At 35.3% G+C, this 144,179-nt stretch overlaps 3 protein-coding genes across 9 annotated transcripts; 1 reads left to right on the forward strand and 2 right to left on the reverse strand.

Moving 5' to 3' along the window:
- Positions 1-9,209: 9,209 nt before the first annotated feature.
- On the forward strand, positions 9,210-35,995 carry SEF (HIT-type Zinc finger family protein). Of its 5 annotated transcripts, none has more exons than XM_086423717.1 (6): positions 9,210-9,599; positions 9,723-9,828; positions 19,254-19,338; positions 19,553-19,741; positions 33,836-33,945; positions 34,054-34,441. In XM_086423717.1, the coding sequence occupies exons 2-6, from the start codon at positions 9,790-9,792 to the stop codon at positions 34,255-34,257; spliced, it is 627 nt and encodes a 208-aa protein (XP_086279843.1). In that variant the 5' UTR covers positions 9,210-9,599; positions 9,723-9,789; the 3' UTR covers positions 34,258-34,441. The 5 variants fall into 5 exon arrangements, with proteins under 5 accessions (XP_086279843.1, XP_086279841.1, XP_086279842.1 ...); XM_086423715.1 differs by lacking the exon at positions 19,254-19,338 and adding an exon at positions 34,546-35,995 and having other exon boundaries at positions 9,212-9,599; positions 34,054-34,215; XM_086423716.1 differs by lacking the exon at positions 19,254-19,338 and adding an exon at positions 34,974-35,995 and having other exon boundaries at positions 9,212-9,599; positions 34,054-34,215.
- Positions 34,702-38,371, reverse strand: LOC147386423 (laccase-12-like). The gene is made up of 6 exons (XM_086423713.1): positions 38,162-38,371; positions 37,930-38,081; positions 36,296-36,540; positions 35,958-36,086; positions 34,929-35,882; positions 34,702-34,839 (listed from the first exon to the last, which is right to left on the reverse strand). Exons 1-6 carry the CDS (start codon positions 38,279-38,281, stop codon positions 34,709-34,711), a joined length of 1,731 nt encoding a protein of 576 aa, XP_086279839.1. The 5' UTR covers positions 38,282-38,371; the 3' UTR covers positions 34,702-34,708.
- A 2,328-nt stretch (positions 38,372-40,699) lies between these two features.
- LOC147386424 (Tetratricopeptide repeat (TPR)-like superfamily protein) lies at positions 40,700-84,368 on the reverse strand. 3 transcript variants are annotated; one of them, XM_086423710.1, is made up of 20 exons: positions 83,944-84,368; positions 83,416-83,572; positions 82,385-82,503; positions 82,182-82,256; positions 79,667-79,760; positions 79,433-79,551; positions 76,190-76,260; positions 61,651-61,792; positions 60,438-60,613; positions 60,120-60,322; positions 59,796-59,926; positions 48,711-48,787; positions 47,761-47,835; positions 47,425-47,617; positions 45,566-45,685; positions 45,288-45,426; positions 44,715-44,755; positions 43,878-44,147; positions 41,382-42,071; positions 40,700-40,968 (listed from the first exon to the last, which is right to left on the reverse strand). In XM_086423710.1, exons 1-20 carry the CDS (start codon positions 84,088-84,090, stop codon positions 40,912-40,914), a joined length of 3,096 nt encoding a protein of 1,031 aa, XP_086279836.1. In that variant the 5' UTR covers positions 84,091-84,368; the 3' UTR covers positions 40,700-40,911. The 3 variants fall into 3 exon arrangements, with proteins under 3 accessions (XP_086279836.1, XP_086279838.1, XP_086279837.1); XM_086423711.1 differs by lacking the exon at positions 40,700-40,968 and having other exon boundaries at positions 41,097-42,071; positions 83,944-84,364; XM_086423712.1 differs by lacking the exons at positions 83,416-83,572; positions 83,944-84,368 and having other exon boundaries at positions 82,182-82,252.
- Positions 84,369-144,179: the final 59,811 nt, after the last annotated feature.

Here is a 144,179-nt window from a genome sequence, read left to right on the forward strand (position 1 = left end):
GATCGTGTCAAGTAGATGGAAATGGGAGTGAGACCCTCAATGTTTTTCAGACCCCAACCCACCCGTCAAGAGTGTATCTCACAGGTCGTTGAGGCAAATCATCGTGTTGATAACGCATGCCGAGAAATCGTTGAAACATGTCAAGAAATGATTGAATTTCAAATAAGCATGTTGATGCAATTCCAAGTACTGATGTTATTTATGAGTCAACAACTTGGTTGTACCGTAAATATGACCAAAGTACTTCAGAGTACACAGATAATAACTTGTTATTCTACCTTCTTAAATAAAAAATCTTCAATTGTATTTTCTTGTACTAATAGTTAAAATAATATTGCTTGTAGGCTTCTAATGACAGTGATCCACAAACTTTTGTTAAGTAGTAATCGTTTGATCAACAAGTTTTTTTTACAGTTATCAGTAATCGATTTTTTGTTCTGTAAGTTCCATCACTAATAACAATTTTATCCACAACCTTTTGTTAAGTAGAGATCAATGATCAATATTTTGTTTTGCAAGTTCCATTAATAGTAATAGTTTGATCCACAAATTTTTGTTTAGCAGGTAGGAATGATCAACTTTTTGTATTGTAACTTTCATTAGCAATAGTTGAAGATGTTACAATTATTCAACTTCCTGTAAAGATGAAATCTAGACAAAAACTTAGTCTCAAATGTGTGTACTTTTTGTTATGTATATGGATTGATATATAATTAATTCTTTTATCTTTTGCCTCGTTTGTGTTGATTATGTCCTTTTGAGTCCAAATTTTTTTTCCTTCAATGAAAAAGTAATAGATCGAGTTCTAATTTCCAAGCTAGTTCCAAGTTTGTCATCATTCTTCAACACTTTGTAAATATATATATATATATAGGGTCAGGTTCAAAGGACAACCATTTCTACACACATATAGACAACGTGTTTTGTCTTATATGGGCAAAAATGTTTGGAATGGACTGATTTTTTGTGAGGATGATCTCCGTGATGAGGAGATCATCCTTGCCAAAAATCAGCTCATTATGAAATTTCTAGACAGTCCAATTTTTGTTGAAAAATTATAGACCGTCCAATTTTTGTAAATCAATTTTGATGGGGTTACAAGTTTTGGAATGGGATGATTTTTTGCCAGGATGATCCCCTCATCACAGAGATCATCCTCACAAAAAATCAGTCCATTCCAAACATTTTTGCCCATATAAGACAAAACACGTTGTCTATATGTGTGTAGAAATGGTTGTCCTTTGAACCTGACCCATATATATATATATATATATATATGGATCCCGTTCGGCACCCTACACTTTACCTTTCATGTTTTGTTCTACATGGGTTAGAAGTTTTGGAATAGGCTGATATTTGGTGAGGATGATCTCTATGGTGAGGAGATCATCCTCACCAAAAATCAGCCCATTCAAAACTTCTAACCCCATCAAAAATGGTATATAAAAAATGGACGGTCCATGATTTTTCAACTTGTAAACATAAGACTAGAAATTTCGAAATGGGTTGATTTTTTATGAGGATGATCTTCTAACCGTAGAAATCGTCATTACCAAAAATCAACATATTCCAAAACTTTGACCCATATAGGACTAACTCATTTGGTAAAGCGTAGGGTGCCGAACATTTCCCTATATATATATGGGTCTTGTTCACCACCCTACGCTTTACCAAACGTGTTTTGTCCTATATGAGTCAGAAGTTTTGGAATAGGTTGATTTTTTATGAGGATGATCTCTATGGTGAAGAGATCATCCTCACCAAAAATCAGCCCATTCCAAAACTTCTAACCCCATCAAAAATGGTTTACAAAAAATGGACGATTCACAATTTTTCAACTTGTAAACATGGGGCTAGAAATTTCGGAATGGGCTGATTTTTGGTGAAGAGGATCTTCTAATCGTAGAGATCATCCTCACCAAAAATCAGCCCATTCCAAAACTTCTAACCCATGTAGGACAAAACACGTTTGGTAAAGTGTAGGGTGTTGAACATTTCCCTATATATATATATATATATATATATATATATATATATCCATTATCTATTTATGTTATATGATTTGACACTGAACAACAAGAATATCAAATGCATGTGAAAATCAAAGCATCTAATGCAAAGATACTTATTGTGTGTGTAAATCATGATGGCGTCAAAGACATCGTTATTGAAAACCTTAGCTTCTCTATTGTTGGTCGTGAGCTCATTACAGATGGCTCAGTAATACTTTCTTTTAATCGGCATTACAGTGAGTGTTTAATTTTCCATTCTACTTTGCAAAGAAAATTCATCTTTCACATTACGATTTTTACTATATTCTTTAAAATATGGGTTTAACTTTTCAATTTTGTAATTCACACATACTTGAAAAAATAATAATTTCAAACCAATTATTTTTGTTTGTATACTCTAATTTTCATTGGTTTCCATTGTTTTCTTTTTCCTTCTTATTCCTAATTTTAAAGTTAAAATGATCAACTTTGTTCAGATACTAGTATTAAGTTGCTGATTTTTTGTATGTATGTGTGTGAACTGATTTTATAGAGATTGAAGATGATAAGAGTTGGATCAAGGTAAACTCAACTACTTATGATTCATTATCAATGTTTATAACTCAATGAGATTTGTTTTTAAAAATCGCATACATTATTTTCTAATGTAAGGTGAGTAGCGAATATATAAACAATGTTGATAAATTCCTCGACTTGCATTTGCCAATACATCAACCGGTCTTATCCCATATGCATGTAAGAAATGTGTCAACTTTAAACTCTTGAAACATAATGTTGTCTAGGAGTATCTCTTTGTTTATGAAATTATAGAGTATTACACACTACGAAAATATCACGGGAAAACTTCTTCCACATCCACACCCATTATTCCATGTGATGATGCTCTAGGTGATGTTGATATGAATGAAATGTTGCACGATAATTTTAATATGTCAGGTATGGACAATGATGTACCTGATGGAGTATGTGAACTTATAAAAGAATGCAATGTCGAAATAGAAAATTTCTGTAAGTTATTTTAAGATATAGATAGGAAATTGTATCCTAGATGTACCAAGTTCATAAAGTTCTTTTTCATTGTTCGACTATATCACATAAAATGTTTGTCTAGATGGAGCAATAAGTCTTTTGATATGTTGCTTACACTTTTGAAAGAGGCATTACATGAGGAAGAGTTGTTGTCAAAGTCTTTTTATGATGTGAGAAAATCATTAAGGACTTGGGATTTAATTATAATAAAATTGATGCATGTCCCCAATGAATGTATGTTATATTAGAAGAATATAGCCAATGACAAATTATGCAAGGTGTGTAATATTTCAAGATAGTAGCAAGTTCAACATAAACATGATTATGAGAACATTTCTCCAAGGATGAAAGAAAGAAAGATTTTTGCTTAAATATTACGTTATTTTTCATTGGTTTCAATGCTTCAAAAGTTATTCATGTCATCGAAGACCGCATCATTCATGCGATAGTATAACGAGAGTCAGACCAAAGATGGGTCCTTGAGGTATCCAGCTGACTTCTTTTCTTTGAAAGATTTTGACATTAAACATTGATCATTTTCTTAAAATGGTCGTAATGTTAGGTTTGAGTTAGTAACCGATGACTTTAATCCATTTAGAACAATGAGTATTTCTCATGATACATGGCCTGTCATTTTAACGATATAAAACTTACCACCATGGATGTGCATAAAGCAGTCTTATTTCATGTTATCATTATTGATTCCATGTCTTTATGGACCCGACAATGATAGCGACGTGTATTTACAACCATTAATAGATGATATGAGACAACTGTAGGAGTTTGGCGCAAACACATATGATATACAACAATCTAACCTTTCAAATGAAAGTTACACTATTATGGACGATTAATGACTTTCTAGGATATGCTATGTTGTTTGGATAGAGCACCAAATGGCGTCTTGTTTGTCCTTGTTGCAATAAGGATATTTGCTCTCGACGTTTGAAGCATGATATAAAATTTTGTTACCTACGTCATTATTGATTTCTTGAGCCTAACCATAAGTTTAGATTTGATAAAAGAATATTTCGACGGAAAACAAGAACATCGAATTATGCCAATCCCATCATGTAATTATAAGGTTTTGGAATAAGTAGAGGGCAAGAATATCACGTTCGGAAAGACTTATAAGGTTGTAAAAGGTCGCAAGAGAGGGTAAGAGGATAATGCAAGAGAATTTTACAATTGAAAGAAGAAAAATATTTTCCTTAACTTACCTTATTGGAAATACAACATGTTACGGTATAATTTAGATGTCATGCACATTGAAAAAAATGTATGTGATAATGTCATTGGGACTTTGTTGAACATCGAAAGAAAGACAAAGGATAATTTGAAGGCTCGTCTAGACTTGCAAGAAATGAAAATAAGAAATAAATTTCGTTCAATTAGTATATGAAATAAGACATATTATCGTCCCGCATGTTTTACAATAAGTAATATTGAAAAAGAGAAAATTTTTAATATATTGAAGAATGTTAAGGTTTCAAATAGTTATGTAGCGAATATTTCGCGATGTATATACCCCAAAAAATGTAAGATTTAAGAACTCAAGAGTCATGTATTAAAACAACAACTACTCCTAATAGCCTTGCGAAATACATTAATTAAATATGTAAACACAAACCTAATTGAGTTGTGCATATTCTTTAGGGAGTTCTGTTCTAAGGTTGCACGGGCAGATAATTTTAAAAGGTTGCAATTTCGAGTTGTGCTAACATTATGCCATTTAGAGAAGATTTTTCCCCCAACGTTATTTGATATTATAGTGCATTTACCCGTTCATTTAGCTGTCGAGGCACGAATCGTTGGACTAGTACATTATCGATAGAGGTGTCCTATTGAAAGGTGTGTATTAATCTTTGTATTTTTTTTTATTTCACATGCACTACACTATTCAATCATATAGTCAAATATCCCAATGCATGGTCATAAGTACATTTTTACACTTAAATCATATGTGTATAATCGAAATCGACCTAAAGGTTTCATCATAGAATGGTACCTCGCAAAAGAATGCTTAACATTTGAGGTATTTTGATAATGTGGAGACGAGGTTTAATCGGTCAATAAGAAATGATGACTTTGAAAATACTATTTCAAGTTAATCATGAGAGAAAAAATAAGTGTTTATTCTAGATGAAATATCATGGAGACAAATAAATCGATACATGCTCTTCAACTCTGAGGCATTTGTCCTATACTTCGAGTAAGAATGCGTATTTATTTTAAGTTTTACCTTGTATATTGAATGAAATATATCCATAATTAATCATATCTCTTGAATTCAAACATATGTAGAAAATACAAGAATGTACTTAAGCAATAGCATCGTCGGGTCAGTCATTTTGAAATTGATAAGTTTCAAGTTAAAGAATTTGATAATTGAATTTTCAACAAGTCCTCCCATTCAGAGAATTTTGCACTTTCAGATGAAATTAAAAAATTAGCAAAGGGTCCTGACCGTGTTACAAAAAGATTCAACACGGTACATCATTAATGGATTCAGATTTCAAATGAAAAATAATTAAAGTAAAAGAAAAATTCAAAACAACGAAATTATCATGGTTGTAAATACATCAAATTTTGCAAGTGTCAGTGATATAAATCCAATTTAAGGAGACATTACCTATTATGGTATATTAACTGATATCATAGAGCTCCATTATTATGGATATAAACGGATTGTATTGTTTAAGTATGAGTATGTTGATATTACAAAAAGAATAAAAAAAGATGACTTGGGTTTATGCTCATGAATTTCACATACTTATTCAATACTAGAGGAAATGTTTATGATGAACTATTTGTACTAACATCTCAAGTCATATAAGTATTTTACGTCAAGGAATTCATAGATTCAAATTAGTATGCTACTGTATAGTCAAATCAAGAAGCTTGTTTCAAATGAAAGGAAATGATACAGTAGAAGATATCGATAATTACTTGCAAAGCTTACTTTGCAATGGTCAAAGTATGGTGGATACTTTGATTGTCTTTGATGATAATGTAACATGAGATAGGTCAAATATGTCAAGAATAATTATCAATGCACATTTAATTATCACGACATATTTAATTGTCACAGATGAAATTAGGGAAGATGACATTATCATTCCAAAACTTCTAGACCGTCCAATTTTTATTGAAAAATTATAGACCGACCAATTTTTGTAAATCAATTTTGATGGGGTTACAAGTTTTGGAATGGGATGATGTTTTGCCAGGATGATCCCCTCATCACAGAGATCATCCTCACAAAAAATCAGCTCATTCCAAACATTTTTTCCCATATAAGACAAACACGTTGTCTATATGTGTGTCGCAATGTGTGTTGCAAGAACCCGACCCTATATATATATATATGGGTCACGTTCCTAAGACTCATATTGAGACTCACATTGCGACACACCGTTTTGTCTTATATGGGCAAAAATGTTTGGAATGAGCTGATTTTTTGTGAGGATGATCTCTGTGATGAGGGGATCATCCTGGCAAAAAATATCCCATTCCAAAACTTCTAACCCTATCAAAATTGATTTACAAAAATTGGACGGTCTATATTTTTTCAACAAAAATTGGACGGTCTAGAAGTTTCATAATGAGCTGATTTTTGGCAAGGATGATCTCCTCACCATAGAGATCATCCTCACAAAAAATCAGCCAATTCCAAATATTTTTGCCCATATAAGACAAAACGGTGTGTCGCAATGTGAGTCCCAATATGAGTCTTATGAACGATGTTCTATATATATATAGGGTCAGGTTCAAACGACAACCATTTCAACACACATATAGACAACGCGTTTTGTATTATATGGGCAAAAATGTTTGGAATGGGCTGATTTTTTGTGAGGATGATCTCTATGGTGAGGAGATCATCCTTGCCAAAAATCAGCTCATTATGAAACTTCTAGACCGTCCAATTTTTTTTGAAAAATTATAGACCGTCCAATTTTTGTAAATCAATTTTGATGGGGTTACAAGTTTTGGAATGGGATGATTTTTTGCCAGGATGATTCCCTCATCACAGAGATCATCCTCACAAAAAATCAGCCCATTCCAAACATTTTTGCCCATATAAGACAAACACGTTGTCTATATGTGTGTCGCAATGTGTGTTGCAGGAACCCGACCCATCTATATATATATATATATGGGTCACGTTCGGACGACAACCATTCCTACTCACATCGCGACAAATGATGAGAGGTTTTGACATGGGCTGATTTTTGGTGAGGATGATCTCTACGGTGAGGAGATCATCATCACCAAAAATCAGCCCATTACAAAATTTCTAACCCCATCAAAAATGGTTTACAAAAAATGGATGGTCCACGATTTTTCAACTTGTAAACTGGGGTTAGAAGTTTTGGAATGGGCTGATTTTTTGTGAGGATGATCTCCTCACCATAGAGATCATTCTCACCAAATATCAGCCCATTCCAAAACCTCTAACCCATGTTTTGAAAAATGTTTTGCCAAAATGTTTGTTGCTAAACGGGACCCCATATATAAATATATATATGGTCAGGTTCAAACGACAACCATTTCAACACACATATAGACAACGTGTTTTGTCTTATATGGGCAAAAATGTTTGGAATGGGCTGATTTTTTGTGAGGATGATCTCTGTGGTGAGGAGAACATCCTTGCCAAAAATCAGCTCATTATGAAACTTCTAGACCGTCCAATTTTTGTTGAAAAATTATAGACCGTCCAATTTTTGTAAATCAATTTTGATGGGGTTACAAGTTTTGGAATGGGATGATTTTTTGCCAGGATGATCCCCTCATCACAGAGATCATCCTCACAAAAAATCAGCCCATGCCAAACATTTTTGCCCATATAAGACAAACACGTTGTCTATATGTGTGTCGCAATGTGTGTTGCAGGAACCCGACCCATATATATATATATATATATATAGGGTCCCGTTCAGCAACAAACATTTTGACAAACATTTTGGCAAAACATTTTTCAAAACATGGGGTAGAGGTTTTGAAATGGGCTGATTTTTGGTGAGGATGATCTCTACGGTGAGGAGATCATCCTCACCAAAAATCAGCCCATTCCAAAACTTCTAGCCCCAGTTTACAAGTTGAAAAATCGTGAACCGTCCATTTTTTGTAAATCATTTTTGATGGGGTTAGAAGTTTTAGAATGGACTGATTTTTGGTGATGATGATCTCCTCACCGTAGAGATCATCCTCACCAAAAATCAGCCCATTTCAAAACCTCTACCCTATGTTTTGAAAAATGTTTGTCTGAACGGAACCCTATATATATATATATATATATATATATATATATATATATATATATATATATATATATATATATATGTATGTATGTATGTATGTATATAAGATTCCGTTTGGATAGAGAATAGTTAGGAAGAAAGTAATTTTGGGATAAAATAACTTTTTAAAAGTAGAAAGTAGTTTATTTTCTTTTTTAAAAAGTTATAATTTTTTTAACTTTTAAGAGTAATTTTTTAAAATTAATCCAAACTTATATTTTTATTTTTCAACTTTTAAAAGTTTTTTAAAAAAAAGTTAATTTTTTTATGTGTATCCAAACAAGCTCCTAAAAGGATTAAAATATACTAACAGTCTGGGTTGAACTGGATTGATCTGGGTAATGTTAGACCCTAGCCTAGCTCAAAATTATAGAATTGAAGTTTTTTTTAACGTAACCCTTACTTTTACGAGTAGTACAATTAATATTTTTAATATCTTTTGTCATAAAATTATATATTTATCCACGGGTGGCGTATAAAGACCCTAAAGAGAGACAAACATTTTTTACAATTTATGAGTTCTACTTTCAAAATGAGTTGATTTTTTGTGAGGGTGATATCTATTATGAGGAGATCATTCTCATAAAAAATTAACCCATTCCAAAACTTCTAATCTCATCAAAGGTGATTTATAAAAATTGAACAGTCCACGATTCTTTAACTTGTAAATTAGGACTAGAAATTTCGAAATGAGTTGATTTTTGATGAGAATTTCCTGAAAAAAAAAAAAAAAATGAAAATCAGTCAGAAGTCCAAAAATTTTAATTCCTATTTTGAAAAATGTTTGCCACAATATTTGTCTCTTTTTGGATCCTCCGATTACTGCCTCTTATTATACATTATATGTAAAATGACTAAAATATAGTAATAGCGGGCTGGGCCGAACTAGATTGGGCTAGGTAATGTTAGACCCTAGCTCTGAATTAAAGGGTGGAAATTTTTTTAGTACAGGAACCAATACTTCGTGTTAATCTGTGTATTGTAATTCGTAGCTCAAATTTCCAACTTTGCTATTCAGTCTCTTATTAGTTCTTCGTTCTTCTCCCTCTCTGACCACTGTAAATCCAAGCTCTTCAACCTCTCACAAACCCTAAATCCTAAACCCATTTAGTAGGTTTTTGCCTTTTAATTCAAGCTCTTCGTAGCCATGGATGACGAAAACTCTGGTCCATTTCGTCGCACATCAAGCCGAACGCGTAAGGTCGCTTCGAAAATGGTTGCCGCGCTTGCTAGCAGCGATAATCGAACGCAGGTTTGATCTTTAATCCACCCAATTTGCTTTAGTTTTTTTTATTTTTTATATCAATTAACAGCATTAGAATCGATTTCTATTTCTTTATTTTGGATTGATTTTGTAGCGAATCTGTTGTTTTAGGCAGCCCTAGCTCGTCTTGAAGCATTGGAAAATGACAATGCTGCAACAGAAGCGATAGAAATCAACGATGATGATGAAGCTTCTCTTGATGATGATGATGATCAAGGTCTTCTTCTTCTTCTTTAAGTTTGGATTTGAATCATAGTTAATTTCAAGGCTGTTTTACCAAAATGTTCACTTTAAATTACTGTTTCAGGAATTATATTTTTTTTACCAAACAGGAAAAGCAAAAAAGCTAAGTTAAATTACAAAAATACCCTTCTCAAAACGTGTAAACACTTAGGGGTATTTTAGTAATTTAATAAATATCTTTTCCTTTCCAACTTAGGTGATCATTCTAAATGTTGAAATGTGTTATATTGTTGCATCTACTTTGGATAGTGAGATTAGTTGAATAGTTGACTCTAAACAAGAATCAAGATGCCAAAGTACCTCCAAATGGATTGAATGATGAAAAAAAAAAGTTTGATCCAATGGGTGTAAATTTCCAATAGGGATGTTTTTTATTTCTAGTTTTCTGTTTCAAGCTTAGACTAAACATATATCATTCCAGGGGGAGAGGGGGTCAAAAAGAGAGTACCACATAGCACTTTGGGAAAGGGGAAGTCCCCAGGGTAGTGAAAATTATTTGGCTAGTTATTCAAATGTGGTCACGAAATTTTTGGACTTTAGGAGGGGGAGTAGATGAAATGAGTTGCGAGTTACTATGGACCCAGATTGTTCCTTAAAGTAAAAAATGTAGTATTTACATGGTAACTTTTGAGGCATTTTCACTTGTATTGTTATTCTTAACTGAATTTGAATTTTGAGATGAAGTTAGGGACTGGTTATCTGTTTTAGCATCTTTGGGAAAACCAAGTTCAATTTAAAGAATTGATTCTAGAGGATTGTTTTGTGTTTCATAGATTTTTCTAGGATGCTAGAGAATTCAAACTTGCTTTCACTCTTAAACAGTACTTTGGAATTCAACTTCCCATAAATCCCAGATGTAAACCATAGTTGGCCTTATATGACATGGACATAGTGTAGACTGAATACTTAAATTTAAAAAAGAAGTGTTAGTGCAATAAACTTTAGCTTTGTTAACCTTCTCAACAAACTTTTATATTGAATTGAGTCTAGGTAAGTTATCATGCATTCCTTGAATGCCTAAATGGTTCAGTTCATGTTGGTACTTATCTCTTCGTTTATCAATGATTTATACCTTTGATTGGTGGAAACTAGCTTTACGGGGGTAGTCACTTTATGTTCTCCTTCTAGTACGCTTATAATAGGCCCCTGTTTTGTATTATAAATGTGACGAAATTGTAGAAATTATTGCAAATCTTAAATTGAATCCCACTTGATCATCTAAAAGTGACACCATAGAAATCCTTGCCATTGATCGAAATATATCACAGACAAACAATGGTACCAAATTAAGAGGATAAATTATAATATCAGCTGTTCATCAATCAAAGCTTTTCAGGATCTTAATCATGTTTAAGTTTGTATATGCGTGCCCTGTGGGATTAGTCGGTTGCTCTAATAGGCTCAGATACGCAAGTTATTCAAAAAAAATTGAGGTATATTAAATATAAAGGTTTGAGCAAAAAAGAAAAAAATTGATTATCTCCCATGTTTATATTCCCAATGATCTTCCTAGAAAATGAACTTGACATCAACTCATAGCTTTTCGTGATTAAAGCTCAACTTCCTTCTTGATGATATTGAAGTTCGTCGTAAATATGTAACTCATAAAAAGTATTTGAGCATTCTTTATTAACAAATATATACAATATGTTAAAATTACAATAAATTCCATTAATATTTACCTAACTAAAGGAAAAAAATAGTGTTTGCTGGAGGTAGTTGTATGTTCATACTTATTGGAAAACTCCATCTCAACATGAATGGATGGCTATACAATTTTTTTTTCTTTAAATAGATATAAGTTGAATGGAAATTTACACATTACACAAATGAATTTTTGCTTTTAAGCAATTACTTGGATAGACTCGAAATCGATTTTTTGCCAAAAAAAAATAAAAAAACCATTGTGTATGAATTCTCTAAAACAACTGTGGCTCACCCGAAATAGAAGACAATTGCATAATATTATTATGGAATTTGAAATATGATTCATAAACCATAACAAGAACAATGATTATAGTTTGTTAGATAATTGCTTGATTAAAAAACTGATCAAAACTCAAGTTAGACGTGTTCCGATTTGTACTTGAACTACCTATATAACTAAAAAAGACTAGATTATAACATTACATAACTAAGTCTAAATTAGCAAAACTCTCATTAGATACTTATTAAAATGCATTGTGTATTAAGATGCCAAAAAATCATGTATAATTTTTGAAACGGTCAGTCATACCTGAGCATATTAACTCAAAATATAAGATGCATTAAGATGAACAATTTGATTAGCGGGGGGCATGTTGTTCGATAATGTCAATTCCCTAATTCAAAGTGGAAATTTTTTTATGATAACTTCGATGAACAATTTATTCAATATTCTCACCCTCAATAAATGCAAGTGCCAGCTAGCTTAGTTGGTAAAGTCTTTGGGTGATAATACCATAGACCTGGGTTCAAATCTCGTTAACACCGAGTTACTGAACTCATTAAAAACGGGCTTACTGATCAAAAAAATAAAAAATAAATAAGTTTGTTATTGTTTTTTTTCCTACCGTTAAGAATACACAGAAATGAGTCTTGAGTTAATCATAACATTGAAAATAAAGTAGCTAATGAGTGTTGGGCATAGTGGATAAGGCCTCCCTCCAAAAAGGGTGAAGTATTGAAGCCCCTCGTTGGCCACCCACAAGGATCTATCCCAGCTTACCTAGTATGTGTGGCTTGCGGGGTATTGCATGTACTCAGGGGATTGGGGCTAGATATGGTGCTCTAAGAGGCCAATTGCTCCACCACTACTAGTCGGGCCTATGAGTTCAAACTTCAAACACTACTGTCATTAAAATCATTGTAACTAAAGTTGAATGATGGTTTTCTTCTTTTACACGTTGAGCCACTATGAGTCTTTTCCAACGTCAACTCGAGTATGTTAGAAGTGAGATACTGGAATTATTTTCAACCCACTTTCATGAGCTTTTGTGTTTCTTTTACGATAGCTTGTACTTATTATAAGAGATTTTCCAACTCATGTGTGACTATCAAATGAACATCTTCTATAATTACACAATAATCACAATACCAACTTTATGACTAAGTTGGTTATAGCAATGACAGATTTGCCTTACATACAATTTGAATTTGATTCTTGTCTTCATCTTTACAAGTTTAGTATTAGCATCCTTTGTTCACCTCTTTAGAATGTATTGCATTGAAAGCTCATGAATAATTCCATGATAAAATATTACTATGATTTGGCGACATAGAATTCTAACGAATTCAAACTTTTTGTAGTTACACACAATTTGATAAATAAAGAAATTGATTATAATTAGGCTTTTTTTGCATGTTTTCCTTGGGTAACTTCATATTTATAGATTGTCCCATCTGTATCGTTTTTTCGATTTTACACAAAAGGTGTTTTTTGCACTCAACTAAAAATATTTCAAATACAACTAATGTGTATTTTTCTTTGTTCACTTCAACATCATTGTGGGCATGTACAAATTTGAAGATGTTTGAGTTGATTCAAAACAAAAGTCTTTCTCTGCTTCATTTTGATATCGAGATGCAAGTGATTTTTCATAACGTTGAGAAACTTTCGATGAATGAATATTTTATTTTAATAATATTTAGAAATTTATTTGTACTTTCACTACACTAAATTGTAGTCATTTCCACACAAAAGGTGTCATGCCCATACACCAACACCTATTTCTCACATACCTTAAAATAGACTAGCCGACCGCTTATTTTCAATCATGTCATAATTATGTAAAATATTGTCCCATGCTGATCAGAATTCATCTTCAATCAGACAACCATATATACACAATTGTTGAAAGCATTTTGAGAACATGAAATTTTATATAAATGTGAGATGTTTTGCAAGATTTTGAAATATATGCCATAAGCAATTCGATAGATGCATTTTTGTCACCATAATTGAGATAGCCTTGACCATTATCGCACGTTGATCTGTAATAATTGTCTACTCTAGACATTGCTTTCAGTCATTTCTCAAACAATTTGATGGTTTCATCCCACAAACAACGCACCACCAGAAAAGATATTTGTTTATGATGATTAATACTAACAAATGATAGACCAACCTATTTGTTCAATATGCACATCCCAAATTTTCAACCAATTTTCATCATTAGCCATTATTGATTAGAACAAAGTAGGATTCTATTATTGCTTCATTGTTAAATATTGTAATATTGATCATGCATCTCCTTTTCCAAGTTCCTTTTTATGCTTGTTACAAAGAAAAATTTATAATCTACTTTTGTAATGCCAATAGTTCCATTCCTTCCAATTGTTGTCTCTTGAATTGAAGTCATCAATAGGTGGAATCCCTAATTGATAAAAACACACAGATGATGGGATTACGTTCAAAGTTATTTTTAGCAACAAACCATTCATTTTCCTTATTATGTTTAATATATATAGTGTTTTACAAACAGTTCTTAATTGACGATGTTCATTTGTCATATTTTGATAATAATTATCCTTTCTTTAAAAAAACAAACAAAAATTTGTTTGCACAACGTACCATTTACTCTTGTGTGGCAAGGTATCTTTTTTGGCAGTACATTATTGTTAGATGAAACACGAAATCATTTCTATAGTTGTTTGAGACACGATTGGGTGTAATGTGATGGGGACGTCAAATCTTAAAGAGTAGACTTTAGTTTTTATTTAGATTTTTGTTTTAGGGCTTTATTTTCATATTTTTTGAGCTTATTTTGATGTTTTATTGGCTCATGGTCTTAGTATAATATTTATGGGCAATTTATTAACTTTAGTTTATCTTTTTATTTAATTTTATTAGGATTTGAAAATTAGGAGAGAGAAAATTACGAAAATTAGTTTATTTATTTGGAATTTTAATTTGACTAGGACTCTTAAATTTATTTTCTTTATATAAATTGTATTAGGGTTTCTTTAAAGAATGAACAATGATGAATAAAATTGAGATTGAAGCATTGATATTCTCATTGATGGTGCGGTGTGAGGCCATTTTGGAGTGAGTCCAAGGTAATGCTTGTTTTCTTTATCGATTTCTCAATCGAGGAGAATATATATATTCTCAACATCTTTCTCACGTTCTCTATTAAATTTTTGTTTTGAACCTCTAAAACATCCATAAACCCTAACCTAATCTCAAATCCTTAATCATTATTGTTATTGGTATGTATAGGATGTGTGAGGGTAAACTGATCTTTTGCAATTCCACATGTCCCACTTAGTGCCCTAATTCTCTTATATAAATATAAGAGAAGGGACTCATAGAATAAGTTTTTCTATTGAGTCTCTCTCAATGCTCCTCTTCTAAATCTCTATTTCTCTTCTTACCAATAACATGGTATCAGAGTAAGGTTTTGATCTTGAAGTTTGAGAATCTACTCTTCTCTTCCTATTTCTCTTTCTTCTTCTTTGATTTATTTGATATTAAAATCCTAGGCTTCTGATTACAACTTACGGCTTTAATCTTCTAGTTGGTAAATACTCGCAGTATGTGAGTATGTTTGAAGTTGGTGTTTTGTAGTTTGGTGGTACTAGTGGTTTGGTGGTGTGTATAGCAGCCCTTTACTACTGATTTGTCATATTTTGATAATAATTATCCTTTCTTTAAAAAAACAAACAAAAATTTGTTTGCACAACGTACCATTTACTCTTGTGTGGCAAGGTATCTTTTTTGGCAGTACATTATTGTTAGATGAAACACGAAATCATTTCTATAGTTGTTTGAGACACGATTGGGTGTAATGTGATGGGGACATCAAATCTTAAAGAGTAGACTTTAGTTTTTATTTAGATTTTTGTTTTAGGGCTTTATTTTCATATTTTTTGAGCTTATTTTGATGTTTTATTGGCTCATGGTCTTAGTATAATATTTATGGGCAATTTATTAACTTTAGTTTATCTTTTTATTTAATTTTATTAGGATTTGAAAATTAGGAGAGAGAAAATTACGAAAATTAGTTTATTTATTTGGAATTTTAATTTGACTAGGACTCTTAAATTTATTTTCTTTATATAAATTGTATTAGGGTTTCTTTAAAGAATGAACAATGATGAATAAAATTGAGATTGAAGCATTGATATTCTCATTGATGGTGCGGTGTGAGGCCATTTTGGAGTGAGTCCAAGGTAATGCTTGTTTTCTTTATCGATTTCTCAATCGAGGAGAATATATATATTCTCAACATCTTTCTCACGTTCTCTATTAAATTTTTGTTTTGAACCTCTAAAACATCCATAAACCCTAACCTAATCTCAAATCCTTAATCATTATTGTTATTGGTATGTATAGGATGTGTGAGGGTAAACTGATCTTTTGCAATTCCACACGTCCCACTTAGTGCCCTAATTCTCTTATATAAATATAAGAGAAGGGACTCATAGAATAAGTTTTTCTATTGAGTCTCTCTCAATGCTCCTCTTCTAAATCTCTATTTCTCTTCTTACCAATAACATGGTATCAGAGTAAGGTTTTGATCTTGAAGTTTGAGAATCTACTCTTCTCTTCCTATTTCTCTTTCTTCTTCTTTGATTTATTTGATATTAAAATCCTAGGCTTCTGATTACAACTTACGGCTTTAATCTTCTAGTTGGTAAATACTCGCAGTATGTGAGTATGTTTGAAGTTGGTGTTTTGTAGTTTGGTGGTACTAGTGGTTTGGTGGTGTGTATAGCAGCCCTTTACTACTGATTTGTCATATTTTGATAATAATTATCCTTTCTTTAAAAAAACAAACAAAAATTTGTTTGCACAACGTACCATTTACTCTTGTGTGGCAAGGTATCTTTTTTGGCAGTACATTATTGTTAGATGAAACACGAAATCATTTCTATAGTTGTTTGAGACACGATTGGGTGTAATGTGATGGGGACATCAAATCTTAAAGAGTAGACTTTAGTTTTTATTTAGATTTTTGTTTTAGGGCTTTATTTTCATATTTTTTGAGCTTATTTTGATGTTTTATTGGCTCATGGTCTTAGTATAATATTTATGGGCAATTTATTAACTTTAGTTTATCTTTTTATTTAGGTTTATTAGGGTTTGAAAATTAGGAGAGAGAAAATTACGAAAATTAGTTTATTTATTTGGAATTTTAATTTGATTAGGACTTTTAAATTTATTTTCTTTATATAAATTGTATTAGGGTTTCTTTAAAGAATGAACAATGATGAATAAAATTGAGATTGAAGCATTGATATTCTCATTGATGGTGTGGTGTGAGGCCATTTTGGAGTGAGTCCAAGGTAATGCTTGTTTTCTTTATCGATTTCTCAATCGAGGAGAATATATATATTCTCAACATCTTTCTCACGTTCTCTATTAAATTTTTGTTTTGAACCTCTAAAACATCCATAAACCCTAACCTAATCTCAAATCCTTAATCATTACTGTTATTGGTATGTATAGGATGTGTGAGGGTAAACTGATCTTTTGCAATTCCACACGTCCCACTTAGTGCCCTAATTCTCTTATATAAATATAAGAGAAGGGACTCATAGAATAAGTTTTTCTATTGAGTCTCTCTCAATGCTCCTCTTCTAAATCTCTCTTTCTCTTCTAACCAATAACATGGTATCAGAGTAAGGTTTTGATCTTGAAGTTTGAGAATCTACTCTTCTCTTCCTATTTCTCTTTCTTTTTCTTTGATTTATTTGATATTAAAATCCTAGGCTTCTGATTACAACTTACGGCTTTAATCTTCTAGTTGGTAAATACTCGCAGTATGTGAGTATGTTTGAAGTTGGTGTTTTGTAGTTTGGTGGTACTAGTGGCTTGGTGGTGTGTATATCAACCCTTTACTACTGATTTGGCTGTACTACGTCTATAGTGGGAAGAGATGGATGTTGTTCGTTTTCTTTCTGGTTTGAAATCTGAGTATAATTATGTTAAATCTTAGATTTTGACCAGTAAAGAGTTTGCCTTCACTTACTAAAGTTTTTTCTCGTCTTTGGAGCTTCTATTGGTGGTTCTGGTGCTACATCATTGGTGTCTGAATCTGATCAATCAACATTGACTATTTTTGGAAGTATAGATCGTGGTCGTGGTCGTAGTATTAGCCATGGTGGTGATCGTAGGTATCGTGGTAACCATGATGGAGGCCGTGGAAGGAATCGTGATTCTAGTGGGGGTCGTGGTGCACGTCGGAAGTGTACCCATTGTGGACTTGATGGTCACTCTGGATTTCTGTTGAGATTTACATGATCAACCCATAAATTGGGCTAATCAGGCTATTTCTAGTGACATTAATGGTGGTGGTTCTGTTGATCTTCCTCATCAGGTGGCTTCCCATTTAGATATGGTTACTATCTCTTGTGATTAGTATTCCAAGTTACTTTATCCTCCTCAGCTTGGTGTCTTGTCCTCCAACACTACGACTCTAGCTCACTCAGGTATATCCTGTCTTACTTCATCTTCATCCTCTTGGGTTATTGATTCAGGGTTGTCAAATTACATGACTGAGTCATCAGTTGTGCTTTCATCCATTCAACATTTGACTGAGTCATCAGTTGTGCTTTCATCCATTCAACATTCTTCCTCTTCATCTCAGTTTATCACTTTTGTTGATGGTACTATTTCTAGGTTTTTTGGTATTGGAACTGTCGTTACCTATTCTATTCTTTCCTTATCTTCTATACTATGTGTCCCTAAATTTCCTTTCAGTTTAATGTCCATCAATAAGTTTAACTTAATCTCTTCATTGTTCTGTGACGTTTTACCGCTCATATTGTGTTTTTCAATATCTAAAGACGAAGAGGACGATTGGTGGGGGATATGAATCTGGAGGTCTCTACTATTTGGATGGTGGTGGAGGTTCGCCTGCTTTTTATGCCACAATCACCAATAATGGCATTTTCGACTTGGTAATGGTCATCCTTCACTCCGCTATTTAAAAAAGATGATTCCCACTTTGAGTCATATTTCTGTTTTAGATTGTGAGTCATGTTAGTTAGCTAAACATCATCGTGTTTTTTATCCATATAGGTTTGTTATTTAGAGTATCGAGTCAGTTTAATATAGTTCATTATGATATTTGGGGTTCTTATAAGATTGTTTTCTGTTGTAGGTTTTGCTATTTTGTTACTTTTGTAGATAATTTTTCAAGAATGACATGGCTTTATTTAATGAAAGATCATTCTAAGTTATTTTTTATTGTTAAATTGTTTCATCCTGAAATTCAAACTCAGTTTGGTATGCAAATCAAGTTGTTTCGTAGTGATAATGCTAAAGAATATGATTATGGACCTTTGAATGACTATCTTTCATCATTTGGTATTATTCATCAAACTTCTTGTACACGCACCCTCTAATAAAATGGTATTGTTAAACGTAAAAATCAGCACCTTTTTGAAGTTGCACATTCTCTGATGTTTCAGGTGCAAGTTCTCAAACCTTATTGGGGGGGTGTGATTCTTGCAACATGTTATTTGATTAATCATATGCTTATGTCTCTTTTTGATGGTCAGTCTTCCCATTCTGTTTTGTTTCCTTCAAATCCTTTATTTTCCTTACATCCACGAACATTTAGTTGTGTCTCGTTTGTTAATCAATCGTCTCCTGACTTTGATAAGTTTGATCCATATTCGGTGAAGTGTGTATTTCTGGGTTACTCTTGTACCTAGAAAGGTTATCGTTACTATTTCTAATCGTGTATAGGATGCTTTGTCTCATTCAGGTTGGAGACAGGCTATGGAGGTTGAGATGGATGCTCTTCATCACAATAGTATTTGGGAGTTAGTGTCCTTACCTACTGGTATGCGCACTATTGATTGTCGTTGGGTGTATGTGGTGAAGTATTTCCTTGATGAGTTTGTTGAGCGGTTGAAAGCCCGCCTTGTGGCCAAAGGCTATACTCAGACTTATGGTATGGACTACTCAAAAACTTTTTCTTTTGTGGCAAAAATGATTTCTGTTCGTATTGTCATCTCCCTTATTGCCCACTTTCAGTGGCCCTTATGTCAGTTGGATGATAAGAATGCATTTTTGAATGGTGATTTGAAGGAGGACATATACAAGGAGCAACCTCCTGGTTTTGTTGCTCAGGGGGAGTCTGACATGGTGTGTAAGTTGAAAAAGGTCATTTATGGCCTAAAACAGTCTCCATGAACTTGGTTTGGGAGATTCGGTGAGGTAGTAGTTCAATTTGGGTTGAAACAGTGTCAGACAAATCATTCTGTGTTTGTTCGCTTCAGTTCTTCAGGGACTATCATTCTAGTAGTTTACATTGATGATATAGTCATCACGGTGATGACACTAATGAAATAGAGGAGCTAAAAATCTTCCTTGAGACACAGTTTCAGACAAAATATCTTGGCAAGTTGTGTTATTTCTTAAGGATAGAAGTTGCGAGATCTAAGAAAGGTATTAACCTAGCTTAAATAAAATATGTTCTTGATTTGTTTGATGAGACAGGTATGTTGGGAAGTAAACCTTTGGACACCCCAGTGGACTCTAATTCAAAGTTGATAGTTGTTAAATAAGTAATTAGGGTTATTTTAGTCTTTTCCCTTTTCTGTTTATCTTATGTAATTCTTATAGCCTAATTAGGGCTAATTAATCAACAACTTAATATTCTCTCTGTTTTTGAACTTGGTATCAGAGCCTGCGACTGAATCGAACTCGAACTCTACTGAATCGAACTCGAACTCCTTCTTCTTCCTCTACAAACACAATCGACTCATTCTTCCTTGAAAACAAAATCCTATATTGCCCCTACGGGGGTTATTTGTTGCTGAAAACCCCATGCGATAGGGATTCAACTAGATTCAAAGCCTGCGATCAGGCTATACTCACAACAACGATGCTGTTTGAGTCGTTTGACACCTCTGATGGCTGTAGTGAAGTCGTGCGACGCCTCTAGTGGCTGTAGTGCAGTCGTGCGAAGCCGTTGGTGTCTGTAGTGAGTCGTGCGACGCTGTTGGCAGCTGTATTGAGGTCGTGCGACGCCTCTGGTGACGGTATTGAAGTCGTGTGATGCCTTTGGTGGCTGTGTTGAGGTCGTGCGACGCCTCTGGTGACGGTATTGAAGTCGTGTGATGCCTTTGGTGGCTGTGTTGAGGTCGTGCGACACCTATCGTAGCAGCCTGGACTTTTGAAACACAGCAAGTTACTGTTCTGACCTGTACGACTCATCAGTTGGCTGTGTTTGTAATTGTTTGACTCACGTAGTGGTTATAAGAAGGTGCCGGCAGTGTTTCGAACACCTACGAAGTTTTTTCGATCACATTAGAGTGCTGTTTGAGGCTTCTCTCCCACTTATCTTGGTCATTGATTACCTATACTTACGAGTGCTGCGATCACCTATCCTAGGGAGTTGTGCTTTCATCTTCTTGAACTCTCTTCAAACCAAAGTATTTGGATTATTTGATGGCCTCTGAGTCATCCTCTTCCTCGATTATTGGTACTAGTAATGGGTCGAGTGGTTTTCCATCTCATTCAACCGACTTTCCTGGGATTCAAATCACTACCGTGAAATTAGATGGTCCGAACTATCTTCTGTGGGCACGATCGGTTGAAATGTTCATTGGTGGAAAAGGGAAGATCGGTTATCTCACAGGGGCGGACAAACAACCTACACAGACCGACAGTTCTTACTCCCAGTGGTTTGCTAATGATTCTATGGTCCGTTCTTGGCTGGTTTCATCGATGCAACCACACAGTGCAGCCGGTTTTATGTTCACCTCGACAGCAAAGCAGATATGGGATTCCGCAAAAAGTATTTACTCGCAACGTCAAAATAATGTTCGAATTTTTAACCTAGAGCGTGAGATTTCTCGACTCTCACAGGGTGACTCTTCTGTTACTACTTATATATCACAACTACGTGCTCGGTGGGAAGAGTTGACATTCTATTCTTCGTATTACTCCTGGAAGGACCCGCTTGATGAGACATTATATGCGTCAATTCTGGACAAGAATCGGGTTTTTCAATTTCTGGCTGGTCTCCGGGAGGAGTTTGAGTATGCGAGAGTACATTTATTGGGAATGGATCCTTTTCCTTCCCTACAGACTGCGTATTCCTATGTCTTGGCTGATGAGAGTCGTCGTGCAGCTGTCATACCCCTTTCTTCGGGAGATCACTCCGCTATGCTTGCTCGTCTACCTTCTTCACAGTCCCCCAGTGGGTCTCTGCCTACTCGTCAGCGACATAAGTGTGATCATTGTGGAAAGTTGGGTCATGTGAAGGCTCGCTGTTATGCACTTCATGGTCGTCCTAATCAGCATCGTCAACAGTCTCAACGGTTTTCAGCTCATGTAGTTTCTCAGCAAACGAATGATTTAGCACCTCCTTCCGCTACTACCTCTTCGTCGGATTCGGTATCTCTGTCCCAAGCCGAGCTTGACAAGTTCAGAAAATTCTTCAATCAGATAGAAACCTTGTCTCAGCCAGTTTCTACCTTCGCTCACTCAGGTACCTTTGCATCTGCACATAGTGTTTCTACCACTTCCTCACCATGGATCATTGATTCTGGTGCCTCAGATAACATGACCGGTACGTCCTCCCTATTTAAAACCTATAGTGTTTGTTCTGGTCATCACAAGGTCCGACTAGCTGATGGCTCTTTGTCTTCCATAGCTGGTCAAGGTCATTTACCCGTTACATCTTCTTTATCCTTAACTAACACACTTCATGTTCCTCAACTTACTACTAACCTTGTATCTGTTAGTAGTCTTACAAAAAATTTGAACTGCAGTGTAACATTTTATCCCTCTTATTGTGTCTTTCAGGATCTGGAGTCGAAGAGGACGATTGGCACTGGACATGAAGTAAATGGATTGTATCTCTTGGACGTTCCCGGTTCCCCTAGCACTCATTCTGTTTTTCAGCTTAGTAGTAGTAGTAGTCAGTCTAATAAGGCTCTTGTAATGCGTTGGCATTTACGTTTAGGCCATATTTCTTTTGGTTATTTGAAACACATGTTCCCTACTTTATTTCATAATAACAATTTATTTGATTTGTCTTGTGAAACTTGTCAATTAGCTAAACATGTGCGTTCTTCTTATCCTATTAGTATGAATACTACTACACCTGCTATGTTTGACTTAATTCATTCTGATGTGTGGGGTCCTTCCCCTGTCACATCCACTCTTGGTTTTCGTTACTTTGTTTTGTTCATCGATGACCACAGTCGTACTACTTGGGTTTATCTTATGAAACACAAGAGTGAGGTTTATGGGATCTCCAAGCAATTTCTTGCTATGGTTCATACCCAATTTGGTTGTACCATTAAGACCTTCCGATCTGATCATGGTACTGAATACACCTATAGTGAGGTCTTGAAACTTTGTTTAGAGTCTAGCATTGAGCATCAAATGTCCAATGTTAAGACCCCTCAGCAGAATGGTCGTTCAGAACGCAAAAATCGCCATATTCTAGAGTTAGCTCGTGCTATTTCCATTGGCATGAATGTGCCTCAATCCTATTGGGCAGATGCAGTTCTTACTGCTGTTACCTTATTAATCGGACCCCCTCTAGTGTTCTTCAGTTTGCCACACCCCTCTCTAAGCTGTCTCCAGATCGTCCTGTGTTTCCACTTCCTCCGCGCGTGTTTGGGTGTGTCTGTTTTGTTCAAATTCTTGCCCAAACTCGTACTAAACTTGACCCTAAGGCCGTAAAATGTATCTTTCTGGGTTATTCCTCTACCCAGAAAGGATACCGTTGTTACCATCCTCCTTCTCGACGGCGTTTCATTTCTCGAGATGTTTCTTTTTTTGAGCATACTCCTTACTATAGTGGGTCCGTTGGTATTCAATCTGAGTGGTTTCCTCTAGATTTACCTGATGATTCTTTTCCTTCTTTATTTCCCCTTCCCATGCCTGTTCCTCCCTCTCCACCCCCCGTCCGTTCGTCTTCTCCTCCATTGCAGGTTTACTCTCGACGTCCCCGTGATACTACCATCACTTCTATGTCCGACCAGCTCGCCTCCTCGCCTCCAGCTCCGCCTCCGTCTGTTCCCTGTGATGATCGTCCTATTGCCACTCGTAAGGGTAAGCGCACTTGTACTTATCCTATTTCAAATTATATATCTGATTCTGCACTATCACCCTCCTATCGGAGTTTTCTTGCTTCTGTTTCCACTGTTTCTCTTCCTACTACTGTTGCAGATGCTATTGCTCATCCTGAGTGGCGTGCAGCTATGATTGATGAGTTGACTGCTCTTGACAAGACTCACACTTGGGACATTGTTCCTCTTCCGCCTGGACGGAAAGCTGTGGGTTGCCGTTGGGTCTTCACGCTTAAGCATAATCCAGACGGTTCCATTGCTCGTTGTAAGGCCCGTCTAGTGGCCAAAGGTTATGCTCAGACTTATGGGATTGATTATCAAGAAACTTTTGCTCCGGTTGCCAAGATGACCACCATTCGTGTTCTCCTTTCTGTTGCTGCTATCCGCGGATGGCCTCTCTTTCAGTTAGATGTCAAGAATGCTTTTCTTAATGGTGATCTTCAAGAAGAAGTCTATATGGTCCAACCTCCTGGGTTTCTTCCTTCTGCTTCTCCTGCTCATGTTTGTCGTCTTCGCCGGTCTCTTTATGGTCTGAAACAGTCTCCTCGTGCTTGGTCTGAGCGCTTCACTAAGGCCATGCATCAGTTTGGTTTCCATCAGAGTTCTGCTGATCACACCTTGTTCTTGCGTCACTCCCAAGGCAAAATTGTTGCTCTGATTGTGTATGTGGATGATATTGTTCTTACTGGAGATGATGCTGATGGTCTTACTGAGGTCAAAACTTACTTAGGACGTCAATTTGAGATTAAGGACCTTGGCCATCTTCGCTATTTTCTGGGTATTGAGGTTGCCCGGTCCAAGTCTGGTATATTTATTTCTCAGCGTAAGTATGTTCTTGATTTACTCAGTGCCTTTGGTCAGCTTGGATCTCGTCCAGCTGATACTCCTATTGAGCAGAATCACAGGTTGGCTGATTCTGAGGGGGAGTGTGTGTCAGATATTGGTCAATATCAGCGTCTTGTGGGAAAGTTGATCTACTTGTCTATGACTCGCCCTGACATTGCCTATGCTGTTAGTGTTGTAAGTCAGTTTATGCACTCGCCTCGAACATCTCATCTTGCTGCTGTTTATCGTATTCTTCGATACCTTAAGGGATGTCCTGGTCGAGGTATTTTATTCAACAATCATGGTCATCTTCGCATTGAGGCATGGACAGATGCAGATTATGCTGGTTCAGTGACTGATAGAAGGTCTACTTCTGGGTATTGTACTAAAGTTGGTGGTAACTTGGTAACTTGGCGTAGTAAGAAGCAGGATGTAGTTTCTCGGTCGAGTGCTGAGTCAGAATACAGAGCTATGGCACTTGGAGTATGCGAGTTGTTGTGGCTCAAAATCTTACTAGCTGATTTATGTCTTCCTGTGCCGGTCCCCTTCTTACTATATTGCGATAATAAATCGGCTATTAACATAGCTGCAAATCCGGTTCAGCATGACAGAACGAAGCACATAGAAGTTGATCGTCATTTCATTAGAGAAAAGATAGTTTCTGGACAGATTTGTACTCCCTTTGTTCCTACCTCTCAACAACTTGCTGATATTCTTACTAAAGGTGTTAGTAAAACTTCCTTTGAAGATGTCTTATCCAAGTTGGGCATTGTTGATATCCACGCACCAACTTGAGGGGGATTGTTAAATAAGTAATTAGGGTTATTTTAGTCTTTTCCCTTTTCTGTTTATCTTATGTAATTCTTATAGCCTAATTAGGGCTAATTAATCAACAACTTAATATTCTCTCTGTTTTTGAACTATAGTAGACAGTGGAGAGTTTTTTGATGATCTAGGAAAATACAGAAGACTAGTTGGTAAATTCAATTATTTGACTATCACTCGTCCAGATATTTCTTTTGCAGTAAGTGTAGTGAGTCAGTTTATGGAAATGTCAAGGGTTCCACATTGGATAGTTGTTATTCGGATCCTTCGATTTCTTAAACGATCTGTAGGATGTGGTTTGTGGTATAAGTCCAAAGATCATTTGCACTTAGAGGGGTATTGTGATGTTGATTGGGCAGGTTCTTCATCCGATAGGAGGTCTATATTTGGGTATTGCATTTTCTTGGAAGGAAATTTGGGCTCTATTTGGATATTAGAAGCAGTCCAAAGAGCAGGAGCCAGAAAAGTACTTATGTGCTTAAAGGGCATTTGGCAATCAACTGGCAGAAGTACTTTTGTGTTAGAAGTCTATGTGGGAACCATACTGACTTCTCATGATTTTTGGAAAAAAGACCAGAGTACCCTTATATTCTACCTATTACTGTTCTTTGTCTTTTAATGTCATAATATGTCTTCAAACCATACCGTTTTTGACATTTTAACTATAAATATATATATTTTTTAATCGATAAAGATAATTTTATTGATAAGAGAAAGCGAAAGGGGTCGAGAGAACCCACCAAAAACAAAGAGAAGTTACAAGACAAAGAGAGCACGACATGACAAGGAAATGAAAATAACAACGAAGAGTGACCAACAAGTTGCTCTTGCGACAAAGAACACACCCTATCCCAACACACAACAAAATCTTCAAAGAAAACCTCGTTGAATTCCTTATAAAATTTGCTCTAAGAGAACATGAACTCCAAAATAGAAAGAACTAGTCCTTCCAACGTAGAAACTTTCCCTTAAAAAATGCACCGGTTGAGCTCTTTTCAAATGCCCCAACAGATTGCAAATAGAGCAAAGAACCAAAAAATCCGTTAGATGACGAAAAGGAACCTCCCCACGACAACCAAACTTTCAAAGCGGACTTGACGGAGCGAGGAAGACAACCACTAAACCGAATAAAGACAAGAAATGCGACCAAATGTAATGAGCCACCCGACAATGAATGAATAGATGATCCACAGTTTCTGCCTGAGATCCATACATACAACACTGATTTGGAGAAATAAAACCTCTTTTGATTAAGTGTTCCAACGTTGCGAGTCTCCCTAACCCCACCAACCAGAGGAAATTGATATCTTAGGAGGTATCTGACCACTCTAGACAAATGAGTGAGGGAAAGACGTTGCACTACTTGGGGCAATACCATCGTATAAAGATTTAACTGTGAACTTCCCATCCCAAATACCTTCCCACAATCTCTTATTTTCCGAAGAGTTTTGCATATAGCTATTCTCCACCACAACAATTAATCTCCCTAGCGTATCCACCTCCCAATTGTTGAAAGTTCTTCTAAACCCAAAGTCTCAATTTATCGCGCCATTTTCAAAATTCTTGAAAACAGAGATAACTTGATTCTTTTTCAAAGACAAATAAAAAAGATCCAGGAATAAATCCCTAAGGGGACCATTACCACACCACCAATCCTCCTAGAATGTCACCTTAATCCCACTCCCAACCTTACATTTCACTATTTTCTTAAAAAACGGAAGTCTTTTAATAATTCCCTTTAACACACCACCACTTTCCCACCCATTCCCATTCACCCCGTATTTGTTGATAATAACTTTCCTCCAAAGACTTTCCCCCTCCTCCCCAAACCTCCAAAACCATTTCTCCAACATAACTGAATTTATAGATCCAAAATTACGAATACCGAATCCCCCATTCTTCTTAGGCAAATATAACTTACTCCAATTCACCCAATGATGTTTTCTCAAGCCATCTTTGCCGTGCCACAAGAACTCTCAATAGATTCTTTCTAATTGCACTTCCACTCTCCTTGGCAAGGAGAATAGCGAAAAGGTGTAGATCGGGATACTAGCTAAAGCACTTTTAATGAGAGTAATCTTCCCTCATTTAGATAAAAGCTTAGCTTTCCAAATACTTAATCTCTTTTTCATCCTTTCAATCATCGGCTCCCAGATGTCTTTACTTGTATATCCCAGTCCCAAAGGTAGCCCCAAATATGTTGATGGAAAAGCCCTTATCTGGAACCCAATCGATGTCGCCACTACCTCTACCCCTTCCACCTCACCTACTGCAAACGGCTTGCTCTTGCGAAGATTTATCGGAATACCAGAGATTGCCTCAAAATACCCAAGAATGCTGCTTAAGAAGCTCAATTGTCTTGGCGAATACTCCAAAAAGATTAAATATCATCTACAAACTGAAGATGTGAGATCAAATAGTCACCCACACCAATAGTAAAACCGGTAAGCTCCCCCCTCAACCACTGCCTTAGACAACATCCTTTCCAAGGTCTCCATGACTATCACAAACAAAAAAAGGCGACAACGGATCTCCTTGGCGAAGGTCCCTTGAGCTTCTAAAATACCTAGTTGGAGATCCGTTAACCAAGATCGAAAACGTAGAAGTAGAAATGCACTTCATAGCTTATCGAACGCACCTTTAACTATAAATATTAATATAATGTGTATTTAAAATCAAGTATACTCAAAATTTCTAAAATAAAATTGACAACACCTCATCTATCACCTGTTGACTTACCATATATGTAATAAAAGATATGTCTCAAACATACCAAGGCCTAATATATATCTATACTTAAACAAATCTCATACACGCAATTTACATATATCTATCTAAGAAATAACATCATAACTAATACAACTATTAAAATTAAAATTGTTATGAATTGCAATATATTGCATCCTATTGATGCATAAAAAAACAAATCCTTGATGGTCTTTTGTTGTCCATTTTTCTTCACATGCTTATCAGTTACATCTATTTTGTCTATAAATTCAACTTCATCAGCCCATAAAAATCCTCCAATATGATTTTAGAATTAAAGAAGAAATAAATTCTATCAGACTATAATAAAAATAAATATATTGTAAGGGAAATATGACAAGTTCATGTTTGTCTTATTGACAATTACCTTCCAAGATAGACACCTATAAAATTTTCTACCTTTGTTTTCTTTGATTCTAGTAGTAATAATAACCAACTCCCGACCACATGACAACAAAGTGCCATCAAAATTACAATCAAAGATTTCAAATGTATGAAAAATCAAAATAAATAAATTTAAAACATATTAGATGAATAACAAGTCAAATGTTTAAAAACATTTAAATTAAAGTACTAAATTTAAGACAAGTCATCTTTATACATTAATATCATGTCGATCATAGACTTTTTTTTAAAGCTTTTGCTATGACTTCTCTCTTTTGTCCCATAGTCCTATTTGCTTGGTAATGTGAATGCACAATTGGATTTCTATGATCTAAAGATGTGGATCCATCTTCTATAAAATCATCTTGATCATATTGGGCAAATTCTACATCTACTAAGCCTTCTCTTCGAATAAAATTGTGTAATCTCATGCTGGCAATCACAATATCCCGTTGTGTATCAAAGGTATCAAAGAGCATTTCAAATGTTTCAGTCACAAACAAGGGTTCTGAGATGAGAGAGATATAATCTACCTTGTTTGTCGACCTCTATTGAGTTCGGAGGAGACGAGTTCGTGGAGGAAATGGAGTTATGGAGTTCTCTGTGTACGTCCTCTGCTAAGGCTAAGACTTGGAAGAGATGAAGAAAGAGTAATACAGAAAAGTTCAAGTACCACCAGTTGACCTAACGAATGAAAAAGACTATGGTGTTCTGGTTTGGCCAAACGAGCAAAGAAGACGACGATGAAGAAGAAAGGTAAGGGGGATTTGTTTATGTTAGGGCACATGAGAATATGAGGGATATTCTCATAGAATATCAAATAATGTTCAAGGATGCATATTTTAACGTCAGATTTTGACTCCCCGCAAGATCGGTTTTGAGAAATAGGTTTATGCAACTTCTTTACAAAGAGCAACTACTTACTTTTGTGCGGAGTAACTCAACAAAGGAGTTGTTGATCCACACGTATTCAAGCAACTTCTAATTCCCTACAAGAGCCAAAAGTAGCCAAAAAGTCCTATCCAAACACCAACTTGGTTTTTTGGAGAAGTAAGAAGCAAAATATGGTTGCAAGGTCTAATGTAGAGGTAGAATATAGAGCAATGACTCTTATGACATGTGAACTGACATGAGTTAAGAATTTTCTCGGAGAATTGGGTGCTTAGATAGCTACTCCTATGCCATTATATTGTGATAATCAAGTTACAATTCATATTGCTTCTAATCCAGTGTTTCATGAGTGAACAAAGCACATTGAGACAGATTGTCACTTTCTCAGATATAAGGTTTTATGTGGGAAAATTAATACACCGTTCGTGAAGTCTAAAGATCAGTTGGCAGATATGTTCACTAAGGCATTTAATTGTAGTCACCTCAATCTTATTTGCTCCAAGATGAATTTACTTAATATTTATGCTCTAACTTGAGTGGGAGTGTTTTTTTTTTTCCTTTAGTTTCTTTTATTTTTTTTTTCTTTACTAGTTTATTTTCTGTAGTTTCTTTAGTTTATTTCCTTTAGTTTTTTGTTCTAAGTTGGACTTTCCAATTGAGGGAGAGTGTTATTGGTATGTATAGGACGTGTGGGGGCAAACTGGTCTTTTCCAATTCCACACGTTCTACTTAGTGTAACCCTAATTCTCTTATATAAATATAAGAGAAGAGGCTCATAGAATAAGTTTTTCTATTGAGTCTCTCTTAATGTTTCTCCTCTAAATCTCTCTCTCTTATAAACAATAACAATTGCCCAATAAACCTTAATTTTTAATCCCTTCCTTACTCTATAAATCTTAACCATTTTCATTGAAATTGTGGTCATACTTGCCCAAAATCCAAAATTAAATTATCCTATCCTTACCCAATCCCCAATTAGAGTTTCCTAAATCCCCTATTTTTCCTAGATCAAATTTAATTTTCTTATCTCCCCTCATCGCCCTGCATCATAATGTCTAAATAACCACTGAAGACAATTATTCAAGGTTAATGTGTGGCAATAGCCAAGCTATCTCAATTATGATGTCGAAAACATGTCATTTACTTTGCTTAGGCATATGTTTCAGAAGGTTGCAAAACACTTTTCTCATTTATATAAAAATTTTGGTTTTTAAAATGCTTTCAACAACTGTGTAAATGGGTTGTCTGATTAAAAGGAAATTTTTACCAACATGGGCAAATATATTTCATAATTATGACTTGATAGGAAAGAAATTGTTGGATGATCTATTTAAGGTACATGAGAAATGGGCATGACACCTTTTGTGCTGATAACTTCTATTCTGCGTTGTAAAATGATAAATAAATTCCTAAAATATTTTGTAGACAATAAATATTCCTTTTCATCAAATTTCTTAATTGTTATGAAAGAGCACTTTCATCTCAATGTCAAAATGAATCAGAAAAAGACTTTGACTCAACCAAACATCTTCAAATTTGTGCATTCTTGCAATTACGTTTCGTAAGTAGCGGAAAAATATAAATTGACTATATTTAAAATATTTTCAAATAAGCTCAAAGAACATCATTTGTGTAAAATTGAAGAAAGTGATATGGCTTGACAACTTACCAAGTAATAAGTTACCCAAGGAATAAATAATATGAAAAAAAAAAGGCATGTTACAAATGGTTCATCTAATTATCTAGTTGTGTTTTATTGCAAGAAGTTTGAATTCATTAGAATCCTATGTCATCACATCATAAAAGTATTTTCTTATAGAAACATTCGTGAACTTCCAATGCATTACATTTTATAAAGGTAGACAAAAGTTGTTAAAACTGGACTTATAAAGAATGAAGATGAAAATCAAATTCAAGCTGATTGTAAGGCAAATATGTCATTGTGTTGTATCCAATTTTTTTATAAACCTATTTATATTATGATTAAGGGTGCAATTACAAAAGAGGATTATTTTGTAGTTAAACATAGATTGGACAATCTCTTGGAAAGAGTACAAGGTATTGCAAAAGAAACACAAAATTTGTGAAAATAGTTCTAAAATCTCACTTCCAATATACTCGAGTTAATATTGCAAAAGGACTGGCATGGCTCAGGTTAGAAAGATTGAGCACCTGGTTTAAGGCTATTGAGTGGTTTGGAAATTGAGGGTAGAGGATTATCTAGCAACTAAACATGGATTGGACAATCTCTTGGAAAAAATACAAGGTATTGCAAAAGAAACACAAAGTTTGTGAAAGTAGATTGAAAGCAGTTCCAATATCTCACTTCCAATATACTCGAGTTAATATTGCAAAAGGACTCACGTGACTTACGTTAGAAAGATTGAGCACCTGGTTCAAGGCCACCTAGTGGTTTGGAAATTGATACAAAGAAAAAGAAGAGGTCTAGAAGTAAGTGTATTGATTTAGATAAATGTGTCGATATAAGTAATACATTAAAGGAAAAAAAGGCGAGTAAAATTATTTTTTGCATTCAACTTAATTTACACTGCTAGGATTAGTTCAAGCTTCATTCATTTGTATTCTTAATTGTAGTAAAACAAAGATAGTGTACTTATTGAGGATGTGAGTAACAAATCGTTCATCCAAGTCATCTTAAAAGCTTTGTCACTTTGAATTAGGGGATTCATTTTACAGAACATGCCTCCTAAGTCAAATTCTTCATCCTAATGCATTTTATATTGGAGTCAACAACCTTAAGTATGACTTGTCATTTCAAAATTTAGATATGATTTTTTGGACTATCAATACCTAATGCAGTTTTTATTAGTGTGTAGTAAGAGTTCTGCTAAGTTAGACTTGTTTACAAAACATAGGAATCTAGTCTCTTTAGTTTAGAGGTAGTTCAAGTTAGACTTGGAACACATCTAACACGAGTTTTAATCAATTATTTAACTATGTAATTGTTTACTAAGAGGTAATCGTTGTTTTTGTTGAGTTTTATGAATCATGTCAAATTCCATTATAATATTTTGCAAGCGGTTTCTATTTCGAGCGAGCCATAGTTATTTGCAAGTGCATTCTCACAATCATCTTCTACAAAAGTTCATTTTCAGTCTAGCCAAGTAATTGTTAATGATCTTTAGTATTTTAGTGCATGTTAAACTGTAAATTTTCATTCAACTTAGGAGTTTCGAAGTCAAAAAAATTATGTAGGTATCCCTCTTTCATGGTGAGACACAATTTCCAACAATTATGAACTTACAACTGCCTCCACCAAACACTAAGTTCCACTTTAGTCAGGTAAAGGTTAATGGAATTTATTATTGTAACTTCAACAGATTTAATATGTTCATTAATGAAGAATGTTTTAATACTTTTTCGGAGTCACTATTTCCAACAAGCTTCAATTATCACCCACGAAGGAAGTTGAGCTTTAACCACATGAACGATATGAGTTGATGGCAAGGTCATTTTCCAGGAAGATCATTGGGAACATAAGCATGTGAGATAATCAGAAAAAAAAAATTCTCAAACCTTATATTGGCAATTCAAGTCTTTACCATGTTAGAAAGAGAAATTTGTGTAATGCAGACAGTGGGAAGTATTCTGCTTAGATTGCCAAGGAGATTGTTTTTATTATTATTTTAAAAAAGTGGTTTTGACTTTCCCTTTGTTTTTCATATTCCACCGACTCTCGAGTGTTTTATTTTGGTCAACTTTGACAAATCTGTGAACATGAGTTAATTTAAGTTTCCCCGTGTCCTATTTTAATTTTAAATATCAAGGGTATTGAATTATTTACATGATCTGGTAACATGAGCTATTTGTCCTGGAAATGCACATTCAGCACATACAGTCATACAGGGATATCAAGAAATGCACAACAAAGAAGGTGCCACCTCTGTGAGGTGATGATAAAGTCTCTATGTTAAGAGTACCTCAGACCTGGGATCAAAACGGTTCACACTTCAACATATCAAAAAATTTAAGGAAACACACATGTACACACAATAATGTTTCTTTTTTCTCATGTATTGCCGCTTTAGGTATCGTTTTCTCTATGTGATTTTTATTTCAATATTTTGAAAAGTATTACTTTCATCTAGATTGGAGGGCAACTTCTTTGACCCTCATACATGCACGGTGTTTGTACCCAAATTTGCTGGGTCCAAGCTAAGTGATCTTCTTGGTGAACAGTCCACCTAAAATGTCTCATGTTTTAATCTAACCTTAGATAACTGTTTGGATGTTCTTTGTAGTATACATACAAAAGAGGCAGTCCAAGAACACAAAACGCAAGACTCGGCAGGCTAAAGCACTTGAGAATGCAAAGAAAGCCCCAAGAACATTCATGGAACTCTTACAAGAGGTAACTTAGGGTCATGGATATATCCTCTGCATTTAAATTCCACTTAATCTATCAAGATTAAATCTTTTATAGTTTGTCTTACTAATATATCTCATGATTCCAAAACAGGCTAACTTGGAAGCCTTGCCTCCACATGTCCCCTCATATTTGAGGGCTGCAGTGGGACCTCCAAGTTCTACCTCTCGTCGCCATTTCTGCACTGTTTGTGGATTTGCTGCCAACTATACATGTGTGAGGTGTGGCGTGCGTTTCTGTTCATGTCGTTGCCAGGTTATACACAATGACACTCGTTGTTTGAAGTTTGTTGCCTGATTGTATGATCATTTGGGGCAAAAGCCCACAATGCTTTAATCGACTCATGCTTGATTCATACAAACAGTGTTGTATGCAAATACTGAACTATGGTAATTTGTAAAGGAACCTGTGACTTTCACTGGGAAATGGAAGTCATGGTGTGCATATTATCAAAATCAACCAAATTGGATTACTGCTATCATCGATCTATATTATCGTTCAAAGTAAATTAGAATAATCGTATCTTGATTCTTGAAATGAATCTGAAAAAACTAATGAGACATGCTGGGTCCTCATCTTAATCAGATGTTTCTCGGTCCCTCACTGAAGTACTGAAATGTAAGAAAAAACAGAACCAGAACAAGGCCCCCAAATCTGGGTTACCGAAATAAAGTTCATTGTGACGCTAATTTATTGCACGGAAAAGAGCCTACCCTCCTCTTGGAGGTTTAAACTTAATCGATGATGCTTAACACTGAGGCAGATCAGCTGGAGGAGGCTCTAAAGACTGCAATTCTCCAATTCCATTCTCAACCAGGAAAGCCATAGCTAAACCCCAAGTGATATGAGCATCTATGTGACAATGCATCAGCCAAACCCCTGATTTTGACAAAGAATGAAATATACTGATTAGTTTGTCAAACATGAAAGAACCCCAAAACATTTGTATTTTAGTTTCTGTATTTTACCTGGGTTATCAGCAACGAATCGAATAACCGCCCATCCTCCAACAGGTACTCCAACTGTATTCCGCATAGGTGGGTCAATGAGGTTGAACTTGGATGTATCAGCTTTTGCATTGAAGTTCCCAAACCCCTCGGCAATGATGTAGAAATCGTGACCGTGGAGATGAATCGGGTGGTTCTCAGTAGTGACGATACTGGTGTCCTGTAACACAATCTGCACCCTTGAACCATATTTTAACTTGTACAATCTAGTCCCTGAAGCTGGTGTCCATAGTGCCTGGCTTACGTTACCCGTGTAGTCAAATTGCAATGGGGGAAATGCAGGGAAGTCAGTGGTGAAAACTCCAGGAATGCCTTGTTTGTGAGCTTGTAGTATCGAAAAGTTGGATGGAAGGACAAACGAGACGTTATTCATGCTCGCAGTGAAACGAGTTCCATTCGGGCCTTGGCACCTAAGTCCAAATGGGCATGGGTTGAGACCAAGGCCAACTGTGAAGAAGAGGTTTTCATCAATGTCCGTCGGGATAGAGACCTTGGAGGGGCTTTTGAGGCTAGTAGTGAAGGCGGTGACGGTGGCAGTATCATTGAAGGCCGGGAGCCGTGGGAAGATGGGTGATGTGGAAGACTTCCCATGTTTTTTCGAGCAGGATACAGACTTGTACTCGAGAATTGCGGTGGTGGTGGTGTTGTCAAAGGATACACCCTGGCCACTAGCATATGCCCGTGCTGCAATGTAGTAGCGTGCCGGGGCTTGATTAGCTGTTATGAGAACATCGGTGGTCTGGCCCGGGCCTAGCATGATGACAGATGTGGTGAATGGCTTCATGTAGGAGGCATCGGCCGCGACAACAGTCAACATGTGGTTGGAAACAGTGAAGAAGAGTGGTTGGTTCATGGCCGAGTTAACAACTCGGAGTAGGTTAGTCTCGCCAAAACCAACCGGAACTATCAGCGTGTCTGCAGGACATGATTTTGTTATCTTTTTGTAATTTTTTTCCCCCTTTTTGTTGACAGTTGAAGTTAGTTACTAACCTTCACTAGAGCAGTTATAGAGATCTCCAGGTTGACCATTCATGGTGTAGGCAATTGAAACGGCTGGAGCCGCTCCCGTTCTTGTTGCTTGGTTCACAACATCAATGGGATTCGTGTCCCACCATTCTCCTGCTCATCAGCATCAGAAGATATGAATAAAATAACTCACCACCGAGTCGACTCAACCCATTAGTTATTTGATTTTGATGGATATATATATAGATATTAATATTCCTCCAAATCTTAAAAAACTACCAATAGTATGTATTGAAGAAGTTACACAACAAAGTTCTGAGTTAACTCAAACTAGACTCGCTACACGGATAGGAGCTTGTTACCTAGAAGAAGGGTTGTTTCTCGCTTGGGTTTGGTGAAGGGGTAAGAAGAACCTTTTTTGGGGTAGATAATTAGAGCACCATAAACGCTGGCTCTAAGCCAAGAGCTATGACCATGCCACCACAATGTTCCTTCTTGTCCTTCGATTGTGAATCGGTATATGTAACTCCCTCCTGGTCGGATCGGGCATTGGGTTACAAACTCTGGCCCATCAGCCCATGCTGTCCGCATTTGCCGAATTCCATGCCTGAAGAAGAAGAAGAACAATGACTGAACAAGAAAGAAAGAAACCACTCTTATCTAGCATTTATAATCTGCTTAATTTCTCATTTTCTTTCAATAAAAACTTACCTTCATTTCTATCTCTAAGTACTTTCCTAATTAATCCTCACATCGCATTACCATCTTCTCTTTTGTTTTATCTAGGATCACTCAAATGAGATTTTTTTTTTTGTTATAAGTGATAGTGCAGGACATGATACCCATTTCCAGATTAAAAAAATGAGAGGGATGCGACAATGGTAGACTTTAGATCAGATGCGTTTATCACCAACAAGCAACAACTCACTTCATGAGATCAAGGGTTGATATTCTATGTAATTAATTGCATGCTTCTTCGAAACACCATGCAATTGAAAGAAGATAACAAATTAAGTTAGGGGTGATAGAGATAAATTTGGTTCATTGAAATAGTATGCATGCATGAGATACTATTTTTTTAATGATTATAACCGGGTATTCCTGTAGAGAGCGAACCGGGCCATATCTGGGCTTTGCCCAGTCCATAGACCATGGTCTTGTCCAAAGACTAGTCCCGGGAAATGCCCGCACATCACACGCACCAAGTGAGGGTGCACCCGAGATACTATTATTGTTATGTGCATTTCATCATATAAGGGGTCCATCATTCTCTCTTTGAGAGATTATTTTCAAGTGCTAATTAACTTCATTGGTAATGTCTATGGGAGGTTATACCATAGACCTTGGTTCAATTCCCACTATCATTGAATTATTGATCTCATTAAAACAGGCTTGCAAGTTAAAAAAAAAATCAAATAAAGTCATAAGGTATACCATAGCTACGATGGAGTGCACCTTATACACATTATTACAATGAGTCATGTTAGAGTGACCTTAAGAATGTACCTCATATGGCACATCCTAACATGAAAGTGTGTAGGAACCATAGATGCTTTTGTGACCTGTATCTCAATGAAAAAGTATTTATGGTTCCTACACACTTTCACTTCAGGATTTGTGATACGAGGCACAATCTTGAGGTCACCTCAACATTAGTCTATTACAATGCACCTAATCTATTAGAATAATGTTAAGATTGACAACAATTCACATTTTGCTGACGTGGAGGTGTGTATAGAACTATAGATGCTTTTCATCCAGATACGAGTGAAAAGCAACTATATATGGTTCTGCGTGCACCTCTATCTCAGCAAAGTGTGAATTGAGGTTAGTCTTGAGGTCACTCCAGCACGACTCAATCTATTATTAGCTTAGTGAATTGCATGTCCATGAGTGAGAGTGTAACTCTATAAGCTCATGGATTATCCATATATTCATACATATATGCATGCATGCTTCTACGTATGTAATTATGTGTTTTTATTTATGCAATTACCAGTGGAGGGTGACATTGTATTGGGCTTTGTTTACGACGTTGATGACTAAAGTATCACCATTTCTTGCTTCCAAGGTCGGCCCTGGAAATTGTCCGTTCACCGTAATTATGTCGTGCATCTTGCACAGCCTCTCCACTGGTGTTGCTTGAACCTGTTTCAATCCAATTGGTATTCGTCAGCCACCAAAACCATTATCTATAGTTCTATACCAAGAAAAAGAAGAAGAAGTACAATGAAGTCATGATGATGAGTTTCTGCATCAACGAAAGATGCCGAAGAAGCAAATAGAAGCAGAAGGCCTAGATGAAGGTAAGAGAACCATGACTTGACAATGTTACTGTAAACCTCCATCTCTACTACTGAGCCTTTTGTTGAAGGAAGCTTAAGGTGGTAATGCAAGAAGGCTCTTGATCTTATGTGTGTTTGTGTTTTTTTGTGTTTGATTGATAATATGTAAGCACAATGGGTGAGAGTTTTTTTTGGAGGTAGGCAAGTAGGTTTTGAATTAAAGGATGGTCAAAGGCAACTTGGCTCAGCCTTAGAAGTTAGTTGGTTCACCCACTAGCCTATTACGTCCAAGAATCTAATGAAGGCTTGCTTCACAATCTTGCAAAAAGGATTTAACTTGTGCAAAATATCATTCTTAATTTAAGAGATGAGACTAAATTTTATATAAAAGTGTATGAAATGATTACTTTCTATTTTCTAATCTTATGCCGAGCTATTTACAATAGCTAAGGTCATTCCCTTTCATCCAAGGGTGTTGATTGTAGAAAGAAAATATTATTTTAAGAAAATCAAATTTCTTAAAAAAATAAATTTCCTTAGAGAATATTTGTGGATGTTGTTTGATTGCAGATAGGAAAATGTGAAAAAAATAATAAAAAACACAGATTTGGTTTTAGTTTAGGGTAAATTACCATTTCATGAGTGAATATGAAGAAATTGCAATTCTGACTCACTGTTCATTTTAATTCCTAAAACATTAAAACCTAGATCCCAGGCTTTTCAAAGTAATGATCTCATTGGTTTAACGTAGCGAGATTGTTGTAAACCTGTGAGATTGTCATTTTTATTACCACAATGACATTGTCACTTTAAACTAACAAGATCATCACTTTGGAAAACCTGCGATCTCGGTCTTCATGTTTTGAGAATTAAAATGAACTATTGGCATGAATGGAAATTTTGTCAAAAGTTGACCACGTTTTGGGAAATTTCTCTTAAGCTTAAGTGAAGGATTTTCGTGCACTAATGAGAAAACAATTTTGTTAGGAATTTTAAGTTGAGAATATTTTTTTGAACCAAGATAAGTAAATTATTTTCTTTGAAGAAATGATTTTCCAACAAAAATGCTCAATTATACCCATACATCTGCAAATGTAAGAAAATCACTAGCTTGTCATCAAATGAATGGTTAAGATGAAAATATACTCATCACTAGAAAAAGCTATATTGCACCGTAAGAAATTAGTACAAATCTCTAGGGACTCTTATCTTTTTATCAAATCTAAGCTGAATGTCAATTACATCTAAATCTTTGAAATAATTCTTTATTCATCGGAATGAGTTCTTCACATGGTATCATGAGTTGCTAGTGGGTTTTCTCTGCAATGTTCTTTGGCAATGGGCTTGAATCTTCAGGTTAAGACTCCCTATCTATTGATGTGCTACAACTAGGGCTATCAATCGGATGGATCTATATCAAAGATTTGCGGATTGAAAGCTCTATATCGAAAGATTTGGGTTCTGATGAGGATCTGATTTGTTAATATATCAGATGAGTTCTAAATAAATCATATCCCAATATGTAAAACGTGAGAAATTATGTAAATTAGTTTTTAAAAATTTGGTTTAAATATATGAAATTTATTTATATTTTGTGTATCAAATCAAATTTGATCCAATCTCGTCCCAAGCCGATATGTAAACATCAAGTCTGAAGATCTAATCTAATACTTACCAAATTGATTTTATATCGACACTGACTAAATCCAGCCCAATCCATTAACTGACCGAAGCTAATGGGCTGAAGACTTTTTTCATAGATGGCTTGATCATACTTTTATCATTGGCTTGAAACCAAGTGCTTTGCCCCATGGACAGGGCCCGTTAAGAACCACTCAAATATATTTTGATTAGGACTAGCCTTACTAAATTTGTCACAAATCTCGATGTTTGTTTTGACTGTGGATGAGACTTATTGTAAGGCTTTAGCAAGATTTTCTTTTGGACTTGATCCAAGATTTTGAAAATCAACAGTTACGGAAACTTCCACTTAACTCCCAAATTTAAAATTCAAATTAAGTGGTGAAAAATAACTTTTGAGGATTTTTTTTTTTTTTTTTTTTTCAAAGTCAGGAAAGTATTTTATTTTTATGTGCAGTTCCGACCAAACATCTCGTCACCTAGCATTTCTATGTTAGGGCCAGGGAATTTTAATGATCAAATGGCGGTCATTTTTTTTATTCCATACATGTTAGTTAGCTTAGCACGTGTAAATTTGAAAATAACTGGAGTACGGAATCGAGATGTTTTCCTTAGAACACAAGGGACCATAAGGGCAAATTTGAAAGCTTTTATTATAAAAATGTTGGACAGGGATTATATGGATGGACTAAGGATTAAGAAACCCAAATTAGGTTAGGTTAGATTATTACTAAAAAAAGGTATAAATCAAAAGTAGATGCAGATGAGCTAATTTCAATAGCTTGGTTAAGGAAGTTGATATCTTTTCTGGGTTCTCTTCACACCAAGTTTATATCCCAATTCATGAAGATTTCTCACATTCATGAAAAGTGGCTGTTAACAAACACTCATCATAATACAAGACACGCCAGCAAGTCTCTGGGTTGGTCACCAACAAATTTCTACTTCCCTAGAAGCTGTGTTTAGCATAATAATTAGTCTTGATTTTTACCTCTTTTCCACCAAGTCATCATAATGGATGTTTGGTTACCAAGGCTTAAATTTGCACTGGCCTAAACTATATTGAATGCTTGCACTTCAACAATTTTCCTTCCGTGTGTAGACCTCACCTGATATTACAGATGAGAAGAAGACAGACAGACAAGAAAAATGAGACTTCTTTTTTTCTAATCAGAATTGCATCTACTGATGATCCAAGAAAATTGATACAGTAAAATACTAACAAATCAGCAATAAATGATCAAAACTTAAAACATAACAATTCCCTTTTGTGCTTCCCAGATTTGGATTCTTGTTTTCGATGTTATTTAGTGTACACTTTCTTTGCAATTAAAATAAAATTCCAAACCCCCCAGAGAACCAGAGAACCAAAAATAAAAAATAAAAAGCAGTCAAACCTGCCAGCAAGACTACAATGCCGTTCCTGCCACTCAACAGGTAGGAAAATTGTGCTACCAGACCACAATTTAAAATGAAACACGAACTAGGCGATTCAAATACATGAGATTCACACCAGCTATACCTGTTGTTTCAATGTCTGCAACGAATTCAGCTTTGACTCGCATATAAGGAGAAATTCAGAGATTGTCTTTCTCTGCCCAATTACTATCTTCCTTAAGACGTTGTCCGAACTACATGAATGTAATGCTTGGGAAATATGATCTCCAAGTTCGAGCTCTTTTGGAGAGGAGGCCAAGGTCTCTAGAATCTGAATAACCTGCCCAGGAACTTCATTGGATCCTTTACTCTTGAAATGGATGAGAAAAGCATCCAAACTTTCATCCTCTGAATTGTTGATTTGTTCCCTTAACCATTTTGTGATATCTTCCATCACACCACATAAGGATTGGATCGAAACCTGAATGACCCGAGAGAGTGGAAAGGTGAAGTGATCTGCGGGCCCACTTTTTTTCTTCTTTTTCCCAGATGGATGTGAGGATCGAATGCAAGACTGGATTATGAGACTGTGCCATGCCAAGGGTTCAGTGACCATCTGTACCAAAACTGGTAGATCAGCTCCAAAAGAAGTTATTAGAGGTTTCATGGATCTGAGCTTCTCTAGGATATATTTCTCAATCAAGTTGTCCACCATGCACCATGAACTCGTCATGGGCCCATCTCCATCTGGTGAACCAAGTTCATGCGAACCTAACTTCCATGCATTAAAAAACACAGCAAAGTTCATCCAGTCGATAATGTCCATACTAGAAACCTGTTTGGATTGCAAAATTACATAAGTGGATGCAGTTTTAGACGAAAGATTTCCATAAAATGGTCCTTAAGATTATTAGTTTGAAACCAAGCCTTCCTTAAGGGGGGGAAGAGGAGAAACTGAGGACAGAAAAGAAAGAAAGAAGGGATGATTATTACAGAGGCAACCCCTATCCTATAAATAGAAGAGAGGAGGTAATGTTTCTACAGAGTTCCTCTTAAAAGTAGGTCACATCAGCTAGGACTTCAAAACTCGATAGCTAGGGCTTTGAAACATGAATGGAGAGAAATAGATTAAAAATGAAGATTTATACTTCCATGTTATAAGAGGTTTACTTGTCTATAGAAAATATACCATATAAATGCATGCAACGCATAGGCCAATGGACCTAGGCAAAACAGTCTGGTGAATGACCCCCCCCCCCCCTCCAAAATAATAATAATAATAATAATAATAACAATAAATAAATAATTTAATCAAAGTACTGCACTATAGATAATTTAGTCTAATATTGCATATCTTATTTATACCAGATAAATAATTATGGCATCAACCTTGAATGAAATTGAGGTGTATGTAACAGCAGATATTATAATTGATTAGTAAAGAAGATACAGATCCAATGCCCTGGAACAGTTGTCAATTGTTCACTAAATCACCTTTAGCTTTCGCTTTACTATTCTTTCACACTATTGTATTCATCATCAATATCTGTTCTCATTATCTTATTCATTACTTGTCAGAAATAATGTATGATCATAATGTTTAAGTATAGAGGTCTTGTGACATAACAGATATATCAACAAGTAATATTATCATTATTGCTAATGTTGTAAAAATATATTATTATCTCTACTCTATATAACGAAAACATACCATTTGAGACGTTTATCAGGTGGCTATTTTTTCCCAAAATTGTCCAATGTAAAATTTACACATGATAATACCATTATTTAGGGTGGTTTAGTAATGTATGGAGGCACTTTTCTAACAATCACTAGAATTGCCTAAATCTATAGTACTATTCAAACTACTTTATAGTGACCAGCCAATATCTACTCAGGCCTCTCCCCACTAATCCCTATTCTTTTAGGGTAAGCCCGAATAGAAATATGCCAAAGACACTGTGGAGTCTCAATGAAAAACACCTTATCGAGCTTTCCTCTTTCTCTTAAAAGTGGTTTTGTTGTGTTATTTTTAAATATGTCAGAACTTCCGACTAGCAAGTTGGTTTGAGCTGGGGGATTTGGTTGGAGAGAGTAGGAGGATGTTCCAAGGAGTGGAGTCCTCTTCTCGGGAGGTCTTATTTAATATCTTAGGGCTGTTATTTTTTTGGGCAAAAATTTGCATAGAGTTCAAAGGTGTTCTCTTTGAGGAGTTTGTTTTTAGGTGGGAGTCCTTGTGCTCTTTGTTAGCCTTTTGGTTTTCTTTTCAAGTCAGTCACCTCGACTGCCTGTGGTATATTCTCTTCTTCTATCACTAAATTATACTTACCAAATATATATATATATATATATATATATGGTTGATGCTACACTGCTACAGACACATTTACCTTCTTAATAAACTCTGACTTTTATCTGGAAAACAGTGCATTCCCCCTAGTAAATATAAACTTAAGGATGATATACTACTTAAGATGGATGGCCAAGAAATATCCCAAATCGACCATTTTTTCACACTAGGTGGTATAATCCATAAAAGGACGGGAAGATGGATATTTAAGAGGATGTTGCCAACAGAACTACAGATGGGTGCGTAAATTGATTATGAACTTCCAATGTGTAAATGTCTGCAAAAACATACCTTGCAATTTTTTTCGCCATTGGAGATTCCAACAATCTCTTCTACTGCATCATTGAATGAAAGACCCAGGCTTCTTGAATATCGCTCAAGCAGAGACTTCAGCTCCAAGGAGTTCTTTCCATCAGATATAGCGCCATTGGCTTCTACATTTTCCTTTAGTGTTGACGAAGCACTCTGGATAGACAGATAGATAAGCCGGGGAAGAAGGGACCTTCTCTCAATGAATCTCTGAACATTTTCTTCCCTTTCCTTGACTAGTCGTTGCTGCCACTAAATAAAGGAGATGGAAACATTATATTAACTTCGCACAGAGGAAACAAATATACAAGTCAACCCAATACAACACCACTGAACATAAGCAATAGTCTCTTTTTTTTTTTTTTTCAATTTTGTTTGGTTAAAAAACATGCTCACAAATGAAAAACATGCATGGCATACAATTTATCTACGAATGAAAAATGTGGCAAGTATTGTGTAATAGTCAGAGCAATTTTGAGATCATACAACTGACTAAGAGTAAAAACATCTTAATGGAACGCGCGCGCACTTGCACACCCACACTCCCGCACACCCGCACGCACACAAATCGACACATAATACAACAAAACAACAGGTACAATAGATGATACACGAGTTTATCGTTTTGAGGCATATGGGCATGGTGATGTGGAAACCAATGTGTCTAACATCCTTAATGGCTACTTGCGTAAACAACCAACAAGACTACATTTCCTTATACGAAAAAAATTAATATTTTTGAAACCTATAGGATGGAACAAAGCATGTATACAACATACTAATAACATGAAATTAAGATGATGCTTAATAATGCCATACCATATTGTCTCTTTGGAAAAATGCACCTTCCTCAAATGGTCCTGATCACATAAAATAAGCAGTCAATATAGACCAAACAACTCGTACAGAGATGAAATAGGGTGTACCTCTCAAATAAGAAAAAGCAGCGCTACAAACTCCTGATTAGTGGTAATGCCGTCATAAATATCTCCAACATTTTCATAACCATAAAAAAGGTGATATTTTTTAAGATTTTCTAATAAAAGAGCCAAAAATAAATAAATAACCAAATTTTTTATAATTATTAAGACAGCCTGAAAAAAATGTCATCTTTCTAACTTTGTTGCTTTGCAAAGCACCACAAGATTTTGCTACTACAGTTATGAATTATATATTTCAATTTTTATGTTTTAATATAATTTCCTAGCATTCTTTTATTTTTCCAAGGATTTCCTATGAGGAAGATTTGACTGAAAAGTTGATTCTGTCATTAAATAACTCAATAGGAACAAGACTCGTGACGGTAACTAAAAACAGATGATGAAACAGCATAACATTATGGAAGGTCAAACAGATAAGTTAATGGATGCAAAACAGGGTGAATATACCAACCTAAAAGATAATTTTTATCAGGAGTTGGTGTCCACCAAGGTCGTGACAACACATCTTCATTGAAGGTCAAGAGTTTGCATCTTTCCTCACTTGAAAACTCAAGCACTTGAATACCAAAGTTTAAGCTTTCAAGAATGCACTGCAAAAATAGGGACAAACCTTTTTAACATGCGTCCAGTATCAAATATGTAAATGTAGTACCATTAAAAAAATTATATGTTAACATGGTAATATAACAAAATAAGAAGTTGAGTTGAGAGTTGCGAAAAGTATGTGACCTCTTCTTCTTCAATGCTTTCTGCCTTTTGCTTTAATTGTAAAATGGAAGCTTCAAGCCTGGCCATCAAATACTGATGAGAGTGTTGTAATCTTTCTTTGAACTGAACGAACTCAATTACCTGAAGAAAACAAATTACGAAGAATAATTATGGCTCCTTAACATGGCACACAAATCAAGGTAGCTACAAGAGAGAACCAGGAGCCTTCTATCAGGGCATTAATCAAAGAATGGCACAAGTGTACAAGATCAATAAAAATAAATAAAAAATAATAAAGAAGAAAATAAAAAAAGATCAAGCAATTCTCTATATTTGACTCACTTTACAGAAATCAAGCGTAAATGAATTTTCTTTTCTTAACCATTTATCCTTTAATTCCTTCTAGAATTTACTAATAATATTAGTATTTTCACAGTGATATGATGTTAATTGAGAGCATCCCACAACTACTTATCTATATGCAATGTTCAGTATAAATACCATGTACTATATATCAACCAGTGGGCTAATTACATCATTGCTAGTGCCAAACCATAAATCTTCCTGAATCCACAAAATTGAGGACATTATAAATCACGAATATAAACAATTTTCATATTACATTATTTCCATTACGTGAAGGAATCAACTCAAATAGAATGAGAATCAGTGCATTGTGAGTGCTGCCCGTCAGCTTTGAAGGATAGAAATTCAAAAATCCAAGGAACTTGACACGCATATCGAGGAAATAAATGGGAAGCATAAAGCTATTTGGCCCTTAATTCTAACCTTGTCCTGACTTTGATGGGGGGCAAAAAACCCCACAAACCATATTACCTCCAATGTTTCCAAGGGCCTACTCCAATTGATGGTTCTGTGAATGAAACAAATACAGCTCTTTCCAATGGATTCTGTAAACAGAATACTCAACATCCATAATTTACATCTGAAAATTATCTTGTCCATTATTTTATTTTTTGATAAGTATCTTGTCCATTATTTCTCTAGGCTATAACTGCAGCAACCTCGTGAAGCAAAAAAATCAACCAATTGGAGAAAAGAAAAATTTTCAATTCATACACAAAGACATGGGAAGATTCCTCAATCTATCATTTGGAAGATATATGCATTGGTATTATTTTTCAGAAGAGAAACACTACTTGGATCTACCAGAGAGTAAATGTTTACTTCTCTTATGTGCACAATGAAAAGAATGAAAACATTAACTAGACAAGTAATACTTGTCAGGAGATCATTATATAAACAGAGTGCCATGCCAGCAGCTTAATTGTCCATTTTTTTTTTTTTTTGAAAGGTCAACAGGCTTAAGGCAGACCCAAACCAGCTACAACCTCAGGAAAGGACAGTCCCTTTTATCCTGGGAAAGAAGAGAAACGAGGGAAGGCGAAGATCCACAAACAATCTCCGAACAACCCAAAGAAAAAAGAAAAGAAGCAAGGTAATCAGCCACCTTGTTGGCTTCTCTAAAAACATGCAAGAAACTAACATCATTGAAACCGGCTCATAAGCTCTTGATTGACACAACCAAGTGCTGAACATACCAAGGGGAGTTCCATCTGCCATTTAGAATCTTAATTGTCCATTCAATACAATACAGACAACAAATTGAATACAGAAGAGCATATTCAAGACAATTTTAGGATGTAGACAAAGATGGAGAATAGATAGACAAAAAAACTAGAGAAAGTTGACCGAATATGGAGAAAACTGACATGGCCCTTGCAAAAGGATGACAAACACAAATAACAAAATAGAACTTTAATGCATCCGTGAACCATGTAAAATGGCAGTCCATTAAAAGGATACTTTATATATAAAAGAAGAAAACACGAAGGTATCCTGAAGAATAGGTTGCTTACCTTTGAATAGTTACGATGGCGGCATGCAAGAAAGGTAAGATCTGCAGATTCTTTAAAGTGGTCATCCATAAACTTCAGATAATCCTTTAGAAGATCATTTAAATCAACCCAAAGGGGTGATACCAACATCTGGGGTAAAATGTTGTGTGAGACTGTTTCCAAGAGTATATTCTTTATCTCCAGTGTTTTATACCTATAGTAGAAGAGGTCTTTTGTCAAGAAGGTTAAAAGCCAAAAACTGTTATAAGAACCTACAATCTGCTCCTAGTGAAGGTATGTTAAAATGACTCTTTGAATCAGCTAGCAATAATAATTTGACAGCAGTTGATACGTTACCATTCATATGCCAATGGGAGGGCATTTATAAGAGAATATAAATGCAGCAATGAAACCTTGTACTGCCAGACGTATCTGATAAACATGAAATGCACATGGGTTATCTTCAACAGCAAATAACCTCCTAAAAAATTAAGACGCCAGATGTCATAGTTTAAAATACATCCATTCCCAAATGAACAACACATAGGTTCAGAGATTGTCAAAATATAACCAAATGGGTCAAAATATTTATAAAAGAACAACTCATTGTAAACCACCAAAAATTGCATTTACAAGGAACTGTGAAAATAACTAGAAAGATCAGGATTGGTTCACAACGAATCCAAAGAAGTGAGCCAGCAAAAAGATGCAATACAACTATTCAAGACTCATACTTCAGGGGAAAATGAAAGGGAAACTCCTTGTATAATATGCTTCTATAACATCTTCCAAAAAACTAATACCACAGTGAACACATGTGAACCATTTTTGAAACTAAAATAAATGTCCCCAGGGAGCAACACGAGTGACTATAGATGATAACTTATGTCACCTGCACACTTCAAAATGGATGCCATACCTGTGTAGGATGCTCCAATTTTCAAGATAACAATATCCTTATATCAATACATGGATGAAGCTTTACCCCAGGTCAAATGTTATTATTTTATAAAGAAAAAACCAAAGGGAAAACAAATATACCAATGGTTTGGGCTTTAGACCCATAGCTCAGTTGGTTTGACACATTGCAAGGCAACTTTGAGGTCGTGGGATCAAGTCCAGCTCACCCATCAAAAAAATATATATACCAATGATTTTGCAATTAAAGAATTTGATCCATAACCAAGAAGACTTGGCCTTATAGATGCCTACACATAGTCCCAAGATTACATACATAAGAGATTGGGGGCTCAATAAACAAAAACACAGACGAAGTTAAGATGAAAACCAGGCATATGAAATCTGACCTTTGGATAGTCAAACCAAATTCCAGAACCATAATTGCTTCCAGCAAATAACCAAGATGCCCAGTACGCCAGAATATCTATAGCCAACCAGCAACACAAAATCAGATTCAAAAGTTACTTGAAAATGCTAATTAAAGATAGATATAGGATAAATAGAGTAAACAATTTTATTAAGAAAATTATCATTTCCCGAGGACATTATTTATTAATTATGTAAGGTTTATTATCCACAGAAACAAGAGATCAATTTGGATGTGAACCAAAGAACAAGTTGTGGGTGGATAAAGCAAATGAACTCTTGATTGATTTGAATTGTTCAAACTGAAGGAAAATTTTACAAGACAAGAATAAGAAATGCCATGCATTGTGATATTGAATGTTAATCAATCAAGAAACATGTCCATAGAGCGAGCATAACAAAGATAAGGATGTTGAGCTGGATGGATGGTGACAGGTGAGGCAAAATCAGAAATGAGTACTTTCTAGGATTACAGAAATAGGAATTTTGAATGGATGAATAGTAACACTAGGAAACCCAAAATCAGAAATGAGTCCATTCGACAGAATTCAGGAATAGTCTAAAAAAATATGAAGGAAAGTCGATTGAAGCAGGTTGTGCATGTACAACAAAGACCAATAATGACACTGCTGAGGAGTGCTCTGGTGCAAGTCAGGCTCCAAAATGATGAGAAGAAGATTGAAAGTAACATGGATGGTGACATTAACAAAGATATGCAGAGACATGATTCAACTAAATATATTGGCTGAATATATAACGGAATAATAAAATAGAGTTCATGCCACCAACCCCAATTGTAATCAGGGACTCGGGATATATTTGTGATAAGCATATATGATGAATGTGATGGTCATTCATGGATGTTTGGAAAGAACCTTTTTTTTTATAAGTGATGTTTTGGAAGAACTAACGCATCGGTAACGACCCAAATTTTAGATAATTCTTATAACCATTGGCAAAAGATGGGAGGGAGGACAAAATCAATGTTGTATGTACTTGTCATTTAATAAGATCTTAGTTAGGTTTTTCTAGGGAGACATCCTACATCAAGGACTTGTGTAGAGGAATAAAAAAAATCAACCACAAATATGCAATATCACCTTACAGAAGGTGTTTATGCAACTCTACTATGAGCAATCACAACCAGAATATCACCAGCGAAAACCAAAAAAGAGGAGGAAAACAAAACAGAATACAGCACACAGCATAATTACACACAGAGATACCACTCTGTTTAGATAGGTAAGCGCAGGTTGAATCACGATAATCAGGTAATATATCAGCCATTCAACCTACAAATCTGAGCCCTTCATAGGCTTACCACACTGTTCTGCTTAATTATGAGTCAAAGATCCTTAAATTGGCCTCATAATGAGAACATGAAAATTTGCAACATAAAAATAATATTAAATTGTGCAATCGAGAAAACTATGTTCAGTGCTGCACATCTAATAATACAAGTATATCAAATGCTAAAAATAAAAGGAGAAAACCAACAGTGAAAGATAGGCTTCAAAATGATAATAGGTATACACACAGAGTTAAGGAAATATCAATGAGGCATAGAAGGGAGGGTATCGGGATGACAGAATGCCAGATAAGCAGTCTACAGTACAAGCGAAAGATTGGCTAATTTAGACTGAATTGGAAACAGATGAATGGATGGTGAGTGAAGCGATGGGAGTAGTGAAATCTTTCAGGATGGTTCCAGAAACAGAGGAGGAGGCATCCCTCATTCTTGGGGTAGCCATAGGTGATTGTAGGGAAAGAATATCTTTGGAAGAATAGTTAAACCATTACAGTAGAGAGATTGGGGTGATTGATAATGTTGCAAATCAAATTGATCCAAATTGCCAAGAAACTTGTTGTTACAGGGATAATCAGGCTAATGAGATCATTGTGATTGCTCCAATGGAACAGCTAGGAGGATTTCAGGGCCAAGAGTGGCCAAGTAGGTTGTCGGTTAGTTTGTAGGGTTCGCATTTAATTTCTAATGACATTTAGAATTCTATCTTGATACGTGCGAGGGTTGGGGGATAAGAAGAAGAGGGCGGCGGTCAAAGCCATATTAAGAGCTAATAATCCAATGCTAGTTACCATTAAGGAATCGAAGTTAGAGGACTGCAAGGAGGAAACTATACAGGAACTTTAACTTTTTTTTTTTTTTTTTTGGGGGGGGGGGGGGGGGGGGGGGGTGTTTAGAGTGGAGATTTCTCCCCTCGTTAGGGTCAGCAGGTGGTATCATTTTGATGTGGAGGAAGGATCTGCTTCACGAGTGGGATAGTATCATTGGGGCTTTTACCGTTTCAATATTGAGCAATTGTGTTAATGACGATTTTCAATGGGTGTTTACAGGCATTTATGGCCCAACAAGATGTTGTGAAAGGTATCAATTTTGTGAGGAGTTAGACGACACTACTTATTACTAGGACAGGCCATGGGCGATAGGGGGTGATTTCAACATTATCAAATTTAGTTATGAGAAAAATGGGGGGAGAAGAAATCTAAAACAAATGAGGGACTTCAATGGTTGTGTGAATAGATATTCTCTTATGGATTTCCCCCTAGTGGGTAGGTGGTTTACGTGATCTAATAACCAAGAGTCACCTACGATGTCTAAAATTGACAGATTTTTAGTGGGAGGTGATTGGGAAGAGAAGTTTGAAAATGTGATTCAGTCAACAACTTCAAATCCTATATCAGATCATTTACCTATCCTCTTGGAGGCGGGCAAACCCAGTGACGTAGAGAAACGTGAAGTAAATCACGATTATGAACAAGGAAGAAAATCACCGTCTTCAACCGGTAGGATTACTAGAATCCAAAGGAGAAAAGGTCTGAAACCTTTTTAAAATCTTATCAATTTTCGGGTTTGGAGCTCCTTATATAGATAACTCCATCATAACAACTTAGAATCCTATTAAAATATTAAAAATTAACATTCCAAACCTATCTATAACATAATAACAACTTTCTACTCCTATTGCAACTCAATTTGGATACTTCTAACCACTTCTAATTAGAGTCTAAATAATAAAAACGAATTTTAAAACAAATTAAAAACTAATAAAGAATTGTAATACTAACATAACTATGAAATTGAAATCCTACTAGAACTAGAAATTGAAATCCCACTAAAACTCTGACTAGAATTGTAGATGTCTTACATCAGTCCCCTCCACTTGAAAAGAACTCGTCCTCAAGTTAACTAACTTTAACCAATGAGAATTTGGTGCGTAATACTCAAAAAAATCTTGCACGTTGAAAGTCCTCAAGATAGCCATGTCATTAACAAAATCAATGACATAAGCATTGTCGTTAATTTTTCGCAGGATCTTGAATGATCTAATTTTCTTTTACTTTAATTTGTTGTACGTGCCTACAAGAAATCTCTCCTTGCAAAGATGAACCATAATCATATCACCCTCTTTGAAAACCTTTAGCCAACGGTGTTTGTTAGCGGTAGCTTTATACTTGCTAGCTGATTCCTCTAATTGCTTCTTGACATTAGCATGAATTGAAGTCATCTTTTCAACCATGTGATCTGCAATAATGCTCATACCAGATAATTTTGGTAGTGGAGCTCAATCCAATGTGTATGTAGGAAGTCGATTGTACACAATTTCAAATGGTGGTGTCCCCGTAGAATGATTAACCACATTATTGTACGCAAATTGGCTTGGGCAAGAGCAAGGTCCCACTGTTTAGGCTTCTTACTAGACAAACTCCGCAAAATATTGCCCAGAGTTCGGTTTACCACCTCTTTCTGATAATCTGTCTATGGATGACATGTAGTACTGAACTACAATGATACATCCAATCATTTCCACAAAATACGCCAAAAGTGACTTAAGAATTTACTATCACTAGAAGTGATAGTCTTGGGTATACCATGCAAACGCACAACGTCTTAAAGAACAAGTGGCAATGTTGGTAGCATCCGATGTCTTCTTGCATAGAATTAGGTTTGAGTACCTAATTCATCACCCTCATAAACGTACTTGGTGCATTGGACAACCTGAATGGCATCACCAATCATTCATACAAACCCTTTTTGGTTTTGAAAGTGGTTTTCCATTCATCACCTGGTCTGATGTGAATTTCGTGGTACCCACTCTTTAAATCTATTTTAGAAAACACCTTAGACCCCTCTAACATATCAAGCATGCCATCTAGTGGTGATATAGGGAACTTGTACTTCACGGTTATTTTGTTGATGGCTCTGATATTTATGCACATCCTCCAACTCCCTTCTTTCTTTGGAGTCAACAAAATTGGAACAACACATGGGCTCATACTTTCCCTGATCAATCCCTTACGAACCAATTCTTCTATTTGATTCTTTAGGATTTCAAACTCTTTTAGGCTCATCTTATAATGAGGCAGATTGGGCAAGCTAGCACCAGGAACCAAATCAATATGATGTTGAATATCCCTTATAGGTGGAAGCTCATCTGGACAATCTTCAGGTACAATCCTCTCAAATTCAACTAGCAAAGATCTCACCCTTTTAAGGACTTCTAGAACCTCATCTTCCTCACTTTTCACTACTAAGGCATACATTTCTCCCATTTCCTTGGACTATTGTAAGATGCCACTAACAATTAGAAAGGATTGCCCCTCCACTTTAGTAGTTTTAGAATGATTTTCTCCTTTCATAGGGGCAAGGACAATTTTAATCCCATCCTTATAGAACATGAAAGTGTTGCTCTGGCCTCTATGGGTAGAATCTACATCATACTGCCAAGGTCTACTAAGTAGCATATGGCAGGCATCCATATCAACTTTGTCACAAGTAACTGTATCCATATCAACTATGGAATTTGAAATCTTTCAGCTATCTTTGTTTCACATACCTTCTTGATCCAACCAATTGTGTACGGGGCGGGATGCTTCTCGATCCTCAATTGTAGCTTGTCAACCATGGTCTTAGACACAATGTTTTCATTGCTGCCACCATCTAATATCAAATCACAAACCCTTTGGTTGACTATACACCTAGTCCTGAAGATATTGTCTTTGTTGATCGATTTCTTGCCTTGGTGTATGCATCAGTCTATAAACGAGAGAAACTCCTTCGTCTTCGTGAGTCCAAATCTTTTATTCTACTTCTTCCACTTTTTCTTCATGATCTGATTCATCATCTACTACTTCACATGAGTTGTTAGATTGGATGTTGGGCGTTGTGGGCACTCATTAGAACGATGTCCTGGTTGGTTGCAACGATAACACTTATTCAATTGTGGGTGGGTATAAGGATTTGAAGATGAACCCTGATTAGTGTTGGCTTTTGCACTTAACTTAGCTTGATTACTCCCCGAATCTCTATTTGTAACATGTGTTTAGGTATTTCCTCAAAACAATATTTTTTTTCTCGATTCAGTTCCACTTCCAATATTGTCGTAGTGGTCACAATATTCCCAAAGGCCTGACTATACCAACTTGGACGATCCAATTGGGTTTCAACTCTTGTTGCTAACTAAACTACGTCATTCAGAGTGTAAACAAGCTATAACGAAATCCTTTCTTGGATGATCACACGCAATCCACCCAAAAACCTAGCTACTTGTTGTGATTCTGTTTCAGCAAGATCATTACGGGCTGAAAGTCGAAAGAATTCAGCAGCATAGTCCTGGATTGAGTGATTTCCTCGGCGACAATTTGGGTACTGTTGGAATAGTACCAGATCATAGTCCATAGGGAGGAAGCATGCCCTCAATAGTTGTTTCATTCTCTACCAAGTTCAGATTGGGGCTTGGGCTTGTCGAGTTCGTGACAACTGCAACTGCTTACACTAAGCCGAAGCTCCTCCTTTAAGCATGTAAGCTACAAGCTTAACTTTATTTTCTTTCACAATATCTATATAATCAAAAAAACGTTCCACCTCCAAAAGCTAATCAAGAAAATCCTCTATATGAAGTTAACTCTTGAAGGAAGAAAAATCAATCTTAATACAGAAGTCTCAATCTTGCATTGCACCCCCCATTCACTATGTTGAAGTATAATATCATTAATTTTTTCATCACTAGACTCGCTTTCATGAGCTCGCCTACGATGTTCATAACCCTCGGTCCTTGAACATGTCGATCTCTATCATTAGGTATGATTCGTTCATTACCTTAGATTTGATTCTTATGCAAAGCTTGAGTCAACTGCTCAATTGCGGTATGCATAGTTTGCAATGACAGTTAGAGTCTCCCGTTGGAAAGATTCAAAGGTTGTTATATTACGACTCGACGATTGGAGCATCATCCATGAGATCTGTCGAACTTGATCTGTCTTTAGTTGCCATAGGAACGAGGAACGAGGAACTCTCGCTCTGATACTAATTGACGTAACGGTGCGTGAGGTGAATCACAATTATGAACAAGGAAGACGATCACTGTCTTCAACTAGTAGGATTACTAGAATCCACAAGAGAAAAGGTCTGAAACCTTTTTTTTTTAAATCAAAATTTATTTATTTATTATTATCAATTTTCAGATTTGGAGCTCCTTATATAGATAACTCCATCATAACAACTTAGAATCATACTAAAATACAAAAAATTAACATCCCTAACCTATCTATAACATCATAGCAACTTTCTAATCTTATTGCTAAACACTTCTAAATAGAGTTTAAATTATAAAAACAAATTAGAAACTAACAAGGAATTGTACTCCTAACATAATTATGAAATTGAAATCCTAGTAAAAGTAGAAATAAAAATCCTACTAAAACTCTAGCTAGAATTGTAGATGTCCTACATCACCCAGAAAGTATCTATTGCCTTTTAGATTTAAGAATGTGGTTTAAGCATCCAAACTTTTTGGAAATGGTAAAAGATTGGTGGATTGATTCCCGCAATAGGGAATCTCGGAAGCGTGTTCAAGAAGAAACTAAAGTTTCTGAAGAACCTAAAAGTTTGGAATAAAGATGTTTTGGGCAAGATTGAGGTTAAGAAGATGGGAATCTCAACAACATTGAGTTAATGGATGCGAAGGAGGAGGCGGGTGATGAGTTTGGAGGATAGGGTGAAAAGAACGCAGTTAAAATTAAAATTCCAAAAGGTAGCTTTGATGGAGGAGATTAGTTGAAGACGTAAAATAAGGTGGTTGAAAGAGGGGGACAATAATACAAAGTTTTTCACAAGATGACTAACTTCCATAACAGAAACAATCAAATAACTAGATTGTCTTTCAATGGCCAAATGGTAGAAGAGGAGGAGGAGTTTAGGGAAGGTGTAGTAAGTTACTACAACGATTTATACAAGGAGAAAGAAGCCATTAGACCCCATCCCGACAACTTGGAATTTAATGCTTTGGTCCAAAGGGAAAAAGCTTGATTGGAAAGATCAATAGAGGTAGAGGAGGTGAGAATTAATGTTCTCCATGAGTGGGGACAAAGCTCCCAGTCCGGAGGAGTTTACCATGGACTTTTTCAAACATTGTTGGGAGATTGTTTCGAAGGACCTAATGGAGTTGGTTAAGGAGCTTCAAGAAGATAATTGTTTGGACTATAGCTGGAATAGTACTTTTGTAGTTCTGGTTCAAAAAATAGTGGGAACAGATAACCTTGGGGAATTTAAACCCATTAGTTTGATGAGCACTATAGCTGGAATAGTACTTTTGTAGTTCTGGTTCAAAAAAGAGTGGGAACAGATAACCTTGGGGAATTTAAACCCGTTAGTTTGGTGAGCTCAGTTTACAAAATCATATCTAAGGTGTTGGCCTCTAAATTGAAGGAGGTATTGAAAAATATCGTTGATTTGGAACAAGAAGCTTTGTAAAAGGGAGACAAATTCTTAATGGGGTTTTAATCACGAACGAATATCTAGACTCAAGGATTACGATTAAGAAACCGGGGTTGATGGGAAAGATTGAATTACAAAAAGCCTATGACTATGTGAGTTGGGACTTCTTAGAATACATGACGAGTAGGATGAGATTTGGCAAAAGATGGATATGATGGATCATGAAATGTATTACCACGTTATCCTTTTCCATCTTAGTCAATGGTAATCCGGTCGGTTTCTTTAGAGATTCGAGGGGATTGAGACAGGGAGATCTTCTTTCCCCGTTCTTGTTTCTTATAGTGGCTGAAGCTCTATGTAAGCTCTTCAAAAGAGTTGTAGACATTGGAAAACTATCGGGTTTCAGTATGAATAATGAGGGTCCATTGATTTCCCATCTTCAATTTATTGATGATACTTTAGTATTCTTGGACCATTCCAGAGAAGAGATGAGATCAGTACGTGTGTTATTACGTTGTTTTGAGGCAATCTCTGGCCTACACATCAACTTGCATAAGAGTAAAAAAAATTTATGTAGGTATTGTCCATAATCTCCTAAGGTTAGCAACTATTTTGGGGTGCTCTATTGATAGTCTTCCCTCCCCCTACCTAGGTTTCCCTTTAGGAGCTTCATACAATAGTAAGAGCATATGGGATGGAGTGATTGAGAGAATGGAGAAGAAGTTGAGTTTGTGGAAAGCAAGATATTTGTCTAAAGAGGGGTAAGGTGACTTTGATTAAAAGTACGCTTTTTACCTTACCTATCTACTTTTATCCTTTTTTTTTATGCACGAATTGGTGGAGATTCACATGGAAAGACTTATGAAGAATTTTTTGTAGAACAACAAAAATGGGGGAAGAAAATATCATTAGGTTAAGTGAAAGTTGATTTGTTCCCCAAAGTGCAATAGGGGGTTGGAGATCAAAGGCCTAAGGTTAACAAATGGAGTTTTATTGGGTAAGTGCTTATGGAGGTTTGGAGAAGAGAAGGAAAAATCATGAAGGTGTAGCGCATGCGAAATATGGCGAAAAATTGTTTGGTTGGTATAGTGGGAAAATAAAAGAGGCATATGGTTGTAGTGTATGGAGGGAGATTTTGAAGGGGGAAAGAGACTTTGTGAAGGAGACTACTTTTAGGGTAGGGCGAGGAAATAGGATCCGTTTTTGGGAAGAATGGTGGTGCGGGACTTCGGCTCTGTCATCTCAATACCCATCTTTGTATGCTTGCTCCTTAAAGAGGAATTGCTTGATCGATCAATGTCTGGGATGTATTGAGAACACTTATTCTTGAGACTTGGGTCTTAAAAGGAACTTCAACGACTGGGAATTAACCAAGGTGACATCTCTTCTCAACCTTCTTAATGAAGTCCAACTTAGGGACAATGATCAGGACAAGAAAGAATGGATTGAGGCTAAAGATAAGAGATTCACTATTAAATCTTTCTACAAAGCCCTTCTCCCAAAGTTGGTCAATTTTTTCTCATCCTTTGCCATTTGGTCGAATCTTGTCCCGACAAAACTATCCATCTTCACTTGGCTTACTTCCTTACGGAGGATTCTCACTTTAGACAATTTAATCTCTAGAGGATGGATTACTCCCAATTGTTGCCCCCTTTGTATGAAAGATGGAGAATCAGTGGCTCATATTCTTATTCATTGTTCTTTAATAAGTATTTGGTCTTTTTTTCTTTTCTTGTTTCATATTGGGTTCTTCCCAATAACTTCCGTTCTTTGTTAGAAGTTGGGACTTTAATATCTTCTCTCTCAAGAAAAAACATTTGTGGACTATTCTTCCTTCGGCCATGGAATGGAATCTTTGGAAGGAGAGAAACAACTGAGTTTTCAAAGGCAAGGAGAATAATGCACAAATAGTGTTTATGGAGTTCCTAGGGTTGTTCTTTTGGGTTAAGCTAAGCAGGAAGTTTTCCAGGGTTTTCTTTAAAGATTTTGTGTTTAGTTGGGAAAGTTTGTTAATGTGAAATGCAACAGATGAGAACTATTACAATTTTATTTCGCCAGTAGCAAAATCTTCCTAATCAAGGAGAATTGATGGGGACATCTAATCTTAAAGAGTAGATTTTAGATTTATGTTTTAGGACTTTAATTTTATGTTTTTTAGACTTATTTTCATGTTCTATTGGCCCATGGTCTTAGTATAACATTTAAGGATAGTTTAGTAACTTTAGTCTATCTTTTATTTAAGTTTATTAGGGTTGAAAAATTAGAAGAGAGAAAGTCACAAAAATAAGATTTATTTATTTGGTATTTTAGTTTAAGTAAGATTCTTGACTTATTTTCTTTATATAGATTGTATTAGGAATTTTTTTAATAATGAACAATGAAGATTTTGATGAATAAAGAAAGTGTTTCTTTCATGGACTAAAGTGAGTTCTCCACCATTCTTGGTGTAATTCCAAGGTTCTATCTTTTTATCTCTTTCTCTTTTTTTCTTCTAATCTTTATTTTTCTTTTCAATTCTTTTGTTTTTCTTAATTTTCTTTTAATTCATTGTTCTTGATTCTTGATCCTTGATTCTTGATTTTTGATTCGTGATTCTTGAAACCTACAAACCTCAATCTATAGTCCTTTATCATTTCTCTTAACCTTTAACCATTCTTTAACTTTTTTCATCTATCCTACTGAAATTGTCAAAATTGAGGAAAAAAAAATATTTTACTTTTGGATTGACCCTATTGGCTAATATCCTTAACCCAATCCCCAACCAGAATTCTCGAAATTCCCCATTTTCTCATCTCCCCTCACCGTCCTGCATCACTTGCGTAACTCTTAGTATTGGTTTTCTTTGCTTGAGCTTGCTTTCTATCTTCATTTTGCTGGCTTTTGTTTTGTTATTGTTTCTATATTTTGGTTTTCTGCTTAGGGACCATCTCGGCCTCCTTTGTTCTCTTCTTTTCTTATTTATAAAACTTTATACTTATCAAAAACATAATATCAAGCATTCATATTTCCTCAGGTTCCTAGTGTGTGCTCTCAGGAACTCAGGGGCCACCAGGCCACCCCACCTCTGAATCCATCACAAAGAATCATGTTATAGATCTGAGGTTTCATAAAGTTTTTGAGCTTAACAACTCATCTTATTCTATTATGTCATAGATCAAAAAGTGTAGTAGTTTAAAAAAGTTCATATGAAGGAAAAAGTGCATATATCAGCATACAAAGATGTCATTCAGAGAACACATATCCTAATAGACAATTTCCCAGCCTTAGTAAAAGAAAAATAGAATTTGAAAAACTTAGGCAATGTGGATTTATTGAATAACATATTAAATACCTGAACCAGAATATTGCTTGCCATGAATAAAAGATCTTCACCGTGCATATTTTCCTGTGGATCCAAATCCTTTGAAAGTGGAAGGTTCCTACAATACATCTCTGCCATGTGTATGGCAGTCTGTTCAAGTTCTGATGATGGACAGAAGAGGTTAATACTCAATGAATCATAGAAAAAGAAACACAAATATACAAACATTAGGTTCAAGTTTCAAAATAAATTAGAATATATGATTTAAGAGTATCGGTATAACTTAACAGAAACCTACAGAAACAAAGTAAGAAAATATGTAGAAATTCATAATATGAGAAAGCAAGAGCCTACCACCCACGGGGAGGTTGAACATTGATCCAAATAGTTCTTGGACTTTAAAAATGGTGATTGATTTCCCAAGCACTTTTATTGGTGTTGTTGCTGGAGATACACAACTTTTCTTCAACTTCTCCACCAATTCCATCTTTTCATCATGAGATAAAACATTAAGGAACATCTCAACATCGTTTGTGAAGCAAGCCAAGTGACCAAATCTACAATAGGAAAATGTGAGCTTCAAATGATAGAATCAAGTTGCATCATCATGTGTTGGGAGAGTAATATCTAATCAAAGCTGTGTGAAATGGACAGACATTTGTCAAAACAAACCTGCAAAAGTACTTTAACAAAGCCTCCATCAACTTCACATCCTCACCCTTCCCAAACAACCGCTTTCTTCTTTCAATTTCAAGGTTTGCCAAGTAAGGGCATCTCATAAATTCACTGCTAGCTCCTGTTTGTAACTTTTGTATGAAAGATGATGCATCTGAAATGCGTGAATCAAACTGCAAATTCATTTTCCATCAATCAGTTTTCAAAATATATATATATATATATATATATATAGTTGTAGTTATAATCCAGTTTTCAAAGATGTTGATGTACATCGTGAGGCCCGTTTCAGTGTGAGGCTCTCAAAGAAGGCATTTAAGGATTTGAAGAAAACCACCCTCAAAGGCTTACACCTTATTATTAAAAGAAATGTTGCAAAAATCTACACTTTTTAAGCATCTTTTAATTAATGACCACAGTATGTTGTATATTTTTCCCCTCTGTTTCTGTAGTATCATGGTGGAATAGTCATTGTAATTAAGAAGCTGTTTCTGTTATAACAAATGATTTACATGAAGTTGCTCAATTATATTAAATCTGTACTTTTATCCAAACTCTAAAAGCACTAGTCAATTTGCAACTCCAATAGTATCTAGTTCCTCTCCTTATCTTCCACTGTGTCTGTGTTCCCCCTTTCTCTCTCTCTCTATGTCAAACCTACTCCTATTCTTACAGTCTTAAAGAGTGATGTTATGTTGTTTGGGTAGAGTAGTTGTTACACTCTTGGTACACCTTTTTGTTAGATGGATTAAAAAAAGGTGTAGGAAGTATGAAACTATGGACGTGGTACAATTTTAATTAGATTTGGATGAGTTTGGAATTTTCATTTGTATATGAAACTGCGAAATGTGAAATTGTGAATTACCATAACTTTTCTTTTCTTTTAGAGATTTTTCCTTGATTTTCTCTTGTTGAAACCTTCTTTTATTAAGTTATCATCATCAACAAAGCCTTATGCAAAGGAGTTGGGTATGGCTAACTGGCTAAGCTAAACGAATCTTGTTCCTCCTTTCCACTCTATCCAAAGCCACATATTTTGTTATTGAAAATGTGTTCATATCTGTGTCATTTCTTTATATGCATATTTAATTTAATTCTCTATCTATTTAAAAAATCCATGCCAGGCTTATGCCTCAAGACTTCGGCCAGTGAAAAAGCTCGTCCCAAGCTTTGGGCATTTAAAAACATTACAGAAGAAAAAAGGATGCACCACTTCGTCTGTTAAATGAGACAGCTTGCAATCAACAAATTTCGGTGGATGAATCTGATCATTGACAGTCCCACCGCACCACATGCTGTCATCCTCCAGCAAACAGCCTAAATAATGTAGGAAAGACTCCCAATCGTCAGGGCTGCCAAATGAAAGAACAAACATCACAAGTGGAAGAAAGTAGCCACAATGTGGAAGAAGGAAATGCTGATAAAAGATGAAATCCAAACAGAATATAATGTAATTAGCATCCTAACAACATGCTTAGCAAAGGAGGCGAAGTCTGAGGTTTTTATTTCTATCTTTGATAGATAAAATTGTATTAAAAATAAAAAACGGAGGTCAAGAAGTCCTACCTAATACAAACAAAGAAAAAAAAATCAAGGAGAAGCAAAAAAAAAAAAAATTACACCAAAAAAAAAAACCTATACGCTCTCTTGCAGGCACAATTCCACTAGAAAAGGAAATCCTTCAAGGTGCGGTTCACTAGATTCAAGCATACATTAAAGAATATAATCATTTTAGCAGCACTGAAGCCATGAGAAATAAATCTTAAAATAAAATAAAAATAAACGAGCATCGGGACATGGTTAAGAAAAGTATAACCTACCACATCATATCAGCAGCTGAATACCGGGTAACAAAATTTCAAATTTCCCAAGGTGAACTTTATCAATGCAAGGGAATTACTAAGAAGTACGCATGATAATGGGAACAAGCAAGAAGTGAGAGCTGCACCTAAGTTCGAAGATCCCTGCAACCATGGTTCAAAGTTTCATTCCGTTTCGGAACATTCCAGTTTCAGTCCAGTTGGAACAAATACTGACCCCAACCATTGAATGTTCCGATATTGTCTCATAATATTTCATTCAAGACCATTTAGGTATTTCTCTTGACGAAACATTTTTTTTTATAAGTAAAAGAAGTTGAATTAAAACAGCTGGTTGAGATAACTAGCAAAGATGAAATACACAAAGATGACCAAGAGAACTGATGCAGGATGATGAGGGGAGATAAGAAAATATGGGAATTTAGGAAATTTGATTTAGGATTTTGGGTAAGAATTCACGATTTGAGATTGGCTTTACAATTTGGGTTAGGATAAGGATTTGAGATTGGCTTTACAATTTGAGTTAGGATTGGGTAAACCCAAAAGGTAAAATGAAAATTTTATTTCAATTATTATAGAACAGAGAAAAGGGTTAGGGTTTGTAAGATAAGGAAATGATTAAGGGTTAAATGATTTGGAAAAGAGATTAATGAAATAAGGGTTAAAGGAATTGGGTTAAAGGAAATGGGGAAATGATTAAGGGAAGAGGTTTGTTGGTTTCAAGAATCAAGAATAAAGAAAATCAAGAACAAGAAACTAAAAGAAAAAAAAAAAATAGAAAAGAAAATTAAAGATTAGAAGAAAAGAATATTATATTGGACTCACTCTAAAATGGCCTCACACCACATCCATTATTGGAAAGATCAAACTCAAGCTTTCTTTTTATTCATTATTCAAGAAAATTACAACAAGAAACAAGTATTTATAATGTTCTTTAAACTCTAAATCTAATCTCAATCATTTAACTAAAATAATGAGATCCTATGATTGTAAATAAAACTTAAAACAACTTAAATAAAACAAAACTATAAATTCCATCGATGTCCCAATCCCATAACTTTATTTTCCCATGGATTTTCATCCTATAAAAACTCATCATAAAGTTACAAAATTACCCCTTAACACCTATACTAACACCATAGGCCAATAAGCAATCAAAATAAGCCTAAAAAACATATAATTAAGGCTGTAAAATAAAGAACTAAATAAAAATTAAAATCTACTCTTCAATATTTGATGTCTCCATCAAGAACAAAAAGCCAAAACCATACAAGAAGCAATCACCCCCAAAAATAGTACAGACTGAAACAAAAATTCTTTGAAGACTTTGTTGAACTTAACTAGAAGCTTACACCAATTATAAAGAAAACCCAAAACCAACAAGATAGTTTAACTGGCATCTTGCTCATTTCCTTCAAAGATTTTACTATTATGCTCTTTTGAAATTCCCTAATAAATAGCAAACAAAGTTAAGGACCATAGCAACCCCTTGAGTCGGCGAAACAAAGACCCCTACTGACCCCTAGACTCAAAAATTGCTCTAATTGAAAGAGGGGCAAACAACCCTTCACATCAGAAGAATTGTAGAAAGGAATTGTCAAGTCTCTAATGAAGAGCTTGGCAAATATTTATAATAATAAAAAGGTGAATGGACATAGATGCCCTTACACAAAAATAATAAAATTAGACTACTATTATCTACTATTTTCCAATACTCCCCCTCAAGTTGGAGCAAATATATTAACTAAATCCAACTTGATAAAATGAGAGTTAGAGATAGAAGGACCAACAAACTTTGTAAACATGTAAGCAAGCTGATCTGAAGAAGATACAAATACTGTCTGAAGGTCTCTACATCGAACTTTCTCCCTGAGGAAATGAACATCAACCTCTATATGCTTAGTTCATTCATGAAGAATTGAATTAGAAGCAAACATGATAGCAGACTTGTTGTCGCAAAACAACGAGGAAGAACCAGAAGGAGGAAATCCCATCTCTGTCAATAAAGATCGAAGTCAAAGAAGCTCACATGTGCCAAAAGCCATAGCACAATACTCAGCTTCAATGAAAGAGTGAGAAACCATACTCTTTTTCCTACTTTTCCATGAGATTAAGTTATCTCCATGGAATGTACAGAAACCAGATGTAGATCTCCTATCAGTAAGAGAGCCCACATAGTCAGCATCAGTGAAACACGACAAATGGTTGAGCAGTAGATGAGTAGAAAGGAACAAGGCCAGGACACGACTTCAAGTAGCGAAGAATACGGTGAACGGCATCAAGATGAGATGTATGCGGAGCATGCATAAACTGACTGACTACACTAACCGCAAAAGTCAAATCTGGTCTAGTGTTGGTCAAATAAATTAGATGACCTACAAGCCTCTGATTAAAAGGATCAAACAATACATAACCAGAATCGATATGAAGTCGATGATTCTGATCCATAGGAGAAGAGGCAGGACGCCAACCAAGCATGCCAGTGTCTTAAAGAAGGTTTAATGTGTATTTGCACTGAGATAGTGAAATACCACGTCGAGAGCGAGCTACTTCTATCCATAAAAAGTACTTGAGAGGACCCAAGTCCTTAACCTTAAAGGCATGACCCAATATCATCTTCACCCTGTCAATCCACTGTGCATCATCTCCTGTCAAGATAATATCATCTACATACACTACAACAATGGCACAACAACCATCCAATCATCGATGAACAAAGCAAACATGATCTGAGTGGCATCTAGTAAACTCCATAGATAAAATAACTTCTAAAAAATGCTAAAACCAAGTTCGCGGGAACTGTTTCAGGCCATATAGAGATTTAACAAGTCGGCATATCTTCCCACAATACTTCCCTTAAGACGAAACCCAGGAAGGGGGTCCATATATATAACTTCAGTCAAATCACCGTTCAGAAAAGCGCTCTTCACATCGAGTTTATGAAGAGACCATGAGTGACAAGCAGCGAAAGAGATAAGAAGATGAACAGTAAAAAGTTTGGCAACAGGAGCAAAGATGGCACCAAAATCTTTCCCTGCAGTATGCATAAATCCCTTAGCAACTAGTCGTGTCTTATACTAATCAACAATGCCATCCGCGAGGTATTTCACAGTAAAGACCCATTTACAATTAACAGTCATCTCCCCAGATGGAAAGGTAACAAGTTCCCAGGTATTATTTTTCTGCAAAGCATCCATCTCGACAATCATAGCTCTAGTCCATTAAAGATCTTGCAAAGCCTCTGATTCAAACCAAGGAACTCGAATAGAATCAATGAGAGCAAGGTAGGCCTGATAAGAGGGATAAATACCCAGATAGGAAATAAACTGGGCAATGGGATGATCAGTAACACACCCTCATTTACCTTTGCAAAGAGCAATAGGCAAGTGAGAGTCAGAAACAGAAGGAATAAGAGCAGGTATAGGTGTAAGAGTAGGAGATGATATACCTGAGTCCAAGGAGGAGGTTGGCAAGGGTAGAGAGGGACAAGAGCGACGAGTGTAGACTTGAAACTCCGACGGAAGTGAAGGAAAGATTGGAGAAGGTAGCACTATAGGTGATGGGTCCTGTGAAGAAAAAAATTCCTACAAAGTCGTAGTACGAAAGTATAGAATATTTTCAAAGAATGTAACATCAAGAGAATGTATGACACGGTGAGAAACCGGTTCATAACACCAATACCCCTTTGATATAAAAGAATAACCCAAAAAACGTACCGAATGGCTTTATCATCTAATTTAGTGCAAGTGGGAGTCCTATCCTGAACAAAGCACGTGCACCCAAAAACTCTAGGAGTAATAGGGAAGAAAGTGTGGTCGGGTTAAAGAACATGAAAAGGTACTTGTTTCCCTAAGGTACGACTCGGAACGTGGTTGAAAAAAAAAGTTATAGTGAGGACTGTCATATTCCAATATGCTTTAGGAACATGCATGCCTCGAAAAAAACACCAGACTGTATTCATGACATGGCGATTCATATGTTCCGCCACCCCATTCTGCTCAGGAGTGTACGGACATGTCAACTGATAGAGCATACCATTCTCATGAAGATGAGAACGAATCCCATCAAAAATATATTCCCCCCCCCCATTATCTGACTTGAGAAATTTAACAATGATGTTGTACTAAGTTTGAATCATCTTAAGAAAATTAATAAAAATAGGTAGCACCTCAGAACGAGAACGCATCAAATAAATCCAAATGCAACGAGAATAATCATCTATAAATGTAATATAGTATCTATGACCATTAAACGCAGTAACAGGGGAAGGCCCCCACACATCAGAATGAACTAAATCAAATATTGCATTAGACCAATGCATACGAGGAATATAAGATGTGCGAGTGTTTAGAGAATTCACACAGAGCACTGAAATATGTGCCCACTATAAGAAGTTTTTAAAGAAAGAAATAAATAACGTAAGTACTGAAAATTGGCATGTCCTAAGCGAGAATGACATAAATCTAAAGATTGAAATGAAAAAGTATTACTCCTAGAAGATGGAAGCACAGAAGCTGGAACTGCAGTTGAGATCCAGACACGTACAATCCATCCTTCTCATACCCCTTGCCAAAAATCCTCCTCGATGTCAGTCCTGAAAGATATAGTAAGTAGGAAAAAAAGTTACGGAACAATTTAAAGATTTGGTAATGCTACTCGCAGATAAAAGGTTAAGAGAGAGGTAAAGAACACGAAACACAGAGTCAAGCAAAAAATCAAGAGATAATGAAATGGTACCCTTACTATGGATAATGTAAGGGATCCATCAATAAGACGAACCTCCCTATGAACAGTAGTGAAAATAAAGGATGTAAAATGGCTAGACTCACCAGTCATGTGATCAAAGGTGCTAGAATCAATTACACATGTCAAAGGAGTAGAGCCAGATTGAGTAGCATGAAGTGTAGAGGATGTACCTGGAGGTGTAATAACTGACGCAACAGTCGAAGATGAGGTAGTGTGAGCCTGGATCTGATCCAGTATAATGGCGGCAATCTGAGTCTAGAGGTGTTGCAAATATATAGTGCCAAGGGAAGCTTGAGAAACTGATGCAAACTCCACAGTTGCAGTACGAGGAGAAGGTTGTCCCACAGAAGATCTCAAAAAGTAAGGATAGAACTGAAAACAACGGGTCATTTCATGTCCAACCTTCCCACAATGGCTACAAGTAAGGCCACTCCTTTTACCCCATCCACAGTCTCCACGAGCTCGACTTTCATGTCCCTAAGTACGAAAGCTAGAGAAACCAGAATTGGTTGCAACAGCCATCTAATCTGTAGCTGAGACAGAGATAACCCCAGGGACTTGAGTCTGAGAAGAAACTACACGACGACTGCGTTCATCACTATCAATGGTTGCAAATGTCTCAAATAAAAATGGTAAAGTAGTAGTGTTGAGGATCTGTGTCCGAAGTACTTCAAACTCAGGATGTAGACCCATGAGGAACTAGTATATCTTATGTCAACCAATCCGCTTAACCACATACCCAGCTGTCTCTGCAAACAACTCAGCCATAGACTCATAGTGCGAGAGCTCCTCCCAACGGGACTGAAGAAATCCAAAGTAATCTACTACACTCTGAATGTCTTGGGTAGCTTGGGCACTATCCCGATAAAGTTCATAAATCCTCGAGTCAGTCATAACATGCGCATAGACAGTCTCATGGTACATAAACATGGTATAAATGCGCTGCTCCATAGAGTTGAATAACCATCCAAGAATAGTATAATTATCGATTTCCCATTGTTCAAATTTGGGATCAGTGAGGGGTGGCCTAGGGGTGGTGTCCAATAACCAACCGGATTTACCTCTACTACCCAAATAAAGTCGCACAGACCGAAACTAGGACTGAAAATTAAGACCATCTAATAGAGCAGTGGTAATCCGTTGTGCAGAAGAATTTGCCCCAAGAGCAGTGTGGGAGCCCTTTATCTCTTGAGTAGATACCATGGCTTACTCTAAACAAGAAGTAAAGGTACTTGTCGATTGAAGGAAGATCTCGAATAGTCGAAATTAAGAATGGTCGCCTAAGTAATAGACTTCGCTACCGTAAATCACAACCACCACACAAGAATGATGTTGTCAAAATGTTGTTGCTGTTGTCGTAGATCACAGACAGCACTACAGTTGTTGTCACAAGTTCTGTAGGCCTCAGAAAGGACCTCTCTTGCTGTCACAGGTTGTTAAACAGCACCCCAGTGACAATTGTTGATGTCGCAATCTTCCAAGCAAGACTCTCTTGCTGTCGCAAATCACAAATAGCCACCAGTTGCTGTTGCAAGTCTCCACAGACCCCAACAACGCTATTTTCCATTGTCGAAAGACTCCACAGAGTCTCCAGTTGCTGTCGCAGAGTATCCAAGCAAGACTTTCTTATTGTCGCAGATCTCAAACAGCCCCCAGTTGCTGTCGTAGGTCCCCAACAACCCCCACAGCACTGATGTTGCTGTCGTAAGTCTCCACACAGCCCACAGTTGTTGTCGCAAGCCTTCGCACAACCCAACAGCACTCCAAGCAAGACTTTCTTGTTGTCGCAAATGTCAAACATCCCCCAGTTGTTGTCTTAAAGTCTCCACACAACCCAATAACACAGTTGAAAGCCTCCACAGAGCCCACAGTTGCTCTTGCAGGCCTTCACACAACCCAACAGCACAATCGCTACACCCAGTCCACTATCATAAGGCAGCAACAAAGGTAAAGACACCTATCGCAAGTACCCAACAACCTTCCAAAGGCTAATCGAAGAGAGAAACCCTAACGTACAGCATAAATCAAACCCAAAAAAAAAAACAACTATACGAGGCAAAAACCCTATTGTAAGGCCAAAAGCACAGCACAAAAAACTATCATAGCATGTGAAGAATTAATAAAATTCCTATCGCAACATGCGATAAAGGAAATTAGAAAAAAAAAAAGAAAAAAACCCCGAAAGGGAGACCTTACAACGAAGTTGCTGCTAAGGTCTAGATGTGGTGATGAAGGGAAAAAAAAAAAAAGAGAGAAGGGAGGTCGATGGATCTCTTTGGCTTTGAAACCAAGAAGAAATGTAGAAAGGAATTGTCAAGTCTCTAATGAAGAGCTTGGCAGATATTTATAATAATAAAAAGGTGAATGGACATAAATACCCATACACAAAAATAATAGAATTAGACTACTACTATCTACCATTTTCCAATAACATCAACCAAACAAAAGAATTGTGACCAAATCTCCCTAGCCACTCCACAATGAATAATAAGATGATCAACCGATTATTCATCTGGATTGTGCATGCAACAGAAATTAGATCCATATAATCCTCTTCTTCTCAAATTATCTAAAGTAAGGATAGAAGAACTGTCGAAAAGTAATTGTCAAGTCTCAATCTGAGAGCTTGGTAGGAATTTATAATATTGAAATAGTAAAAAGACAAAATTGCCCTTACATATAAGAAATAAGTAAAAAGCTATTACTAGAAAACAACTAAAACTAATAACAACTAGATTATTTCCAATACTCCCCTCAAACTGAGGCAAATATATCAACTTCACCCAACTTGGCAATGTGAGAATTAGTCATAGAATGACCAATAGACTTCGTAAGCATGTTGGCAAACTGATCTGAAGAAGGTACAAAGACTGTCTGAAGATCACCAAATCAAATTTTCTCCCTGAGAAAGTGAATATCAACCTCAATATGTTTACTTTTTTCATGAAGAACTAAGTCAGAGACAAACATGATAACAGACTTGTTGTCACAAAACAAAGTAGAAGAACCAAAAACAGGAAATCCCAACTTTGTCAGGAAAGATCGAAGACAAATTAGCTCACATGTGCCAAGGGCGATAGCATGAATAAAAGAATGAGAAACCACAGTTTGTTTCTTACTTTTCCACGAGATAAGGTTATCACCATAAAAAGTACAGAAACCAGAAGGGTAGATCTCCCTATCTGTGAGAGAACCAGCATAATCAGCATCTGTAAAACAAGACAAATGAGACTAAGTAGTGGAAGAGTAGAAAAACTCAAGACCAGGACGCGACTTCAAATAGTGAAGAATATGATAAACAGCATCAAGATGAGAAGTACGGAGAGTATGCATGAACCAACTGACCACACTGACTACAAAGGACAAGTTCGGTCTAGTGTTAGATAAATCAGACGACCTACAAGTCTCTGATAAGAAGGATCCGATAAAAGATCACCAGAGTCAACATTAAGACGGTGATTCTGATCCATATGGGAAGAAGCAGGACAACAACCAAACATCCCAATGTCCTGAAGAAAATCCAATGCATATTTGTGCTGAGATAATGAAATACCATAGCGAGAGCGGGCCACTTCTATACCTAAGAAGTACTTGAGGGGACCCAAGTCCTTAACCTCAAAAGCACAACTCAATAACATTTTTACCCTATCAATCCATTGTGCATCATCTCCAATTAAGATAATATCATCCACATAAATCAAAACAATGGTGCAACGACCATCCAATCCTCAACGAACAAAGCAAGTATGATCTGAGTAGTATTTGGAGAACTCCATAGATAAAATAACCTCAAAAAAATGTTGAAACCACGTTCACGGAGACTGCTTCAGACCATATAGAGATTTGAAAATGCGACATACTTTCCCAAAATACTTCCCCTGAAGACGAAGCCCAAGAAGGGGGTCCATATAGATAACCTCAGTCACATCACCATTCAGAAAGGCATTCTTCACATCGAGTTGATAAAGAGGCCATGAATGACATGCAACTAAAGAGATAAGAAGGCGAACAATAGAAAGTTTAGCTACATGAGCAAATGGAGCACCAAAATCCTTTCTTGGGGTCTGCGTAAATCCCTTTGCAATTAGACAAGTCTTGTATCGATTAAAAGTGACATCCGTCAGATACTTGACATTGAACCCCATTTACAACCAACAGTCCACTCCCTAGAGAGAAACAGAACAAGCTTCTAGGCATGATTCTTCTGCAGAGCATCCATCTAAGTAATCATGGTTGCAGTCCACTGAGGATCTCGTAAAGCCTCTCAAACATATCGAGGAACTCTAATAGAAGCAATAGTGACAAGGTAAGCTTGATAAAAAGAAGAGAGTCCCTAATAGGAAACAAATTGGGCAATAAGATGATCAGTAACACACCGTCGCTTACCTTTGCGAAGTGCAATAGGTAAGTGAGTCAAAAACAGATGGGATAAGAGCAAGAGTGGAAGATAATATACCTGAGACCAAGGAGGAGGTTGGCAAGGTTGGAGAGGGGCGAGAACGATGAGAGTAAACCTTAAGTGTTGGCGAAGTTGGATCGAAGACCGGAGAAGACAGTACTATAGGAAAATGAGCATAAGAAAAGTCCTACAAAGAAGATATTGCACGAAAGTAGGGAATATTTTCAAAAAAAGTAACATCCATAGAATGTATGACACAATGAGAAATAGGATTATAACAACAATACCCCTTTGACATGGATAAGTAACCCAAGAAAACACACCGAATGACTTTGTCATTTAAATCCGTGCAATGAGAGGTGCAGTCCTGAACAAAATAAGTGCACCCATAAACTCTAGGTATAATCGGAAAGAATGTGCTATCAAGACGAAAAACATAAAGAGGCATTTGTCCCCCTAAGGTACGACTCGGAACACGGTTAAGAAGAAAAACCGCCATGAGGACTGCCTTGTTCCAATATAACTTCGAAACATGCATACCTCGAAGAAGACAGTAAACAATGTTCATAAGGTGGTGGTTATTACGTTCCGCTACCCCGTTTTGCTCAAAGTGCAGGGACAGGTTAACCGGTGAAGCATACCATGCTCATAAAAGTGAACAAATCCCATCATAAATATATCCACCTCCATTATCAGACCGAAGAGCTTTAACAATGATGTTGTACTGGGTCTGAATCATTTTAAGAAAGTTAACAAAAATAGGAAGCACTTCAGACCGAGATCGCATCAAGTAGACCCAAGTACAACTAGAATAGTCATCGATAAATGTAACATAATACCGATAACCAGTAAAAGCAATAACAAGAGAAGACTCCCATACTTCAGAATGAACTAAATCAAATATAGTGTTAAACTGATGCATGCGAGGGATATATGAAGTACAAGTATGTTTGGAGAGCTCACACACAGAACATTGAAACTTATACCCACTTTAAGAATTTTTAAAACAGGAAATAAAGAACGTAAGTGTTGAAAATTAGCATGCCACAAATCTAAGGATTGAGAAGAAAAAGTATGACTCCTAGAAAAGAATAACACAGAGGTTGAAGCAGCAGTATGCGAAGATCCAAATAGGTATAGCTAATCCCTCTCATACCCCTTGCCAAAAATCTTCCTCGAAGTCAGGTCTTGAAAAGTACAGTAAGTAGAAAAATAGCTCACTGAGCAATTTAGAGGTTTGGTAAGACTACTCATAAACAAAAAATTAAGAGATTGGTGAGGAACATGGAACACAAAGTCAAGAGAAATACCAGATGATAAGGGGATGGTACCCTTACTATGAATAAGTATAAGGGAACCATCAGCAAAGCGAACCTCCCTATGAGTATCAGGAAAAATATATGAAGTAAAATGGCTAGACTCATCGGTCATGTGATCAGAGGCACCGGAATCAATAATCCATGTCAAAGGAGCTGGACTAGACTGGGTAACATGACATGCAGAAGATATACCTGAGGCCACAGTCAGAGATAAACGAGTACAAATTTGATCAGGAACAGAAGTGGCAATATGGGTCTAAAGCTACTATAAATCAATAATGCCAGGAGAGACAGTAGTGGAAATAAGTGAGGAATCCACAATGGCAGCACGAGGAACAAAATGCCTCAACGAAGGAGTAACAGTACAACTCAACAAATGAGAATAGAACGGAAAGCATCGGATCTTCTCATGGATTGTCCTCCCACAAAGACTGCAATAAAATTACTCCCTCAACCACGACTACGACCACAACGAGTAGTAACAATACCCAAAAACCATCCAAATTTGCTTTTACTTCCCAAATAGTCTTATGAACCAAGATCAAGACTGACACGATGTCATAACTCTCAACGAAAAGGAAAATTAATAACCCATATAGCACTATTGTTTTTGCAAACCTATACACAACATAGCTCCCAATCCACAAACAACCACCAAGAAGTCCCCCAAACTGGAGTCGCAGACCTCCAAATAAGGTTGTGGTGCTGTGCAAACCACCAAACAGCCCCCAAACTAGAGTCGCAGATCACACAGCAGCAGGTTAGTGCTGTCACAATCCCCCAAACTCAAGTCACAGACCACCAAACACAGCTATAGTGTTGTACAAACCACCAAACAACCACCAGCCCAGTCGCAGGCAGCCAAAAAAAATCTTGCTGCTATCGTAGGTCACCAAGGATGTTTTCCTTGCTGTCGCAGGTCACCCAGCAACAGTTTATTGCTGTCGCAAATCGCCAAGTAACATCCAAGTTACTGTCACATGGCCAAAATACTCCCTAGTTGTTGTCGCAAGCCCCCAATACCTCTCTAGTTGTTGTTGCAAGCCACACAGACCACCCAGGTGTTGTCGCAAGGTAGAGAAGTCTCTAGTTGTTGTTGCAAGCCACACAGACCACCCAAGTGCTGTCCCAAGTCAAAAAGAACTCTCTAGTTGCTATCACAGGTCACAGAACTCAACCAAACTGCTGCCGCAAGCCAAAAGAACACCCTAGGTGTTGTCGGCTTCACACAACCAAACAGACACTCTAGTTGTTGCAGGGCTTTACAACGGTAAGGGGAGAAACCCTATCGCAGGCTGAAATCCTATCGTAGGGCAGAGATCGAACCGAACAACCTATGAAAGGCAGAAAAACTCTATCGTAGGGCAAAAAACATAGCGCAAAAAGCTATTGCAGCATAGGAAAAACAAATAAAATCCCTATTGCAACATGCAATTAAGGGAATAAGATTCGAGAAAAAAAAAATATACCCCAAGGGAAGACCTTCTAACGAAAATGCTGCTAGGTTATTAGGTCTCAAGATCTAGAGGTATTGAAGAAGGGAGAAAGAGAAGAGACGAGAAGAGAAAAAACGTCAAGATCCCAAGAACCCAAGATGGGGTCGATGGGTCCTCTAAGGCTCTGATATCAAGAAGAATTGTAGAAAAATAATTGTCAAGTCTCAATCTGAGAGCTTGACAGGAATTTATAATAATAAAAGAATCAAAAGACAAAACTATCCTTACATATAAGAAATAAGTAAAAAGCTTACTAGAAAACAACTAGGACTAAAATAACAACTAGATTATTTCCAATAAGGATCTTCCCCACATCGCCACCCCCACAAAGACTAAGATTTTTGAAGGCAGCCTAGGGTCCACAAGGCCACGAAAAAAAAAGAAGTTGTTGCCTGCACCAACTCATTATAAAAAGCCCTCATTGGGAACATGGCATTCCTGCTAGGCCCCCAATACCTCACATCCTCTTTGTCCCCCCCGCCCCCCTAAGGGACATCCTCTGATGTAGCAGAAGCGTGTGAATCAATATATTGGGTTGATAAACAAGCAATAACTTGTGAAGAGGATGAAGCAAAGAGTTGAAAATTAATTAAGAGAATATACATATATAATTTGTAAAAGTGAATTGAATTGATTTGATATGTTTTAAAATTCGTTTTTGAAACTCCTTATATAGATAACTTCATTATAACAACTTAGAATCCTAAAACACTAAAAAATAACTTTCATAATCTATCACATAATAGCAACTTTCTAAACCTATTATAACTCAATTTGGACACTTCTAAGCACTTCTAATTATGGCCTAAACTATAAAAATGAATTTAGACAAAAAAAAATAGAAACTTAAAAATAAATTAGAAACTTCCTTAAGATTGAAATGAAAACTAACTTCTAAATTACTTAAAATTGAAATAAACTAAACAATACGATTGAAATCAAAATTGGGTTGAGTATGTCCCAACCTGGTGAACTTGAACCACGGAGTTGACTCAGTCAAGCTGAGTCAACTCAACCAAATATGGGTGGGTTGAATCAGCCATGAAAATTCTATTCTCAAGAACAATTTGTTCTACATCAGGTAGATGTCCTACAATCATCATCAGGTAGATGTCCTACATCATCCTCTAAACAAGCCAACAAATTACACTTTAGGAATTTCCCAATCATTTAGAGCACACCTAAATCCGAGATCCCAACTAATTTCTCCATTGTTTTGAAACAAGAAGCTCGAGACGGAACAATTTTCCTTCCTAGAGATTGAGAAAAGAATGGGTAATTGATCCTTCAAGGAGACCTCCCCACACCACACCACATATTCCCAAAACCTAACTCTTATCACCCCTCCCCTCTAAACTTTACTTTTTTCCTGAAATGAGGAAGCACATGAAGAACACCCTTCCAACAACTCTCATAGTACCTTCTCTAGAGACAATTGAAGAAAATAACCCACCTTTAATGATTGAGACCTCCTTAAGGTCCCTAAAATGCCAATTATCAACTCTATACTAGTGGTCATTCCAACCGAATGGAAAAAAAATTGCCTATAAATTATCCACGTCCAATAAAGGAGATAGGAGGACAGAACAAAGAAAAACCTAATACGAAAAATTATACAATCATCATTTGAGATATTGAAAGTTATGGAACTACAATAGACTTATAATGGAAGCACAAATAAATAATAAAAAAAGATTAGGGGTTGGTTAAATGAATCATGTTCCTCCATTCCACTATGTCTAAAGCCAAGTCTTCTGTTTACCGTTACTTTTTTAAAGAGACACCCACTATTATTTGATAAACAAAGCTTATGTCTTTGTCAAAACCAATCATTTTCAATATATATATATAACGATAATAATACAGAAAGAAAGAAAGAATCTTCTAACAAGTGCAGAAAAATAATACAGAAGGAACTCGGAAAAATTTCTACCAATTAAAAAAAGTAAAAAAATTTCCATGAACATACCATGATTCTAATACTTTCTTGTAGACCTCAGCGGCAGCAGCATAGTCACATGCACGGGCAAGAAGCCTCCCCTGTCAACTTAAAGTCAAACATACAAAGAGAAGCGAACAACTTAGAAATTGGAGGAACATTCTATCCCGAAAATAGTACTACTAAATAAGGAAAGCAAGCATGTACAAGATACAGTTTCCAATTAAATCATTGGATGTCCATTGAGGAATTTAATATTTGAAGGAAAAGGTCGAAAGGTTAAGAAAGGCTTTTGAAGGGAGAAAGCTCATTCCTAGGAATAGCCAACCCAGACAAAAGGGCCCACAAACCCTGTTTAGTTGATGTCGTATATTGGATTGCACGGTGTCTATATGAATCATCATCATCTTTTGGGGTTGGCAACATTAATCCTATAAGGCATTCAGCTCTATCTAGAGTTATGTTTAAGTCAAGACATGCTTTTCAACAATGTTCTATGTAATGTATTTTTTTGTTCTTTCTAATAAGCACTATAGGGAGTCATGTTGGTGCAAAAATGGCAATCCATCTCAGTAATTGGTCATATTGTGAGTCAAAAAAAGGAGCATGGGGTTGGGAATTTCAACATGAAACTCTTAGGAAATGGTTGTAGAGGATCAAAGTACTGGTTATGCACACCTTGGTTCAACATACGACAAATATGTATATCGAGGCAGTTTATGTATCATCTGGAAAGCAAGGAATTGCCATGTTTTTTAAGGGAATGAGCACTCTATTCAAGAGGTCATCGTTAGCATCTATAGCATTTTTTTTTTTAAAGATATTTTGTTTAGATGGAAGATCTTTGTAGGATGTATGTTGTTTTGTGGAGGCCACCTTGGCACCCATTTACTACCCTTCTTTATATAATAAAATTATTTTTACCCAACAGAAAAGAAAAGGAAAAAAAATGGTTCAGTGGGCATGATAATGACAGCTCCCTGATCTAGTTACGATTGAGATTCCAACTTATCAAAATGCAACATCCTTAGAAGTTCTCATCAATTACAAGATTCAGTTACACAAGTTTTTGGAGATTTAAATGACCATGTCAAGGGCACATCTCTTATACAGAAAATCCTACGAGAAGATCTTCTAACAGCTCTAACAAAATCTACTAGAGGGTCTTATGATTGATCTTCTAGTAACATTTGTAAATTTTATTCAAAAGCTCCAATAAAATAACATAAGGATGCCTTTAAATACTAAAACAAAATCCTAATGAAATAAAATGCATAAACTACCCTTAACTTGAAACATTGGAAAAAACTCATACTTGTCACCATGGAACTTTTCACAGTATCTACAAATGAGATTAACACTAGAATCTACAGGAACTAATCTCTAGTAGAGTTCACAATATATGCCTTCCTTTTCTCGATGCAACATACCTCGTTAAATACAAACCCAGAGCTTGCATTTTTAACTATGTTGTATTGAGGAAAGAAGCACATATTTTGTAGAGTCCTCTAGAACATCAGTTACTACAGATTTTAGTGTTAGTCTCATTTACAGATAATATGAAAAGCTACCTAGAGACAAGTATGGATTTTTTTCTAACGTTAACCTTTTAATGTAAAGTTAGTTTTGTCTTTTCATATATAATTTTTTGTTATTGAACATTTTTGTCTAGTACTTTAAAGACCTAATTAATCAACATTTCACTAGGTATTTAACTACAAAACTAGATTTTAAGTGTCCATCATCTAAAAGGTCTTATTAATGTATATTGACCATCTCCTAATGCAACATTTAAAAAAAAAAAATACTAGGCCATGTTACCAGAAGTAAAGCAACTTTAATGTTTGAAGGCCTATAAGAAACTGCATGAATTGAAGGCTTTTGATAATCATAATCATGTTCTTCCTTTAGTCAAAGTCTTTAGAAAATGATGTCATTGAAAAAACTAAAGATTCTAATTCTGAGGTAGGTATGGGCCTTTGTTGTGTTTTTAGTAGAAAATAATGTTTTTGACAAATTAATTTATATTATTGGTGTATTGTAGAGTCTTAACCGAATAAGGTCTGGTGATATGTTTTGTTTATCTATGCTTTTGAAAAATACAAGTAGATTGCTATAAAATCATCATTGTATATTCGCCACATGTAAAACTATTTTATAGTTATAATTTTAATATGTAAAAGAATTCTTTAATTAATTTTGTATCACATTTCGTTCTAAAACTCGTTATATATATATATATATATGTATGTGTCTCAAAATCAAGATAGTTCGTCACAAAATGATGGCGGCGAAGGATCATCTAGCTCGACACCAAAGAGAATGCGAAGGAAAACAAAACAATTTTACCGACACAATGTACTCCTATAAAGAAAAATCTTTCTCACTTCCAATCTTTAGCCAATTTCGAAATTTTTTGTCAACATTCTTATAATACTAAGGTTTCTTTGTGATGAATATTTTCAAGAGCTTCTATGAGTAACTGGATGGGAACAAGGGCGCCCCGGTTACCTACCTTAGGATTAAAGACGTTTTTAAGGAACAAATGGTTGGTAGGCTCATGGTTTAAAATATCATTTCATTTCGGTTTGTATTGGTGAAAACCGAAAATGTTATTTAATCTCGAAGACAAAACACCACTGTAATGTACGGATTGATTCAAACGGAATACTAGCAAACGGTTGCTAATTTTCTCAACTTAGGTCCAAAATCATAACCTTGAGAAGCAGGAGCATAAGGACCAGCACTAGCTCCACCACCCACGTATGGACTTGAGTAAGTAGGGGCATCCCGGCAGTAGTCACAGTCACCAAACCTTTTGACATAGTGGAAGCGTGTGAATCAATAGATTCGATAGATTGTGTTCAATGGAACACTCAAAATCAATTTGAATCAAAAGATTCAATTGATAAACAAGTAATAGTTTGAAAGAAAATAATACATAAAGCTAGAAATGGCACACCCAAGAGGTATTCAATTAATTTGAACATTTTGAGAAGAAATCAATGGACTGCATCTAAGGCTTAGGAAGAAATACATGAGTTTTGAGTTCTTTGGGAACCTTAAATGCTTACTATTCCACTTGATGTTTTAAGTGATGGTAATTCCACCTAATTTTGTAGGTGTGTACAAAGTTATATCATTAGTGACATGTAGAGATGTTTGACTTATCCATTGATGCATGTGCGCACATAGTGGAGAAAGACCAAACTTAATGTGATGAACATTAGTCATTCTCTACAACAACAACAACAAAAAGGCTTCAGAAAGTACCTGTAGACGTAGCCTATCAACTTCAATGATTAGAAGTGATCCCAACTTCCCAGAGAGAATTTCAAGAGCATCCCCATATTTAGATTGCTGCTCCAATACAGAAATATACACAAGGAGGGCTGCAACAAAATGTGATTATTTAGAAAAAAGATCAAACAGGACACAGAGAATATTACAGATCCTTACCTAGTTCCTGTGGTAGACAGGAGAGAAAGAAGAAATTAAAATGCACACCTTCTGGCTCATGCAAGCTATGAGAGGCAGTGTGCTTCTTAAGCAGCCCTTCAGCTAAAAGCAACAACTTTGCTCCCCCATTACCACAGAGTACCTGACAGAATGCCAAAGGTTACAAAATAAGTAGATGAGAATGGGTAAAAAAGGAATGAATTATTCCTCACAGATATAACGAGAAAGATTTGAAAAGCTTAGTAATTCAATAATTATTAATAAACCGTACTTGCAAACTTAAATATAGGTTTAGGAACTCGTTAGAATTACTTTTTTCATGATATAAGAAAACCACTATGACAGCCTTATGGTCATAGTCAACAAATTCTCTGACTTACTGAAAAAGTCACGATTAAATCATGAATTTGACCTCCATCGATTTAAACACGAATTTTTCAATAAGATATGATTTTTTTGAAAATTTCACAATTAAATCACAAACTTCACGATTAAATCACGATCTTTGTGATTAATTTGGGGAAAAAGAAAGATGAATTTGATGCACTAGTGAGAGGATATGACCTTAATGAAGATGATGGTAATCATCTTAATGATAAAGAATAAGATAATGATGATGCAAATGAGGATAACATTGATTGTGACCGGTACAACATAAACCTTAAATATGTTGTAGACCTATGGTTATTTGTTGTGGATGCATGGATGATATCAATATATTGACAGGTAATTTATTATTGTAATTTAATATGAAATTAACTTTATCTATCAAAAAAAATATGAGATTTGATGATATAATACGATAACACCACCTATTAGGAATAATTACACAAAGATAAACCTACCTCAATTTTCCCACTTTATTTAGATTTTTTCCCCAATTTTATCGGATGTTTCAATATTTTTTGTTGCCGACTTATGCCAAATCCCGACTTGGTGATTATGCTTATGATGGTAACACCCTCTTATTTTTATGATGTAAAATAACCTGGGTGGCAAAGACATGAACACGAATGCTGTTGTTTGACACGAGTACAAGGAGTCAGACATGCTAACCCTCACAAACCCGATGCACAGACACGAATGTAGAATTTTTCATATGTTGAGACACATTTTGTATACTTCAGTTTGTGTAAGTATTCAATATAGGAAGGTAAACTAGTACAAATTAAAAATCAATATAACCTATTTACAAATAATATAAGAGAACAAAATATTGGAAGACAAATTTTTCTTCAGTATGGTATGCTGACATGTGTTTAACACATGGGTACCACACAGAGTCCAAAACGGTAAATTCTTTTAAAATGAATAGTTGTTGTTACATAGCAAGTGGCACTTAGCCGTATAACCACCACTATTTCAAAATAAAAATCATAGCAACAATTGGTCAAAGCATTCACATGACACTTCCCAAAACAGCATGTGTTATATTGTTATGCCACATGAATTTTTTTAATAAATCCCACCATTTAAGGGGGAAAAATCACTTCTTCAAAACCATGTGTAACTACATCATCGTCATCAAAGCCTTATCCTAACCATCTTGGGAAACCATATACATTATAAAAAATTCATTAGCCAACCTCATATTTCTGGGAGAAGTCTTTGATGATGATGCACATTATAAAAGTTCATTAATTTTTAAAATAGAAAAATGTATAGGCAAAGTAGCAGATAGTGAACTCTATAACATCACTATAATGACAACTATTTTGGGAAAGACATTAAAAGGAATGGATGAAAATCAAATATCAGTCATCATGGTTTAAAATCTCATTTCGATTCAATTTTTAGGTTTTTGAAAAAACTGAAATAATACCGAAACATTTGAAACATTCAAAACATTAAATTACCCTTTTAAATAAACTCTTTCATGGAAGACTGTGGTCAAGGGGCATATCATCAGTTACAAACACGGGGTTTTTCAAATATTTACAAAAATGTGGGGATTTTTTATTTAAATAATCTTAATCTTCCAAAACAGACTAAAGTCAAGGGCATGTTTGCGTTAAAACAAGCTTCCTGCACCATCGTCTTTCTTTTAACAAAAGAGGGAAAAAAACTTAAGAAAAAGAAGAGGGAGAGGAGGAACCGAGGAGGATAAGATGATTCAAATCCGGCGCTCCAGCAACCTCAGCCAGGTCTCTTCTTATTCTCCCCCCTTTTCCTCTTTCTTATCTGATTTCCCAGAATAAAGATTGAAATTTTGGATATTTTCGGTGGAAGCATGTTTCATCTCGGGTTTTCAAAAAATTGAAATGTTTCATACGAAACATTACAAGACAAACCGATATTTTAAACCATGCCAGTCATAACTTAATGATGTCACAATGCATGGTCTTTAGACTCTTTACTGTTGCTTTCACTGTTTTAGCATAACGAGCATTATACCAGTCCTTATGACTATATAAAGGCAGTGCCCACTCACCATTAAGGCATAACAACATTCCCTTAACAACTTCTATACTTTTAGAGGCAATTTAAATAGAAATCATAAAGTGACTTCGTTAGCTGGCACAATCATACCACAATAGCACATAATCCCATTTGAGAAAATAACCTGTAATTGAATGCTGCAAACAGCCCAAAGTAAAAATCTTTCTTCACCAACAATCTTGTACATTTTGATGGCTGTCTGCCAAAAAAATAAGAAGTAAATATAAATTGAACATAAAATTAGCTTTATCTTTCACTATAGAAATAAAGAAACGAAAAATTATTACGAAAATAAGCAGAAATAAAAAGAATATTTCACCATCACACCTGTTGTTGCTTCACAAATGAGTATTCACGAACATAACAGTTGAAGAGACCCATCATCAGTTCCAAATTGTTTGGAAACTTCCCACAGGCATATTCATAACAATTAGTGGCCAGATTCACTAGCACATACAACAGAAAAAACATTCAAAATATCAATATCAAAAAAGAGAGGGGGGGGGGGGGGGGGGGGGGGGGGACACTTCAGACATCATTTTTTTATGGGTAAGCTGGACTTGAACCCACGACCTCAAAGTTGCTTTGCAATATCTCAAACTCAAACCAACTGAGATATGGGTCTAAGCCCACACATCAGACTTCATTCCCCTGCAAAGAGTGTTTTTGTGAATTGCAGGTGAGGTGGCAGGACCAAAGGGAGCAGCTGTTGTACTACCCGCACCCCTCTCCATGTGTCAAGTTTCAGACAAAGCACACCTCCACATGGTAAAAAGAGAACAGTTCCTTAACTTCATTCTCTTTGAATTGAATAATTCAAGTGTTGTCATTCATAACAACAACGTAATATAAATGATGAGTCAGACTAGGCTCACTTAGTAAGATTTGAAATCTTATCACTTTGATCGTTGGGCCCGCATGGATTACCACATTGGCTATCCAACACCACAGCATTATAGATTTCATGGAAAAAGTCATATTTTAAATATTATTTAAAAAAAAATTTAAAAAGTATTTTTTAAGCCTGATCCAAGATGTTGAAAATGGACGGCAACTGAACTCCCAAATTTAACATTAAAACTCAACAGTGAAAAATAAATATCCAAACTTCCTAGAATTTCTTCCTCTAACAACCGTGAGATCGGATCATGTTTTTGGATACCCCACGAGGTGATGCGTTCATGAAACTTTCCTCACTAACATAGACTATCAGATGGATTGTCCAGATTCATCAGATAAGATTCCCTCGAGGAGAAAAAACCCCATTGCTGATACAAAATGAAATCCGCAATGACTCTTAACAACTAGTTTACAAACAAAACAACTTTGAATGTTGAAGCAATAGAACTTGTACTGACATCGATCAAGACGTTGGAAAACCATCTGTAAGGTGCTGAGGGTGAGATCGTCGATATGGACTGCATCATCAGAATATAATCGTTCTTTAGCATTTAAGCAGACCGAAAGTGCCTCCTCAGGCTTTCCCATTCTTTCCAGAATAAGAGCCTTAAGTGCCTAAAAATAATTACCAAAAAAGGAAAGAAAAAAAATAATCAACAACGCTTCAAACCAGAAGAAAAAAAAACATATTCCGATTCATGAAAGACAACAAAAAGTACAAAAGATTCAATCTTTCCTCATATTAAATAAGAAAACTACAAAATCAATAAAAATATGGTAATTCGGGGCTTCCAAATTCCAAAATTATGTTTCTTTAATATTAAAAGAAAAAAAAAACTAATTTTTAAAGCTAAATGAACAAAAACCCTACCGCTAAAAAATATGATGACAAACCCAACCAAATTCGGTTTGCAAGCAGAGAAAAACACAATTGAAGATGCAAGTTCATAAAATAATTGAGAGAGAGATTGAGCGAATGATCTTACAATGGCGTAAGGGGAATTGGGGTACTTAGCAAGCAGAGCTATGGAGAGCTTAAGAGCAGGTTTGAACTGGCGAGAGTCGAGTGCGTCCCAAATCGGTCGAACACGACGCTCTGGAATCCCACCCGCCATGCCAAACTTCGAAGCCATTAGGGTTAGGGTTTGTGTTGAGAAACACTAAGGCTTTTATAGCTCTCTTACTATGGTGTCTGGTTTCTAAGAGAAATGAAGGAGATTGAGAATTGGTGCAAGGGTTTTAGGCGTCGGCTTCATTTAAATGATCAAATGGATTGAAGAAGAGCGCAGATTAAGAAGAAACGACCCCTCCGTGCACAATAGAAATAGGCACTGGAATCCTTATGCCGTCCTTACTAGACATTAAAAAATTTCCTTATGTACTGTTTGTAGTATATGACAGGGTGTTATAGACCATAAGCACGATGACGGTGGCTTTGGTCGAAGCATCAAGTTTTGGTGTCAAATCCTCGAGGGTTGGTGAGAGGGTCAAAACCACACTCCAATAGGCTTAGGTCTTCGGTTCGGATCCCCCCTTGGAAGTTAGAACAATACCATCGCACGACCTATCCCATTATCCAACCCTTCTCAAATGTTATTTTGGGTCATGAAATCCAAAATACGAGTCTCTAATGTGTGACCCATCCCACTACCCATTTTGGATCATGCGATTTTCATGACTCAAAATAGGTAACTCTACACAGCTTCTCCATATTTTTGGAGGGAAAAATTCTCAAACAGTTGACTAAAAAATATTATAATTTTAGATGGTTCGAAGTTTGGATTGAATTAAAAAAAAAAGAGTAATTACAAGCGGTTCAAAGTTTGCCTCGGGATACATAATTGTACATATTTATAGGAATGCACATATGTGTATCCCGATGCAATAGATCCATGGTTCTAGCATGAGAGTATTTTGAGTATGCCAAGTGGGGGAATCAAATTATCACGACTCTTAAAAAAAAACAAAAATGCATAATTGACTTTGTTCGACAACATTTAACATTGTGCTAACGTGACAGTGTGTAGTTAACCATTGATTTCTTTCTTTGTATGCTCTACCACGTTAGTGCAATGTCGAACGAAGCCAATATCGCATAACTCTTTAAAAAATATTAAAATAATTATGGATTGTGATTTTTGGGTGGCACTATTGGAGTGCATACCTGAATATCCAAAGTGGTTATCCATAAGCTCATGGTCACTCATTAATAGAGATGGAGATGGTTATCCCTGTTGGAATTGCTCTTAGGAGTCACCTTTGAGGATTTATCCACGAAATTACATGGTGGTGTGAGGAGGAAGAGAATTGCACATGCTCGAGGATTAATTGGGGGCTCTAACCTTGGTTCTCAAAAAATAAAAGGTTGAGACTAGAGGTTTGAACTTTGGATCCATCAATATTGTGATTTAGAGTTCTGCTAAGTTATAAACAAATTCGTTTGAATTTGGATAACGCGATTGCCCAATCAATAATCTTCCTTTTCTTTTTCAATTTAGGTAGTTTTAGCATGAAATATTATTGTTAAATAATCATGCCAGAAGTCGTACTAAGACTTTTGGTTGCGTCATGTGAAGGGAAAACTTGCTATAATTGGTTTCCTAGACTTGAGTGATTGATTATGTTAATTAGACTAGTATTATTCTTTTGCAATTATCCTTTCAGGATTTTTAAGAACATTAGAGTTCTCCCATATGGGCTATCAATGAGTTTGGTGAGTGAGCTTGGGTGAAGGCCAATTTTGTGGTCTTAAACCTATTTCGAACTCCTCCCATTTAATGATGGGTCAAGAATTAGCATAAAAAATATCAATATCCGAGTTCACTATAATTGCATTCCAGCCATTTTTTAGTAAGTTTTGTTTAATGCAAAATGCATGATATGTGTGATGATTGAAAGGATTGGACGTAAGAAAATTGAAAATCAGAAATCTATAATTCTCATTTTCTTATTTTTATTCAATGATTAATGAGAATTAGTTAAAAAAATATAAATGTGAAATAAACATGTGTTTTTTATGTATACTAAAAAAGAAAATAATAATGTAGGAATAAACATGTGTGTTTTGATCTGTTATATATTTCTTTACCAAAATATAAAGATTTGAAAATTTCAACTTTAATTATTCTTTTAATAACATATTTATAGCGTTATGTATAAATAACTTCATTAATAGGAATTATATGAAAGAATGATAGCGTTATCTTTCCTTCTGAGCAAACAAATATATTAACATTAAAATATAGTTATTTTATCACTCATCTAACATTTAGTTATTTTTTATTAGGTTTATTTAAAACCTTATTATTTGAGAAATGTTTAGTTAATAAAAAAAACATATGAAACAATGCTAGTACTATATTTAACATATGCATGATCTATGCATTTTTCCTTCGTAAAAAAAATATTTGTATTTTAGTAGTAAACCATAGTGTTATCATGCAAGATTTCATTAGAATGACAAACTCAACTTGCTATCACTTTACTGAATGAAAAATAATATGTACAATAATATAGAAAATACACATACTTAATCATTAACATACACATATTCATAATATATTTGTCGGCAATGTATAGGGATTTACATCATCGACATGTGTTATTAACATGAGTTTTGTGTTGTTTTTCTTGATTGACAATTAATAACTGTGAATCCACTCATTCACAATAAGAAATTTTATGTTAATATATTTTGAGTGATCGAGATTTTATCATTCTTAGAGACGTGTATTACAACATTATTACCACAATGTATTCTTAAAAATCTCGAATATAATATATAATACAAAATCCTGAGATAAAATTATACAACCATTTTGATTAATTTAATGAATTTAGTATGAGATAAATTTCATTTCCACGAAAATTAAACTATGGTTGTTTATTAGACATTTTTCCATGATATAAATCCTCCAACCATCATAGTAACATAATCTAAAATGGATCTTCTATTGTTGAATCAACCAACATAGTTTGAATCTTAATATCAAACCAATTACAAATTATTGGATTTCTTGGGGAATATATAATCATTTGTTATTGACAAATACCGTATTATCTTCTTAACTGGTTTCCAATGATTAATATCTAGATTACTTAAAAAATTATCAAGCATGCCGACAACATATGCTATGTCTAGATAGGTAAAAACTTGAACATACATAAGGTTTTCGTTACTAACATATAACGGATATTAATATCTTTTTTTCGTATAATGTTTTATGGTCATTGGAGTATGTTTAATTTACTATACTTGAAAATAAGTGTTTTTTCAAGTACACAATGTTGTATATCTTATCTATTTAGCACATTATTAACACAAGTATCAGTTGAGTCAGAAATAGAAACAAGTTCCTCAGAGGAAGATGAAAAACAAAAATATACAACAAAAGATCTAGATCAAATCTCATATCAATTCCAAGATGAAGTCAATATGGCCTCTACCATCCATAGAGCAAGAATCAGACCTAATTTGCCAAATTATTATAGTAGACCTACACCACTAGACATAGGCTACGAAGAAAGAAACATGGTGACCCAATCAATATATGATGGAAAATCCTTATATGAATGGAACATAGATGGCTTAACAGAATACAATATTATAAGTTTACTACAAGAAATGACTGTGGTTGGCACAGCTGCACAACCATATGCATCAGATCACCAGATAGCTCAAAGATTAGTGTCAGGAGTTACGGGCCAATTAAAAGGATGGTGGGATCATTATGTCACCGAAGAACAAAGAAACTTCATTCTTACCAAAAATAAAACAATTGAAATAGGAATCCTAATAAAAAATGAACAAGGACAAGACATAGGAGATGCTGTCAATACCCTCATACTAGCCATAACCAGATATTTTATAGGAGACCCAGATCCATATAGAGATAGAACCTCAGAGCTGTTAACAAATCTCAGATGTCCAAAACTCCATGATTTCCGATGGTACAAAGATGTCTTTCTTACCAAAGTAATGCAAAGAACAGATTGTGCACAAGGTTTTTGGAAAGAAAAATTCATTTCAGGTTTGCCTACACTTTTTGCAGAAAAAGTTCGTACAAGAATTAAATCCCAAAATAATGGCACAATTCCATATGATAACCTCACCTATGGACACCTCATAGCTTATATACACTCAGAAGGACTCAAACTCTGTAATGATCTTAGGCTCCAAAATAAATTAAAACAAGATAGATACTCCTCCAGAAAAGAACTAGGCCAATTCTGTGAACAGTGTGGCCTCCCGCCACCTTTCCAATCTTCTCCTTCCAAACTCTCCAAACGTTCAAAATCTTTTCGCCCCCGATATAGTAATAGATATGAAAACAGAAACAAACTAAAACAATCTTATTATAAGAAAACTCCTAAGTAACAGAAGAAGAAACCTTTTGAACGTTTCAAACAAGCAAAACAAAAGAAAAAGATACCTACGTGTTTCAAATGTGGAAAAGTAGGACATTACAAGAATCAATGTAAAGTAAAGCAAAAAATAAATGAGCTAGAAATAGATAAAGATTTAAAGGAACAATTAGAAAACTTGATGATAAATTCTGATTACAATAACACTGGCAGTAGCCAAGAAGAGACAGTTGAGGAAACAACACCAAGTTCTAGTGAACAAGATGAAACAAAACATTCACTACAATTTTGTAATACAACTTGTAAGTGTAAGTCAATAAATACCTTAACCAGAGAACAAAGAGTATTATTTGACTATATAGACAAGATACAAGACCCAGAATTACAAAAAGGATATCTACTACAATTAAGAGAAACAATAAATAAATAAGATACAAAACCCCCTGACTTTCAAGGATATAACCTTCAGGAAATATTCAAGAGGATTAAAACACCAGAAAAGGAAGTAACAATTCAAGACTTGCAAAGAGAAGTAAACCAGATCAAGGAAGAGATAACAAGATTACACATCATAAATAAAGGACAACAAGAACAGATAGATCTCTTGAATTTTAACAAGTTAAAACAAAAAGAAGTAATACAAGAAGAAGAACAAACAGAAGAACAACATTTTATTCAGATAATCAACAAAATCCAATATCAAAAATGGTTTGTTAACATTGAGTTGGTAATAAATAGAGAGTTTACCATAACAATTGTTGCCTTAATAGATTCAGGAGCAGATTTAAACTGTATACAAGAAGGAATAATACCAACAAGGTACTTTGAGAAAACTACAGAAGGAGTGTCAACAGCAGATGGTTCAAGTTTAAAAATAAAATATAAACTAACAAATGTCCATGTCTGTAACCAAGGAATCTATATAAATACCCATTTTATTCTAGTAAAAAATCTAACAAAATTTGTAATATTAGGAACACCTTTTTTAGCTTTAATTCAACCCTTTACAGTAGATTCAAAAGGAATAAAATCCAGACTGTTAGATCAAGAAGTACATTTTGAATTTATAGAAGAACCCCAAGAAAAAGAACTACATATGATAAAAAATAAGGTTATTACAAAAACTATTAACTTAATAGATAGAAAGAGGAAACAAGTAAAGTTTTTGAAACAAGAAATAAATTCGTTAAAAATCAAAAAACAATTAGAAGACCCAGGATTAAAATTACGGATACAAAAATACAAAGAAAACCTTGAAAAAGAAATATGTTCAAAATTGCCAAATGCATTTCGGCATAGAAAACAACATGAAGTTACCCTTCCATATGAACCAGATTTTATTGAAAGAGAAATCAAAACCAAAGCCAGGCCCATTCAAATGAAAAAAGAAGATCTAGAACATTGCAAGATAGAAATACAAGATCTATTAAAAAAGAACCTAATAAGACCAAGTAATTCTCCTTGGAGTTGCCCTGCATTCTATGTTAGAAAACATTCAGAAATAGAAAGAGGAGCCCCTAGACTAGTAATCAATTACAAACTATTAAACAATGCCCTTAGATGGATAAGATATCCAATACCTAATAAAAAAGACTTACTAAACAGGTTATATGAAGCCATCATTTTCTCAAAATTTGATATGAAATCAGGATTCTGGCAAATCAAGATAGCAGAACAAGATAGGTACAAAACAGCATTCACAGTACCATTTGGACATTATGAATAGAATGTAATGCCATTTGGATTAAAAAATGCCCCCAGTGAATTCCAGAAGATTATGAATGACATATTCAACCCATTTTCAAAATTCATTATAGTTTATATAGATGATGTCCTTATATATTCAAAATCAATAGAACAACATTGGAAACATTTAAAAGCCTTTGTCAACACTATCAAGATTAATGGATTAGTCATATCAGCCTCAAAAATAGTTTTATTTCAAACTCAAATTAAATTCTTAGGACATAATATTAAAGATGGGACAATAATACCAATAGAAAGGTCACTACAATTTGCAAACAAATTTCCTGATGAGATAAAAGATAAAAAGCAGTTGCAAAGATTCCTAGGAAGCTTAAATTATATAAGAGACTTTTACCGCAATCTTCATACCATAGCAAAACCCTTGTTTCAAAGATTAAGAAAGAAGGCACCAGAATGGACTAAAGAACACACAGAAACAGTTAAACAATTAAAAATAAGATTACAAGAATTACCTTGCTTAAATATTCTGGATCCACAACTGTTAAAAATAGTAGAAACTGACGCAAGTGATATAGGTTATGGAGGAATATTAAAACAAGAGACAGACAAAAAACAAGAACAATTATTAAGGTATACATCGGGGATATGGAATCCTACACAACAAAAGTATTCTACAATCAAAAAGGAAATTTTGTCCATTGTTTTATGCATCTCCAAATTTCAAGATGATTTACTCAATCAAGAATTTGTTTTAAAAATAGATTGCAAATCAGCAAAATTTATTTTAGAAAAAGATGTTAAAAATATTACTTCAAAACATATTTTTGCAAGATGGCAAGCTATATTATCTATATTTGATTTCAAAATAGAATATATAAAAGGAGAAACTAATTCTATACCAGATTTTCTTACCAGAGAATTTTTGCAAGGAAAACAAGATGAGTGAAAACCCTATAAAACCCAAAACCAAGAGTTCATATGCCATGGCAACTGCCACACCAGCCACCACACCAGCCAAGATAACTCCAGTTAATCCTCTCCAATTTGACCCTCTAAGTAACTTGTCCAACAGATTCCAAGTCCTAGGTACCACAAGTCCAATAAAATCCTATTCAGGATCCATAGCTACATCCTCAAGTCAAGAACCAGAACCAACATCTCCTTTTTCTTTAAGACCTCAATACATATACAAACCCAATCTGAGTCCAATAATGACAATAGAACCAGAACTAGAAAAGTCCTGTCCAAAGACAATTGCCCAGTCAATCTTTGTTAAACCAAACCATTTTATCTCTTCTGTTTATACCAAGACCCAAAAATTTTATGAATTCATCCTGGTAGACTCAGACTCTGCTCTTATAACCCATACTCCGGACAAGAATGATCCTAATAGAGTTTCTCATTCAAAATGTCAAATTCTAAAGATTCTTACCCTCACAACTTGGGGACAAAATCCTAATACCATGAAAAAATTGTCCCAACCATTCAATCCTCAGTATTACAATTACTGGGACTACCAAAAGGCCTGGTTCAATACCTTCACCTTCCAAAATGATTAATACAACCATTCGTGATTTTTCCTGTTCAATAACCAAATCAAGATCCAATTTCCAAATTGGTTTGCTGACTGGTGGAATCAATACGGACCAATCCCAGCCATTCTCCCTGCACCAGTACAAGAAAGATTCCAGTATTTCATCCAAAATTTCATGGCACCAGAACATTTAAGCCAAACTCCCAATCTTTTAACCTTTTTTCCTCAATTTTCCCTAGCATGGATTTGCTGCTGGGAAATTTTTTTGTGATAAATTAAGAAAATCATATTTCATGTCATATTTATTAAGCATCTTATCAATATAAGAACCTTAATAACATAAATCTTTTATGATAAACTAAAAAAGTCACGTAATATATTACGATAGATCTAAATACCAATCACAAAAATGCGTGTTACCAAAGTCTTTCATTTCAAAATCAATTGATTTAACTTTTTTAATTTTATACAATAAATGTGTTATTATTTGATAGAAATATGTTATCTATATATAACATAAAGAATGTGAACTTATTCCTATTGATTTTATAATAGATGCATTGATATATTCTCTCTTTGAAATTTTCTTGATAGTACTTTGATATGAGGATAGTCAAGTGTCCATGTTATTATGTTTATATGAGGTAACTTCAAAATCTCTTAGTATTTTATAATTATAATTGATCATATTATTTTAAACAACTAATTTAGGAATAACATATTATTCTTTTAAAAAAGTAAAATTGACAAATGATATATAACCGTTGTTTTCAACATCGTTAAAATTTTTTTATTATCTATCTGAATTATTTTGTTGTTAAAAAGACTTAATTAAAAAAAAATTGATCATTGTTGATATTTTATCAAATGACAATTTAGAGTTATGGAATTTAATTAATTTTCATGTGATTTGTAAATAATAATCCATGTTGAATAATCTCAAATATAAAAATATCTAATTATAAGTTTTATCCCAATGCAAAATTAAAAAAATAAAAATTTAAGATAATCTTATTGAGTACTCTTTTAAAAATATAAATTGTGATTTTTAAAGTTTCACTCATAAAGACTTTGTCAAAGTTAAATAATTGATCATACTTTTTATTATGTCTTTTAGGGTATGGTTTCATTTCTCAATTACATTATAATGACATGGTACTCAATAATATTACTAAGAAACAATTACATTCTTATAAGTATTCCGTAAATGGTCTTAGACACTAATCAAATTTATTACATATACTATAGATTTCACCACCACGAACATATTTGATAGTTTTGATTTTCATATCAAACTAATTTTTAATTTTACTTTTATAAATCTTATTTACATAATAAAACACAATTGAGTTGGTACAGTTGTGAGACTGAAACTTTTGTGTGAGAGCACTCTAATCAGTTTAACAAGGGAGTTGGTACAGTTGTGAAACGCAAATCTAAGTAATGGTTGATATTCACATAGTGATTAGTTTAGAAAAATACATCTATATAAACCTAGTGATTGATATATGAAAAGACATCTATGCATGTTTTACTTAAGGGTGCAAACTGGGTTAGACTAAGTTTTATAAATCTACTATCCAACAAATATTTTATGAAGTATTTACTCATGTAGCAAATCTTATTTTATGAAGTACATACATCCAATGCAAAATTGGACATGCCAAATTTCATTGGATGTACATAGTATTGGATTAGAACTTATGAACTTTGTTACCTGTCAAACCAAAAATATAATAATGTAACAAATCATGAATTTTCTCTAAAATTTAAGTTATAGTAGTGTTGGATTGTCAAAAACTATTTATCAAGAACTATTTAAAAAAAATAGTTTTAGAATTTTTTCATTGAATTTGAGTTTTCCCAAAAATCTAGGTGACAATGGTGTTGAATTTTCAATTTGATAATCTATGTGAGCCCCAATGAACCTTAGTAAGATTCAAAATCCTATTAAGTTAGTCTTATTAGCCTAATTCATAATTGGCTCAGACCAAGTTTTATGAAGTTTTCTATCCAATAAATCTTTTATGAAGTATGTTATTCAGGTAGCAAATCTTATGTACATCCAATGTAAATTGAGTTGTACCAAGTTTCCTTAAATGTACATAGTATTGAGTTAGACTTTATGAAATTTGTTATCTACCAAACCAAATACATGATCTAATGCAATAAATGATAAAATTCTAAGAATTATTGAAAAAAATAATTTTGAAAAATTTTCATTGAATTTGAGTTTTTCCCAAAAAGTTAGGTAATACTGATATTGGATTGCCAATTTGATAATTTATATAGGCCCCAATGAACCTTGGTAAGATCTAAATTCTTATTCAATTGGTCATATTAACCTTATTCATAAAGTAAGATTTGTTCTCCAAAAAGACTCCCTATTTCATTCCTATTTGTCATCTTCTCCACCCTCTGTCATTGTCTCTCCTCTCTACTCGTTCTCTTTCCTCTATGGATTTTTTCTCTACTCTTTTGACATTGTATTTTTCTCTCTACTTTCTCTCTCTCTCTTTCTCTCTATCTCTGTTGTAAGCTCTCCCTTCACAAAGTAATCTCTTTCTCTCTGTGTGTGCATTGGTGATATGTGAGACTATTATAAGCTTCTCACTACAAAAAATATGGGATTTAAAGGTATAAAAATTAAGGCATTTTTATAATCGCATTTAAACAGAACCATTTGTAGGTGTTTTATGAAAAAATGCCCTTAAAATCACGATTTTCAATTATTTTTTTCACAAAATTACACACTAATTTATTACAGTAATGGGAACAACTATTACGATAGATTTATCCGTTGTTATAGGTAATACATTTTTTTCATTAAAACATTTTAACAAACCGAAGGTTATATTTTTTAGGCATTTTTCACGTTCTTCAATTTGACGATATTTTTTTGATTCCTCTTTTCCTCAATCTTAATCCCACTATATATCTTCATTCCATTCTCTAATCATCCCACTCTATCTCGATTTCTCAAGATTGAACTAGAAAAAAAGATAATTTTTTAGCAAACGTCAAATCTGTAAAGAGTTGAAACAACTCAATGAAATTTTAAGAAGGTAATTTATTTTATTTTTTTTTCTTTTATCTGTATCAATTGGGTTTGAATGATCTATTTATTTATTTTTAATCTTTAGGATACAATGCTGATTCGAATACTAATTTTTATCTAGAAAATTTGACTTACAACATTTGGTTAATTCTAGAGAATCAAATCCCCTAAACTTTCGTTCTATTGCTCTTTATCTTGATTTTTCAAAGTTGAAGAAGAAGAAGAAGAAGAAGAAATGATGATTTTTTTTTATCAAACGCCAAATCTGTCAAGAGTTGGAACAACTCAATGAAATTTTAAAAAGGTAATTTATTTAAATTTTTTTTTTTCTGTATTAATTGGTTTTGAATGATCTAATTTTTTATTTATCTTTAGGGTACAATGCTAATTCAAATGTTTTAAATGTACCAAATAAAATGTTAAAAGTATTTGTTGAATTAAAAACATGATCCGATGCCATAAGGTTGTATAATACGAAATTCTAAGAATTTTGATAAATAAAAAAAAGTTACATTTCATCGATAAATTTTAATTTCAAGTCTTGGGAACTCGGTAGCCATCCATTTCAAAACCTTGGATCTAGTTGAAAAGAAATTATTTTTTGATTTTTTATTTATCTAGGTCCTGCTTGTTTGCACCGTAGACAAACGCAAACAGAAACGTTTACGCTTGTTTGCAGGATGTGGGTGCTTGGATGCTAAAATTTTAGTGGGCCCCACCGTAAAGTAACACAAAACTTAATTAAAATTACAACGAAATCTCCGTAAAGTGTTGCGGAAAAAATACCTCTACAAAAATTTACGTTATGTTAAGTTTCATCTCTCTCTTTCTCTCTCTCTCTCTCTTCTTAAACATTACCCAACGTTAATATAATTATTATTTAAACAAAAAATCGTGAGATAGAATCTTACTTGGAACTAGTTTATATTAATATTTTAAAATTACAAAAAAAAAGATTTTTAAAATATTGACGTTTTTTAAATATTAAAAAAATAAGGGATAGAATCCTTGCCTCGTTAATTTATATTTATTTTTAATAATTAAAAAAAAATATTTTTCATTAGATGTAGGATATTAAAATGAGTTTGGGGCGAGTTACATTAGGCACTATCAGTGTTAATATTGACATGTTTGGGACAATGGGGTTTCTTTCCAAAATGAAAAATTAGCAAGTGGAAGTTGGTATAATGTAGTAGATGTTTAAGGTAAATTGTAGATGATTAAGATTTCTATTATAATCCTGGTTTAAAGAGAATAGCATTATATGACTTATATGAAATGCTGTTTATAATTTTTTGATTTATTTTAAAATAATATGTAATTATTTATCCTTTTTTATTTAAATTTAAAAAAGATTTTAAAAAGAAAAATAATAATTTTTTCAATTATTTTTTTACGTTTACGTGATAATCAAGCATACGTAAAATTTTCCATTAGACACAACCAAGCACTCTAATCACAAAACTATGTAAATTTCAGTAAATACAAAATTCTACAAATATAAAATTTTGTATTTGTCGCAGTTTACGTTGCAAATAAGCAGTGCCCTAGATTTGAGTTTTTTGATGAAATTTAGAGAGTTGTGGTGTAGGATTTTTGATGTGGTAATCCATTTAAGCAAAACGACCCTTAGTAAGGCTCAAAATCTTACCATGTTAGTAAGGAAAGGGTTTGACTTTCTTTTATTATTGATCAATTTTGGGTCAGATTGGTTTGACCTACTAGTTGGATTGATTTGTATCAAACAGGTCAATGTTGATGGTTCGATCCACTTGTTCTTACCTCGATCCTAGTTCTTCCAGTTTGGGGATTAAAGACTTGCCCAAGTTTCTTAGTCTTACCATAGTTGACATGATTTCGATGTTGATTTACTTGATAAACCATGGTCATGGTCATGATAACTTTGTTATCACCACAAGATGGTTTCGATGTTGAAGGGAGTTATAACTATTTAAAATTTAAATATCTCAAATAAAAGTTAATTTGTAATTTTTTTTTCCTTTCAATAGATAAGTGGTGAGTTAATAGTGGGTGAAGGTGGATTTTGAACCCATGTCATTGTATCAACATTCAAGACCTTACTAACTTAGCAAGATGATACCTTCAACTTAATTGTATAAGATGATGAAATGTAAAAGTCAATGGCTAAAGTGACACTAAGTAGAGATATTTGGATGCCGACTTATTGAAGTTAAATTCTTATTAAAAAAATAGGTTAAATTCTGGTGTCTGCTCTATTGGGGAACCTTGCCACACATTGATCTAGGGGAATTTTTAGAGAGGGTGGCAGCTAGTGCCATAACACAAGGATTGAAATTATTCAATTAATAGAGGCTAACATTATTAGCATGACATGTGATACGAGTGCCCTGGGTCAAAGTACCATGTTTCTAACACGTAAGCCTCTAAATATTGGACCCAAAGACACTTTCATATATGTAACCAATTTAGTTCCATCAATTGGGATAAAGTGTTAATAGTGATGATGTAGTTCTAGTATTTCTCATATATGTCTATTGACTTATCCAATTATTAATTTGTAATATTTTCGTATTGTAATATCTGGAATTCAAATTAGTATCTCAAGAAAATAAAATAGTAAAGTTTAGAGAAATTTCGGTTAGAAGGACTTAAGGCAAAATATTTGTATTTGTCTTGATCATTTTTAATGAAATTTAATTTCGTCATTGGATTCAAAATAATCAAAAAAACATATTTTAGCCTGTAAGCACATTCAAATTTGAGTTAGAACGAAAAAGTTATAAAATTATCGTATTTCGTGTCGAATGGGATCTCAAAATAGTGAATTTTTGTTAGAGTGAGAATTTGTAATATCTGAATACACCATTGGGTTCGCAATGAAAAATTATAGAGAATGAAATATTCATTCATCGATTTTCAAGTTCAAGAAGTTAAGATATCGTCGAGAATAAAAATAATGTGAAATTACCCATTGTGCCATCAAGTCACAATATAAGACATTATAAAAGAAACATAATGTTTATTTTATTTCATTTTTTCTTATGTCCAAAGACCCAAACCCCAACCAGCCAAACCTCCAAGGCTTTGAACCCTTATGTTTTTAATGAAATGAAAATAAAAATACTTTGATAGATATGTAGAAAGTTAAATGATGGATTGATTAATTGATAGATGGATAGAGATAACGTAGGTTCTCTATTGATTGATAGGGTAGTACTTCCAGTTCTACATGATGGTCATGCCACCTAAGACATGATAGATAGATTGATGGATATATGGATGTATATCTCACGTTCCCACCATCACGTGAAATATGATTGATAGATGGTTGAATATGATAGATAAATGTCACTCGAAGACACTTTCAAATCTTGTGTGTATTTTCGATATAAAAGAAACTAGTATGTATTACAACATGAAAACTATTTTATTTACTAGAAAAAAATTGTAGAAAATCCAAAAAGAGTGATGCGTTGCTATATTTTCAAAAGTAGTGAGTTAATCTAGGATAGCATTAGATATCATATGCCCTTTGATAGTATGGGATGCCTTAAGACATATTACAGCTTATGAGATCTGAGAATTTCTTCAATTTCTTTTCTAGGGCACGCTGTGTGTAAAGGCGGTCTCTATATAGTGTAGAGGTAGGCGGGATTCATATGCATTACCTCTTGATAGACTTCGACATGAGGGGTCTCCTAGGCTAATTAGTGATCATTGTTAGTTTGCAATCGTTAAATAGTAGGCCTGTGGCGCCCCGCCAAACGCTAACACAAATCCCAAGGCCGCCTCGAGACACTAGGTGGCGCCTCGAAATTTCGGCATGGTCTCCTCTGTTTATGTTAGTGTTTTCACGGAACTCAAACCTGATAAAACAAATTCAACAATCCTGTATAAAGCAACGATATCTACAATGAATAAGAAACAGAAGATAGAAGGTTTTATGAACAACAAAAAAGCCATGTCAGAGTTACGCAAGAAGGAATAGAGTTATACAGGATTACAAAATTTTCCTCACTTTAACATAAACCTAGCATTCGGCCCCAAAAACATATACCTCTCCTAGGATGGACAGACTCCTAGTAGAAGTAGTCATGCTCACCGAGTAAGGGACACTGACCGTCGATCTGACCAATCAGATGCTTCTCAGCGGATGGCTCAATACTCGCCTTCCCAAACACAAGCTCTGCAACTAAAAAAAATAGAAGGAAAGGGTGAGTAACAATGGTTACCTAGTAGGTCTAAAACAATTCCTATTAATAACCTCACCTAACGTGATCGAATAATCATACTGCATTATTTCAAAACATATAAGTTTTACGATTGAAACTACGATTAACTGGTACATATAGTCAGGGATGAGCAACTAAACAATTTTAAAAACTACACATAGCATCAATCATCCATACTCGTTATAAATTTTTCCATTTATGCAAATACAGTTGGCAACATTGAAATAATAAACATGCTTCTCAGTTGATAGTTCGAAACATAACAACAGATACATAATACAAATGGTGGAGTAATGGAATTTGAGCGTTGGGATTCACGACTGGATCGCTTCCAGTTGGGACATGATGTTACAACATAAATATGACTTTTAATTCCTGATTTTGTGACCAATCGCTGCGCTTACCACACTGGTGACCATTTATCCGGCTCAGGCCGGTCGTTTGACGTGACCGTAAGCAATGGGTCTCTTTTCGATGTGTTAGAACATTCAACTACTACTAGATTGTTAGTGATCACTGACCAATCATCTTCGTCTATGCCTATCAGGTGTGCATGTGATTCCCAAATGACACTCCATTCGTATACGACCACCTTTACAATACACGTTCGCTGATAAAGATAAGAAAGGAATTGACCCGGATTCTAGTTGTGACTACACTCTCATATGCGTCCCATACCACGTATGAGCTTGGTGGCCCCTACTGTACATCCCAGGATAGTGCACCCTACCGAAGATGTGACGCATTATCCCTTCAAGCATTCAAAAACCCTTTAACAACTCACAAAATAACTATATATATATATATAGTTTTTCATTTAAAACAAAAAGAGAAATTAACAGAACAGGGTTGAGAATGGATATCCAGTTCCTACTATGCAACTGTGGCCACCCAGCCTAAAAATAAATAACAGTACTCAGCGCACGTGCTAACATAATCGGAAATAAACATGCAATCTTTTCATTAATAACTTGGATATCCTTTCACCAATCTACATACAACATACAATGTAAAATGTAGATGCCACCCCTTGGGTATGACTCTGAATTTTATCGATTAATCCTGTGGCGCCCCGCCAAACGCTAACACAAATCTCAAGGCCAAATCCCAAGGTACTAGGTGGCACCTCGAAATTTCGGCATGGTCTTCTCTATTTATGTTAGCGTTTCATGGAACTCAAACCTGATAAACCAATTTATAACAAAACATATATATAAAAATGTAGATACAGGAAAATAACAGCGGAAGACTAATTACATCTAACATGTAAGTAGATCAGAGTGCAGAAGATTTATCAATATACAGGCTTACCAAAATACTCTCACTTTAACATAGGCCTAAACTCTCAAATCCAAAAACTACATACATCTTGGATGAAACTGACAACACTAAGGGATGTGGCCCTAGTGCTCACCAGGCAATAAACTCTGATCGTCGATCTGATCGACCGGATACTCTTTAATTACTGACTCTACGCCTGTCTCAGTGGCTGCAAGTGCTGAAACTAAAAAAATAGGAAGGAAAGGGTGAGTAACAATGGTTACCCAGTAAGTCCACTGCCAATTCCTACTAATAACCCTTCCTAAGCATGATCGAATAAAGCATACTGAACATTTTAATACATGCAAGGTTTTATAAGATGAAGTACGATCAACTGGTACATATAGCCAGGGATGAACAACTAAACAGTTTTAAAAATTACACATAGCATCAATCGTCCATACTCATTATACATTTTCCATTTTATGCAAATAGTATTGACAACATTGAAATAAATGACATGCTTCTCAGTTTATAATTCGAAATATAACAACAGATACGTAATACAAGTGGTGGAGTATTGGAATTAAAGAGTTGCGATTCACGACTGGATCGCTCCCAGTCAGGACATGATATTCCTCAATAACCTTGTAGTTCCTAATTTTGTGGCTGGTCGTGTCTACCACGCTTGCGGGACCATTTATCCGGCTCAGGCTGGCCGTTTGACGTGACCGTAAGTAATGGGTCTCTTTTCGATGTGTCAGAACGTTTGACTACTACTAGATTGTTAGTGGTCACTGATTAATCATCTTCGTCTATGCCTATAAGGCGTGCATGTGATTCCCAAATGACAGTCCACTCGTATACGACCACCTTTACAATACACGTTCACTGGTAAAGATAAGAAAGGAATGGACCCAGATTCCAGTTGTGACTCCACTCTCATACGCGTCCCATACCACGTATGAGTTTGGTGGTCCCTACCGTACATCCCAGGATAGTGTACCCCTCTGGATGATGTGACACACTATCCCTTCAGGCATTCACAAACCCTTTAACAGCTCACAAAATAGCTACATACATATATGATTTTTCATTTAAAATAAAAGAGAAATTAACAGAACAGGGTTGAGAACGGATATCCAGTTCCTACCATGCAACCGTGGCCACCCGGCCTAAAATAAATAACAGTACTCAGCGCACGCGCTAACATAATTGGAAATAAACATGCAACCCTTTCATTAATAACCTAGATATCCTTTCACCAACCTACATACAACATACAATGTAAAAGGCAGACATCACCCCTCGGGTGTGATTCTGACAATTTACCGTTTCATCCCTTTCCCATTCTTTCAACATTCTCATTTTTCGTCTTTTCAAATCAACCATCCATTTCCAATCTTTCAAGGTCATTATTTCGATTTTTCCATTTAAAACCTTTAAAGTTTATTCACAAACAAGGTCCCGATGATGTACGGGGCAAAAGCTGTGAAAAATAATGAAAGCTGGTGAAAATTTGGCTAAGTGTCGGAAACTCAAATTTTCAAAGTTCTCGAAATTGAAAATGGGTTTTTCGAAATGAAAGTCTCGCTTACGAGATTCGACACCATATAGTTTTTGTAATCTAATTCAAAGTAATGTGAAAATTATTATATTTTGAAAACTTGTCGAAAACGTCGAAATTTACGTTTTGTTCTTAAAACCAAAATTTAGATTTTGATCCTTTGAGATTTGGATCTTAAAACCATTCCCATTGTTCCGAAATGGGGGGTAAAACCTTAATTTAATTAAAGAACTTAAAATAAATGGGGTGAGAAATAGTGTATAAGGTGTGAGGAGGTCAAGCCAAGAGTCAGAACACTGTTCTGGTCAAAATTGTGTCTGTCGGTGGCAGAATCAATATGCTGTCGGTGGAACCGATAGAATACACATCGGCAGGTGTCGGTGGGACCGACGGTCCTGCCGACAGAACAAAGTTTTCGGTGGCTTCTTGATTTCGTCGGTGGCAGAAGCAACATTCTGTCGGTGGGACCGACAGAATGCCTTCGGTAGGTGTCGGTGGGACCGACGGTCCTGCCGACAGAACAAAGTTTTCGGTGGCTTCTTGATTTCGTCGGTGGCAGAAGCAACATTCTGTCGGTGGGACCGACAGAATGCCTTCGGTAGGTGCCGGTGGCACCGACCCTTCCCACCTACAGCCTGAACCTCACTCGCGATTTTTGGGTTTTTCGATCCCTTTTTCGATTTCTTCTTCCATTTTTCAAACCATTCGACCCACCCACGATTTTGTTATCAAAATTCGATAAAGCATAAACAAAATACCTACTTCTACCATGAATTTGAAATCAAGCACCAATTTCTACGATTTAAATGCAAACAATAAGTTTTGTTTCAAAACTCTAAATACACATTTCGAAAATCTAAAGCTACCAATAAGAATTGGAAGTCCCTTACTTGGTTGTGGACACCAAGGATACAAGCTAGCACTACAAATCAGGGTTGGATGGCTCGAGAGTCGAGGTTGGGCTGACTTGGATGCCAAATAAGCAAGGGTTTGCAAGGTATCCGACAATGACGTTCTCCTTCGCTTCTACAATGAAGTATAGACCTAGCTTCTAACTCGATGAAGTCCTCAGATGGAATGTGTTGAGGTTTACTCGAGCTACCCGGCTGGTTTTGATGGAGGATGGAGAAAACGAACAAGAATGAACAACCAAAGGTGGTGAAGTTGTAGCCCTCGTCGTGGCCGACAACTTTGCCTTCTTCGTCGAGGTTCAACTCGGACTCGTTCGCTCTAGAACATGGTGAGAATGGGTTGAAACCCTAGGTCTAGATAATGGCTGAGTTGAGTTCTTTAGAGAAGAATGAAGAAGTGAAATGAAATAAAAGAAAGTGAGTTTTCTTTTATAAAAGGGCTGAGGGTATACTTGTAATTTCCCCATCATTTCTAGTTTCGATCATAACTTAACTATTCGGGCTTGGAAAGTGACAAACGAATATACCATTTCAAATAATTTTTCGTTGTGGTTCTAATGGTATAGTCGAATTTTCTTGATTCTCCCTCTAACGAAAATTTTCTATTTTGGGTCCCACTTAACGCGAAATTCGAGGATTTTATAACTTTTTCCTCCGAACTCGAATTCAAACTTGCTTACAGGCTAATGTATATATTTCGATCCTTTTGAATCTAATGGCGAAGTCGATTTTCCTCAAAATTAATCATAGCAATATTCGAGTATTTTACTCTAAATCTCTCATTCGACATTTTCTTCCCAATCTCACCATTTAATTTCCTCGAGATATGAGTTGAAAATCCGGGGTGTTACAAATCCCTTTTTTCCATTCACTTAAAATTCTCACTTGTCGTCTCTTCAAATCAAACCATCAATTTCCAATCTTTCAAAGTCATTTTTGGTCTTTCCATAAAAAAATCATCAAAGTTTATTCAAGATAAGGTCCCGACGATGCACGGGACCAAAGCTGTTAAAAATAAGAAAAGTTGGTGAAAATTTGGCTATGTGTCGGAAACTCAAATTTTCAAAATTCTCGAAATTAAAAACGGATTTTTCGAAATAAAAGTGTCGATCACGAGATTCGATACCATATATTTTTTGTAATCTAATTCAAAGTAGTGCGAAAGTTATTACAATTTTTAAAACTTACCGAAAACGTCGAAATTTACGTTTCGTTCTTGAAACCAAAATTCGGATTTTGATCTTAAAACCATTCCCATTGTTCCGAAATGGGGGGGGGGGGTAAAACCTTAATTTCATTAAAGAACTTAATTTTTACTTTCCATTTACTTAATTATTTTTACTGAAATGAAGGGTGGAAAATCCAGAATAAGCAATGGGGAGGTTAAGGCAAAAGTCAGAACACAGTTCTGAAAAGAACTGTTTCTGTCGGTGGAACCGACAGAATACTATCGGCAGGTGTTGGTGGGACCGACGGCATCTACCGACAGAACAAAATTTTTTGTGGCTTCTTGATTTCGTTGGTGGCAGAAGCTCCATTCTGTCGGTGGGACCGATAGAATGCCTTCGGCAGGTGCCAGTGGCACCGACCTTTCCCGTTTACAGCCTGAACCACACTCGCAATTTTTGGGTTTTTCGATCCTTTCTTTGGATCTTTGTTCCATTCTTCAAACCTCTCAATCCACCCATGAATTAAACATTTAAAACATAGATTAAACACATCAAATCCTTATTTCTAGCATGAATTTCAATTCAAACAAATATTTCTACGATTCAAAACAAACAATAAGTTTTGTTAAAACAACCTAAATGCATATTTTTCAGAAAATCTAAAGTTACTAATAGGAATTGAAATTCCCCTACTTGGTTTGTGGATGCCGAAGGTGATGTACTCGCACGATAATCAAGGTTGGTGGTGAAAGAGTTGGTGTTGAGCTGAGTTTGATGAAAAGAGGATGAGGGTTTGCAACCCCTTTGACGACGACACTCTCCTTTGCTTCCACAATAACGGGTGGACCTAATTCTTACTCGGTGAAACCCTCGGTGAAAATGTGTTAAGATTTACTCGAACCACACGGCTGGATTTTGATGGAGGATGGGGAAAACAAATGAGAATGGATTAATTAGGAGTGTGAGGTCGTAGATATCATTGTCGCCAACAACTTTGTCTTCTTCGTTGAACTTCAACGATCCTTCGCTCTTAACGGATCTTGAGGAGAAACCCTAGGTTGAGAAAAGGGCTGACGTTTGGGTTCTTTAGAGTAGAAGAGAAATGAAATGAAATGAAAAAAATTCATATTTTTCTTTTATAACAAAGTTGAGGGCATACTTGTAATTTCTTCACTATTTCTAGTTTCGACTGTAACTTAACTATTCGGACTTGAAAAATGACAAACGAGTATACCATTTCAAATAATTTTTTGTTGCGGTCCTAATGGTGTGGTCAAATCTTCCTGATTCTCGCTCTAACAAAATTTCACTGGTTTGGAGTCCCACTTAATGCGAAATTCGTGGATTTGTTAACTTTTCTACCTGAACTTGAATTCAAACTTGTTTACAGGCTAAAGTATATATTTTGATCATTTTGAAACTAATGGCGAAGTCGATTTTCGACAAAAATGAACATAGCATAATCCGAGCACTTTACTCTAAATTTCCTTTTTATAATATTATTCGAATAAATACTATCTAATCTCCTCGAGATACGTGTTAAAAAACACGGGGTGTTACATTCTCAGCCCCTTGATAAAAATTTTGTCCTCAAAATTGAGATATTACCTTAGTTTTCAAAACAGTCCTGGGTACTTAGCCTGCATCTCGGCTTCTTTCTCCCAAGTGGCTTCCTCAATGTTGTGGTGCCTCCACAATACTTTGACTAAAGGAATGGCTTTAGATCTGAGTTGTTTTACCCTCTTGTCAAGTATTTGTACCGCACCTTCCTCGTATGATACGTCATCGTCTACCTCTAACTCCCACAAGTCTACCACGTGTGGAGGGTCTGGCAAGTATTTCTTCAACATGGACACGTGGAATACATTATGAACATGCTCGAGCTGCGGGGGTAGGATCAATCTGTAAGCCACTGGATCAATTCGTTCAACTATCTCAAATGGTCCCACAAACCGCAGCTTTAACTTGCCTTTCACGCCAAATCTAGAGATTCCTCTTCGGGGCGATACTTTCAAGAATACTTGATCTCCAACTTGAAATTTCAAAAGTCTGCGTCGCTTGTCTGCATAGCTTTTCTGTCTACCCTGAGTAGTTTTCAGTTTGTCTTGTATAATGCGCACTATCTCAGTAGTTTCCTTAACGATCTCAGGTCCCAACACCGTGGCATCTCCTGTTTCTGCCCAACATATCGGTGATCGACACGGCCTACCATATAAGGCTTCGAATGGTGCCATGCCAATACTAGCTTGAAAGCTGTTGTTGAAGGAGAATTCCACCAACGCTAAATGGCGCTTCCAACCTCCTCAAAAATCCAACACACATGCCCGTAGCATATCTTCTAGAATCTGAATAACTCGCTCGGATGTCCATCAGACTGTGGGTGGAAAGCTGTACTGAAATTCAATTGAGTACCCATGACTTTGTGTAGACTCTCCTAGAATCGCGAAGTGAATCTGGGATCCCTATCTAACACGATAGAAACCGGTACCCCATGAAGTTGGATTATCTCAGCTATGTATATTTGGCTCAGTCTATCAGCGTCAAATGAAACTCAGATGGGGATGAAATGTGCCGATTTCGTTAGTCGATCCATGATTACCCATATGGCATCTGACCCGTCACTGGCTCTCAGTAACCCGACTACGAAGTCCATGGTTACATGTTCCCATTTCCATTCCACGATGGGTAATGGTTGGAGTAAGCCTGCTGGGTTACGGTGTTCTGCCTTGACTCGTTGGCAAGTTAGGCATCTATCTACATATTCGGCAATTACCTTTTTCATACCCGGAAACCAAAAATTTCTTCGCAAGTCTTTATACATTTTCATACCTCCTGGGTGTATCAAATATCTAGAACGGTGTGCCTCACCCAGTATGTCGGACCTCAATTGTGAGTCCTTCGGTATCCACATCCTGCCTCGAAATCTGAGAACCTCATCTGATCCTATCAACCAATCTAAGTCGATTAGATCCTTAGCTCTTAGTACATATTCTCCTACATCTTCATCTACTTGCTGGGCTTCTTTAATACGTGTTATCAACTCGTTTTCAATCCTCAATGTACCCAAGTAGATGTGCGGTCTATACATTTCCCTCGGAGTCTTGAACACTGTTTCTATGGCTTGCTCAAGCAATTGCCATTCTTTCATCATCATGTGAGCTACAGTATTTCTATTCAATGCATTAGCAACAATATTGGCTTTCCCCGGGTGATACTTGAGGGTAAAGTCGTAGTCCTTGAGGTATTCCATCCAACGTCACTGCCTCATTTAATTCTCATTGCGAGAATATGTACTTGAAACTTTTATGATCGGAGAATGCTTCAAACTTTTCTTTATATAGGTAGTGTCTCCAAATACGTAATGCGAACACTATAGCGGCTAACTCAAGATCATGGACGGGATAATTCTTCTCATGATTTTTCAACTTCCTCGATGCGTATGCTACTACCTTCCCACACTGCATCAATACAGCTCCCAAACCAATCCCAGAAGCATCTGCAAATATCGCTAGACTTTCACTCGGAGTTGGTGATATTAAAATTGGAGCGGTCGTTAACCTTTCCTTCAATTCTTGGAATGTAGTCTCGCACTTGTCATCCCATTCAAATCAGACTTTTTTCTTTGTCAATCTCGTCAGCGGTGCTGCAAGGGTGGAGAATCCCTTAATAAACGTTCAATAGTAGCCAGCCATCCCAAGAAAACTTCTAATATCGGTCATTGTCTTTGACTGTTTCCACATTAGCGCGGCTTCAACCTTAGAAGGGTCTATCGCTATTCCTTCATTGGACACCACGTATCCTAGGAACTTCACCTTCTGGAGTTAGGATTCACACTTGCTAAACTTGGCATATAGCTTATGTTCTCGTAGAATCTAAAGTGTAATCCTGAGGTGTCTCTCGTGGTCCTCCCTCGACTTAGAGTAGATTAGGATGTCATCTACGAACACAATGACAAATTTGTCAATGTGCTCCCAAAATACCCGGTGCATCAAATCCATGAATGCTGTCGGTGCATTCGTCAGACCGAAAGGCATCACTAGATATTCAAAGTGCCCTAGCCTAGTCTGAAATGCAATTTTCGGAATATCCGCCTCCCGGATCCTCAACTGGTGGTATCTAGATCACAAATCAATCTTGGAGAAGTATTGGGCACCCTGTAGTTGGTCAAATAAATCATCAATACGTGGAATGGGATACTTATTCGTGATGGTTACTTGATTTAACCTCCGATAGTCGATACATAACCGGAGTGACCCATCCTTCTTCTTAACAAATAAAATAGGTGCTCCCCAGGGTGAGGAACTCGGTCGAATAAATCCTAAGTTCATAAGCTCATCAATCTGCACTTTTAGCTCTTGGGTCTCTACCGGGGCCATTCGGTATGGTGAGATGGAGATAGGCCCTGTGCCTGGTACCAAATCGATAGAAAACTCTATCTCGAGACATGGAGGCAGACCTGGTAATTCGTCAGGAAAAACATCCCCAAATTCCCTGACTACCTCTACCATATCCGTCGATGTCTCTAATTCCGATATACTCAAAGTCCCCAACTGGTTGTATAAAAGATCGTCTCCTCGATACCTGGATCCTCGAACCTTGACTTTCGGATAACCCGATCGCCTGAAAACTACTGATCTCGCGAAGCAATCGATGTGGGCATGGTTCTGCACTAGCCAATCCATCCCCAAAATGACATCAAAATCAGAACAATCTAATGTCATGAGGTCGGTACTTATCTCTTGGTCCTCTATGCTAATTACACAGTTTCGACATAATTTCTAAGTTATCTGTCGGTCTCCCAATAATGTAGATAGTTTCATTAACCTGCCCGTATCAGAAATCTCTAATTCTAGCAACCGTGCAATCTTAGTGGAAATATATGATCTAGAAGAACCGATATCAAACAAAACTCGAATCTTAATGTTGGAAATCAAAATTGTACCTTCCAACACCTCATCTGACACTGGTATCTCCTCCTGAGTCAGGTGCTAAACTCTGCCTTGGGGTCTAGGAATCACCCCCGACTGTTGCTGTGCTGAAGAGTAGTTTCTCCTTATGTGTCCCGGCTGTCAGCAACCAAAACATGCTAACGGTCCTGTCTGAATAGGTCTCTGTGGGATGGGTGGTCTCACACTCTGTTTGGTTGGTCCCCTTGGCCTTGTTGGCCTTACTGAAACCCCAACTAGTCCATAACTCGACAGTGCAGGAGCTCGATACTGTGAATACATGGGTCCAGAGGTACTCGGTCTCAAAAACATCAGCCTTTTGGCCGGATCAGCCCTAGGGGGAAATGAAATCTGGGATCGACTAATCTACCTCCTCGAAGTTTGTACCTCCATATCCTCCAGCTCAACCCTTTGAGCTTGACTCACTGTGTCTCTGTAGCTAGTGGTCTCAATCATTGACATCCTGACCCTTAGGTAGGGTCGCAGTCCTTTGAAAAATCTACGAGCTTTCTGCAGATCAGTCAGAATGAGCTCGGGTGCACATCGTGATAACCTAGTAAATTTCAGCTCGTAGTTCGTAACGGATAGGTTGCCTTGCACCAAACTTGAAAATTCCTGATGCTTAATCTCTCGGGCCATCTCGGATATGAATCGATCTAGGAACATCTTCTCGAAATCGGACCACTCGAAAGGTCCATCTCCTAAAACATTCTTCTCGGAACGCCACCAATGGCTGGCATCCACGTCAAACTGAAATGCCGCCACCGGTACCCATTGGTTTCTCGGACACTGCATAGTGCTCAGAATCTCTTGGGTTCTCAAAACCCACTCCTCGACCTCAGCCGAGTTTGAAGAACCTCCAAATCTAGGTGGGCGTAGTCATTGGAAGTTCTGTAGCCACATCCTCGAGTCTGTCGGTGCCTGGGGTGGAGGAGTTCTCGTAGTCCTCAATGGTACAACCTGTGGTCGTGGCTCACGTGGTGGCTTTGGGGGGGGGGGGAATAGGGTCAGCTTCTTGTGAAGAATCTTGACGCTCCCTCAACTCGGCTACTTCCTCTACTAGCCTAGCCTGCGACTCGAGCATTTCTTCCCTAAACTTGTTCTGGGACTCAGTCATCTGTCCCATAAACGATATCATCGGATCGGAGGATTGATCCAATGCCTGTTCCGTTTCTACCGTAGTTCGACCTCTACCTCTGCCCCGTCCGCTCATCTTGTTTCTGTTCAACATCAACAAGACAGCTATTATCATAAGGCTAAGGTCGTTCTTATGGAGGAATTTGTAAATATCTTAATTAAGAATCTAGCAATGAACACCATTTTCATTACAATTGAGAAAACCTAAAACCTTATCTTAATCTTAATAAGCTCTATGGACTCTAAACGCGGAAGAGTTCGTAATCCCAATACAGAACTACTAATGAGTTCTGATACCATCTATGGTGCCCCGCCAAACGCTAACACAAATCCCAAGGCCGCCTCGAGGCACTAGGTGGCGCCTTGAAATTTTGGCATGGTCTCATTTGTTTATCTTAGCGTTTTCACGGAACTCAAACTTGATAAAACAAATTCAACAATCCTGTATAAAGCAACGATATCTACAATGAATAAGAAACGGAAGACATAAGATTTTATGAACAACAAAAAAGCCAGGTCAGAGTTGCTCAAGAAGGAATAGAGTTATACAGGATTACAAAATTTTCCTCACCCTAACATAGACCTAGCACTCGGCCCCAAAAACATATACCTCTCCTAGGATGGACAGACTCCTAGTAGAAGTAGTCATGATGCTCATTGGGTAAGGGACACTGGTCGTCGATCTGACCAACCAGATACTCCTCAGCGGATGGCTCAACACTCGCCTCCCCAAGCATATGCTTTACAACTTAAAAAAAATGGAAGGAAAGGGTGAGTAACAATGGTTACCCAGTAGGTCCACAAACAATTCCTACTAATAACCTCACCTAATGTGATCGAATAATCATACTGCATTATTTCAAAACATACAAGTTTTACGATTGAAACTACGATTAACTGGTACATATAGCTAGGGATGAGCAACTAAACAATTTTAAAAACTACACATAGCATCAATTATCCATACCCGTTATACATTTTTCCATTTATGCAAATACAGTTGGCAACATTGAAATTATAAACATACTTCTTAGTTGATAGTTCGAAACATAACAACAGATACATAATACAAATGGTGAAGTATTGGAATTTGAGCATTGGGATTCACGATTGGATCGCTTCCAGTCGGGACATGATGTTACAACATAAATCTAGCTTTTAGTTCCTGATTTTGTGGCCAATCGCTGCGCTTACCACACTGGTGACCATTTATCCAGTTCAGGCTAGCCGTTTGACGTGACCGTAAGCAATGAGTTTCTTTTCGATGTGTCAGAACGTTTGACTACTACTAGATTGTTAGTGATCACTGACCAATCATCTTCGTCTATGCCTATAAGGCATGCATGTGATTCCCAAATGACACTCCATTCGAATACGACTACCTTTACAGTACACGTTCGCTGATAAAGATAAGAAAAGAATGGATCCGGATTCCAGTTATGACTCCACTCTCATACGCGTCCCATATCACGTATGAGCTTGGTGGTCCCCACTGTATATCCCAGGATAGTGTACACTTCCAGATGATGTGACACACTATCCCTTCAGGCATTCACAAACCCTTTAACAGCTCACAAAATAGCTACATATATATATATATATATATATATATATATATATATATATATAGGGTCCCGTTTAGTAATAAACATTTTGGCAAAACATTTTTCAAAACATGGGTTAGAGGTTTTGGAATGGGTTGATTTTTGGTGAGGATGATCTCTACAGTGAGGAGATCATCCTCACCAAAAATCAGCCCATTCCAAAACTTCTAGCCCCACTTTACAAGTTGAAAAATCGTGGACCATCCATTTTTTGTAAACCATTTTTGATGGGGTTAGAAGTTTTGGAATTGGCTGATTTTTGGTGATGATGATCTTCTCACTGTAGAGATTGTCCTCACCAAAAATTAGCTCATTCCAAAACCTCTAACCCATGTTTTGAAAAATGTTTTGCCAAAATGTTTGTTGCTGAACATTTCCCATATATATATATATATATTTTATTTAAAACAAAAGAGAAATTAACAGAACAGGGTTGAGAATGGATATCCAGTTCCTACCATGCAACTGTGGCCACCCAGCTTAAAAATAAATAACAGTAATCACCGCACGTGCTAACATAATCGGAAATAAACATGCAACCATTTCATTAATAACCTGGATATCCTTTCACCAACCTACATACAACATACAATGTAAAATGCAGACGTCACCCCTCGGGTATGACTCTGACATTTTATCGATTCATCCCTTTTCCCATTCACTCGATATTCTTACTTTTCGTCTCTTCAAATCAAACCATCCATTTCCAATCTTTCAAAATCATTTTTGGTCTTTCCATCCAAAAATCATCAAAATTTATTCAAAATAAGGTCCCGACGATGCACAGGACCAAAGCTATTAAAAATAAGGAAAGCTGGTGAAAATTTGGCTAAATGTCAGAAACTCAAAATTTCAAAGTTCTCGAAATTGAAAACGGGTTTTTCGAAATGAAAGTCTCGATCACGAGATTCGATACCATATAGTTTTTGTAATCTAATTCAAAGTAATGCAAAAGTTATTACAATTTTTAAAACTTACCGAAAACGTCAAAATTTACGTTTTGTTCTTGAAACCAAAATTCGAATTTTAATCCTTTGAGATTTGGATCTTAAAACCATTCCCATTGTTCTAAAATGGGGGGTAAAACCTTAATTTCATTAAAGAACTTAAAGTAAATGGAAAGTAAAAATTAAAGAGGACATTTACTTAATGATTTTTACTAAAATGAAGGGTAAAAATCCAGTATAAGCAATGGAGAGGTCAAGGAAAAAGTCAGAACACAGTTCTGAAGAGAGCTGTTTCTGTCGGTGGAACCGACAGAATACTCATCGGCAGGTGTCGGTGGGACCGACGGCATCTGTCGACAGAATAAAATTTTTGGTGACTTCTTGATTTCGTCGGTGGCAGAAGCTCTATTCTTTCGGTGGGACTGATAGAATGCCTTCGGCAAGTGTCGGTGGCACCGACCCTTCCCGCCTACAGCCTAAACCACACTCGCGATTTTTGGATTTTTCGATTCCTTCTTTGGATCTTTGTTCTTTTTTTCAAACCTCTCAATCCACCCACGAATTAAACATTTAAAACATAGATTAAACATATCAAATCCTTATTTCTAGCATGAATTTCAATTCAAACAAAGATTTCTACGATTCAAAACAAACAATAAGTTTTGTTAAAACAACCTAAATGCATATTTTTCAGAAATCTAAAGTTACCAATAGGAATTGAAAGTCCCCTACTTGGTTTGTGGACGCCGAAGGTGATGTACTCGCATGATAATCAAGGTTGGTGGTGAAAGAGTTGGTGTTGAGCTGAGTTTGATACAAAGAGGACGAGGGTTTGCAACCCCTTTGACGACGGCACTCTCCTTTGTTTCCACAATGACAGGTGGACCTAATTTTTACTCGGTGAAACCCTCAGTGAAAATGTGTTAAGATTTACTCGAACCACACGACTGGATTTTGATGGAGGATGGAGAAAAGAAATGAGAATGGATTAACTAGGAGTATGAAGTCGTAGCTATCGTCGTCGCCAACAACTTTGTCTTTTTGGTCGAACTTCAACGATCCTTCATTCTTAACGGATCTTGAGGAGAAGAGAGGAGAAACCCTAGGTTGAGAAAAGGGCTGACATTTGGGTTCTTTATAGTAGAAGAGAAATGAAATGAAATGAAAGAAATTTATATTTTTCTTTTATAACAAAGCTGAGGGCATACTTGTAATTTCTTTACTATTTCTAGTTTTGACTGTAACTTAACTATTCGGACTCGAAAAATGACAAACGACTATACCATTTCGAATAATTTTTCGTTGTGGTCCTAATGGTGTGGTCGAATCTTCTTGATTATCGTTCTAACAAAATTTCACTATTTTTGGGTCCCACTTAACACGAATTTCGAGGATTTGTTAACTTTTCTACCCGAACTTGAATTCGAACTTGCTTACAGGCTAAAGTATATATTTTGATCATTTTGAAACTAATGACGAAGTCGATTTTTGACAAAAATGAACATAGCATAATCCGAGCACTTTACTCTAAATTTCCTTTTTATAATATTCTTCGAATAAATACTATCTAATCTCCTCGAGATACGAGTTAAAAATACGGTGGTGTTACAAGGTCTCACCATAATCTAAACTCAGTATTGGTTTCTTGACCAATGGTTAGTTTGAGCCAGATAAATAGTCTTAAAATTGTGGTATGTCGACCAGTCACAAAATCAAATTCTAACGATAGGATTTCACATCGGATTTGAAGTTTGGAATATCGAGTTGTCATGCCGAGGTTGTTGTATCAGCGTGTTCCTTTACTCTCTTATCAACTACACCACCGTATTCTTATTATATATTTTCTTTATTTTGTGATGTTGCTAGATGTTTTGCATTTGAAAGATGTAAATATTACTTTAAATGATAGATTAAAATTATTTACAACTGTTTATGGAGTATGCTTAGATATTTATCGTATGTTGCAATATGAAATTTGGATTATGTAACTGTTTAGATATTTACTTGTATATGTATGACTCATTGTTAGAATGACGTTCATCATACTGAGTAACATTCCCATGTTACTCACCCTATCATTCTCCTTTCAAATGCTATAGCTTTTGAGAGAGCTTACTTATGAGGAGTCATTCGAAGAGTTTCCTGTAGGTATTGTCGTGGATCTGTAGCCTCCGTCAGCTTGAGGATTAGTCTAATAGTTTTGTGGATGTATTGTAAATCATATGGTGGGACTTATGTATTTTTGAGAAGTTACATTTTGGGGAGATTACTATCGGGTGATTGTTTATGAAATTTGGGGTTGATATACTTAATTGGTGATTGTTTAGCTTCCGTTGCTCTGATTTTTTATTATCCAGTATAGATTTCATTGTGTATATATTTCATTTCATAGTGCTATTATCTATAATTGTTTTATCAGGTTGTATATATATTCACCTCATACCTCAAGATTCTAATTGACGAGTTCTCAAGATTCGTGTTGAGATATTGAACAGTGACATGTATTCTTATGCATTGCATGCCCTACATGGGTAATTGAAATACAGTGTATATAGTGATAATGAAATTGTAATGTTTTTCACACATTTATTGATTATCCAATTTTCGTATTCATGTACATGACTACATGCAGTAGTATTGGATAAATCATTAAATAAACAAATAAAAGGTATCTTTGGTGGATAAATCATTAACTATGATGATGATGCCATAATTAATGCACTTTTAACGCATTTCACTCTACTGTTGATTTTGGCTGCAATGATGGTATATGTCACACCCCAAAATTTTAACACGAATCTCGATGATTCATCAGTCAGAATCTCAAGGTGTGAGGTGAACATATATACACAACCTGATAATAAAATAAGAATAATAATACTAAGCGATGAGGATATACGCAGCAAAAACTATATTGAAATACACAAATCAGAGGATTCATCAGCGAAAACTAAAAGTCAAAATCATCATCCAAGAAGATCCTCAACATCCATCATATCTTAAAATACAACTTCCCAAAAAAAAAAACATCATTTCCCACAAAATTTGGCATCAAAAGATAGATAACATCTAAACTTCTAAGGTGATCTTTAAAATGATGGAGGTTGCAAATCATCGACATAACTTTCCAAGGGAGCCTCTTCAAATGGCTCCCCGTAAGCAGGCTACTCAGAAGCTGGACAATTTGAAAGGGGTGAAGGATAGAGTGAGTAATAGGGGGATGTTACTCAGTAGGATGAACGGCGTTCTAACAACGAGTCATATATGCACGAGTAATCATCTAAATAGTTAAATCATGCAGATTTTCATAATGTAATATACGAGAAATTTGTTTAAGTAAAATTAGCTAACTATTGCAATAAATCTCAATCGATATCAACAATAGCATATACAACTTTCAAAGGAAACTGTCTATCAACATTACAATTAAAGAAAATTTACATAATACGAACACGGTGGTGTAGTCGTTAAGAGAGTAGATGATCATGTTAATATAATTGCCTCGATTATGGTAACTCGGTATTTCAAACTTCAAATCCGACATAGAATCCTATCGTTAAAATTTGATTTTGTGACCAGTCTAGCATACCACGATTGGATGACCATTTATCCGGCTCAGACTGACTGTTGACCAAGAACCTAATATTGAGTTAAACTGACGGTGAGATCGACCGTTTGACAACTAAAGACTAACAGTGATCACTAACTAGCCCAAGAGACCCCTCACGTTGAAGCTTGTCAAGAGGCAATGCATGTGAACCCCGCCTACCTCTACACTATATAGAGACCCCTCTACACACAATATTTTTCAGGAAAGAATTAGGAGAAATTCCTAGATCTCAGAAGCAGTGATATGCTCTAGGGTATCCCATACTACCAAAGAGCATAAGACCTCTAATGTTAATCCTAGATTGACCCATCACTTTCGGATATACAACAATGAATTTATAGGTTTTCCCATGACTCTTTTCTAGTAAATAAAATAGTTTGTTTTGTATATAGTATACTAGTTTCTTTCTATTGAAAATACAAACAAAGTCTGGTAGTACTCTCCGGTGACAACTATCTATCATTTCTATCCATCAAAAATTTCATCCATCTATCTATCTATCACGGTTTACATGGCATAGCCACTATGTAGACCTAGGGCACTATCCCAACAATCAGTCGAGAACATACGTTCTCTCTATCCATCCATCAATCAATCGGTAAATCAAGTGTCTAACCTCCTACATATCTATCAATGTATCTTCATTTCTAAAATTATTTTGAAAACCATAGAACACCAACCAATTCCATTTGATGGTTTTGGTTGAGTAGAAAAGTTCGAAAAATGCGATAAAATCATATGACGAGAAAGTTAGAAAAGCTGTCAAAATTTGGTTAAGTATCGAAAAAAGTGAATTTTCAAAGTTGTTGAAATTTAAAATGGGTTTTTGTACATGAAAGTCTTCGATATCATGAGAAAGACCATATAATTTTTATTTCTTGATTCGAGGTAAAATTTTAAGATATCACATTTTCAAAATCGGATGAAAACGTCGAATTTTACGTTTTGTTCTTGAAACCAAAAATTGGATTTTAATCCTTGGAGTTTTGGATCTTGAAACCATTCCTATTGTTCCAAAATAGGGAGTAAAACCTTAATTTCATTAAAGAATTTAAAGTAAATAGAAAGTAAAAAATATTTTTAATGAAATGAAGGGTTAGAAATCATATATAGGCAATGAGGAGGGCAACCCAAAAGATAGAAGTCAGTTCTAATGGGTTGTTTCTGTCGGTGGCTGAAATTTAGTTTTGTCGGTAGAACTGACTGCTCCTGCAGATAGAATGGCTGTCGGTGGAACCGACAGTACCTGCCGACAATACTGAACTACTCGTGAATTCTTGATTTTTTTGAACCCTTTTTCGAGTCCTCTTCCGCTCTTGGAATACTTCGACCCATTCATGAAACTAAGGTTAAAAATTGATAAAAATGTAATAAATCTCTATTCCTAACATGAATTTATCAACATTATATTCTATTGAGGATATCATACAACTTGAGGGTATAAGGGAAGGCATCCTACTTGTATAGCTTTCCACAATTAATTGGAGGCAAAGAGTGGCACGAAGGTCAAGGTTGGTGAGTTTGAATGTGAGATGCTTGGGTGGTTGCGATCTCTTTAGAGACAAAACTCTTTTCCTTCTTATGATGAATAACAATCCTCTCCCAAGTGTATGAAACCTCGAGTGGGATGAGTTGACACCCACTTGCTGATTCTTGATGAGAGACGAAGAGCATGAAAAAGAAGTTAGGTTCAAAGACCGTGAGAATGTAGAGCTCGATGTCGACTTTAACTCTTTCTTTGTTGTCGAGGTTCAACGATCACTCAATGTCAAAGGATCTAAAAGGGAAAAAGGGTGGAAACCCTTAGTTCTCTAAGAGCTAGGACTTGGGGTTATTAAAGAGAAAGAGAAGTGAAGAATGGGAAATCAGATTTTCTTTTATTTAGACTTGAGGGCAAAGTTGGTAATTTCATATTATTTCTATCTTCGATGATAACTTGACTTCCCGAACTCGAAATTTGGTGAATGAATATTCCATTCCCTTTAATTTTTCACCATGGACCTAATAGTGTATTCAAAATTTTTAAATTCTCGCTCCATTATGAATTCACTATTTTTGGGTCCCATTTAATAAGAAATTCGAGGATTTTTATGACTTTTTTGTCCAAACTCGAATTTGAGCGTACTCACAAGTTAAAATATGTTTCTCGACCATTTTAAGTTCAATGAAAAAGTTAGATTTCATTAAAAATGAATTGCATAGAATATGGGTATTTTATCTTAATCTTCTATTAAAAAGTTTTCTCGAGATTTGAATACTTGATTTTCTCGAGATATGAATTAGAACTCGGGGTATTACAGTATACACCTTTATTTTATTAGTAAAATTCATTTTAATGAGATAAGTAATTATTAGGTGATAATAGGAAATTCAACCTAAGCCGTGGTATCATGATTCATAGATTTTACCAACTAAGCTACCTGACATCTTTTACGTTATGCACCTTTTTCTAATGTCTCAATTAATCTTAAATCCAACTATAGGATATTAAGGTTTGTATATTAATTTCACGATACATTGGTTTATGATAGGGACTTGTGGTGATTATGTTGAAACATATTAAATTTTCTTCACTTTCTTTTTTAAAATGATTTATGAGATTGGGTTAAAGTGAAATTCTCCTAAACACACCGATTGTTATTAGTCTATCCTGATTTTGGCTTCACAGGTTTACATCAGCATATATGTGTTCTTTCTAAGTTGGGATATTTGTTGTTGTTTTTTTTTATATATAGAGAATTTTATTAAAGAAAGAAAGTAGGTTGATAGACTTATGTATAACAATGATAATAAAAGCAAACACATGTATGATCCAACTAACAACACCCTTATTTAACATTATTACAATTCCAATCCCACCTAAACAATAGTTCATCAAACAAAATGCGTTTAAATTTCTTAAAGGCTTTGGACTAAAAGAAAAGAAACTCTATTACATGTATGAATTATGATCATTTCCTGAATTTCTTCTCTTATCTTCATCAATTTTTGTTGCAGATGTAGAATCAAGTTCCCTTTCTTAATGGATGTAGGATTTTTGACTCTTATCCTCACCATTTCTAATCTTAATTTTCTAGTAAGTTTTCATGTACTAAGCTACATTATAGATAGAAAAATTCACAATTCCTTATGGTCTGTGTTGATGGTTCGATCCATTTATTCTTGTCTCAATCTCAATTTTTTGAGTTTAGGGACTCATCATGTTCCTCTATTTCAATCTATCTAGAGTCTCGTTTTCTTTCATATTAGTCATACTTAACAAATTTAATTTGTATTTTTATATATAAATAAGGGTAATTATAAAAATATCCCACAAATTAATAAAGGCAACCTATACAGTCAATTATTTAATTTTTATATAAGTTAAAAGTTTTGGAATGTGCTGATTTTGGGTAAAGATGATCTACTCATCATAAAGATCATTCTTATCCAAAATCAGCATATTCTAAAACTTTTAATTAATAGAAGACTAAATAATTTGACTGTATGGGTTACCATTATACCTTAGGTAATTATAGAAATACTTTACGGACGATGATTACCTCATCTTTTACTTAAAGATAAGTATGAAGCTTTAGGAATATCATGATATAAAATTAAAATATATCTAACTCTTTTTCATTTCTTTGTTTTAGTGTTAGTTTCTTTGATGGATGTTAGATTCGCAAACATACCCGTAATGTATAAAAATTGGATTCATAAGTCGAGATATATTTACATTTGATAACTTATTAAATTTAATATGAGAATGTCACACTCTTTATATATTGATTGTACGAATTTGTTAAATATTTTAGAATTAGCCCATAATATATTGAAGGGGTAAAATAATTCATTGAGTTAACATTTAAGCGTGGAGCCATTGTTAATGAGAAGTTGAAGTGTCCATACCTGAAATGTAACAATGTGTTATATTAGAGTAGAAAAAATGCATATGACCATATGATCTGTTTTGGATTTGATAAGAATTATACTATATGATTTGTAACACCCCGGATTTTCAACTCATATCTCGAGGAAATTAAATGGTGAGACTTGGAAGAAAATATCGAAAGAAAGACTTAGAGTAAAATACTCGGATCTTGTTATGATTAATTTCGAGGAAAATCAACTTCGCCATTAGATTCAAAAGGATCAAAATATATACATTAGCCTGTAAGCAAGTCCGAATTCGAATTCGGATAAAGAAGTTATAGAATCCTCGAATTTCGTGTTAAGTGGGATCCAAAACAGTAGAATTTCGTTAGAGCGAGAATCGAAAAGATTTGATGGCACCATTAGATCCGAATCGAAAAATTATTCGAAATGGTATATTCGTTTGTCGTTTTTCGAGTCCGAATAGTTAAGTTACGATCGAAACTAGAAATAAGGGGGAAATTACAAGTATGCCCCTCAGCTTTATTATAAAAAGGGATCTGATTTCTTTTATTTCATTTTCCTCTTCTTCTCTAAGAAAACCCCAAACGACAGCCACTTCTCCACCCTAGGGTTTCAACCCATTCCCTTCAAGTTCTAGCCCGAACGAAGCCGAGTTGAACCTCGACGAAGAAGACAAAGTTGTCGGCCACGTCGAGAGCTACAACTTCACCACCTTTGGTTGTTCATTCTTGTTCGTTTTCTCCATCCTCCATCAAAAATCAGCCGGGTAGCTCGAGTAAACCTCCACACATTCCATCCGAGGGCTTCATCGAGTTAGGAGCTAGGTCTATACTTCATTGTAGAAGCGAATGAGAACGTCATTGTCGGATACCTTGCAAACCCTCGCTCGTTTCGCATCCAAGTCAGCCCAACCTCGACTCTTGAGCCATCCAACCTTGAGTTGTAGTGCTAGCTTGTACCCTTGGCGTCCACAACCAAGTAAGGGACTTCCAATTCTTATTGGTAGCTTTAGATTTCTCAAATGTGCATTTAGGGTTTTGAAACAAAACTTATTGTTTGCATTTAAATCGTAGAAATTGATGTTTGATTTCAAATTCATGGTGGAAGTAGGTGTTTTGGTTATGCTTTATCGAATTTTGATAACAAAATCGTGGGTGGGTCGAATGGTTCGAAGAATGGAAGAAGAAATCGAAAAAGGGATTGAAAAATCCAAAAATCGCGAGTGAGGTTCAGGCTGTAGGTGGGAAGGGTCGGTGCCACCGGCACCTACCGAAGGCATTTAGTCGGTCCCACCGACAGAATGAGGTTTCTGCCACCGACGAAACCAAATAACGCGAGAAAATTTTGTTCTGTCGGCAGGACCGTTGGTCCCACCGACATCTGCCGATGACCAATCTGTCGGTTCCACCGACAGAATCCTGGTTCTGCCATCGACAGCACTGTTCTGAGTCAGAAACAGACTCTGACTCTTGGCCTGACTTCCTCACACCTTATACACTATTTCTCACCCTTCATTTTATACACTATTTCTCACCCTTCATTTCATTAAAAATATTTAAGTAAATGTCCTCTTTCCATTTACTTTAAGTTCTTTAATGAAATTAAGGTTTTACCCCCCATTTCGGAACAATGAAAATGGTTTTAAGATCCAAATCTCAAAGGATCAAAATCCGAATTTTGGTTTAAAGAACAAAACGTAATTTTCGACGTTTTCGGCAAGTTTTCAAAATGAAATAACTTTCGCGTTTCTTTGAATTAGATTACAAAACCTATATGGTGTCGAATCTCATGATCGAGACTTTCATTTCGAAAAATCCGTTTTCAATTTCGAAAACTTTAAAAAATTGAGTTTCCGACACTTAGCCAAATTTTCACCAGCTTTCATTATTTTTAACAGCTTTTGCCCCGTGCATCATCGGGACCTTGTTTGTGAATAAACTTTGAAGGTTTTCAATGGAAAGACCGAAATAATGACCTTGAAAGATTGGAAATGGATGGTTGATTTGAAAGGATGAAAAATGAGAATGTTGAGAGAATGGGAAAAGGGAATGAACGGTAAAATGTCAGAATCACACCCGCGGGGTGATGTCTGCATTTTACATTGTATGTTGTATGTAGGTTGGTGAAAGGATATCCAGGTTATTAATGAAAGGGTTGCATGTTTATTTCCGATTATGTTAGCGCTTGCGCTGAGTACTGTTATTTATTTTAGGCCGGGTGGCCACAGTTGCATGGTAGGAACTGGATATCCATTCTCAACCCTGTTCTGTTAATTTCTCTTTTGTTTTAAATGAAAAATCATATATGTACGTAGCTATTTTGTGAGCTGTTAAAGGGTTTGTGAATGCCTGAAGGGATAGTGTGTCACATCATCCGGAGGGGTACACTATCCTGGGATGTACGGTAGGGACCACCAAACTCATACGTGGTATGGGACGCGTATGAGAGTGGAGTCACAACTGGAATCCGGGTTCATTCCTTTCTTATCTTTACCAGTGAACGTGTATTGTAAAGGTGGTCGTATACGAGTGGAGTGTCATTTGGGAATCACATGCACGCCTGATAGGCATAGACGAAGATGATTAGTCAGTGATCACTAACAATCTAGTAGTAGTCGAACGTTCTGACACATCGAAAAGAGACCCATTGCTTACGGTCACGTCAAACGGCCAGCCTGAGCCGGATAAATGGTTCCGCAAGCGTAGTAGACACGACAAGCCACAAAATCAGGAACTACGATGTTATTGAGGAATATCATGTCCTGACTGGGAGCGATCCAGTTGTGAATCCCAACTCTTTAATTCCAATACTCCACCACTTGTATTATGTATCTATTGTTATATTTCGAATTACAAACTGAGAAGTATGTCTATTATTTTAATGTTGTCAACATTATTTGCATAAAATGAAAAATGTATAGTGAGTATGGATAATTGATGTTATGTGTAATTTTTAAACTGTTTAGTTGCTCATCCCTGGCTATATGTACCAGTTGATCGTATTTTATCTTGTAAAACCTTGCATGTATTAAAAATATTCAGTATGCTTTATTCGATCATGCTTAGGAAGGGTTATTGGTAGGAATTGGCTGTGGACTTGCTGGGTAACTTTCGTTACTCACCCTTTCCTTCCTATTTTTTTTAGTTTCAGCACTTGCAGCTACCGAGACAGGCGTAGAGTCAGTATTTGAGGAGTATCTGGTCGGTCAGATCGACGATCAGAGTTTATTGCCTGGTGAGCACTAAGGCTACATCCGTTAGAATTGCCAGTTTCATCCAGGATGTATGTAGTTTTTGGATTGAGAGTTTAGGCCTATGTTAGAGTGAGAGTATTTTGTAAGCCTGTATATGATTAAATCTTCCGCACTCTGATCTACTTACATGTTAGATGTAATTAGTGTTCCGCTGTTCATTCCTTGTATTTACAGCTTTTTATACAGGTTTTGTTATAAATGGGTTTATCAGGTTTGAGTTCCGTGAAACGTTAACATAAACAGAGGAGACCATGCCGAAATTTCGAGGTGCCACCTAGTACCTTGAGATTTGGCATTGGGATTTGTGTTAACGTTTGGCGGGGCGTCACAGATGGTATCAGAGCACAATATTAGATCCGTATGGGATACAGATCTGTTATGTTTTGGAGAATAGATTGATACCACAGGCATTAGAGATAATTATAGAGCGTCACTAGGAATCCGATGTCCGAGCTTATCAGTGGTTCCGTATTGGGATTACGTGCTCTTCCGTGTCTAGAAGTCCGTAGAGCTTAGTAAGTCTAAGATAAGATTCTAGGTTCATTCTACAGTAATGAAAATGGTGTTCATTACTAGATTACGTATTATAATCATGGTTAATGCTTTCGTACGTGCTCTTCCGTGTCGGGATTACGTGCTCTTCCGTGTCTAGAAGTCCGTAGAGCTTAGTAAGTCTAAGATAAGATTCTAGGTTCATTCTACAGTAATGAAAATGGTGTTCATTACTAGATTACGTATTATAATCATGGTTAATGCTTTCGTAAGAATGATGTTGACATGGATCTAAGGAGTACCTTGCTTCTGATAAATAGTAGACTACTGAACTCGCAGGTTAGGAAAGATGCAAGAAAACAGAGTTACAACTGGACCCATGACAAGGAGTCAAACTGGTGGGGAAGGCCTACCTGGGTCAAGTCAACTTACCAAGATAGAACAATTGATAGAAGCAGTCTCGTGGTTATCCCAGAGTCAGACACGCATGGAAAGGAGACAATTGGAAATGTTTGAGGCTCAAATGATCATGGTGGGTCAATTAACGAAAAGACTAGAAAGAATAGAAGAAAAACTCGACCACCATCTTAAGGATGAATCCCATAAGGACCCTAAGGTAGATATCCCAACACAGGGAGGACTACGAAAAGAAATAGGAATAGTACAATCATCGTCTCCAAGCCTATTTGAAGAAGGGCAGCTAGGATCCAACAAGAGGCAAACAATCACGAAACTAGCAGGGTCACGGGGAAAACGACCATACATAAGAAGCGAGACTATAGAATTATCCGTTCAAGAAATGGAGGAGTTTTGTAGGAAGCAACAACATATAATACTAAATCGATCAAAAGAAAAAGTGGTAGCGTGTTATGAATGTGGTAAGTTGGGACACACAGGGGTGCAATGTTCAGGTCCACATCGACCGATCAAAGATGCATGGCTCAGAAAGATGTTAGATGGGCAAATTCAAGGAACAACAAGTTCACCGAATTTTAACAGGGTCGATGACATGCTTATACCATCACAAGCGGACCGAACTAGTGGTCGTAAACGGGAAGGGATGGAATTACAGACGTGCCAGGGACAGACCAGTCAACCCTCGACTTCTCTTCCTTCTAGATCAGACCTAGCCAAGAGACCAATGTATTCGAGGCCAATCTCCCCGGGATCAGTTTACCCACAGAATAGAGCTACTCAACCACCGAGTTGTGGGGTTCCCTCATCACCAAGTCATAGAGCTGTTGGAATTCCAACGAGGCCAATAGGGCCAAGAGTACCAACGAGACAGACCCAGAGAATTCAGACTCCAGTTTGTCAACTGCTCACTCTACAGAAATCTACGAAGACGAAATCATTAACATGTTATGGGTGTGGTCAAGTGGGACATATTAGGAGAGAGTGCCATCTATCGCAGTCGCAGACGGGGATTGTGACCCAAGAGGAACCAACTGTCTCCGACAATGTCTTAGAAGGTCAATTTCTAATTATGATGTTAGAAATTGGAGTTCTATTTAATATTGATTCCTTTAGATCATATATTGTTGCTAAGATTTTTTCACACTTATCGGAGCTAGAAATTTATTGAGCTAGATCTAGTAATAAAACTAGTTACACCACTATTGGAAAAATTGTTGAGAACTATGGGAGCAAAGAATGTTGATGAGATAGGCACTGTTAGGTAAGGTAGGAAGGAGTATTATGAGTAGAGATGTGTATTGTGGTATAAGTATATTCAAGACGTGATAATAATATGGTGTTGAGTATGTGTGAATTAAGGCTAAACGTAATTGTTAAAAAGTGATGTTAGAATGATACCTTGGGGAAGGAAAATGAGGTTCTTTGAAGATTAAGTAGGAACCTACAAAAGAAAAATTATTAGGTATGGAATCGAAAATTGAAAATTTTGTGGATGACAAAAATGAACGAGTATTTTGAAGTAAAACTTGATGGGTGAAATATGCGCTTCATTAGAAATAAATTTCTGAACGGGGAAGCATGTTGAATTTGAAGATTGTATAAGTGAATAGTATTGTTAAAACGATTTGGAATGACGATAGGAAAGAGTTAGGTAGAAAAATGTAGTTTAAAAAAAAAAAAAAACAAGGTGGATCAATATAAGATACAAGGAGGAATAATGTTGTGATAAGGTTGCATTAATGGTGACTTAAGAGAATTGTGAGAAAATAGATGAAGAAGTTAAGACAACGATACTGCTTATGAATTGAAATTCACAAGAGATAGTTGTGAGATTTGTAAAGGCTAATCATGGTACTATCAGTGTTGGGTGATAAGTGGAAATATGTATGATTTAAGAAAACATGAAGTCACATGAATAAGAATTAATTGATATTACAATGATATTTAAACAGTAACTGGGCAATACTGTGATTTTGGGAGTAGGGAAAGAAGGCATGTGACTTGCAGCTTATGGTACCGTTTGAAGTAGTCGAATAGATTTTAAGTAGGTTGACCGCGTGTTCTACGTGCTATGCCGAAGAAGTATTTGTTAGACCCTTCACGCGTGATTTAATTGTGAAACAATTTGTTTGATGTAAGAGTTACCCTCATGATTAAGGTTTTTAAATCACGAAGATTATGACAAAGGCCTTGAGGAAATATCACAATAAGCAAAACTTGGAATATGGATTCGAATGTAGAAATATTGGTGTATTGGGAATAAAGGTTTGATGTGATTTGTAAAGTAGTATTAGTATAATGGTGTTTGTAGCAAAAACAACGCATCGAAGAGTGATTTTCATTGTAGGTACAAGTACGCATAATAGGTGATGTAGTTGGTAAGGAAAACAATGATAAAAGATAGAGGAGGTATGAAGGAATTATCGATAGAAATTGGTGGGGAATTGATACGACGTGAGTTGATTGTATTTGAGGATTATACAAATAATAAATTAGTTGGGGCATGAGAATGATTTGGAGTGATTAATGGATGCATGTATTGGGTTGATGAAAACTATGTGACATGCGGTTAGGAGTTATAAAAGGAATGGGCTTGAAAACTTGAATGAATGATAATCGCATACAGGTGTTGTTGGTTATACATATTGTGTTAGTAGGGTGGCGAAAAAGTTCGATAAGATATGATTCAAATTTCGAGGACGAAAGTTTTATTAAGGGGGGGAGAATGTAACACCCCGGATTTTCAACTCATATCTCGAGGAAATTAAATGGTGAGACTTGGAAGAAAATATCGAAGGAGAGACTTAGAGTAAAATACTCGGATCTTGTTATGATTAATTTCGAGGAAAATCAACTTCGCCATTAGATTCAAAAGGATCGAAATATATACATTAGCCTGTAAGCAAGTCCGAATTCGAATTCGGATAAAGAAGTTATAGAATCCTCGAATTTCGTGTTAAGTGGGACCCAAAACAGTGGAATTTCGTTAGAGCGAGAATCGAAAAGATTTGATGACATCATTAGATCCGAATCGAAAAATTATTCGAAATGGTATATTCGTTTGTCGTTTTCCGAGTCCGAATAGTTAAGTTATGATCGAAACTAGAAATAAGGGGGAAATTACAAGTATGCCCCTCAGCTTTATTATAAAAAGGGATCTGATTTCTTTTATTTCATTTTCCTCTTCTTCTCTAAGAAAACCCCAAACGACAGCCACTTCTCCACCCTAGGGTTTCAACCCATTCCCTTCAAGTTCTAGCCCGAACGAAGCTGAGTTGAACCTCGACGAAGAAGACAAAGTTGTCGGCCACGTCGAGAGCTACAACTTCACCACCTTTGGTTGTTCATTCTTGTTCGTTTTCTCCATCCTCCATCAAAAATCAGCCGGGTAGCTCGAGTAAACCTCCACACATTCCATCCGAGGGCTTCATCGAGTTAGGAGCTAAGTCTATACTTCATTGTAGAAGCGAAGGAGAACGTCATTGTCGGATACCTTGCAAACCCTCGCTCGTTTCGTATCCAAGTCAGCCCAACCTCGACTCTTGAGCCATCCAACCTTGAGTTGTAGTGCTAGCTTGTACCCTTGGCGTCCACAACCAAGTAAGGGACTTCCAATTCTTATTGGTAGCTTTAGATTTCTCAAATGTGCATTTAGGGTTTTGAAACAAAACTTATTGTTTGCATTTAAATCGTAGAAATTGATGTTTGATTTCAAATTCATGGTAGAAGTAGGTGTTTTGGTTATGCTTTATCGAATTTTGATAACAAAATCGTGGGTGGGTCGAATGGTTCGAAGAATGGAAGAAGAAATCGAAAAAGGGATTGAAAAACCCAAAAATCGCGAGTGAGGTTCAGGCTGTAGGTGGGAAGGGTCGGTGCCACCGGCACCTACCGAAGGCATTTAGTCGGTCCCACCGACAGAATGAGGTTTCTGCCACCGACGAAACCAAATAACGCGAGAAAATTTTGTTCTGTCGGCAGGACCGTCGGTCCCACCGACATCTGCCGATGACCAATCTGTCGGTTCCACCGACAGAATCCTGGTTCTGCCACCGACAGCACTGTTCTGAGTCAGAAACAGACTCTGACTCTTGGCCTGACTTCCTCACACCTTATACACTATTTCTCACCCTTCATTTCATTAAAAACATTAAAGTAAATGTCCTCTTTAATTTTTACTTTCCATTTACTTTAAGTTCTTTAATGAAATTAAGGTTTTACCCCCCATTTCGGAACAATGGGAATCGTTTTAAGATCCAAATCTCAAAGGATCAAAATCCGAATTTTGGTTTAAAGAACAAAACGTAATTTTCGACGTTTTCGACAAGTTTTCAAAATGAAATAACTTTCGCATTTCTTTGAATTAGATTACAAAACCTATATGGTGTCGAATCTCATGATCGAGACTTTCATTTTGAAAAATCCGTTTTCAATTTCGAAAACTTTGAAAAATTGAGTTTCCGACACTTAGCCAAATTTTCACCAGCTTTCATTATTTTTAACAGCTTTTGCCCCGTGCATCATCGGGACCTTGTTTGTGAATAAACTTTGAAGGTTTTCAATGGAAAGACCGAAATAATGACCTTGAAAGATTGGAAATGGATGGTTGATTTGAAAGGATGAAAAATGAGAATGTTGAGAGAATGGGAAAAGGAAATGAACGGTAAAATGTCAGAATCACACCCGCGGGGTGATGTCTGCATTTTACATTGTATGTTGTGTGTAGGTTGGTGAAAGGATATCCAGGTTATTAATGAAAGGGTTGTATGTTTATTTCCGATTATGTTAGCGCTTGCGCTGAGTACTGTTATTTAGTTTAGGCCGGGTGGCCACAGTTGCATGGTAGGAACTGGATATCCATTCTCAACCCTGTTCTGTTAATTTCTCTTTTGTTTTAAATGAAAAATCATATATGTACGTAGCTATTTTGTGAGCTGTTAAAGGGTTTGTGAATGCCTGAAGGGATAGTGTGTCAAATCATCCGGAGGGGTACACTATCCTGGGATGTACGGTAGGGACCACCAAACTCATACGTGGTATGGGACGCGTATGAGAGTGGAGTCACAACTGGAATCCGGGTCCATTCCTTTCTTATCTTTACCAGTGAACGTGTATTGTAAAGGTGGTCGTATACGAGTGGAGTGTCATTTGGGAATCACATGCACGCCTGATAGGCATAGACGAAGATGATTAGTCAGTGATCACTAACAATCTAGTAGTAGTCGAACGTTCTGACACATCGAAAAGAGACCCATTGCTTACGGTCACGTCAAACGGCCAGCCTGAGCCGGATAAATGGTTCCGCAAGCGTGGTAGACACGACAAGCCACAAAATCAGGAACTACGATGTTATTGAGGAATATCATGTCCTGACTGGGAGTGATCCAGTCGTGAATCCCAACTCTTTAATTCCAATACTCCACCACTTGTATTATGTATCTGTTGTTATATTTCGAATTACAAACTGAGAAGTATGTCTATTATTTTAATGTTGTCAACATTATTTGCATAAAATGAAAAATGTATAGTGAGTATGGATAATTGATGTTATGTGTAATTTTTAAACTGTTTAGTTGCTCATCCCTGGCTATATGTACCAGTTGATCGTATTTTATCTTGTAAAACCTTGCATGTATTAAAAATATTCAGTATGCTTTATTCGATCATGCTTAGGAAGGGTTATTGGTAGGAATTGGCTGTGGACTTGCTGGGTAACTTTCGTTACTCACCCTTTCCTTCCTATTTTTTTTAGTTTCAGCACTTGCAGCTACCGAGACAGGCGTAGAGTCAGTATTTGAGGAGTATCTGGTCGGTCAGATCGACGATCAGAGTTTATTGCCTGATAAGCACTAAGGCTACATCCGTTAGAATTGCCAGTTTCATCCAGGATGTATGTAGTTTTTGGATTGAGAGTTTAGGCCTATGTTAGAGTGAGAGTATTTTGTAAGCCTGTATATGATTAAATCTTCCGCACTCTGATCTACTTACATGTTAGATGTAATTAGTCTTCCGCTGTTCATTCCTTGTATTTACAGCTTTTTATACAGGTTTTGTTATAAATGGGTTTATCAGGTTTGAGTTCCGTGAAACGTTAACATAAACAGAGGAGACCATGCCGAAATTTCGAGGTGCCACCTAGTACCTTGAGATTTGGCATTGGGATTTGTGTTAACGTTTGGCGGGGCGTCACATGATTCTTCCACAGTGAAGATATTGGATCATCATCGAAAGAGTGGAATTTGAATTCAGATGTCAGATCAAACGTACAAAGTATGGGAGATGAAATGGTAAATCTTTTGAATGATATTTTTAGAATTTCAACGTAAATTGTGATATGGGTAGTTTGTATGCACATAATAAATAGTGAGTTAAATGCATAAGCTAAAAATATTTAAAATCTAGTATGTGATGGAGAGAAAGAGTTATATCCTAGTTATATAAAGCACAGTAATCTATTTTTTATAGTCAAATTATTTCACATTAAGTGTCTTAGTGGATGGATCAACAAATCATTTACAATGTTACTTGAATTGTTGAGGGAAGTATTTCCTGATGGGTTAACATTGTTAGAAAATTTTAGTTAGACAAAAAAGATCATATCAAATTTAGGTCTCGACTATACTAAAATCCATACATGCCCCAATGATTGCATGATATATTGGAGGGAGACTAATAAGAAACAAGAATGTGATATATGCGGTGTTTCAAAATGAAAAATGGAAGGAGATGATCCAAGGGATAAGAAAAACAAAAGTCCGACTAAAATATTATGATATTTTCCTTTAAAATCAAAGCTATAAAGACTGTTTATGTCAATCAAAACTGCTTCTGACGCGAGATGGCATGATGAGGATCATATGAAAAATGACTTGTTAAGACACCCAGCAGACTCATTAGCATGGAAATATTTTGACAATCAGAACCTATTATTTCTGTCAGACGATCATAATATAAGGTTTAGATTAGCTAGACGGTTTCAACCCTTTTAGCATTATCAACATTTCTTATAGTATATGGCCTGTGATTTTTATTCTATATAATTTACCCCCATAGATGTGTATGAAATAGTCAAACATGATCCTATCCCTACTGATCCCCGATTCTATTAGTCCTAGAAATGACATAGATGTTTACATGAGATCTCTGGTGGAAAAATTATGGAAATATGAAATAATGGCGTATGATGCATAAAAAAATGAGACCTTTTAGATTCGTGCAGCTTTAATATGGACCATTAGTGACTTTCCTGATTATGCTATGTTATTAGATTGAAGTACAAAAGGAAAACTTGTGTGTCTTATTTGCAATAAAGATATTTGTAACCGATATTTGCATAAAGGAAGAAAACATTGTTATATGAACCATCGTTATTTTTTAGAACCACACCATAGGTTTCAAAAAGAAAAAAACTTATTTGATGGTACGATGGAAGATATGATTTCACCATTTGTTATGTTTAGAAATGACATTATAAATTTATTGAACGGGATTGCATTTAGATTTGAAAAACAAGTTAGGAAAAAATGAGTGAGACAAACACAAGATCACGTAATGCTAAATAATTGGAAGAAGTTAAGTATATTGTTCAAATTGCTATATTAGAAAAATAATTTATTAAGACATAATCTGGATGTGATGCACAACGAAAAGAATGTGTGCTAATATAATTGGTACTTTGTTGAACCTCGAAGGTAAATCAAAAGATAACTTTAAGGCTTGTTTGGACTTGGTAGAATTAGACTTGAGGGACACTTTACCCATATATAGTGTCTATGACAAATAAAGTTTATTTTAACTGCTTATTTTTCTAAGGATAAACATGAAAAAAAATTATTTTGTAAGGTGCTGAAGAATCTGAAGGTTCCAGATGGGAACTCTTCCAATATCACAAGACGTGTCAATATGAAGGAATGCAAAATTATTGATTTGAAGAGTCACGACTCACAAGTCTTCATGCAACAATTGTTGCCATTGGCTATTAGATGATTACTGTCCAAGAATATCGTTACAATTATCATTGAATTATTTAGTTTCTTCTATGAATTATATAGTAAAGTATGTCATGTTCAGGAATTACATCAGTTTGGGAAACGCATTACGCTCATGTTGTGCAATTTAGAACAAATCTTTTCGCATGCATTCTTTGACATTATGGTGCATCTACCAATCCATTTGACTAAAGAAGCAATATTAGGTGGTTCTGTTCAGTATCGTTGGATGTATCCAATTGAAATGTATGTACTACTAAAAGTAATTATGACATTAGTTCGAATTATTTTCAAACAATTATCTCATATACATTATATTTATTTTTATATAGGTATTTGTATATATTAAAATCTTATGTACGAAATAGATCTCAGCTTGAAGGATCAATAGCCGAGAGATACTTAATTGAGGAACGTCTCATATTCTATTTAAGATATTTACATAATGTTGAGACTAGGTTCAATAGACCAATTAGAAATAATGATGATTGTGCGATAGGAGATGTTGTTACATTTATTTAAGGAAATTGGAAAGGGAACATGCATATCGCTATATACTGTTCAACAACAAGAATGTTACGTGTTATATAGAGTAAGAATTTTTTTTTGTGAATCTTTTACATTATGCACAACTGTACGTAACATAATTTAATTTTGTGATTGTACAAATAATATATGCGTTATCTTAGAATGCTGTTTTCACACAAAATTTTTCATGAACTGCAAAAGTTACAAAATGAAATGTTTACTAGTTGATTCAAGGATTAAGTAAATAAAATAGATTAAATGTGATTATGACTCTTTAGTTTTATATTGATATTGTATTAATATTAATTTTTTCACTTCAATCAGGTACAATTACTAAAGAAATCAAATAAAATCGTATCAAATGAAATTGTGAGTTTAAGTTTAGATCCACAAAGTTTTGCAAAAAGATTTAAAGGGTATATTAAAAATGATTTTAAATTTCATGTATCGAATAATGATAAGGGATACAAAAGTCAAAATAGTGTTATTACGATTACTGCATCCACTACAAGTTATGCAATTGCTAGAAATAAAAGAGCCGTTACATGATCAATATCATATTATAGGTGTTTAGTAGATATAATTGAATTGACATATTCTTATAGTCTTAAGTTTGTATTGTTTAAGTGTGATTGGACTGATGTTACGACACTGGACAAATGAATAAAAGTTGATGATCATAGGATTACACTTGTTAACTTCACATAACTTTTATTTTAAAGAGATAAAGTCACAGATGAACTATTTACATTAGCTTTACAAGTACGATAAATTTTCTATATAGAATATCATCTTGATTTAGGATGAAATGTTGTTGTAAAAACTAAATTGAGGTATTTGTGTGACATGAATGAGGAAATTGTTAACGATAAAGATGATATATGAGAGAGTTATCTATTTGGTGATGATTTTAATAGAAATATTTTTTAAAAGAACGATGCTGGTAATGTCAATTGGGTTAGAGATGATGTACCGGAGGTTACTATTGATGCACTTCCCCACTTCCTATCTGAACCGTCTCCTTATCTAATTGATACTATTGATGATGTAAATGATTTTTATTTTGAAAATCACTATGTTAGAGCTTATATTTTGTAATGAATTATTTAATTTAAGTATTCATCAGTATATCAATATCATTGTTTAAATAATTATTTACTACTTAAATTTATAATAAATATTTAATTAATTTTTATTTTGATTTTATATTTGTGTTATAACATTGTTTGTAAATGTAGATGGACTCACTTTAACATGAGGTTGATGAAGTGTTTTTAAGAACGGCCCCCAAGAGAAGGCGAGGCCCGACATGATGTATCAATATATTTAATGTCGAACCAAATAAAAGATCGAAAGTACATTTCAACAAGGTTGGACAATCTTATGGTAAGTATGCTAAAAAATTATCTAGTTTTTATGGTATTTTAGATAGAGACCCACCACATCTACTCAAATGAAATGTCCCATCATGAAATATAATTGATAAGGATGCTAAAAAATGGGTATGGCAGAACATTTTGGTATGTTAGATATTTTTAATAGAATTATGTAGGTTTTTTTATTATTAATATACTTTTATGAATTTTTTATAATAGTTTTACATTTTTTTTTTATTTTTAGGATAAATTTGTAATCAATTCGCAGCATCGTAAGTACGCAATAAAAAAAATTAACAAGTTATGGAAGGACTATAAATACAGACCGGAGATTTGTATTTATGATGTATTTAATGATGATAGAACTCGAGTTCAAACCTGTCTAGATGATATTTTTCTTGAGTAGTAGATTACATTGATTTATTTTTAGAATTCTGAATTGGGTCCGGTATGTTTTGTGTAAAAGAACTTAGTTAGTTAACATTACATGTTGAGTTGTTAATTAATTAATTGATTTTAATGCAAAGTCGGATTACTACTAATCGGGAAAATCGTTCCCACCAGACAATGCTTTATACATCTGATTCGAAGAGTTTCTCATGTTTACTCATGCAGAGGTATATCAATCCTATTAATATTCCATTTATTATAAATATAATCACTATTTTGTTTGATATATCAATTACATATATAATTATACTAATCACTATTATATTATTTTCTAATATGTGATTAGGAAAACAAAATCCAACAAAGGGTCTACTTAGTCGGACATAATTATTTATTAAGGCTCACACCAATGATGATAACGCGCCAATGAATGATGTTGCTGCTAAGAAAATTGTAAGTGTAATTACGTTATTGAAAAATATTAATTATTTATTATAATTAATCATTGTCAATAATTATTAATTAAATTAATTAAACTCATAAATATTTTTGTAGGATGAGATGAAATAACTCATGAAAGATTTACCATCGGATTCCCAAGACATCATTGGCCCAAATGACATATTTACTAAGATTATGGGGTCCGAGAAACCAGGCTGTGTTCATGGGTATGGCTTTGGTCCTACTCCAGCATCATTGTTTGGATCATCTTCTAGCCAAGATGCCTCATAATCTACAGGCACTGATGAGCTTATCATTTTGAAGGATGAAGTGAAATCTTTAAAAAATTAATTAATTAAAATGAAGAAATAAAGAAAAGTTAATAAGGTCGAGACTGCACGACAAAGAGAATCTGATAAGAAGGCGTATGAGGAAACATTTTTTATGGGAATAGAATGATTAGTAAATATTTATTCTTGTTATTTAAGTTTTATAATAAAGTAATACAATATAATTCATAATATACTTTTTTTTTTTCAATTCGAAAACTTGTACTCGATTCCATCTAATTCTTCTACCCGACCTCCAGACAATGATTGATTTACCGTTACCTTTAAAAGTTACTATTTCTTTTTAATGTCTTTAGTAAACTATTTTATTTCAACATAGGTAAGAATTACTTTCTGCACCCATATCATACTCTTTATTTTGGAATGTGTAAGCTATACGTACACTAGTTGGTGTAAGCCTTCATACACTTTTCCTAACTCATATAATATTTTTTAGCTTATTAGTACCTCATATTTTTTTATTGTTAGTATTTCATATCTCATATTTTATGTTTCTTAATATATCATTTTTTTACTTGTTACTAAGTCATATTTTTTTACTTATTAGGTAAATCTTTTTTAACTCCGTCAATGTAAAATTAAATATTTTACATTGGCGGTCCCAAGCTCGGATAAAGAAGGAGGGAAAAAGATGAAGCAAGAAGTACTTCGCTTGATGCACTTGGCCAAGAGGTAATTCTTTTATATAATCTGAAATAAAGTTACTTTACTATTAAAACAATGATGTTTTAGTAGCTTAACTATATAATTTGAAATAAGTATACTTATTACAAATTGTCTATTTATTTTTTTATTTTTGCTTGATGAGGAGTTTGAGGAAAAGTTGAGTTAATTTTTTTCTATTTCATCAGCTCCATTGTTTATAGTTCTTTGCATGCACGTTTTCAGGGATTGATTGAGGGCATCAATGCAACTTTAAATAAAAGGGATGAAGATGAGTCAAAAGATGATCCAAAATCTAAATTGACACGTATCGATATCATCAAATGTATACAGTTTGAGAGAGTTAAATTTCAAGGAATTAATCTTTTTTGAGAGTTAAATTAATCTAAACAGGTAAGTTCTCCCAAGCACCTAACCATATTTCATTTTGAAAACTGTGCAAAATATCTTTATAGTTAACCCCAAATTCTTGGAATAAGACTTTGATAATGACGATGATGTTAAAACCTGATGCATTGTTGAGTTTGTGAAGCCAAACCACTTGGCTGGGTTGTATAAAATATTTCCTCCTGGGATATGTTTTGCTTTGGAATTTTGCAGGACTTGTCATTTTTTACTTAAGCTATGCATGTCTTCAAAATGTATTTTTTTCACTCGCAAAACTTTAGTGTGCTAAATTTCGGGTATGATTAGTTTCTTGACCATTTAAAATAAATGTTTCGTAATGCAGTTTATAATTCCCTTAATCTAGTATAAATGGCTTACATTTTTCCTATTGATCATCTTATTTCTTTCCTCACCTTACATATTGTAGCTGAGGTTTAGTCTTCAATTTTCTATTTACATGAGCTTGAAAAAATGGTCATCGTGTTTGTTAGTAGGTATAATTCTTTATAATTGTATTGTTTGAAACCTTTTTATTCCTATAATAGGATGTGGATGCTGTCGGTTCCATTTTTTGTAATGTAAACCTTCGTGAATCACTTAACAGAGTAATACCAGATAGATATTTATCACTGTTTAGTTTCTATAACTCTGATTCCATAAATAATCCAATATATATACAAAAATTCTTCCCGACAAAATTAGAACGAAGGTTATGACAGTATGTTTTTCTGTACATTGGGTATTCTGTCTACTTCTTTTTTTGTTTGGTCATTGTATGTAAAAAAAGTTGTTTATATTCTTGTTTCGTTAAAGTCTGAGAATCAAAATCATAATCAACACTCATGAAACATAACTTTTAAACTGATAAATCCTGACTAAGTAAGATTTCATTTCAATGTTGTCCTGCATTTGGGCCTCAACTGTTCTGATTGAGTTGATGTTATTGCAGGGTTCTATAACATTGGAGTTTTGGACTTGATAATGGACCTTAGCATCTACGATTTGACTTCAGCTTTCTTAGTCAATCTGCAAGAACTTTATGATAGTTGGTGAGAAGAACTAATTGAGAATTGTATTTTGTCTTTATTATGTATGCATGCTTTAGAGTTGGAGTTGAAGTTCTTAAAAATGGAAGAAAGTATCTGTATGGGAGATTTTTTCAAGAGGTCATTCATACTTTGTTGTTCACAGAAAATGGTGCTAAGTTGATGAACCAATGACATGGTGCCATGTATATTGAAATAGATGTGAAATCCAAACATAAAAAATTTGAAGAAATTTTCTCACGCAATTTTCACACCGTTAACCATTCACCTTTTCTATTTTTTCAATACACATGGTGTAATGCCATTGGTTCATCAGCTTAAGACTAGAAGAGATGATATTCATGTACATTCACCTTTTTTTATTTTTCAATACACGTGGCGTAATGCCATTGGTTCATCAACTTAAGACTAGAAGAGATGATATTCATGTTTGGTAGATTGTTATTTATTTGACGCAGACCTCCATACAGAACATTTACAGGTTGAGGCATCTTTTTATAAACATGTGATAAGTGAAATGTGGGGTGCCAATAACAGTTCTTTTTCTTTAACAATTCACCTTTTCTATTTTTTCAATACACGTGGCACAATGCTATTGGCTCATCACCTTCCTTTAATAACTTGAAATGCAGCAAAGGTAGAAAGGATGGACTAGAAAAGATGATATTCATGTATAAATTATTAAGTTTTAAAATACTATCAATCAATGTTTGAGTTATTTCTTTTATTTATAATTCATAGAGTTGCATCTTTTTTTACAGTGAAAATATTTGTTATTACGTACGTTATTTTTGGATTTCGTAGATGCATGTTTGATAGATTGTTATTTATGTGGTGCAGACCTCCACACAACACATTTATAAGTTGAGGCATCTTTTTATAAACTAGTGATAAGTGAAATGTGGGGTGCCAATAACATGTCATTTTCTTTAACCATTCACCTTTTCTATTTTTTCAATACACGTGGTGTAATGCCATTGGTTCATCAGCTTAGGACCCATTTTTCTTGACATCAAATCTCTGTTCCATACTTAGATATTCATTGGCCAAAAATCCAATTGATGATATTGACAATTGAGGAGTGTATCAATAGTTATGTTATTTTGAGATTCTTTAGCTCGTCATTTATATGCTTATTGTTGATGAAAAATTTGAGTATTCTAGTAATCTCACTGGGTTCTGTCTTGCTTGCCTAAATCTCAAGGTTAATTTATTTTAATCCTACCATTGTTGTGGTTTTCAGGTGGTGAATTTCTTAGTGGTAGCATTGTTTGTTCTATGTTGTAACTTGTAAGGTTTTACCCGCAATAGATTTTGTTCTTCCTTAATGTTTGTTTCTTGCTTAAGGAAGGTGTGAATTTACTAGTGTAAATCCTTGTAGGGCGAATTTAGTTGGAACTAATCTTCAGAGTGTAAATCTATTAGGTGACCTGCAGTTTGATTTTTTATTTTTTGTTTTCCTTAAAAAAAATTAAAATACTATTACCAAATTGTTTTTATAACTATAGGTAATATATTAATGAATTTTTACTAAGTACTCTTTGATGCATGAACAATTCACTTAACAACTTAAAATGCAGCAAAAGTAGAAAGGATGGACTTGAAGAGATGATATTCATGTACAAATTATTAGGTTTTAAAATACTATCGATCAATGTCTGAGTTACATCTTTTGTTTATAATTCATAGAGTTGCCTTTTTTTTTTTTACAAGAAAAATATTCGTGAATGATTATGTTGTTTTTGGATTTCACAGATGCATGTTTGGTAGATTGTAGTTTATGTGGCTCAAACCTCCACACAACACATTTATAGGTTGAGGCATTTTTTTATAAACATGTGATAAGTGAAATGGTGCTAATAGCAGCTATTTTTCTTTATATAATTGCAGGTTTTATTTTAAAATGAAAATTTTAATAATTTTTTTTACAATATTAGAGGCAGTTTTGAATCGCCTAAAATAAAAAAATTTTAAAATAAATTTGTTATTAGGGGTGGTTTTCAAACTGTCTCTAAAATATAAAAACCGCCTTTAAATAACAAATAAGTACAGATGATTTTAAAATCGCACTTAAATTATTATTATTAGAGGCAATTTTCAATTAGTCTCTAAAAATATAAAAACCACCCTTAAATCACATTATTTAGAGGCAGTTTTAAAACTACCCTTAAATTACTATTATTAGAGGTGATTTTCAATTAGTCACTAATAATATAAAAACTGCCCTTTAATCATATTCTTTAGAGGCGGTTTGAAAATCGCCATGAAATTATTATTATTAGAGGCGGTTTTCAAACAACATCTAAAAATATAAAAAATGCCTTTAAATCACATTATTTATAAGCGGTTTTAAAACGACCCTTATATATATTGGAGGTGGTTTCCATGAAATTGGTGGCAGTTTAAAACTGCTTCAAAATACCTCATATTTTGTAGTGTCTAAATGCTAAGAAACCTTTCGTATTTGGTAGAAATGACAATATAAAATATTACATCTCTAAATTTCAATTTCCATAAATATAGAGTGTAGTTGAGTGCAGAAATGAAAATAAATGATTCTATTACGATAAATAACATAAAATATTTTTTTTAACCATTTGATAGAAACAATTTGTAGAATGCAGATATAGGTATGGAAACTAATTTATAGATCACAAGTGAATACATACCATGATATTTCTCATATTTAAATCATTTGGTGAGCATAGTGGCCTAACGTGGTCACGTGGTACAATTCATGTGTTGTTAAGCTGCCTCATGTGAAGTATTTTTAGTTTCATAATTTAATTATTCACACATCTATCATGCTATAACTCTTATGCTCTTATTTGTATATTTTTATTTGCTTGTTAGTATGTTACGTCCTGTTTCTATAGTAAAATCATTTTTGGTATTTGTTTTTCATATAGTTGTTCTTTATAGTAAAATCTTTTACAATTGTCACGTGTGCGTTAAGTGTTTATTGGCTTATTGTTTTGCACATGTATGCATGCTACGACACAACTTCATTTAGTTATATTTTTGTGTCATTTATCATGCCATGTCTATGCTTTATAGTTATATTATTTTTGGCTTATCTCTGTTTGATTCCGTTATGCATCTTGTTCTGATAGTCATATGTATTGCTTGCATGCTTATTCTTTCTCTTATGCATATTGATATATATTATCGACATTGGGTTGATTACACCATTTGTTAAATACTAATAAAAAGGGGAGAATGTAGTTTTCACCCGTATGTACTATCTTAATGAATTCTACAAATAAACCACTCAAGGGAAGTAGTGGGAGTAGTACCTAAGGGAGAGCGAAACAGTTAAAATCTTGAGTTTTTAGATTTAAATATTTTTGTAAGATTCTAATCGGGTTAAAGTGTGTTAGTCATTCTACAAATGTTTCTTAGTGTATTTGGTCTTAATTAGATTTTGTCTCATAATTGACAAAACGGGAGATTATTAGTACTATATTTTGTCAATCCCGAGACCTAAGTTGAGTATTGGATTGGTTTACATTTGAAGACATGTGAAGACTATGGTAAAGTCGCTCAACCTCAAGCACATCAACAAAATACTCCATATGTGTGTGCACAAAACCTAAAAGGTAATGAGACCACCTAGACCATTTTCCAATACCTAGATGATTGTTAGGTCAACCTATATTGGTAAGAAAATCTTATTCTTCGACCCATTCATTTATCGAAACTTTTAGGAGCTAAAAATGGTCATAAAGGGTATTTTGGTAATTTGACCATCCTTAGCCAATTCTTGATGAATGTTTGGGGATCTTATATAGGCAAGATCTACAAAATCCTTGAGCCGTTTAATCACTGGACTTCTTGAGAGCTCAATTTGACTCGAAATGGCTAAAAGGGTATTTTGATAATTTTACCCCATTAGATCATGGCCCACCCATTGACTAAAGTTTGGAGACCTTCTACTTGGTAGGATATACAAAATCCTCGAATAGTTTGTTCATCGAAGCTGCCGGGAGCAAAATATGGCCAAAATGGCCCAAATAACCCAAAAGGGCATTTTAATAATTTTACCAGCACCATCGGGTAACATTACTGGGGGTGTCAGCAGCAAGTACCCTAATTCCATTGATGCCACCAGTAGCACACTTCGACTGTTGAGCTTCCAGTGTCGTCGATAATGACCAAGATGCCGCCGGTAGATCCCAAAAAATCCTCCAAATGTATATAAAACACATTACTTTAGTTCATTTGTGGGTTGGATCAATTCCTAAAAAACTTGTGCTACCCCTTCTTCCTTCTTAGAGAGCATTTTCTACAACATTAAATGATCATGTTTTAGTTGAATGCACCCTCAACACAAGCAACCTCCATGAGAGTTTAGCATTAGATGAGTCTTCCCTCAGCTTATCTTGATCTCTCATTTGATCCCACTTCAACAATCAAACATTCCCTTACACACATTGGTACATTCATGGAGCAAAGGGAGAAGATTGAAGGAGTGATCACAAGGAGATGACGAACTCAAAGGCTTGATTGGATCGTCGAGATGTACTTGTAAGTTCAAGGACTCGAAGAACTCAGGATCATTATTGACAAACATTAAGTGTTGAGTCAGTCCTTATTATTTTGGCTTTCATTTCCAAATCTTTGTATGTGGTTACTTGGTTTAGTCCTAAAAAAAAAAAGCTCTTAGAATCAAGGATTCTTGACAAGAGTAAAAGTTCATGAGTTTTCGAGGTATACAACTCACAAACTCACAACATTTCAAGATGATACGTTTATCTCGATCTTAAGGTTTTAAAATTTAGTTTAGGTATAAATTTTTTTATGTACGGTTCAAAGTGAACCATAAACTTCATTAATTAGTAAACATTAAAACCTTTGCGAAGGTGACCTTGGGAGTGGATGTAGGTACGTTGCGGAATCACTATAAAATTGCTTGTCTAGTGTTTGTGAAAATGCCTTTATCAATTTATACTTAGATGAATGCGTGCCATAAATGAATATTATACTATGTATGACATGCTATGAATATTTAGATTTTAAGTAAACTTCAATTGTATTTTAAACTAAAGATAAGTCGTGAGAATGAATGTATGCACATTGTCGAACCATTATAGTCTTATGTCTCATGCATATTTTATGATTCTGCAATTTACACTTGAATGCTTTGAATATCGACTAGGTAAATCTTATATGAATGGACCATTGAATCAAATGATAAAATGACTATTAAAATTTCAAGTGTATTTTCATTAAATGCAATTTAAAGACATAAGTACAAAATCGAGGATAAGTGAATGATTTAAAAAAAAAATAATCACATTATTAATCTAAGTTAAAATTTGGATAAATTGAATAAATTTTTAGTTATCTTATTTACCCCCTCTAGGACTAGACACAGAATGTAAAATACTGCGTTTTTTATTCGTATATCGAGAAAAAATAGTGAAAGTTTGAGCAAATCCTAAAAGTGAGAATTAGGATAAACTTTAAGATATTATTTTGGTCATTTTTAATGAAATCTGACCTCACCATTGGATTCAAAATGGTCAAAAAATATACTTTAGCTTATAAGCACACTCAAATGCAAGTTCGAATAAAAAAATTATAAAATCCTTGATTTTCGAGTTGGATTAAGTTAAAATAATGACTTTTTACTAAAGTAAGAATTTTTAAAATTCGATTACACTATTGGGTTCATAATAAAAAATTATATAAAATGAACTATTTACTTATCATTTTTGGAGCCTAAAAAGTCGAATTATCATAAAAAACGGAAACGACGTCAATTTTAGGGTTCTATTGGGTCGAAAAAGTGAATTTTTGTTAAAGATAGAATTTGACCAAACCATTAAATCCGAAATGAAAAATTATACAAAACAGAGTATTCATTCGTCACATTTGAAGTCCGGACGGTCAAGTTATAGTCAAACAAAATAATATGTAAAATATCGATTTCGTCCCGCAACTTATATAAATAATTTTTTAAATGAAATCACTATTCATCATTTCTTATATACGTCCAAAATCAGCCGAAGGTTTTTATACGAATTTTTTTCCAACTTTCAACCTTAGATTCGTCGTGAATGGGTCATCATTGACTTCCGACGTAGAAATAAAAAACGTCCGTGGCATCGTCCTCTACAAAATGCATCAAATTTTTTTTTCTTTTTCTTTTCTCTTTTCTCTTTCTTTCGTTTCTTCAAAAATCAACCATATGAGATATGGAGGTTTCGACTTTTAAACCTTAGATTCATCTATTTTGAGGCCAAATCGTTATCCACTGCAAAAAGGGAAAGAATGATGGTATTGAGATCTTCGAAACTACCGGGTCAGATTTAAAAGTCAACCGTCTCGATTTTCTGATCCGCCTCGATTTCCATGCCAATCATCTCAATTTTTGTACACGCGCTTCAATCTTATTGCACAGAGATTGTAAGGACTCTTTATTTCTATTAGTAACTGTACATTGTGAAAATTGCTTTAGGATTTTAAAGAAAACTTGTAATATGTTTCTAAAAATATAGAATTCTTTTTGTTATGTCAAATTCACACTCGGACCTTCATATTTGATATATTTAGTTGTATTTTATAATAAAGTATACCACTTGAATCCCGTTTTAAACTCAATTTTGTAAAATTTTAATTTAATTGATAAAAATGAATTTTAAAGTTTGAAAAATGATTTAATATTCATTGAACTTGTATTGAGTGAATGAACATTGAAAAATGAATAATGTATTTGATAAAGTAAAAAGTGCAAAAATCGAAAAAAGGGAAAAATGGTATGAAACGTTAAAACGTTAGAATCATACTCGATGGGTGATGTCTGCATTTTACTTTGTAATGTTATGTGTGGGTTGATAAATGAATATCTAGGATTAATTTACTTTCTGTTAACGCGGTTCGCTATTTACTTTTTTGTATTGTTATTTATTTTAGGCCGTGTGGAATATCGTTGCATGGCAGGAAACTGGATATACATTCTCAACTCAGTAATGTTAATTT

This window comes from Akebia trifoliata, chromosome 14, assembly GCF_017979445.1.
Source record: "Akebia trifoliata isolate Shusen 1 chromosome 14, ASM1797944v1, whole genome shotgun sequence".
NCBI lineage: Eukaryota > Viridiplantae > Streptophyta > Magnoliopsida > Ranunculales > Lardizabalaceae > Akebia > Akebia trifoliata.

Bases quoted from the DNA above. Each gene is read 5' to 3' on its own strand.
- SEF (XM_086423714.1), top strand. From the start codon at position 9,495: ATGGATGACGAAAACTCTGGTCCATTTCGTCGCACATCAAGCCGAACG. The intron at 19,742-33,835 runs GTATGGACTACT...TGTTCTTTGTAG, and splicing joins AGGCTATACTCAGACTTATG to TATACATACAAAAGAGGCAG. The intron at 33,946-34,053 runs GTAACTTAGGGT...ATTCCAAAACAG, and splicing joins TCATGGAACTCTTACAAGAG to GCTAACTTGGAAGCCTTGCC.
- LOC147386423 (XM_086423713.1), bottom strand. From the start codon at position 38,281: ATGGAGGTTTACAGTAACATTGTCAAGTCATGGTTCTCTTACCTTCAT. The intron at 36,541-37,929 runs GTAATTGCATAA...CTTCTTCTTCAG, and splicing joins TACAATGTCACCCTCCACTG to GCATGGAATTCGGCAAATGC. The intron at 35,883-35,957 runs GTTAGTAACTAA...CATGTCCTGCAG, and splicing joins CTATAACTGCTCTAGTGAAG to ACACGCTGATAGTTCCGGTT.
- LOC147386424 (XM_086423710.1), bottom strand. From the start codon at position 84,090: ATGGCTTCGAAGTTTGGCATGGCGGGTGGGATTCCAGAGCGTCGTGTT. The intron at 59,927-60,119 runs GTAGGCTCTTGC...GTCCATCATCAG, and splicing joins GTTCAACCTCCCCGTGGGTG to AACTTGAACAGACTGCCATA. The intron at 42,072-43,877 runs GTATGTTTTTGC...CAATCCAAACAG, and splicing joins ATGGCGAAAAAAATTGCAAG to GTTTCTAGTATGGACATTAT.